Source organism: Bacillus rossius (assembly GCF_032445375.1).
Source record: "Bacillus rossius redtenbacheri isolate Brsri chromosome 4 unlocalized genomic scaffold, Brsri_v3 Brsri_v3_scf4_1, whole genome shotgun sequence".
In the NCBI taxonomy this organism is placed as follows: domain Eukaryota; kingdom Metazoa; phylum Arthropoda; class Insecta; order Phasmatodea; family Bacillidae; genus Bacillus; species Bacillus rossius.
This window is the reverse complement of record NW_026962010.1, coordinates 25,190,681-25,334,859: the sequence shown is the minus strand read 5'-3', so window position 1 is coordinate 25,334,859 and position 144,179 is coordinate 25,190,681. Positions and strand designations below refer to the sequence as shown.

Below are 144,179 nucleotides of genomic sequence, written 5' to 3'. Positions count from 1 at the left end.
ATACTCTGAGATAGACTCACCCTCCTGTTGATCTCACTTGTGGAATTTGTAAGTTTCCATGATTTCGCTCGGCTTGGGGTTGAAATGATTGGACAATGCTGGTAAAATGTCCGTGATATCCACTTCACTGGTTGCTTTCTAGGCACAACGACGCCACTTAAGTGTACAATTCGGCCCCGCATACCGTAAAAAATATGGCTCTCTGCTCTTCTTTGTCCGTAATCTTATTCACTATGAACAGGTATTTCACCCGTTCCACGTACGTCTGCCAGGCATCCCGGCCCGGAACAAACTCACCAAACGAGTTCCACAACCCCATTTAGATTATGCTGCCGCGGATTATCATGTGTCCGATGCGACCCGAAAATGCGTGGTTATTCCGACCTCGTCGCCAGTGTTATGTAGATGACACTAACGCCGCACATCGCAGCATTCATGTTACTCATATTTCACCTCGTTGTTCACACACAACACGAAACCTGCCACACCCGTCATAGCCGCGTCTCGCCATGATGATCTTTTTGTTTACAACATGTCGCACTGCTGCTAACTTACGAAAGGACACAACAACCAGAGTGCAACCTATCCTGGTGATCCATACTGTAGTGCAAGCTAATCTGAAATTTCAATTTCACTTATATTAACGGGAAAAAATTCGGAATTGCGGTCCGTGTATTTTCCACCCCTTGACCTTACGAATGCAGAGTGGCAGATTGGGCTAATCGACTTTCAAACATAACATTCCATTCCGAACGTTGACGAAAAAAAGGATAAATTCCGTTTTTAGAAAAACAATGGTCCTGTGTCTCAAATTAATCTTCCCGTCGGAAGTTATGAATATTCAGATTTGGAAAGTTATATCGGAGATCTGTTACCACACGATGCGACATTTATTTTGAGAGGCAACCCTAATACATTGCAATGTAATATGCATTGTAATTACGATATCCATTTTACAGGAAGCGATACAATCGGAAAAATGCTCGGTTTTGAACCTAAAATTTACGTGGCAGGTCGAATGCATGAGTCAACACAACCTGTCAATATTTTCCCTGTATCGGTCATACGTATAGATACAAATATCGTGGGCTCCAGCTATTTAAATGGACAACCTAGCTTGAGCATACACGAGTTTTACCAGAGAGTCCCGCCTGGTTATAAGGTCATCGAAGTACCTAAATCTGTCATATACGTTCCGGTGATCATTAAACGAATACACGAGTTGTCTGTGAGGATAGTCGACCAAAACGGAAAGCTCATAGATTTTAGAGGCTAAGAAATAACATTACGTCTGCATTAAAAAAAATATGGGAGTGAATTACTTTGGCATTCATAAAGGCTCCGGAGGTTTCGAAGGCAGACCCAGTAGTCAGCGAGACGCTAAGCGATTAACACGTAAAAATATATACGTTTTCTCAAGAAACTAGGATTCAAAGTATTCCAAAATGGATTCCAGCATTCTCCAAGTCGACCAGCCAATTCAATTTGAAAATGATATCACGAAAACAGAAATACATAGCTACCGGCCATTCATTTTGGGTCCTTATGATTTAAATTCCGAGATACGTATCGCAATCCAGAATTCTGATATTTATTGTCTGCCGTGCAAAAGCCTGTTAAGAATCCGCGGAAAATTCGTCAAACTGGATGGCCAGGCCGCTACATACGCAAAAATTGTCAGAAATGAAATTTTGCACATGTTTAACAGAATTGCGTACGAGATAAAAAAAATTACAGATAGATGAATGTCGCGACATTGGATTAGTGACTACGATTAAAAACTATCTCGCTAACGCCCAGTGAAAAAGCCGTTTCCAAGATGGCCAGCTGGGGCTTGCCTGAAGACTATAGTGTACCCATTAATGCAAACAGCGAGTTTGAAATATGTGTGCCTTTGAGTCATCTCATGGGATTTTTCGAAGATTATAAACACGTTTTAGTTAACGTTTGACAAGAATTAATGTTACTGGTTTCAAACTCTCAGAACAACGCGGTGTTAGACACGGCAGCACAACTGTTGCCTGTGAAACTAACACTCACGAGCATCGATTGGCTAATGCCTCATGTAACCATTTCTACCACACAGAGGATTCGTTTGCTTAAAATGGTTGAAAAAGGAAAAAACTTAGACATTGCTTTCCAATCCTGGAGCCTCCAAACATATCCGGCCCTGCCGCAATCTCAATCAGTACATTGGTCCGTGAAAACATCATTTAATACGGAAAAGCCTAGATATATAATAGTAGCATTTTAAACGGGTAGGCAAAACAACATCGCCGGTGATAAATCAAAGTTTGATCATGTTGACATTAAGAATGTGAATTTTTTTTTAATTCGGAATCCTATCCGTACACAAACCTGGATAGTAATTTTCCTAATGATAGCTATCTGCTGGTGTATAACATGTACGTGGAATTACAAGACTTATATTAAGGTCGTCAATCATCACCACTTCTCGACCCGGAGAAATTTAAAAATATGGCTCCTCTCTTTGTGTTTGATGTGTCTAAACAGAACGATAAGATGTTTGGAGGAGTCGTGGATTGTAGAATAGAAATTACCACAATGAGAAATATTCCCGTCGGCACTCAAGCATTCGCACTAATTCTGCACGATCGATTGGTTTCGTACAACCCGAGAGACAAATCTATTAAAATTCTAATGTAATTTAAGTGATAACGCAGTCTTCCCTGGGACGTCATGCTGTATGCCAACCTCCAGGGATGCTATTCTCAGCACGGTTTCGTCTTAAAAGAGATAAGCCTGGCTAATGACGAAGGGGAGATAATTACGATAACATTTCAGCCGCCATACTTGTGGAAATACCTCCACAGAAATTACCAGAGAACAAATTCTTGGTTAACTAGACATTTCCACGGCATCCATTGGGATGATGGTCTGTTTCTGTATACTTTGTTGCTAAACATCCTGTCAGGACATATTAGCGGAACCGTAATGGTGGCAGGCATAGAGCAAAAAAGGTGGCTTGCAAAGTTGTGTAAAAAACATGTTAATATTCAGGATGCTCAGACCAAGCTCGGATGTCCATCACTGAAAGAACTGAATAAAATGTATACGCAAGATAATAGCCGTGCACGGCCCGTTACATCACGACATAATGCCGCGCTGCTTAGAGCTTGGGCGTTGGAACATTGCCAAGCGACGCCAGACCCTGGTTGCTCCCCCGATGCTATAAATTGAACGCGTCCCTCGTAGGGAGGGGGAGCCTGGTGGGGTTATCACCCTCGGTGCTATAAATGGAACGCGTCGTTTGTAGGGGAGCCTAGTCACTCTCCAAGCCACTCTTCGTGCCAATGCAGTTCAATCCGGCAACTTCGTATCGGGATGTGTCGCTCGGCTAAGGTCGGGTGATATTCGAGACGGTGGACAGTTGGCAGTGGTTGCACATGTGCACAATGTTGGGACACCTGGTTCGCGACGACGCAGACGACGAACTGATAGAGCTGCCTTGCACTCAGCAAAACTGCAGCGTAAGACTCCTATGGCCGGACACACACCTCCCATGCTCTCTGGAAGCTCTGCTCGTCGAGGCCGCAGATGAGGTGGTGCAGGTGTGGCCCGGCCAAGAGCAAGGTTTTGTTGAGTTCGAGCTGCATCATTCCAACGGCACGGTGGTTGCCTGGAGTGAATTGTGTGATTCGTTCACACATTCAACATTCCTCGACGGGGTCAACCACTCGTGGAGTGTGCCGTGCACCCCGACATCTGCGACCTCCCAACACCGGTCGGCTCCAACGACGAGGAGGAGGACGACGCCGACCTGTGGTCCCGCCGTCGCAGCTAGACATCAGTTGCCAGCCGCCACCCGTCCGCCAGCTGCCACCCGCTCGTCTTCGCCAGTAACAGCTCCGGTGAGTGACGTCCGCCATGTTTCCACCCGTCTGGGGTCGAGACCCCATCAAGACCAAGAGGGAAAAGTCTAGACACATTCGTGGACCGTATCCCGCAGGCTTAAGACTAGCTTCCGGTGAACATCAGGATGTTCCCATGCCGCTGTTCGAGGATGTTCGTTATTTAGATACGAACCCAGAACAATTGTCAGATGATGGTTTTAGTGATAATCAAAGTGACCGAAACTTCTATGACATTCCTATTTCTTTGGCTTCGCGCCGATGGCGAGAAAAAGCGAAGAAACACAGAATAGCAGATCGTAGGTTAACTGACACTTTACCGCAGATAATGTACGACTGTCAAGAAACTAGATATCTTTACGTGCATTCTAGCCTGCACTGTGTCGAATACCGTGTTAGATATTACGACATTGAGAAGGATTGTGAACGTCTGCCTGTAGACTTTGAATCGTGTCGCGATAATATCCATTACCACATGTGTTGGGATAAATCATTCCCATATACTACCATGAGACTGTTAACATTGTTTCACTGTGAAGATAAGAACTGTTACGTGCACTTATGCCATCCGCTGGCTAAACATCCAACAACCGTTGATGAACTCAGGACCTCTAGAGTTAAAAATGATGAAACTTTCATAGAGCGCTGTACCAGAACCGATCATTGTCGGAAGAAAACGTACAATGTTTTGTTGGGAGACGATGACGACCTGAACACACCGTGTATAGGACACCTATGTCCTATTTACCGTGCAAAAGTAATAAAAGAGTCAAACTTTTCAGTGTCTAAATCATTACCTCTTGTGCCATATGTCGGATTCAAGCTATCAACGAAACGTAATTTTTTCTAAAAATAAAAAAAGTAAACCATGAACTGTTGTGAGTCAGCATGTTGTAACACCCTCTGTGAATACATTGCAAGTTTATTTATGGAAGTCATGCGTATAATTGCTAAAAGACAATCAGATTCTCAGCTCAGTGTGGAGTTAGCCTCGGTCGAGTAAACATGTCGTTTAATCCGGGTAACCATTATGAAAACCTGTCTCATGGCTTATCTATGGTGGAGTACTCACTCTGGAATAATGGCATCCTGAAGAACTATGTGGAGAGTTGTGACGGTCACTTTCACACTGTTCAGATTATAAACCTGGACACTAACGATCTACCACTGGAAGTTAATCAGTGCAATTCGTACGGACGTTGTGCAGTTAATTACATGCGAAAAGACACGCCATTGCCTTGCAGTGTCGACGAAGTCTACAATCACGTCTTGCAAATGCCAGAACTGCATTCACCCGACTGTGCATCAGCAATCATCGAGCCTGCGAAACCAGCACGCAAGAAATGTCAGCGGAGAGTGCCCGCAACGTATGCACCGCGCAAGACTCTAACCCGAGACCTCAGCCATCTGGGACCCGTCAGTCAAGATGGTGATCACAACGTTCAGCAGAACCAGCACGAAAGAGACCTAAGCAATGCCAAAATAGCCCTACGTACTGTACTCTATGAAATGTATAACAAACTGTAAGTTTTATGACTTGTGGTTTATTAATTTAATACGTGGTTTTTGTGAAAAAAACCTCTTCATGTAATTGTTTTGTTGTAATTTAAAACACACATAAGTATGGTCTAATATGAAAAGTATTATATACGTAATTATGTAATTTAGAACTCTGATTAAAGAGTCATAATTTTTTAAATTTAATTCGTGGTTTTTGTGAAAAAAACCTCTTTATGTAATTGTTTTGTTGTAATTTAAAACACACATAAGTGTGGTCTATCATGAAAGGTATTATACGTAATTATGTAATTTTTGACTCTGATTAAAGAGTCATAATTTTTTATGTGTGTAATTTATTTATTGTATGAGGAGTGGTTTGAAGAGTGACTTTTGAATCAAAACTGTAAATGTTATTACTTGTTAGATTATTTGAATACTAGCCTGTTCTGGGGTGGCTTCCGTCTGGATGGAGGGGTGGTAAGTTGTAAAAAAAAATAACCAGACGCAACGCGCTGCAACGTGAGTGCTCCCGGAGTAAAAAAATAAATAAAAAAAATATGCTGGCAGCCATTTTGAAACATTCGTTTGATATATAAATGGCACAGACTGTGAGGGAACACAGTCTCTGATCAGTCGCCGCACTGCTGCTGCCTCACTGCTACCTCGACCAGCAGAGCTGCACCTCCAGTTTTTTCCAGCAAAGGTAAGATAGATAGATACAATTTACTGTAAATTTATTTACTAAGCTGTTTGTAATGTTAGGATGATATTATTATCATTTTGAATGGAAATATTCTTTTTTTCATTTAACATGATAATAATATTAAACTTAAACTTTCTTCACCTTTTACTACCACACATTGTTTTCGCATTTACCATGTACAATTTATTATCGTTTCCTATTCATTAATACATAAAAGTTTTTAGAAAATATTTCCATCTAGAGATATTCTCTAAAAAATTTTTTTTTCATATCTTGCAAACGGATGGGAGATTTCGTGTACAATCTAACATTGTTTTTTGAAAGAAAAAAATAATTTTAAATTATTATGTAAAACCCATACTCCATAAATACATCTACTAAATTTTATTCTTTTCTTTTAGTTTTAGCTTTGTGCTCACTGTTGAACGTAATTTCCCTCTCTCTCTTACTTTATTTTCTATCTCTTCTCTCTTACTGTTTTCCCATTCTTCTTCCCCCGAGGCAAAGTGACTCCGTCTTAATGAAGCTGGGCCTTCTATCACTGCCTCTCGCGATGGTGGGCGGGGGTCAGGGGTGGAGTTGGCGCAGGGGCCCGACGTCTTGCCTCGCCTGGAGGGTGTTACCTTGAACACTGCATTTGCTAACAAGATAGTGGACTTTCGAATTGGAAATGATATTGAAAATGTCGATCCGGACTTGGACCGGTTTCTACAGAGATGTAGGGTTCCCTTTCTGGACTTAACTAACGAATTAATTCGCCCCTTTAAAGTTTACGTTTCACTCTCGGCTTCATTTGTTAAGGAATCTGCTGAGGGAAATGAGAGTGAATCTTTTCATTTCACAACTCACTCATCCGCGATACTGCACTCTGATTAGGTAGGGGAAATCTATGATTCAACATTCATTACGGAAATCAATAAACACGTTAGTGATTTCGGTGCGCGTGGCAGTGGCTGGGCTCTAAAAAGATTGATTAACATGGATGTACATGTTTCAAGCTATAGAGTTTTCACGGTTGGCGCAGCGCACACGAAATTGCCGGTGTTTTTGTTCAATAGGAAAGCTTGTGTTAACATTGAGTGTCTCGAGCAGCACTGTTTCCTGTATGCCGTCATGGCAGGTGTGTCGACGGTGGAAGGCAATGTTACTCGAGCCACTTCGTACCCACTCATGTATTTTAATACGAATGGCTTGACATTTCCCTCCACTCTGCATCAGATTACAACATTTGAGAGGAACAATGATATTTCCATTAATGTTTATGTTTGCGTAGATTCTAAGGGGAATATCGTTGACGAATGTTTTAGTGGCAAATCTGAATCCTCGATTCAGCCTCTTCGCGTATCCTCTGAGCGAAGAGAGAGACATGTAAATATATTGGCAATTCGTTTGAGTGGCGCGACAGAGCACCTACATTTTCTTTACATAAAATCAATGTCCAAATTATTGCATTCACAATTGTCCAAGACGCAACATAAGAAATGGATTTGCGAGCGCTGTCTTCAGTATTTTACAAGCGAAGACAGATTAAATTCACACAATGTTCTCTGCAGCCAGCATCAAGCAGTGCGGACCTGTTTCCCTACAGAAGAGAACAAGTATTTGCAATTTACAAACTTTGCAAAACAGGACCGCCTAGGCTTTATTGCGTACTGTGACACTGTTACCATGATAGCTTGCATATTATTCATTCTATCCTGATTTAACTTTAAAAAAAAATACAAGTTTGTTTCAAGTTGTCTCTCAAAGTATATTCAATCTATCATGATTTAACGTAAAAATACTACATATTTTGTTTCAAGTTGCCTCTCAAAGTATATTCAATCTATCCTGATTAAATGTAAAAAATACTAGTTTGTTTCAAGTTGCCTCTCAAAGTATATTCAATCTATCATGATTTAACGTAATAAATACTATTTTGTTTCAAGTTGCCTCTCAAAGTATATTAATTTACATGCTTTCATAATTAAATGTAAAAATAAAATATTCCCCTGTTTTTTTTACTTATATAAATCGTCCTCTTGATAGGATGCCTGAAATTTGTGTAACGTTCTACAGATCTCCCCAACCTAGACAATGGAACGGATCCCATCACCATTGGCGGCCTCTTTCTTCGAGGAAGAGGTGGAGGAGGGGACGAGTATACCAGGCGACATTGTGGCGGCCTTCTTCGCAGAAGACTTGCTGGAAGGGCCGTCGTCTCCCCCTCCTCCTCCAACACCGCCGGCCAAGACTTCGCCGCTGCTGTTGGTGGCGGGCCCCTCTGGGACATATCCCTGGGGTCGGCCACTAACAGCCGACGAAAAAAGAGGGTTCCGGCAGGTGCCGGCTCTGCCTAGCGGCAAAGTCATGGCCAAACTTATGGCTATGGACGCCCAGCGTGGTAGGGGTGGATAAGAAATAATTTTTTTTTAAACTATGTAATATCGTTGTGTTGAATACATTATTTCAATATCCATTATGTATTACTTGTGGCTGGTAACTTAGTATGCAGAAAATTGGTAATACTTGTAAAGAACTATGTGGTCATGGTAGCTGGCCTGATGTAGACTGGTGTTAAGGTTTAAAACTCGTTTTGTTTGGAAAAATGCACGTAATATTTAATAGTATTTTGTAGCAATGCGCTACTCGTAAAAATAAAAATGCTGTGAGAAAAAAATATATACATACATTATATTTTAACAGAAACATTTACGTAAATGAGATTATGGCAAAATATTATTATTACAAGTTACTTTTACCTGGTATTAATCAAATGGCAGGTACAGGTAACTAACACACCAGGTAGATGTAATTTTTTTTTTTAAGTGTTGGGGAAATATATATTTTAACTTTGGAAGAAATTACATTTGTATACAGTTCTCTGCTGCTGCAGCCCCCACCCCTCTGCGAGCAGCTTCCCTATGCGGGCGCCAGTGTCTGGGTCATTATTTAAAAAATTACAATGGGGGAGGAAGGAAAGGGGTTGGAGCCGCAGACGACGGCGCGTACTCCCTCGCAGCTACCAACCCTTGGGAAAAATTTTTATTTTTTAGAATATATATAATGACTATAAATGCAGAATACATTTTCTTTTAAATGACAAGTGACGTAATAAGAATACTTTTTTTTAAATAAAATTGGTAATATATTATAAATAATATTATTTTTTTAAGTAATTAATACTACTGTTTATTTCATTTCCACAATACACACTACAAGAGAACATTATGTCTTTAACGCATAAAAAACGGTGTTTGAATTCGCTGAAATACGTAAAGTATTATTTTTTTATTAACACGCTATAAGCATAAGTAATGCCTATAGTTTTTTATTATTATAGACAGACATGCTACACAACAAATTAAACATAATATGACTATACTGGTCTAGTACTATAAGAAAACATGGCTACACTTCAGTTGTGTTTTCAAAATTTGGCATCTACTACTACTACTATAGTCATAGAGTAGTGGCTGCCGAAATAATACTTTTTTTATATTCAAACTTGAGAAATGAAAAAACAATGACTATAAATGGGGAAGAAAAAAAAAGATGGCGGCCTGGTATGCTGTGCTACAAGATGGCAGCCTGGTGTGCTATGCTACAAGACGGCGGCCTGGTATGCTGTAATACAAGATGGCGACTTTCAATAATCGATTGTCATACATATAATATTTTTTTTTTCAAAGTTGGCTGTTCTGGTTACTTCCTAGCAGTCGAAATTATTATTTTTTTTCCAATGTTGAAATAAACATGGCGGCCAAATAGCAGCCGACATTATATATTTTAAATTTCCCGCTTAGCACTATAAAAAATAATACATGGCGGCCGACTAGCAGCCGATGCGCCTCGTTTTAATTTACCCCTTACCACTATAAAAAATAAACATGGCGGCCGATTAGCAGCCGACACTATATATTTTAAATTTCCTGCTTAGCACTATAAAAAATAAACATGGCGGCCGACTAGCAGCCAATGCACCTCGTTTAAATTTACCGCTTACCACTATAAAAAAATAAACATGGCGGCCGCATAGCAGCCGACACTATATATTTTTTTAAATTTCCCGCCGTTTGAATTTGCCGACTAGCACTATTAAAAAAATAAACATGGCGGCCGCATAGCAGCCAATGCACCTGGTTTAAATTTACCGCTTACCACTATAAAAAAAATAAACATGGCGGCCGCAGAGCAGCCGACACTATATATTTTAAATTTCCCGCTTAGCACTATAAAAAATATACCTTTTCTTTAAAATAATATTTTATAAGCATATATAGAACATCTGTATGATTTTCTCCAACATGGTCTTGTGGTCCTGCGGTTAGCATCACGGACTAATGAACCAGAAACGAAGTTTCGAATCCAACCGCCGCCTGGCCTCACATTTTTATACTTGTAAAAATAATTCTGGCACGCGACACTAGCGCTACCTACCTTCCTCATTTAGAAACATACACACACACCCCTCCACGTGACTTCAACAACCCCCTGCAGACCCCCTCCACGTGGCTCCCGGCAATGCCCACCCGACCACGTGGTGCCACGCCCCCCCACGTGCTCAGACAACCACCTGTTCTTTGTTTATAGTGTCCCAGAACCGGCGTGCTCCTCCTACTAAGAACATTAATTATTCTCAAATAAAGTATCGTGAACTCAGAGACGAACATTACAATACCAGAATCTCCCCATATGAGGATTTTTTTCCTCGTTTTTTTTTTTGCATCATGATGAACCAACATACATTAAAGTAAAAATAAAACATTTTTTTTATATTAAGTACTATGCTTCTTCATTCCACAACAATTAAATGTTTATATAATCAAACGTATACAAAATACACATCTTGACCTATAAATCCATATTTACAAAACAATAATCAAAACATTGGATAAATAAAATAAATAATCACCAATAATGTTACAAAAATTCGAACATTAATTTACACTTATAAAAAACAGATTTTATCGTATCAAAAAATTAAAAACCAAATATATAAACTGGGAATAATATAACCTGTGTAACGAAATATATGACCCTCAATTAATTGTGCAGCAATATTAGGTAAAATGTAATATTTTTTTTATTAAAACTGATATAGGGTAGAGTGGGGAAATTCCGATCTCGGGGTAATTCCGACCACTATCGATCTCTGAAATATCGATTTATTTGAGTCGGTTGTACGATGCTACACTCTTGCGGAGGATAAATGAAGCACGTTCAGGTAGTTGGCCAGTGCTGATCGGAATTCCCCCGAATGATCGGATTTACCCCAAATAGCATTTTAATCAATAAATTTTAAAAATATAAAATATTTTAATAACAATTATGTAATACTCCGTTCACAGTTGCCTCGACATAGAGTACGAACAACACAAAAAGCATCATGGAATGCTGAATCACTGACTGCAGCTGTTACAGCCATAGAGGAAAAAAGGAAATCAATTCGGCAAGCAGCTAAATGCTATGGAATTCCATATGCAACACTTCATGACCGACTGAAATCAGGTAATGTTTCAAAAGTTAATTTAGGACGACCACCAATATTTAACACTGCACAGGAAAATTATATTGCAGATCATGTAATTCTTCTGTCAAAATTATTTTATGGGATCACAATGACAGACCTCAGAAAGCTAGCTTTTTCTTTTGCTGAGAAAATGCAGATTCCACACAATTTCTGCATGGAAAGTAAATTGTCTGGAAGGGATTGGCTGGTAGGTTTCATGAGGCGACATCCCAGCATATCACTCGGACAACCACAAGACCAGCATCAATAGGATTACAGTGTTCAATAAAGTTGAAGTCAAATTGTTTTATGATAATTTGGAAGGCGTAATGTTGAAGCACTAATTTTCACATGACAGGATCTTCAACGTAGACGATACTGGCACAAGTACTGTCCAAAATCCAGGCAAGATACTCGCCAAAAAGAGGGAGAAGAGAGTTGGAACAGCAGTCAGCTGGGAAAGGGGACGAAATGTGACGGTTGTATGTGCAATGAGTGCCAGCGGTTCTTTCGCACCACCAATGTTTATCTACCCACGCCAAATGCTGAGCAAGATTATGAAGACAGATGGTCCCCCAGGTTCTATGTATCAGTGTTCCAAGTCAGGTTGGATAAATGAGGAACTATTTTTAGCATGGCTACAACATTTCAGTGTCTTTTGTAAACCAGATCCTAACAATCCAGTTTTGCTTGTTATGGACAACCATCCCAGCCACCTATCTCTCGATTCATATGAATTTTGTCGTCACAATGGAATAATCATGCTGTCTCTGCCTCCACACACATCCCATAGAATGCAGCATTTGGATGTTGCTTTCTATGCAATGCTGAAGAAGGCCTATCACGAAGCATGCAGAAGATGGATGGTAAATCATCCCCACGAAAAATTCAGTCCAGATGAACTTTCAGGACTCTTTAGCATTGCGTTTATGAAGGTAGCAACAATTGAGAAGGCAGTCAAATGTTTTCTGAAAACTGGAATTTGCCTTCTAGATCCAGATATTTTTTTGAAGAGGAATTATTTCCCAGTAACATGCAAGAGGTGGATAGGTCTATCATAGAAGGAGTAATTGAAAATTTTTCCACTGTCACTTCTCCTGTTATTTCAAGTTCCACTACTGGGAACAGAATTGTCTCGCTCAATATGGATTTTACACATTCCAGTTGTGCTGGTCCTTCGTGTTCTTTCCAGGATGTGGCTCCAGTCCCAAAAATAATTTATCGGGTCGCAATAGAGTCAAATACAAGGCCTAGAAGAAAAATGCATTCTCAGATCCTAACTTCAACTCCGCAAAAGAAAAAGTCTGAAAATGCTAGGGTAAAAAGGGCTGATGCAAAAAAAAAATGAAGAAGTTCGAATAAGAAAGAAGAAAGGACTTCATGGAGACTTAGGCCCAGATTCCCGGACAAAAAAGAAACAATGTCGTAAGAAGATACTTCCAGTTAATTCCTCAGAAGATGATACAGTTGCTGATCCTTGTGATGACATAGAACCAACAATAAGCAATGCCAAAGACTTTTGCATTCTTTGTGGAGATGAGGGACATGACAATGAACTTTGGTATAGGTGCACTTCGTGTTCGGAGTGGGCTCATGCAGAGTGCACTGGTTTTGATACACCAGACAATTATATTTATGACTATTGTCAGTCATAAATACCAATTACTTAAGAGTTGATTTTATCAGCTATAATTTACATATTTTTTATTTTGTCTCAACAATTTTTTTTCACACAAAATATTTTAATTCATTTTCTTGTAGTATGCTATGCATTTATTTGTGCTTTTAGCATTAGTTAAGTGACAGTCATATGTCCAAAATAATTTAAATATATTGGTGAATATAAATGATCGGAATTACCCAAATGTCGGTGTAATTCCGACAAAACATATGACTTATTTAAAAACATTTTCCCAAACCAATAACAATTTCTTTATTTCTAATACCCACAAGTCAAGTCATAATATAGGAGAATATATATTCAGTTTTACACATCCTATACGTAACAAATTGTCTTAATATGGACAATCTTGCTTAAGTGATCGGAATTCCCCCACTCTAGCCTACTCTTTTTCACCATACATTCTAACCTATTTCTTAAAATCATATAAGAAATAAACTTGTAATTGTAAAAAAAAAACACGAAGGTGACTCAATTATCACTTCACTGAATGAAGTGGTGAAAAGTAGAGATAGGCAGGAACCCGATAAACATGAGCCGAGTAGCTTCAGCTAGACTCGTTCCGAAAATCGTATACATTGTATCCGACCACACAAGTCTTGACAGTAACTTTTTTTTAACTGGCTATACACTCAACAAGTGTAACAAACATAAAATCACGCATGACTATTATGCAAATACTTTACTGTGAAACTTCGTACACACTAACATTCTTCCTATTTACGTTTACCTGCCAGTTACATACTACTTTAAATACCCTAAAAACATGTAAGTGCCATTTCCAGTTTAAAACACTAGAAAATAGACACCATTCTAGAATGTAATGCCAGCAATATGCCAAAGAGTTGTAACACACCAAATAATCTTTCTTTTAAATGTCATTTGAAATAACCGATTTTCAATTTAGTACTACTTAGTAAGTATATGTATCATGCCAGAAGCTGGCCTTAAATTTAAAATTAAAGAAATTTGTCTTACAACCGTAAGAATTAGACAGAAACTTTTCAAACACACAACCCCACTTTGTCTACATATGTGTAACTCCCTCCCTCCTGCCCCCTAGCTCTACTTTCCTCGTTTCCCCACACAACGTTCCCTCCTTGACTCCCCTCCAGTGCTTGGAGCCAGGTCTCTGTTTCTTTGAGCTCTATGACCCGCATGACCTAGACATGCTAAGGGACAAGTGTACATTATTTGCACCATTTTTTAACAATCCATTTTGTGTATGATTGAGGATCTTAAAGACGTTTGCTGTAATGCGTTTATATAAATTCAGTACAACTCTGATCAACCATAATTTCCTTATCCAGTAGTTTCTATATAAACAATAAATCAACAAACCAAAAATGACATCTGAAAAATTTTACAAGGAAATATTTTACACTTCATATTGTAGTAAGCTGGAAGAATATGTATGCATGCATTATTTACTTTTAAAGTACTTTGTTTTCATTTGCAAGCCTGCACTGAAACACGTTACTGTACTAAGTATCAAGAGATCTCTGTTATCTAACTGTTCAGTTACCTGTCGTACTCATGTTCCAGACGGCGATGGCTAATCAAAGTTTTTTTACTCCGAATTCATTTGCTGTATTGATACTGTTACGAGGATGCCAGAGACGAGGCAGGCGTGTCAGCCCAGGGTGCCTAGCAGGCGGTCCAGGGGAAGCCCTACCTCCCGGACACACGGGTAGTATCCATCACTCTGCTAGCGCCTCTCTGTTTTTCCTTTCAAATACTCTACATATACCCAGAGCCCTGTCCGCTTGAAGTGACGTAACTAGAACACCATTCTTCTTGCAACTTCGAGTGTGGAGTTGACTCTGATGACATGACACCTCAGAGGGGCTACGAGATATTCCAGGGCAGAACATCTACATACATGTAAGATAACGCTGACCTCCAGCGAGGGTGACAGAGACTGGATGTGACATACACATGGATGGCTGGGGAAGGGTGGGGGGAAGAGCGGCTGGTGGTAATACTGACGAATCCTCAGAGAGAGTAAAGAGAAGGTGAGTGATTTGAAGGTGAGTGGTGAGTGATGTTAAACTATTATATATTGTGTTTGATATAGCTGGTGTTTCATGTAGTATCCCAGTTTATCCCTGGATCCTGTTGGCTTGATCCTGTGGTACAGTTCAGTACGTCAGAAGACCCTTCACATAAAATAAATTGTGAAATAAGAAAGAATTTTGATTGTATGTTGAAAAAAATTATCCTTTTTATTTGACTTACGATCATAATTCATTATTATGACAAATATTTTTTATAAACATGATCTTTCGACGTAATGAATTAAAACAGCAAGCATCATATACCAAAGGATCAAGCCTTCACGATCCTGGGATGAACTTCTATATATGAAACAGAAAAATTAGTGTATTTTAAATTCTCCATATAGTTGGCTACAGTTGTGCTAAACAAAGAGATACACAGTAAAAGATAATCAATAACTGGCAGCGGCAGTGTGAAAACACAGTAACGGAAGCTTTAAACTATTATTTTTCAAGAACCAGTAGGAATTAAGAAACTATGTTTTCAGGCTAAATTTAGGAACGTCTAGTATTAAAAAATTATTTTTTCCATTTTTGTGTACTTTTCGTTCCACGAAGCAGCGACGTCAGTTGCTAGTATAGAAATGCAAGCTATAAACTATTATTTTTCACAAACTAGTAGGAATAAAGAAACCGTCCATTCAAGGTAAATTTAAGAACGCGTGTAATGTGTGACAACCATGTTATCCAATTTTTCTTTTCCGTTCTAAAAAGTCGAGACGTCCGATAATTACAAATGTACACAACCTTACCTATATATAAAAAAACACAGGTTCTGCAATGCAATTAAAGCCCAACTGGTGAAGGCCGCTTCACTGGAAGCTATCTAGTGTGGCCTATAAACGTTAATTCCTCTGAAATCCGTAGGAATTTTGAAACGCTGTTTTCAGGGTAAATAACTGAACGCCTTTAGTATTGAAAAAGTACATTCGAAATTTTATTATTTTATCTTGGAAAAGCCACCACATAAGAATATTACCTTCATAATATACATAAAATAATGAATTTTCAATATGGCGGTCGTAACAAAAATTGCAACATTAAGGAGTAGGGCATTAGATTCCTAGATGACAGAAAGTTAAAGAAAACAAAATGTCGGAATACAAAATGGCAGAAATTTCGGGTAAACAAAAGGGCGTATCCAAGATGGCGGTAAGTTCTAAAGAACGAAATTGGTATTCCAAGATGGCTTCCGGTGTCAAGGTCATCCAATATGGCCGCCGTGACATCATAGCAGTCGGTCATTGACCCGCTCCACCGGCTGTACAGCTGGAACCCCGGCACCGGCACCACAGCCAAGAGCCAGTCCCTGGACTACTATCTGCACTTGGAGCGATGGTCATAAAGTTTGTGACATTGGACAGTTATAAAATAATTTGCATTGGTGTGCAGAAGACCAGTTCATTATCAGAAATTGCTGCATTAACACTTTGAATGAGTAAAGTTTCTTCTCAGTACAGGTAAAGTGTGCTAAAAAACATGGAAGGCAAAATCCTTAACGTGAAAGGCCCAGTAATTTTTAATGATAGCATTACGCAAATGGAACGGTAGACCAGAGGAGAGATGTGGGCATTAGTAAAAAAAACTACCTCTCTCTTATGCCGAACGAACTGTCTGATGCATAGATGGCTGTCTGGGGCTTCAAGAATGAATACAAGGTTCCTGTTTATGCCGAAGGAAATTCGAAGCGGGTGTTCCTTTGGACATTTTCTGGAGATTACAAACATATAATCATTAATACGAAACAAGATATCATAATGCTTCTAGCCAACACGCATATTAATGCAATATTCGCTGCTGTGGACAATACTCATGTGGTTTCGTTAACACTACAGTCCATTGAGTGGATGCTGCCTCAAATTTATGTGAGCACTGTCGATCGTATCAAGATGCTGAAAAGAAAATAATATATGGCAAGATCATTTACGTACAATTCCGATTTGAAACATGTTCTGGCTTGCCTCAAAACCAGCATATCTTCTGGATAGTGAACTCCAGCTTCACTACGGAAAACTAAGATACAATCTCGTCGTCGAGCTTCAGACTATAATACTGCTCAATGTAGGAATTAACTTCTGGGTGTTCGATAACTGCTAAGTACAAAAATTGCAGGCCCAGACTTTTTGAAGGATACATGTGTTTCATCGTTGCTCTGACAGTGTTCCTGTCCCAACAAGCAGCTATGTTGTCCATATCTCACCGAGGTAGTCATCGCCAAGAGTAATGCTGTAGATGACCAGTCGGATACTTGTGTTCCTGAGCTCAAAACCAGTGAACCAGTTGGAACTGGATTCGATGAAGCAGTGACCGGAGTCGATGAGGCAGTAGCTATAGACGACGAGGCAGTCTGTGTAGCGTTAAATAAATTTCTTAAAAAATTAATGATGCCTATATCTATTATGTATATGTGATTTTGTGTAATTTTAAATTTATTAAATTTCCAAAATTTGATTTTGTTTGTTTTGTCTCTAGAGTTTTAAGGTACATTCAATTTAACTTCCTTAAAAACCATTATTTAACTAAAAACAAGCACAACAGTTATTGTTTTGAATTCCATATTATACCAGTGACTGAATTAGTATAAGATAGTTAGCGACTGGGTAGTCACCTAGACTTTTACACCTGTAGTTTATCTCGATACCTTGGATTTAAGGCAAACAATATACCCAAGAAAGAAGTAAATTTTCATTTATAAATGCTGGCTTTGTGATAGATTTAATCAAATCCTTGTACTTTTCCTTTACTTTAGCAATGGATGATCTATAGTATATGAGACAATGTTGTTTGTAAATGTCGTGTGTATCATGTTATAAGACTGATACTGAGTTCTGAAAACATGGCGGAGCGACATGCGGCAGGGAGGATCTGTGGAGAGATGTGCTGCTCGGCGGTCTGGACCTGGGACTGGGCCTAGACCTGTACCTGTACCTGTACCTGGACATGGACATGGGCCTGGACCTGGGCCTGGACCTGGACCTGGACCTGGACCTGGGCCTGGACCTGGGCCTGGACATGGACCTGGGCCTGGGCCTGGGCCTGGACCTGGACATGGACCTGGGCCTGGACCTGGACATGGACATGGGCCTGGGCCTGGACATGGACATGGACCTGGACCTGGACCTGGACCTGGGCCTGGACCTGGGCCTGGGCCTGGATCTGGGCATGGACCTGGGCCTGGACCTGGGCCTGGGCCCGGGCATGGACATGGACATGGGCCTGGGCCTGTACCTGGGCCTGGGCCTAGGCCTGGGCCTGGGCCTAAATCTGGACCTGGGCCTGGACCTGGGCCTGGGCCTGGACCTGGACATGGACCTGGGCCTGGACCTGGGCCAGGGCCTGGGCATGGACATGGACATGGGCCTGGGCCTGGACCTAGGCCTGGGCCTAGGCCTGGGCCTGGGCCTGGTCCTGGACATGGACATGGACCTGGACATGGACCTGGGCCTGGGCCTGGGCATGGACATGGACCTGGACCTGGGCCTGGACCTGGGCCTGGGCCTGGGCCTGGGCCTGGGCCTGGACCTGGACATGGACCTGGACATGGACCTGGGCCTGGACCTGGACCTGGACCTGGACCTGGACCTGGGCCTGGGCCTGGACCTGGACCTGGACCTGGGCCTGGACCTGGACATGGACCTGGGCCTGGACATGGACCTGGGCCTGGGCCTGGGCCTGGACATGGACCTGGGCCTGGACCTGGACATGGACATGGGCCTGGGCCTGTACATGGACATGGACCTGGACCTGGACCTGGACCTGGGCCTGGACCTGGGCCTGGGCCTGGATCTGGGCCTGGGCCTGGGCATGGACATGGACCTGGACCTGGACATGGACCTGGGCCTGGACCTGGGCCTGGGCCTGGGCCTGGGCATGGACATGGACATGGGCCTGGGCCTGGACCTGGGCCTAGGCCTAGGCCTGGACCTGGACATGGACCTGGACATGGACCTGGACCTGGACCTGGACCTGGACCTGGGCCTGGGCCTGAATCTGGTCCTGGGCCTGGGCCTGGACCTGGACATGGACCTGGGCCTGGACCTGGGCCTGGGCCTGGGCATGGACATGGACATGGGCCTGGGCCTGGACCTGGTCCTGGACCTGGACCTGGGCCTGGACCTGGACCTGGACCTGGACCTGGACCTGGGCCTGGGCCTGGACCTGGGCCTGGACCTGGACCTGGGCCTGGACCTGGACATGGACCTGGACATGGACCTGGGCCTGGACCTGGACCTGGACCTGGACCTGGACATGGACCTGGGCCTGGGCCTGGACCTGGGCCTGGACCTGGGCCTGGGCCTGGATCTGGTCCTGGGCCTGGGCCTGGACCTGGACCTGGACCTGGGCCTGGACCTGGGCCTGGGCCTGGGCATGGACATGGACATGGGCCTGGGCCTGGACCTGGGCCTGGACCTGGACCTGGGCCTGGACCTGGACCTGGACCTGGACATGGACCTGGGCCTGGACCTGGACATGGATCTGGGCATGGACCTGGGCCTGGACTTGGGCCTGGGCCTGGGCATGGACATGGACCTGGGCCTGGGCCTGGGCCTGGGCCTGGGCCTGGACCTGGACATGGACATGGACCTGGGCCTGGACCTGGACCTGGACCTGGACCTGGGCCTGGACCTGGGCCTGGGCCTGGATCTGGTCCTGGGCCTGGGCCTGGACCTGGACCTGGACCTGGGCCTGGACCTGGGCCTGGGCCTGGGCATGGACATGGACATGGGCCTGGGCCTGGACCTGGGCCTGGACCTGGACCTGGGCCTGGACCTGGACCTGGACCTGGACATGGACCTGGGCCTGGACCTGGACATGGATCTGGGCATGGACCTGGGCCTGGACTTGGGCCTGGGCCTGGGCATGGACATGGACCTGGGCCTGGGCCTGGGCCTGGGCCTGGGCCTGGACCTGGACATGGACATGGACCTGGGCCTGGACCTGGACCTGGACCTGGACCTGGGCCTGGACCTGGGCCTGGGCCTGGATCTGGTCCTGGGCCTGGGCCTGGACCTGGACATGGACCTGGGCCTGGACCTGGGCCTGGGCCTGGACATGGACATGGACCTGGACCTGGACCTGGACCTGGGCCTGGGCCTGGATCTGGTCCTGGGCCTGGGCCTGGACCTGGACATGGACCTGGGCCTGGACCTGGGCCTGGGCCTGGGCATGGACATGGACATGGGCCTGGGCCTGGACCTGGGCCTGGACCTGGACCTGGGCCTGGACCTGGACCTGGACCTGGACATGGACCTGGGCCTGGACCTGGACCTGGGCCTGGACCTGGGCCTGGGCCTGGATCTGGGCCTGGGCCTGGGCCTGGGCCTGGATCTGGGCCTGGGCCTGGGCCTGGACCTGGACATGGACCTGGGCCTGGACCTGGGCCTGGGCCTGGGCATGGACATGGACATGGGCCTGGGCATGGACATGGACATGGGCCTGGGCCTGGACCTGGGCCTGGATCTGGGCCTGGGCCTGGGCCTGGGCCTGGACCTGGACATGGACCTGGACATGGACCTGTGCCTGGACCTGGACCTGGACCTGGACCTGGAACTGGGCCTGGGCATGGACATGGACCTGGGCCTGGACCTGGACCTGGGCCTGGACCTGGACCTGGACCTGGGCCTGGGCCTGGGCCTGGACCTGGACATGGACCTGGACATGAACCAGGGCCTGGGCCTGGACCTGGGCCTGGACCTGGACCTGGGCCTGGACCTGGACCTGGACCTGGGCCTGGACCTGGACCTGGATCTGAACCTCGACATGGACCTGGGCCTGGACCGGGACCTGGGCCTGGACCTGGGCCTGGGCCTGGATCTGGGCCTGGGCCTGGGCCTGGACCTGGATAAGGACCTGGGCCTGGACCTGGGCCTGGGCCTGGGCATGGACATGGACATGGGCCTGGGCATGGACATGGACATGGGCCTGGGCATGGACATGGACATTGGCCTGGGCCTGGACCTGGGCCTGGGCCTGGGCCTGGGCCTGGGCCTGGACCTGGACATGGACAAGGACATGGACCTGGGCCTGGACCTGGACCTGGACCTGGACCTGGGCCTGGGCATGGACATGGACCTGGGCCTGGGCCTGGACCTGGACCTGGACATGGACCAGGGCCTGGACCTGGACCTGGACCTGGACATGGACCTGGGCCTGGACCTGGACCTGGGCCTGGACCTGGGCCTGGGCCTGGATCTGGGCCTGGGCCTGGGCCTGGACCTGGACATGGACCTGGGCCGTGGACCTGGGCCTGGGCCTGGGCATGGACATGGACATGGGCCTGGGCCTGGACCTGTGCCTTGACCTGGGCCTGGGCATGGACCTGGACATGGACCTGGGCCTGGAGCTGGACCTGGGCCTGGACCTGGGCCTGGGCCTGGATCTGGGCCTGGGACTGGGCCTGGACCTGGACATGGACCTGGGCCTGGACTTGGGCCTGGGCCTGGGCATGGACATGGACATGGGCCTGGGCCTGGACCTGGGCCTGGATCTGGGCCTGGGCCTGGGCCTGGACCTGGACATGGACCTGGGCCTGGATCTGGGCCTGGGCCTTGGGCCTGGACCTGGACATGGACCTGGGCCTGGACCTGGGCCTGGGCCTGGGCCTGGACCTGGACATGGACCTGGACATGGACCTGGGCCTGGACCTGGACCTGGACCTGGACATGGACCTGGGCCTGGACCTGGACCTGGGCCTGGACCTGGGCCTGGGCCTGTATCTGGGCCTGGGCCTGGACCTGGACATGGACCTGGGCCTGGACCTGGACATGGACCTGGGCCTGGACCTGGGCCTGGGCCTGGGCATGGACCTGGACCTGGGCCTGGACCTGGGCCTGGGCCTGGGCCTTGGCATGGACATGGACATGGACCTGGGCATGGACCTGGGCATGGACATGGACATGGACATGGTCCTGGGCCTGGACCTGGGCCTGGACCTGGACCTGGACATGGACCTGGGCCTGGACCTGGGCCTGGACCTGGACCTGGACCTGGGCCTGGACATGGACATGGACATGGGCCTGGGCCTGGACATGGACATGGACCTGGGCCTGGGCCTGGGCCTGGACATGGACCTGGACATGGACCTGGGCTTGGACCTGGACCTGGACCTGGACCTGGACCTGGGCTTGGGCATGGACATGGACCTGGGCCTGGGCCTGGGCCTGGACCTGGGCATGGACCTGGACATGGACCTGGGCCTGGACCTGGGCCTGGACCTGGACATGGACCTGAGCCTGGACCTGGACCTGGGCCTGGACCTGGGCCTGGGCCTGGATCTGGGCCTGGGCCTGGGCCTGGACCTGGGCCTGGGCCTGGATCTGGGCCTGGGCCTGGGCCTGGACCTGGACAAGGACCTGGGCCTGGACCTGGGCCTGGGCCTGGGCATGGACATGGACATGGGCCTGGGCATGGACATGGACATTGGCCTGGGCCTGGACCTGGTCGGGGCCTGGGCCTGGGCCTGGGCCTGGGCCTGGACCTGGACATGGACAAGGACATGGACCTGGGCCTGGACCTGGACCTGGACCTGGACCTGAGCCTGGGCATGGACATGGACCTGGGCCTGGGCCTGGACCTGGACATGGACCTGGACATGGACCAGGGCCTGGACCTGGACCTGGACCTGGACATGGACCTGGGCCTGGACCTGGACCTGGGCCTGGACTTTGGGCCTGGGCCTGGATCTGGGCCTCGGCCTGGGCCTGGACCTGGACATGGACCTGGGCCTGGACCTGGGCCTGGGCCTGGGCATGGACATGGACATGGGCCTGGGCCTGGACCTGGGCCTTGACCTGGGCCTGGGCATGGACCTGGACCTGGACATGGACCTGGGCCTGGAGCTGGACCTGGGCCTGGACCTGGGCCTGGGCCTGGATCTGGGCCTGGGCCTGGGCCTGGACCTGGACATGGACCTGGGCCTGGACTTGGGCCTGGGCCTGGGCATGGACATGGACATGGGCCTGGGCCTGGACCTGGGCCTGGATCTGGGCCTGGGCCTGGGCCTGGACCTGGACATGGACCTGGGCCTGGATCTGGGCCTGGGCCTGGGCCTGGACCTGGACATGGACCTGGGCCTGGACCTGGGCCTGGGCCTGGGCCTGGACCTGGACATGGACCTGGACATGGACCTGGGCCTGGACCTGGACCTGGACCTGAACATGGACCTGGGCCTGGACCTGGACCTGGGCCTGGACCTGGGCCTGGGCCTGGATCTGGGCCTGGGCCTGGGCCTGGACCTGGACATGGACCTGGGCCTGGACCTGGGCCTGGACCTGGGCCTGGACCTGGGCCTGGGCCTGGGCCTGGACCTGGGCCTGGGCCTGGGCATGGACCTGGACCTTGGCCTGGACCTGGGCCTGGGCCTGGGCCTTGGCATGGACATGGACATGGACCTGGGCATGGACCTGGGCATGGACATGGACATGGACATGGACCTGGGCCTGGACCTGGGCCTGGACCTGGACCTGGACATGGACCTGGGCCTGGACCTGGGCCTGGACCTGGACCTGGACCTGGGCCTGGACATGGACATGGACATGGGCCTGGGCCTGGACATGGACATGGACCTGGGCCTGGGCCTGGACATGGACATGGACCTGGGCCTGGGCCTGGGCCTGGACCTGGGCCTGGGCCTGGGCCTGGACCTGGGCCTGGGCCTGGGCCTGGGCCTGGACCTGGACCTGGGCCTGGACTTGGACATGGACCTGGGCCTGGACCTGGGTCTGGGCCTGGGCATGGGTCTGTACCTGGACCTTGACCTGGACTAGACTGTCGCGAAGCCGTAAAATAAATCATGCTATGTGGGCAAACGTAGTTGCGAGCTTCAAAAGTCCTTCAGCCATCTTAAATAAAAGATATTATGGTACATGTTTCGCTGTTCGCTTGTGTGGGCTAAACTGAGGACACTCAGGTGGCATCGTTCACACATGGGGCCCAGTACGCGACATGCATCCGAGCGAAAGTTCGTGATTACATATAACGCTAAAATTCCTCTACAGGTCACACATGATTAGATTACGTGATGGCGAATTTAGACCAACTAAAGAATATCACGGAGTCTAAAAAAAAAAAAATTCGGAGAAATTAAGCCATGGAAGTTACACGGTTGGTTGGACAAAGTTTGAGGACTTTGCGATGTGAAATGCAACTTATATTTTTGGGATGAGGTGATCGAATCTCGAATAATTGGCATACCCACACCACTATGGCCCTGTTCTCGCGAAAACGAGCAATGCGCAAAAATGTAATGCAAGCCATGTTCCCGCTTGGTTGTGCAAAGCAGCGTACTAGTAGAAAAAATTGTTTATATAGAGACCCTATGACTATATTGCCATCGCCCGGGTTCTAGTGTTTGAGATCTGGCGTAGTTCCTAGCGGGAAGGCTGGTTTATTACGTGAAACGTGTCCGGGAGGGTACCAGGCTAACTCGGTAGTTAACCACGAGATGGGTCGGTGGGTACGAAAAGCCCCTGCGTGGCCCACTAGGAACGGCGGCGGTGATCATGGTGTTAGGGATCCTTAATTACTGATGCACTACTGGCCCTACACAGCATAGCACACTGATCCCTAACTGGATTGGGGAGGTTCACAAATAACGTACACGGGTTTGCACTGTTGTCTAGACGTCGCGCACGGAGTGTGCGGAGTGGACATTTAATTAACGTTGGCAATTACAGTTACACTATTTCCCTACATAAAGTACACTATGATTACACTGGGCGCTCTGACGCGCCGTCACTAAAGTTAAGTCCTCACGCCAGTCGTGGTTGAGTGGGAGAGTTCGATTGGAATCTGCCAATCCCGTAAATTGCGAACGGTGCCGCGCGGGCCCACCTGTGTGGACCGCGGCCCGCTTTGAAATTAGTTAAAGCCTTCAATTAGATGTGGCCAGTGCCTGTGCACTTCGGCAGTTAACTGAATGTCTGTTATTGCGAGAGTCAGTCCGTCCCGTATATTGCACTGCCCCGTGTAATGCGTTGTGCGGGGAGTGTTACGTTTACGCGGCTGGGATAGGCCCTACACCGTAAAAGGACCGGGCGCACACTGGGAGTAATTAAAAAAGGTTTTGAAGTGTGACTATATTTACCAGAATGAAATCAGTGTACATGATGGATGAAGTCTCCCCGTGGGACGCGCGTCCGTCCCGGTCCACGAGTCGCTCTGTACTGGCGTCTGGCCCTGGCGCGAGGGGAGGGGTGAGCATCCTGTCGCGCAAGAGTTTCTAAAGTTCTGTTATTCGTAAAATATTATATTAATAACAGAATGTAAGTGGCTCTAAATTCACACATTAAAAATTAACAATTAACCTAATACATATATACGTTTTGGAAATTGGATTTAACAAGTTGACATGAAATAAGTTTGCATAATCTGAGTCACACTGGAGACTGTTCGCCGCTTGATGACTGCTCCAATGGCGAATGATACATGAAAATTGGGGCGGTTTAAATTACGTCACACACTACTTTATTTAAATTAGGCTGTAGGCCGCAAGGGGAGCACTCACAAATGTATTATTAAAAAACCACACGTGAGTGACCCGGGCACTCCTACGTCGCACTTCCTTTGCACAGGGTTGTTAATTAAAAGTTATGTGATCGTTAATGTGTGTTGAATTTACAATGTACTGGAATCGTGTTGTCTGGTCGGTTAGGGCATGGGCTTTGATTCTACCTTTGTTCCACGGCGCTCGCCTGACTCGGGTGGGCCATGGCTAGGGGCGCATTCCGTTAGCGGGGTCGGATACTGGCGGTTGCAGGTCGGGCTTTAGGGTGGCCTTCTGCCGGACGACGTCAATATATTCTGTACAATAAATGTGGAACAAAAATAGTAAAACATGAGCAACAATTCGATTCACAGGTGAAGTGACGTAATTGTTAGTCTGTCAACGATCGTTCATGACTTTAAGAGTAAGATCATATAGCTATATATATATATATATATATATATATATATATATATATATGTGTGTGTGTGTGTGTGTGTGTGTGTGTGTGTGTGTGTGTGTGTGTGTGTATGTGAACTAAAATACACCATTCTGGTTTATGACAGTTTTATGCCATCATATTTGTATAATTTTTTAATAGAAAGTTTATTTCATTCTGCAGAGACCACACATTTAAGATTTACGAATAATATAGCATAGTGGATTTTGATAGATGTATAGCAGGTATAGAGATTCCTAAAAATAAATTCAATTAGAAATGCTAGTGTTCTCAGGAAAAGTTATTTATAGCAGTTAATATGAACTTCAGATATTCTACTAAATTATATACAATGCTTTAACAAAGCCAAATTTCGAAGGAAAAAATAAACGTTAGAGAATTATACTTACCAATTACCTAAAATCGGTTTATACCAAGTTAATGTGTTTTAGTTCTTTATTTCACTCTTAATGCTACATTTATTGTGTTGTCATCGATGTCATTACTTTTACTATCTTTTTTTACTGGTGACGATACACGAGAAACATTATTCCTACGGTATCGTGACCACTCATTTGCAAAAGTCAAAATACATTAATACGAAATTCAACTATTAAGTCAATTAAAATAAAACATATAAATAAGCATTGCAAGGGAAAAACACGGTATTGAAAGGAATAGGCCAAATAGATATGAATTTTTACCTTCGAAATGACATTCTCACTAAAATCACGCAAACGGTTACATATATTTTCAGCTAATAATTAAGTTTCTATTTTGTGTTCTTTAAAAACTTTCCAAAACATTTTTGTGACTGATTGAGAATCTTATAATTTATTTTTAACGCTAAATTTCCATAGAACAGAATCAACATAACCAACAATATATATATATTTTTTTAATTTGTTTGAGAGTGATATATATGTTCGCTGAGTTGAATGAAGACTTTAGGGTTGCTGGAGTATATTTAATTTCGCATTTGACTTTTAAAGACATACTTGGAATGTTACTTTTGTAGCAGAGTAGGTGACGTAAGACGTCTTTACCACAATTTGTAATTACGTGATTCATCACTGGCCAGTGCTGTGTGTTGACCATGGTTGATAGGCTTGGTACGTATTTTATATCTTTAAAACTACCTTTATTTAAATTAATGAACGTGCAATTTTATGCTTACAACATTTTAATTGTAATTTGGATTTTTCTTGAGGATAAATATGTAATACAGTTTGGTTTTTTTTTTTTACAAAATAACCTCAAAGTAAAGTTAGTAGAATAATGGTTGCGTCAGAAACGCAAAGGACGCAGGGGTTGATATACCTATATTGAGGTGGCTGGATGGAGATGTTGCGGTGGGGAATAAGGAGAACGCAGATGTTTTGTCAAAACAGTACATTAATTTTTTGAGGAAAGACAGTAATGTGGAGGGACAGGAGAAGTGTAAAGGACAAAGTAATTTGGTGAACTGTTTAAGGAGGAGACTAGGTAGATTTGGAAGATAGTGAAGCGACTAGAGAGGAAGGTAATATTCTTATGTCGTATCTTTTCCAGGAGAAAATAATAAAACTTTGAAAGTACTTACATACAAATACAAAATACAAAAGGCGTTCAGCTATTTACCCTTTAAACAGCGTTTCAAATTTCCTACCGATTTCTGAGGAATTAACATTTATAGGTCATATTAGATAGCCTCCAGTGAAGCGGCAATCACCAGTTGGGCTTTAATTGCTTTGGAGAATCTGTGTTTTTCGATATATAGGAATGTGTACATTGGTAATTATCAGACGTCGCAACTTTTTAGAACGGAAAAGAAAAATCAGATAACATGGTTGTCGCACATTACACACGTTCTTAAATTTACCTTGAAGGGATGGTTTCTTTATTCCTACTAGTTTGTGAAAAATAATAGTTTATAGCTTGCATTTCTTTACTAGCATCGGACATCGCTGCTTCGTGGAACGAAAAGTACATAAAATTGGGAAAAAAATAATTTTGGTAAATATGTAGAGTAGTGGTATATGCAGAAAAAAAAATGCTAAAAATCCGAAAATACTTTTATTATATGCTCTTTCATTTCCTCTTTTCATTAAACCCGGCGGAGATAAGAATTTCCAAATACTTTGGGAGATATTGAATTTTTAAATTTTCATCACAATACCTGAGCATTCATGCGGCCACCATTGTTTCTTGGGTAAATATGTACAGTCGCCGTAGATGCCAAAAAAAATGCTAAAAATCCGAAAACACTTTAATTCTGTGCTCTTTCACTTCCTCTTTTCAAATCAACCGGCGGAGATAAGAAATTCCAACTACTTTCGGAGATATCAAATTTTTTAATTTTCATCACAATACCTGCGTATTCATGCGTAAAAAAATGCTAACAATCCGAAAATACTTTTATTCTATGCTCTTTCACTTCCTCTTTTCAAATCAACCGGCGGAGATAAGAAATCCCAAATACTTTATGAGATATTGAATTTTTTAATTTAGCAATACAAGGCCGTGTAACCCTTCGAACGTCGCCATTTTTTATTTTGACATGTGTTAGTGAATGCGTAATAAATAAAATGGTCGATTAGGTCAGGTCAGTTACATTATAAATACTTTCAAACTAAGCGGACATTAAAAATAATGTGAATTTAATTTAATGGTTCTTTAGTTTTAAATTATTTATAATGTAACTGACCTGACCTAACAAAACCCGGACAAATGATGAACATTAACAACTCACGTAATTTTTTTGGTACTTATTACTTGCGCAACAATATCCAAATAAAAAAATAATACTTTAAAATTAGAAACGTTAAAAACTCACCTAAGTTGGAGGCGGGTACATTTCCTTTGCCACAATAAGGAAATGATGTAGTCGTTCACGGCAGAAGTTGACCGATTAATTAAACATCGTATTGAACAATAAATGAATAAATAATCACGTATTGGTTCATTTGAATACTGACCAATCACGGAATAAATAATCATCTATTGGTTAATTTGAATACTGGCCAATCACGGAACAGTCACGTGACAAAATTGTCCAATAAGAAACATGATACTCGTAAACAAGAAACCTTATTATCTATGACAAGAAACAATGGTGATCGCCGCATACTACGCAGGTATTGTGATGAAAATTAAAAAATTCGATATCTCCTAAAGTATTTGGAATTTCTTACCTCCGCCGGTTGATTTGAAAAGAGGAAGTGAAAGAGAACAGAATAAAAGTATTTTCAGATTTTTAGCATTTGTTTTTGGCATCTACCGCAACTCTATATATGATGAAATTTAAAAATTCGATATCTCCTAAAGTATTTGGAATTTCTTACCTCCGCCGGTTGATTTGAAAAGAGGAAGTGAAAGGGCACAGAATAAAAGTATTTTCAGATTTTTAGCATTTTTTTTGGCATCTACCGCGACTGTACATATTTACCGTTTCTTGTTTACGAGTATGATTTTTTTTTATTTATTTTTTTTCGCGACGTAGGTGAACGACTACATCATTTTATACTAATGGCAAAGGAATTATACCCGCCTCTAACTTAGGTGAGTTTTTAACGTTTAAAATTTTAATGTTTTATTTTTGTTATTTGGATTTGTTGCGCGAGTAATACGTAAAAAAAAAATTATGTGAGTTCCTACTGTTCATCCTTTGTCCCGGTTTGTTTGGTTAGGTCAGTTACATTATAAATACTTTAGGTAAAATAAACAACCATTGAAATGAATTCACATTATTTTTAATGTCCGCTTAGTTTGAAAGTATTTTTAATGTAACTGACCTGACCTAATCGACCAATTTAGTTCCTACTGTTCATCCTTTGTCACCATTTTGTTTGGTCAGTTCAGTTACATTATAAATATTTTAAAACTAAACAGCCATTAAAATTAATTCACATTATTTAATGTCGGCTTAGTTTGAAGGTATTAATAATGTGACCTGACCTAATCAACCATTTTATTAATTACGCATTCACGAACAAACGGCAAAATAACAAAAATTGCACCGGTCGAGTGGTTGCACAGGTCTTGTATTGCAAAATTAAAAAATTCGATATCTCCTAAAGTATTTGGAATTTCTTATCTCCACCGGTTGTTTTGAAAAGAGGAAGTGAAAGAGCATATAATAAAAGTATTTTCGGATTTTTAGCATTTTTTTTTTTCGCGAATACCGTTACTCTACATATTTACCATAATTTTTAAATAATAGACGTCCCTAAATTTAGCCTGAAAATATGCTGTCTTAATTCCTACTGGTTCTTGAAAAATAATAGTTTAAAGCTTCCGTTACTGTGTTTTCACACTGCCGCTGCCAGTTATTGTTTATCTTTGACCGTGTATCTCATTGTTTAGCACAACTGTAGCCAACTACCTATATGGAGAATTTAAAATACACTAATTTTTCTGTTTCATAAATATTGAAGTTCATCCCAGGATCGTGAAGGCTTGATATTGTGGTACATGATACGTGCTGTTTTTATTCAGTAGCCTACATCGAAAGATCCTGTACATAAAAAAATATTTATCATAATAATGAATTATGTTCGTAAGTCAAATAAAAAGTTTTTTTTTCAACATACAATCATAATTCCTTCTTATTTCACAATTTATTTTATGTGTAGGATCGTCTAATGTACTGAACTAAAACAGCAAGCATCATGTACCACAGGATCAAGCCAACAGGATCCAGGGATAAACTGGGATACATGAAACACCAGCTATATCAAACACAGAAAATACAATGGCTGTAATCAAATAATTCTTTGGAAAGGATTCAAACTTTAATGTGCCAGCTACTTTAGTGCACTGCACGTATTCCTCACAGAAATTGAAAGATGTTAACAATTCAAAGTTTTGGTTCCCATTAGACTCGTTTGTTACACCTTGACTCAAAATAGTATATACTGTATTAAATGCAATCTAACAAAACAAATATTTGGTACGGTAATACAATTATACTAATAAAACAACAAATATGATATATAAGCATAAAAATTCCTTACAATTGCAATACAGTCATTATTTAAACAAATTTCGTTATTAAATAAACAACTACATTGACTAAAGTTCTCAAAAAAAAATGTAAAAAAAAACTGCACAAGTAAACAATAAATGTTGGCGATGGTTTAAATAGATATATATTGTTATGTAAGCTTGTACACTGTTATTTTTTCACATACCAGTAGGAACTAAGTAACCTTTCTTTGAGTTAATTCAGGAACATCTCTAGTATATGGAAAACATATATTCCTATTTATCGCGGTTAAACAATGAATAGCGGCGGCAGCATGAAAGCACAGGTAATGTAATGTAGTAAATATAATTTTAATTTTTTTCACAAGCTAGTAGGAATTACGAAACCATCCTTTCGGAGTAAATTGAGGGATGTGTTTAGTGTGCAAAAGCCATATTTTCAGATTTTTTAATTTCCATTCTAAAAAGTTGCGATGTCCGATAATTACCAAGGCGTTCCGCTATATACCCTGAAAACAGCTTTTCAAAATTCAAACTTATTCCTGAGAAATTAGTGTTCATAGGTAACATTTGATAGCCTATGCAGTGAAGTGGCCTTCACCACTTTGTGCTTTAATATTGTATTGCAGATCCTGGTTTTTTCCATACATAAGAATGTGTATACAGTAGAACCCCTCATATCCGACCTTCCCACAACCGACTCCTCCGGATATCCGACCTAGTCTCCGTGGTTGGCGAGCCTGTTCAGACTTGAAAAAGTGACGCATCTACATGTCTTCGTGTCGCAAACTGTCAGTTCAGCCGTGATTGTTGGTGCAGAATGTGCTACTACTATAATCTTGTACTGTCCTGTGTGGGTTTTTTTTAAACGTAACGTAATGTATTGTGGGTAGAAAAAGTGGAGGGACACTTCCGCAAAATCAAGATTTGGCAAAACTGAAACAAAAATACATTACTGAATTCTTTAAATAAGGTATGCTTACATTGTATTCATCTTCTCATTTATAATTTAACAAAAGTAAATGTTTGAAATTTATACAGCAACATTTTTACAAATAAAGCTGTATTACTGTACATATAGCTGGGAAAGGCGTTTTTTTTTTTGCTCCTACGGATATCCGACCTTTTGGCCGTTCCGACCATGGCCCGGTCCCATCATGGTCGGATATGTGAGGTTCTACTGTATTTTGTATCTGGATATTGTGACTCAAACATAAATAATAATTTTTAAAAAATTATGCGAGTCTGTACTGTCTATCCAAACCCAAGCATCAACCCTTGACAGGAACTTTTTTTAGCAGTATGGAGGCGCGAAGCACTGACTTGTTACGGGCAATAAAAAATAACCTTACTTACAAAAAGGCATTATTACATTTGATACAATAATAATTATTTTTGTATGTCAGGTTATGTGCTATGGCACTGTGCATCCAGACCCAAGCTTCAGCCCTTGACAGGGACTTTTCTTTAGCAGTATGGAGGCACAAAGAGCCTACTTCTTACTTGCGATAGCACATAACTTGATGTGCTAAAAGAAATTGTTTGATACACGTAATATTTTTTTTTGAATGTCAGGTTTCGTTAATATACACTCTCTTATAAGTGGAAAACTACAGTTTCGGCAACACAATTAAATCAACATGGCAACGGCTGCTTCACTGCATAAACTGTCTTGTGACCTACAAACAGTAGTCTCTCAGAAACCAGTAGGAATTAAGAATCACTGTTTACAAGTTGAATATGAGAATGCCTTTAATATTAAAAAAAAAAAGAAGGATTTCAGGATTTTATTATTAATTTATGGAAAAGCCATGATGTAAGAATTTTACAGAGATGGAGAAAGTAACTGGGAAAAATGGAATAGTAAATGGCATAGTAAAAATATGCAGTGAGACCAAGGTGAGAACCTGTGGGAGTTATTCAGTATATAATTAGAGAAAAGAAAAAGCCACTGTAGAGTCAGCTAGTGTAAATATTGAAATTCTTTGATGTAGTTAATAATTTCAGTTTCTCTAGCCTACCTCTCTCAGTTTTAAGAATTGTATCTAGAAGTTTGTGTCTGAAAGTCAAATTACAGTGTGTCAAAAGTATGTTAAATACTAATCTCGTGACTAGACCTTGTAAATAACGTGTAAACAAATTCAAATGTAATATTTATATTTGCGTGTAATGTTTATGCAGACGGTGACAATACACATTGACAGGTACTAATCACGCTTTATATAAATAAATTTAACTAAACTAATTTATTTTAAAATACAGATGGAATTTGTTATTACTCTCGACTTCAAAGCATCTAACAATTCTTTCATTTGAGTAAGTTACCTTTCAGATAAAATGTTAATTATTTGTATGTTATTTACTTTAACTAACTTCAGTCCGGCAGAGCGTTGTCTACTGGGTACGTAACTTGCAGTACCAGTCAAACAAAATAGCAATACGTTCTTTCAATATCAAGTTCCATCTATACTATCTAATATTATTTAGTTCGGGATCGCGATTCCGGAATTTGAATGGTAAATCTAAAGATGAACAAGTACACGGTTTTTCTGTACAAAGAATATGATCTATAATATAAAAGATTCTAGTTCTGTGAAAAATGTTTGTCTTGTTTAAATCGTCATTCGTTAGGGTACTTCTATAATCAGCGAGTCTTCGGGTGATGGGGTAAGGGACCAAACCTTGCTGCAGAATACCCACGAGACGTGTAGGTTCTCGGAGAATCCTTGGTTCGACTCAATCAGGACTGCGAACTTGGTGTTGCTCCTCCGGTCTCTAGCGGGCGGCAGGAATACGCGCCGTCACGACTCCATCCTTCGGGCTGTGGGCGGCAACTGGGCTGGACTGCACGACGGTCATCCTTCCCGGGCTCGAACTGCGACTTTTCATTCTTCGACAGGATTCTTCTTTCTTCAGGATGATCAACGGCATTTATTCTTCATCGTTTCAAAACAAATTAAGTCATTGGACGATCTCTTGAATCTGGATATTCGTCGACTTCTCTTCTTAATAATTATTTAGAATTCTTGACGTCTGAATCTTATCTTCATTGATTAAATTTATTAGTTCCTTCGAAATCTCAGTCAATATTGGCATTAATAAACAGTTTCAATTCTTCTATAAATATTCAATTCTAAATTAATGTCGAAATCGTTGCGTTTCTAGATGTTGCCTTCATCAAGTCTCAATTCGTTCTCCAAGAATATTTTCCCCGTCACTAATAAACGACTTTCTTTAGTTTGTTGATTAAACAAAACTAGTAAAATTACTAACCATTACTGCCGTGTTCATCTTTAAATTAATAGTGGTTTCAAAAAATACTGCTATACTAGCCTTGACAATAATTTAAAATAAAAATTAACATAGAGTAATACTTAGACAAAACGATAACCAAAGAAATTTACAGACTGAATTAAACAGATTACAAATATAAACATACGGAATAAAGTGTAATTAAACAAAATAAATATTAAAGGAAATTAAATATTTACTTTCTATAAAGGGTAAATATTGCCTTTATACCATCAAGAATGGAAGGAGGCAGTTGTGATACCAGTAAAAGAGGACCCAGAAAGTCGCGGACCTGGACTCTAGTTACAAGAACCATCGAGGAATGAAATAGTTTGGATGAAGAGTGTGCGTTGGCAAGGAATGTGGTGCAATTTAGGAGAATAGTAAGAGAAAAGTAGGGATGAGGTCCGCTTGCCACCAGACTTGTGCCCAACTGCAGCTACAGAATAAAATCAATCAATAGTGAGGCAGGTCGCCCTAAACTATGTGCGTGGAATCTGTATATCAAGATTGGAAAAAAAATCAGTTTTTTTTTTGTTTAAACCAGCAATTTTTTTTATACCTATTAGTTATTTTAGCTCTCAGCATGTTCAAATGAAAGCTGTACAACATCCAACTTTCTGCTACTAATGCTGAACCAGAAAAGCTATAACATCAAAGAACTGAAGTCCAGTAAATTTGCACATCTGACTGGAACTTAACTACCGAAAGGGCATTTCCCCACAGGAGGAGGATTCTCCATAGAATGGGTATTTCTCTCAGAAGGGGAATTCAAAGTACAATCTGAGATTTCCTGCAGAATAGGAATTTTTTTTAACTAATAATTTTACTTATTACTATGTTTTTTTTTACAATTAGAGTGCAATTCACTTATTAATTTAGTTTTAGAGGAGTATTTAGCTTGGTATAATTTACAACTTATTGAGATAATTTAAATGATGAAATCTTGATTAGTGTATAATTTTTTGTTCCGTAAATCACGAAACATTTGACATCGAGGGGGGGTTCACGTAATTAGTTAGGTGTGTTATGGACTGTGAGCATGGGTGCCATCACGTAGTGGGCACGTGGACCCGGCTTGCGACTCCGTCTCTGGGCTGTGGCGTGGGCCATGTGGGTGCTAGACTCGATTCCCCCTATACTACGTTAAAGCCGATCCTACCAGCCTGCTCTGAGTGGCGGGCACGCTATGCGCTACCGAATGAAGGTCGTTGGTGGGTTCTTTGGGCGTCCCAGGTGCCTATGTCCCTATGCAGGGAGCACACGTGGTCACATGAATCAAGTACTCACAGATCTGGTTGGAGGGTTTTATCCTGGTTGAGTCATACACGAATGAACATAATTATGAAAGAAAACTTTACGTAATAACTGCAAAACATGTTAACTGCAATTTAACCGGTTTAGGGCTGGAACAGGACACAGTGTGGCATGGTCTAGAAATTGTCACGTCGTACGACTTAAATTATTAATTAAACATTCTACCACCTTATTGACGGTGGATGCTAAGAGATCAGTTGAAATAAAACGTTAAAGTCTGCGCAGTGCGTAGGTTGCGTCCTGCTTTGGGCAGCGGATGAGAGAGACTGGATGTGGTCACAGTGGCAGGAAGCAGTTGAACTACTGTTAGGTAGGTTCAAAAATAAACTGCCTGCGTAAGGGTGCATTCCAAAATGTTTGCGCATTGTGCTGCTCCGCCCTTATTTAAGGTGAAAAAAAAACAAGACACTAGGGGGATTAAAATATGAGTAAAATCCTGATGGCATGAACTAATTAAGACTTGCCTATATAGGTATGAATAAACATCTGTTTTATAGCTTGTTCCTGCTCTCTCTCTTTCTCGTACTCTTTCTCATACTCTCTCTCTTTCTCGTACTCTTTCTCATACTCTCTCTCAACCTCTCTTACTCTCTCTTGTACTCTCTCTCTCTCTCTCTCTCGTTACACTTCTCAGTCATAACAGAGTAAACCCAAGTTATGTTACAACTTTGTTAGAATTCACTCTCCTGATGACTGCGGGGGGGGGGGGGGGGGGGGAACAAGTGGATCTTTTGGTTTTAGAAGGCAAAATAATGATTTAGTCTAGATATTAGTTCTTCTGTTTTTATTTTACTTCTGATTATTTTCACATTGGATATTTTATAAATTGATTAACAAAAATATGTATATAACATGGATTTATAATCACATAGTTGAAAGAATGGGCCAGCCCTTATTAGATAATTAAATAGATCTTTAACATAATTTAAATAAAATTGGTAACAATAAACTGCTTCACAGTCCTAGGATCTTTTAAGTGTTAATGAGACATTTATGGCTGTCAGATATGTTCAACGTCATGGTTCAATGCTAGTCCAAAAAGGTTTCTAAAAACTGAAGGGCTGGCGGTTTGAAGGTTGCTGAACGAAGTGGAACAGTTGACGGAACGTCTGAGGGCCTTAGTCATCTGGCCCGTGGAGACTGACCTGGCCCTTGGAATGTGCCTGGTTTTTGTAAACTGGTCCAGTACTTGTACCCTGGTCCCTGGTACCTACTTGGTACCTGTCAAACAGGGTGATGTCTTCCAGGATCTGCCCGGGCGTTGAGCACACGGATCCGTCGTGGACGTTTCATGATTTTAAAAAAAATTTATTATTTATGATGACTATAACACGACTACTTCTATGAGCTAGATCTATACGGACTGACTAACACCTAAACACTACCATTGTGGGAATCATTCCTTGTCTAGTTAATCACATCTTAAAAGAAAAACGGAGAGGCGTCATGATGATGTAGATGCGTAGTAGTCAGCCCAGAATCGCGGCGCGCAGTAAGTTTGGGGCGGCAGAGACTCGTAATTAAAAGGCAACGTTAAAGAAAGAAGGGGGGAGGCTTCGGATTTCGGATCGAAAGGTTCCGAACATTACCGAGGTGCTTGTCGAGAAAAGCAGACTTTGATATCTCGAAGTTGGTGGTACTGGCTATGTCAGCGCGATCTACTGAGGTGTGGCTGAACCGAGTAGAGGTCGACTCGCACGAGGCGACTGCTAGCAGCATGTGGCTTATGGAGAGGACTGAGCCAGCGTTCAGGTGGCCTGGGAAGGAACTACGGGGCACTGGTTACTGCGGGAGACGCCAGAGGGCAGGCGTTCAGCGGGCAGCATGTACTTTTGGGACTAGTGTTGTGGCCTTGGGGACAGGCTGACCCTGGTTGGGGTTAGTGGCCGATCATCGCTCTGGGCCAGTGTTCCCAGGAAAACTTGGGGAGGGGGTGTGTGTGGGGGCTGCTGTGTTAGTGGGCGAGGCTGTTCTGAGCCCGGAGGCTTGACTGAACTTTGGCGAAGATGATTCGTGATCATGTCAAGAAGTGCTCGCGTTTGGCGAGGTCATGGAATAGGCCTGCCCTGAGAGCTTGCAAGTCCTAGCAGTTCTTGTGACGGATCGGAGGCGAATTACAGGCGACTTTCGTGCGCCAAGGCGTGGATAAAAGGATACCCAGTCTGACTGGCAAAGGACTTGGCAAAAATCATATCTAGGCTGGAAAAACTTGGGGAGACGGGTCTGTCAAAGATTGAATGGGAGTGTACAGGAGGAGGAACAAGTTTAAGTTTTTGCAGCAAAGAATGACTGGTGACATAATTTTTTTTTAAAAAGATTCAAATATAAATTGTGCCAAAAATACTAGTTGGCGGCATACTCTCTCTCTAGTACGGGACTGCCACCTTAGTTTTTTCAAGTTAACTGTGAGATGGAGCTATTCTCTCCTGAATTGGGCAGAATAGCACCAAGAAACCCCATAAAAGCTTTGTTTTGTATTTTTTTTTCATATGTTACAAATTTACATGTTGGTTTTAAAAGAAAGTACGAACCTACATTGCATTTCTTAAGTAAATATTTATTAACTAGCTAATGCCTGGCATGCTTTGCCATGCCTCTTAAATTTTTTTTGTTATTTGTTTGAAGTAGGTACACACATACAAAGCATCTCTCTCTAGATCTCTATATATGTCCCTCCATAAATCTCACTATATTAATATACGAGGTTTTTTTTTTCAACCTCCAATCGGCTGTAATAAAAAAACGGGAATGAATTGGGAAATTATTTTAATGTCAAAAGAAACGTACATCTTTACTCTATTTTTCCACATAATCACCGTGCAGATTGAGGCATTTGTCGTACCGATGCACCAGCTTTCCAATACCCTCTGCATAAAATGATGCCTCCTGCCTATTCAGCCACATTTTAACAGTGCTCTGCAGTTCATCATTGGTGTTGAAGCGTCGTCCTCCAAGCCACTTTTTCAACGTGGGGAAAAGGTGATAGTCACTCTGTGCCAAATCCGGACTGTAAGGAGGGTGATCAAACACTTCCCATCGAAATCTTGCAAGTAGTTGTTGTGTTACGGCGGCACTATGCGGTCGGGCGTTGTCATGAAGCAAGACAACACCAGATGTCAGCATTCCTCTCCGCGTGTTGCGTATCGACTGTCTTTGCCGTTGTAGTGTCGCGCAGTATGCAGCAGCATTGATTGTTGTCCCTGGCTCCATGAAATCAACCAGTAGCACACCTTGGTGATCCCAGAACACTGTAACCATCTGTTTCTTGGTGCTGAATGTCCGTTTGAACTTTTCGGCTTGTTTGGTGTGCATCCACTGTTGTGATTGAAGTTTTGTTTCTTCATTATCGAAATGAATCCATGTTTCATCACCTGTCACAATTTGAGTCAAAAAGTGTTCACCATCGTCTGCGTAACGCAGCAAAAAAAGGCTGATGCCATTCAACATCTTGGGTACCCATCGGGCACAGATTTTCCTGTATCCGAGATTGTCTGTAACAATGGCGTATAGGGCTGACCTTGAAATGAGCGGAAATTGTTCAGACAGTTCTGAAATCGTGAATCGACGTCTCTCACGAACAACTGCATCTACTCTCTGAACTGTTTCATCTGTTGTACCGACTTCCTTCCTTGGCCACCTTCATCATGAACATCAATACGGCCTTCGCGGAATTTCCGACACCACTCTCGCACAACGCCATCGCTCATAAAGTTTTCACCGTACACAACACTCATTCGGCGATGGATTTCTGCTGCAGTGTGCCCTTCTGCCTGTAAGAAACGGATGACTCCACGCAGCTCGCATTTCGCCGTACAGTTTATCGTTGCAGCCATGTTGACATTCCCATAACCAGGCTTCAACTGAGGTGTGAGTTGGCCGCTCCACATGGTTGGTGGAAGGGGGTAAACACTACGAGACGTGTCGATTTGTGTACGAGCGATTAGGGTATCGATTAATGGGCATGCCATGGAGAAATGAAACTGTAATCACACTGCAGGGAACTGTTAAAACGTGGCTGAATAGGCAGGAGGCATCATTTTATGCAGAGGGTATTGGAAAGCTGGTGCATCAGTACGACAAATGCCTCAATCTGCACGGTGATTATGTGGAAAAATAGAGTAAAGATGTACGTTTCTTTTGACATTAAAATTATTTCCCAATTCTTTCCGGTTTTTTTATTACAGCCGATAGGAGGTTGAAAAAAAAAAAACCTCGTATATAAAATTTCTTTATCTCTCCCGTATCACTATCTCTATAGATATATCTCTCCATATCACTCTGTCTCTAGAACTATCTATGTTTCTTTCTATATCTCAGTCTATCTCCATATCTCCCTCTCTCTTCAATGTATATCTCTTATCTATCTATGTCTATATATTCCTAGCCATCTATATTTTTACCTTTTACCTGTCGCAAGTGTGTAATAGGTTTATAAAAACACACACGTATTTGAATGCAACATTGTGTCAAAATTTGAAAGTAATCTATGAAGAACTTTCGCATTTTTAAGATTTTGAACAAACTAATATTAAATTTTTATTTGTATAGATTGTGAAGTGAAGCTGTGACCATCGTAGTTTGTGCTTTTGTTCCAGTGAACAGCGAGGCGAATGCTCGCCGCATCACGATGGTGGAGAACTGCTTCGGCAGCTCGGGACAGGTATGTTGCCGGTCGTGGTTGCAGCTGCACCTGCCACACACCCCGCTGATTGTTGCTCTAGGATTCAACTGGTCCAGTAGAAGACTTCTGTTGCCGTTGTCCGATTTTACTTGGCTTCTATGTATGAATTAAATAGTCACAAATGTTTTGGCAGGCATTACATTCCCCATTTTGTGGGTTTATGAAGCCCAGAAGCCTATTCACTATTTCTTTAGTGTTACTTTTTTTTACAGTTAAAATTTAATGCCATGTATTAAGGGTGTATAAGTGGTCAAAGAATTTCTGTATTGTGTCTCTAGTGTAGGTTTTTATAATTTGGCTTGAACAAAGTAACATTTTAGCAACTTAATTATTTTATAAAAATGTAATTTTTATTTTTGGTTTAGTGTTGAAATATAATTAAAATGTGCTCCAAATTAAGTAATAAGTTAGCTATTCCTTAAAAATTTACTCTTTCTTATGTTGCCAGAACATATTAAGTGATTTTACAAACCTATTTTTGTAATTTATTTATGTTATCTTAGATGTTGGAATTACCTGAAGTCATATTTTAATTACAAATAATGAATGAATTACATTTTGAAAAAATAAATTCATTAAATTCCTTAAGTTTCAAAACAAAATGAAATGCCACACATACCAGTCATTTAACCATTTTAGTTTTCAATGTAACTTTCGGGTTTTAATCTCCCTAATGATGTAGGTGAGAATATTTTTTTCATATTTTTTATTGCATTGTGTTTTCAAGAATTTAATTTTTAAAGATTTTTTAATTCAATGTTGATTTGTAACATGATAGCTCTCAGCATACAGCATTTGGTAGGATTAATTTCGTGAATGTGATGGAAGTCGAATGAACGGAAATATGTAACCATGGTGCTGCCATCTGTGGCGACTGTCGCGAACCTAATTTCACAACACCAAAGGGAAACTCTAGAGTATTACTTTTTAATGAATCTTAACGAGATGGGCTGTATTTTAATAAAATTCCTTGTTGAAAATCAGGTCCATAGCTGGGGTTTTTAATTTTTCAAGTCTTTTTTGCTTTTATATGAGCAGTTTATTATATAGTTTAACCTTTCACTCTGAAAATTGAATGATTCAATAGTCGATGTAGCTGCTCCAGCAACGAATTGTAATAGTGGGTGTGGAAACTGTGTGTGATTCGTGTCAAGAAAAGTAATTGAAAACACAGTTTGCATTTTAAGGAATTTTAAAGAATTCTGTGTTAATTTTCATGTCCAAATTTCTTATTATAGGTGTATTTGCAACATGAGAACACGTGAATTTGCTCGTTACCGAGGTTGGATGTTACAAATTGAGTATGTACTGATGGACTGTCACTTTTTTTTTGCTTGCATGTAATTTTGTATTTGTATTTATTTATATAATTATAAATTATATATATACATATATATGTATATATATATTTAAGCGTAACAACACTCATTTTGGCTGTATACGAGTCCAGATTTGGTAATCAGTTGTTTGGAGTGCGCTGTAACCTTGGATGTCCAATCGCCTCAAGTCGCTGTCAGATGATTAGCCTCCTACCAAGACAATGCAGACTCGTGAGTAAGGTTCAGTGAGCTCTTGTAGCACGTAGTGTGTTGTCGTGCTTGCAGCCGCTGGCCGTGCCGGGCAGGGTGCTGGTGGGGGAGGGAGTCCTCACCAAGATGTGCCGCAAGAAGCCCAAGGCTCGTCAGTTCTTCCTCTTCAATGACATCCTCGTGTACGGGAACATCATTATTAACAAGAAAAAGGTAAACTACGGGATAATTGATACTAACTGAAGCAAAACATGATACCTAGAGCCAGAACTAGCCATCTGTCATGCAGCATAGGGATATCAGTTTTTCGTAATGCGCAAAATACTGAGTTTTTACATGTAGTAAAATACATCCACAAAATAGGAACTAATCTCTTTGGTTTGATCTTTGGTTTGAGAATCTAGCTGCAGCAGGGGCTAAGGAAATTACTTTTAATAATGCTGGATTATCTGCTAGAGGTATAAATATAGTTTTCAAGACTTATCAGGTGAAATGCTTATGGGTGAATGTTAAAGATATTGAATATTCAATTTGGCTTCGTTTCTGGTGAGTGATGGTTGAAAATATTTATGTTGTTGGATCATTTTGTGTTTATAACAGAATAATTATATGCATTTTATAACATCAAATTAATTAGTCTAGTTATGATTCTTAGACAGTATTACAAAGAATACTGGTACCTTGAACATTTAAACAGCAGCACTATGTACACTTATAAATTAATACTAGGTGAATGGTAATTAGGCAGGCTAGTATAAACATTTTTTCTTGTTTTATTAGTGTTCATCACAGAAATGTTGTTGAAAATTTTAGAGTTAGTTTGGGGAAGCAGAGGTCAGCATACCTGATATTTAACTATTAAGTTGAATAATTTAAGTGTTTTTTTTTCTACGTGTGAAAATAACCTGTTATAGGTGGATTAGTAATTATTACATCTATCCCTCACTTAGCACATCTTCAAAGTGTGGGAATTCAATTAGCGTGATATTAATTTTACTGCCCTAGTCTTGAATAGCACTGCTGTAAATTTCAGTTAGCGCAAAATCTCAGCAGGAAAAAAAAAGTTGGGCATGATGCCGCAAAGTCTGTTTAAACTTCTCTAAACAACAAATGTGCCGTGGGATATAGTTATCCATACAAGCGGGGAAGAGATGCGCACGCAGGTCTGACTACGCTATTGGCTGTTGTACAAACATCAGCTATGGTAATTTAAATTGCGACTATGGAGTGTAAAGGTTCAAATGTTTTTATGTCCGCGCATATGCCGCCGTGCCGTACCATTGTTGCCTGGCCACAAACCGGGCCATGAACTCAGTCTAGCCAGTGGCAGGGAATTCACACAAACAAAAGCAACGTCTGCCCATTCAGCTTCCGGTAACTGTACGTACGTAATCTCCTGCAGTTGGAATCATAGTGGAATCATGGCTTCCAAGTTAGAGCATATTGCATCGTGTTCAAGTATTTGAGACAAAACTAGAAGTATTACGGCGCGCGTGTACTATGATGATAGTTATGCATTAGTTCAGGCTTGCATTCGAGTCACAGATTGTTTTGTATTTAATGTTGAAGAAAGGTTTTTGTTGCATGACTTATTAATTTTAATTGTTTGGCGTGCTTTTGTATTCTCTACTTTTTAAATAAACGTACTTTCCATGAATGGGTTTCGTTTTTATGAATAACTTTACCTAACAAAATAGTTTTTTTCGCAGAAAAGTCGCACCCCTACTCTTTAAACTTGATTTTAGTATAAAAAGTGCTGCGATTATGCAATAAAACATGGTAAGCACTTTAATTTTTTAAAAATTTAAATGTAATTATCCGGACAGTAATATCGGTTTCACTGTCAGTAAAGGCTGGTTTAGATAAGTACGCAACTTTGAGTTGAAGGTCACGCCCGGACAGGGCAAGTCAGCCAGCCGACTGCCGATAAAGTACATAAACCATGTATCTCCCGTTATGCGGTGTCGTATTTGTCATACAAAGTGCGATGGGAGGGATATAAAGATTAATGGTGTGACATATTTATCATTGAGTGTTATTCTGTGTGTGTATATTACGTAAAGTATATTTTCCTACACAATTTTGGAAGACATTAAATAAATTAGCCTTGCTATGTATGGAAACTAATGTTTCAGAATACACGATTTTGAATAACGTGAGCATTTTTAGGAACGAATTAGTCATGTTAAGTGAGGGATAGGTGTATTCGTTTAAGTGCAAATAATCAAGTATGTATAATGTAAATCCATATATGTACAATGTGCTTGTACTACCTTATTAATTTGGACGTTTTTATTTGTTGTGTAATTTTTAAAAAAAATTAATTTGATGAATATTTTTAGTGAAGAATATGTAGGCATAATCTACAAAATAAAAAGATATTCAATCATAACATTTACTTAAATTCTATGTGTTTTGAAACTCATATTTTATTTATTTTGCCATGTTAAAACATAAAGTAGAACTTAAATTTCTAGTATATTTTTTTCATATACTTAAATAAGTGCTGGCTACTTGACCCAAAAATACTAGTTTTTTTAAACACTTCTAACTTGAATCACTACTCGTGCACCCCTAGTTCAAATTTATTACACATGAGTTCTAAATACTGAAGAAATAGGCTAAAACCAAACTGTTTAACAAGGTTACAATGGCTCAAATGCTTCAACAAAATTTGACTGCATAAGCTACAACTATTCATTAGCATAAGTACCCAAAAATTTACAGTTTCACCCCTGTACATTATACCCAAAACAACCCCAGCAGTTAAAATTCCACTGTTTGTTTGTATACAGTGAAATTAGTCGTGTTGGATACCTCATGTTTGACTGAGCTAACCCCAGTTTGCAAATTTTGATTCATGTCATGTTTGTTACAAAACCGTCTACTAAAGTTCTGGACTGCGTGCATCTTTTGCTAGTCACTCTTTTCAGACAGCACACTTGATTATGATTTGAAGTCTGAACGTAAGCATACTTATAAATTAATATGTTTTGTTTCAGTATAACAAGCAGCACATAATACCATTAGAGGAAGTCAAGTTGGAATCCTTGGAGGATGATGGCCGTAAGTATAGCTAATCAAATACAAATTGTATTAAAATTTACTGAAGAATAGTATTGCTTGTGAAGATTTTTTTTCCTATTTCCAGTTGCACCATTACAGTTAATGCGTTTTCTTGTTTCATAAACAGAATTCTTCATGGTTCGACCATTTTTTCTTGTTTGCATGGTTGTGTTTTGAGTACCGAAGTCATTTTGTGTTGGCAACTTTGAAACAAACAACCCAAACTAGCAGTGCATTACGCTGATCTTGGATCAATGTAGTGCAAGCAGAAACATCTGGAATCTGTACTGACTTAATATAGGTTATTATTTATCATATGAAAAAAATTGAAAATGTGTATTCACAAAACTTTATATTGTGAATACCTAATACAAGTATGAGATGCTGTTGTTTCTAGCAATGTGATTACTGGCCACTGGAAATTAGTATATTTGTAGTTTTTGTTAGAATGTTCAAAATTAAATACACTAGAGTCCCGTTATAGCGAGGTGTCACGGTTCCGGGTTTGATTCTCCCTACAACCGAATTGGACAAATTTTGGCCCCCAAAAAATAAAAATTTTCCAAAAATAGCAAAAAATTGTGTTTCAACCTGTATAATTGGAAAATAACAGGTTATATTAACGAAATATTAATTTCTGTGAGCAGATGTGTGAATTCTCTTTAAAACGATACCCCATAAGTACGGATGCGATCACCGATTGCGTCAAAATAACCAGAATACCCTACCACGGCACGTAAGTATAGCATCTCTCAGACCGCGGCCGACGCAGCATTGTCCTGCTATCTATTGTCGACGCGGGCTGTCTGCTGGCGGCCATGTTGGTTCGGGATGTTGCTAACAGGTGGTGCTAGTGTAGCGCAACAATTTAATTCCTTACAAAAAAGCAGGAGTGCGGCTGCAGCAACGCACGTACGCCTCAAACGAAATAGTCGCTGGAAAACTATACTTTTTTCATTTAAAGAAACCTGTCAACTTTTTTAGAAAATAAATTTGGGATTAAACTCAAACCATCACCACCCCTTTCCCGGACAGATACCCCAACAACTGACCGAAACAAAAGTTACAAGAAAACTGCCCTAGCGATTCGGAAATAAATGCGGTAGTGCCTACTAGAGGTGTAAAAGTAACGAAAAAATGTGTACCCGTATGTATTCGTTACTATAACAATTAGTACTCATTACTATTGTTATGTTACTCGTTACTTCTGATACCGCATAACATGCTATATTATGTTGCAACAACGAATCCAGTCGTATTGCGTACGCGTACAGTATGACGTCGCGTAAATAATAAATAAAATATAAACAATTAACAATATTTGATAATTAAAAGTTTTTGTTAACCAAGAAAAAATTAAATCTCATTAGAGCGGCTTTTTAATATTATCTCTTAAGATAACAACCAAAAAAAATGTGAGTATACGTGATTATAAAAACAAAAACATACATATTTCTAATTTGTAAAAATACTTTCTTACGTTGTTTCTGTTCCAATCTCAAACTTTGTCTACACACGGCACAGATAACTAACGGAAGTTTGATAAAAGAAAGAAAGGATGGGATTCTATTTTTAAAGCCACGCACTTAGGTGGCGACTGCAAGGCTGAAAAATGTGACAGGCGTCAACTGCAAGATGTCTAGTGGCGAGCGAGAGGGGTGGAGATAAAGCAGACAAATAACAAAAGCGCGCTTCAAGCGATCACGCCGTAAATTCCTCAAAAATACCTCGTTATAGCCGTGTTCTCACTATTACCGTGCTCGCTATAACGAGATTCTACTGTATTTGAGGAAAAAAAATTCAGAAATTTAAACATAATATTGTTAGATAAAAAAAACTATGTAATTAACTCCTTCAGTAGCTGTCAAAGAAATCTTGTATCTGTCATTAGCTACAATGCTTTAAGGTTGTTTTTTTAGCACTTCAGGGAACATTTGTCATTTGCAGCTGACTGCTTGTGGCTGATGGACGTATTGTGCGCGCACTCTGTTTTGCTGTGTGTATATTAGTCACCTGCCTTACGGATATTTTATCTATCACAATTAACTCTTCCCTACTTGATCTACAAGATATTCTGGGGTTTCCAGTGCCCCCGAATGATGATTCTATTTCTGATTTAACTCAAGACATGTATCTGACTATGTTTCGTTCTCCAAATAAGAAAACAAAATCTCAAGATACAGGTAACATGTATAAATCTCCACAAGTTGCACCTTAGAATCACATAATAATGAAGAACTAATCAACTTAGTTAAATCTCTTTGTAATAGAATTGAAGATTTGAAGAATAAAAAATTGATCATGAAAAAATTATTGATTGATGGTATATATGAAACATCTGAGATAAAGCATAAGCTTTTTTCAATTTAAGCAATGCTTAAATTCCAAGAGTGATGGTGATTCATCCTATAGTCAAGCACTTAAAAAAAGGTTTCTACCTACAAAATATCTGACGTTGAACCACTGGGCAAGTCTGGCAACCGTGCGCCACTTGACCCAGTTACAGCTCAGCGTGTTCCGCGAGAAGGCATGACTTTGCACAACTCTCATCCTGTCGACAGCGAAGGATACACCATAATGCAACATGGACATAAGTTCCATCAGGAATGCAGATACCAAATGCGATCTGAACCCAAATAAAACACCATTGAAAGTCAGTATTAGAAATAATACTTCTACGTTAAAAACTTATCTCCAAACCAATATATAAAAGAAGAAATCCCTCTTTGTTAACAGGCTCGACCCTACGGTTAATGAGATTGAAATCACAGACTATATTTCCAACAAACTTAACATGTCTCAAGTAAAATTTATAAAACTTCGAACAAAATATGACTCACACGCCTCGTTCCATGTGTCTGTACTAGGAGAAGATATTGAAAGAATCAATAATGTTGTCTTCTGGCCTAGTGGATGCTTAATAAGCCCTTATTATGAAAACTTCACCCTGACCAAATCACAAGCTGTAATTCTGATGATCCATCAAAACTCAATAGTTCTACTGTAAATTTTTTAACTACCAACTCGATAGCTTCTAGTTCGTCCCAGGTGCTTGTAGGAGCATTGCAATAGACATTCAGTGCAGGCAGTATCAATTGGTATCAAATGTCAGAGGACTAAAAACAAAATCAATTCATTTTTTTTTTTGTAATCTGGTGAACTCAAATTGACATGTGCGTCATGGAAACCTGGTTCAGTGAATATAGTATAAGTTCCCATTATTCAGAGCTGCCAACCATTACGGATTTTCCGTAATTATTACGGATTTTAACCCCGAATTACGGAATTACGGAACATCGCTAGTTTATTACGGAAACGAGGCTTTGTGCTGCATGGTAACGGAAAAATTTACGTTTCTGCTGTGCGTGTTTCGTGAACGCTGTTTGAATACTTCGCTTGGTTGCTCAAATAACGGAACTAGTAAGTGTGCGCATGTACGATGTACTGTCGAAATAAGTAAATTAATTCTCGTGTTTTCAAATAATAATGGGATGGTATTACGTCCGTTGTACGATACAACTAGTACATATCCTCGGACTTATCGTTTGAAGGCTACTTACATCACGATAATTTTTGTACGGTACTTTGGCTAACCTGTGTTGTATTAATTTATTTCTTGAAAGCCATTTTTTTCATCATAGTGTTTTTGTCCGGTTTTTGTCGTGTCTACAGACGTGAAAATTTTTTTATTTTTTTCGATAGTGTTGTGTTCTTCAGTGCCGGTTGTAGAAATGAAGCGTGTGACAGAATAATGTGCATCTGTGGGAAAAAACACGCAAGACTTCAGAACTTTCCACTTAAATATTCAAAAGAATGGCCATGATTGTCGTTTTCAAATGTTTGAAACGCCACGGTTTTGTAATGTATGCGCGTGTGACTTTTCGATTGCACATGGTGAAAGGGATGACTGTAGACGGCATATTGAATCAAAGAAACATGCAGAACATTTTAAAGCCGTGACTAGCAATAAATCTATATCTTCGTTTTTTCGCTACATCTGAAGAAACGAAAGTAACGAACGCAGTTACTGTTTACAAGTCCTTGTGTTTGTCTTGTTTGTTTACATGACATTTCTTATCGAACCAGGATAAAAGAAGCAAATAAAAAGACAGTTGTTTTAAAGTTTAACTTTGAATACATTGAATTGAAGATTCAAAATATCCAGTAAAATTATTAATATTTCTTACATATTCAGATGATTGTATTGTTCAAATAGATTTTTTTATGTATTAATTTGCATTGTATTCATATTTTTATTTTTATTTTGCATATTATTGTCGTTGTTTTATCTTGTGAGTGTGTTATAATGCCCCAGGAAAAATTTATCGTGCATTATTTACGCGTACTTTTTTCATATACCTAATTGCCATTACTGATGGGTGTGATTTGAGGTTGGCAGCTCTGCATTATTTTACAGAACAACATTTAAGCTGTAGAAATGATAGTACTGAGCATCTCACTAAGAAGAAGAGGTGGTGGTGTGTTGATTGCATTTAAAAAGCACAAGTTCATCCCATTGAAAACAATGATTTCCACAAAATTGAAAGTGTATGGTTAAAAATTAAAATTTTGAACAACAATTATCTTAAGTTAGGTAACCTCTATCTACCCCCTGATACTGCTCCAAACACACTCCAAACTAATTTTGAGTCATTTGAAGGAAAACTAATATCCAGTCAAGATAAATTAATAATTGTCGGTGACTTTAATGTTCCTACCGTATTTATTCGCATAATGTCCGCACATTTCTTTTTAAATACTTGAAATGGAATTTTTTAAAATCCGCATAAAGTCCTCACCAGACAAAGCAACCTTGGCCACCCCTGAAAGGCACAGTAACGGGATGGAAAATTACCAATGCTGTCAACAATGCTTTGACCTTGAGTTGTTCATTTCTCCGGAGCGGTCGCTGAGAGGGTTTTGTACCGTGGTGAAACTGTCCGGACTCAGGAACTCGCATTCCACTGCGCAGCTGCCTGCGACGTCACGCGAGTTGCAAGGGGATGGGCTATATATAGCACAAGCCAGTACACGTCAACTCACGCTACGTCACAAAGTAGGGGAGGTAGCAGAGAATTGGTGGGGGTACATGTGCACGGTTTTATTATACACACAAAGGGCAAGGGACAGGGAGGGAGGCTCGCCGGCGCCGGCTAATGCAGACATTAGACATCTGCCCCGTGCCATCAGTGGCCATCTAAATGAAAGATTAAAAAATTATCTTTTCACGCAAAGCATTTATTTTGTGTAGGCTGGCTGCGGCTTCTTAACGTTGAAGCGCACACGAGAGTGAGAGAAGAAAAAAAATATGAAAAAAACTAATCGCCGGCACCCAATTATCTTGTCATCTGTCACATTTCTCACGTCCGCTGCGGAGGGTCGCCAGTCACCAGCGCTCTTCTAGTAAACTAATTATGAGAGAACAGTTTTTTTACTCTACACAAAACGTAAAATTTTGAGGAAAAAATTTTTTTTTCGGACTTCATCTCATAATGTCCGCACCCCATTTTTTTTTGTCAAAAATGTAGCCTAATTACTGCGGACATTATGCGAGTAAATACGGTGATATTGATTGGCTAAATAAATCCACTACTAGTAGGTATCTAGAATTTTTGCTCTAAATCCAAGGCTAATCATTTAATTAACCCGTAATCAACACACACAAACAAAATTACATTAATGACACGCATGGGTCCCTGGGACCCAATTTTTCTTCTTCTAGGTTTCTGTTAAGTATGTTGCTTGTTTAAGAAATTGAAAAAAAAAAATGTTTTAATTCCAACATTTATTACCTTTAATTACAAAAATCTGTGTTTTAAAATACATTTAACAAACATTACAAAAAAATAATTTGGAAATCAGTGCATTTGTAATTTTTTGTTGAATTGTGATTTTTAAGTGGAACACTATCTTGGTTTTTTAATTAAGATACAGTATCAAAAAATTGTAGTCTTTTAGTCAATATATGTCTTTATCTTCAGGTATCACAAATTTTTCGAAAAGATAATACACAAAAAAAAATTGCAGCTCTTTGAAGGCTCTTTCATAACTGTTCAGAAGTCCATGCTGCTTTCCTTGTGATCACATAAATTATTACTAAACACATCACCACAAAACATAGGTATAAAAATTTTGCTAAATGCACTTAGAGCAAACTATTTTCCCACACTGAACACACAAAGGAACATGACATTTGACACATTCATGAAAGGTCTTCCTGTCTCTTTTGGGCGGGCAAGAAGTACATCTTTTCCTCTTAGATTTGGTGACAGAAGCGTTTTCTCCTGATGTAGAAGGTTGACTTGTTTCTTGTTTGATTCCTAGAATGGTTTCTATACTTTCTTTGATGTCCTTCCTCAGCTTTGGTGCCTGCGGTTTTCGATGCATATGTTCACTGGCAAGCTCTTTTCCCAACTGAACAAGGAAACGTCTTTTGTCCACTTCAAGTGTCTGGCTGTTGCCGCTGAATAAAACATGTGAATTCACACCTGCAATATCTAGCAATGCATAGAAAATAGCCATTGGCCATTGATGAGTGCGACGCCCAGTGGAATAATTGTGACATTTCTCATCAAGTGCATCCACTCCACCCTTAGTTTGGTTATAGTCCATTATAACAACTGGTTTTCCTGTTGACTCGTCAATGTCTTTGGTATGATGCATTGTTGAAATCATATTCACAACTTTTCCTTTTTTAGGAACAAAGGAAACTAATGTGATTCTTCCAGAGAAACCATGTAAAGAAGATGATACTTCTCTTCCTTTAGAGTTGACAAATGCTGCAGGTAGTTGACATTTATTTTTTTTTATGGTCCCTATGTATGTAAGGTTCATTTTGTTTAGCTTATTGACAAGTTCTATTGACGTGAACCAATTATCACCCGTAGTATTTGTATTGCTTCCTTGAATAGGTTTTGCTAATCTCAGTACCACCATTGATGGAACTAACAAGCTAGGTTTTGATGTAGATTGCTGTCCTACAGTTAGGCCGCAGTACACTTCAGAATTCAAACAATAGTGCAATTTGGCATCTGTCAGGATATAAATATTTTTATCTCATACTTTCGAGGTTTCGAGGGTATGTACATGCAAAACGAACATCTTCCTCGAAAACCAACAAGCATCTCATCAATAGTTACGTATTGACCTACTGAATAATTGCGCTGACACTGCTCTATGAATTTCGCAAATAACCATGAGATATGAGCAAGCTTATCTGACTGCTGTCTTTCAACCCGTGTTTTTGAATCATCAAAACGCAAGCAGCATAGTAGAAAAAATACTCTGTTGTATGGCATTACTGCACGAAAAATTGGCCTTCCAGTCCCATCTTTAGCATATACAGCCAACAGATCTTCATCGTTCGATTTGAAAGCACCCCACAGATAACACAAACCTAATAGAGCCTTTATTTCAGTCACATCATTTTCATGGTGATACGACAGTTTGTTGATACCTTCAGTTACAGAAATTATTCTTTCGTTAGTCCGAAGAACAATTTCGTGTAGCATTTCAGCTGTAAACAAAAGCTCCCAAAATGCTATTGGGTTTGGTGTTCCTATCTGGCTAGCTTCTCCTTTTGTACCAGGTAAATGACATCTTGGTATGATGTTGTGCTGTTCTACCTCGTATAACTGAATGTTTTGACCATTTCATTCTGTTTTTCCCATAAAAATAATTTGAGCCTTCAGACTCACCATTAGTGTCCTCTTCATTTCCACTTTCATCTGTTCCAGATTCATGTTCACTTACTTCATAGTCACTATCTGAACCACTAATGTAATCAGTATCACTTAATGTTCGGTCTGCAGCTGCCAAAACTTGATCTTCATCCGAACCTCCATCCATATTGCAAAACTTAGTACAGAACACGTAGTTGTAAAAGTTACCTAACTGACACACATGGGTCCTGAGGACCCAAACATACCTCTATAGCATCAACAAGCACCTGCAAAGGAATGAACACCACACCAGTCCAAGGCCGACTGAGGGTTAGGAAACTACCTGGATGGCTGGGCCAGTGCTACAAACCCTCACTGACGTAGAGCGAAATTAAAATTTTCACGGGTCCCCAGGACCCATGTGTGTCGATTACGGGTTAATATTGTTTCTAGCCGAAATCTTTATCAATGTAACAAAACCCCGCCGTCAAAAATCTATTATATTTTTGTTTAACTAATATACACCAATGTATTGTGACCAACACGGAAGATGTTCTCATGAAAGAAGATGTATATCATCCACCATTAAAAGTTGTCTTATCAATTGACACTACACCACATAATATCAAAATATCCTCTGTTTTTATAAATTACAAAGATTGCAATTATCTTAGTTATTTTAATTTTATCAAAGATCATGAGTGGAAAAATTTCTATAAATCTTCATATGTTAATAAATTTGTTGACCAACTATCTAAATGTATACCGTGTTTTCTCGTATAATCGTCACACATTTTATTCTAAAATCAAGTTTGAAAAGTAGGGGTGCGACGATTATGCGGAAAAAAAATTTTTGTTAGGTAAAAGTTATTCGTAAAAACAAAACCTGTTCATGGAAAGTACGTTTATTTAAAAAAAGGTGGAGTATACAATAGCACGCCAAACAATCTATATTAATAATTCCTCAAACAAAAACTATTCTTCAACTTTCAATAGAAAAACTAGAGATGGGTCGAGTCTTGGTTTATCGAGTCGAGCCGAGCCGAGTTGGGTCAGATTGACTCGACTCGAAAACCGAGTCTCATATTTTATCAAGTTCGAGACTCGAAACACATTTCGAGTTAAGTACCAGCATCGTGACATTATAGCACTTTATTATAGGTTGTCTTAACGTTTTCGCCAAGTCATTAATACAGCAAGAATTGATAATGACCTTCAAACAAAACAAATCCCGTGCAAACCTAACATTGCCCGCTACCGCGAAATACAAGGTACAAGTGCAATCAAACCTAGGCCTACCTTCATTTATGAACGTGACGTCGTAATGTGATTTTGTCAATAGTGGCAACAGTTTATAGGACAAAATTATGCCACATGACCATTTTATATAAATAAAAAACCTTGGAAAACAGCGTGCACTGTTTTCATTTTGTTTTACATCCTGTGTTTACTTCAAATACGGCACCGCATTTGTTTACAAGATACGTCAATGGATTTTCACTGAAGAAAAATTTGTACCAAAACGCACATGTATTAAAAATCATCACGTTTATCGTGCCCCGTTTATAACTCGTATAAACAAGAGAATTCCGTAACCTAAAATATAAAAACACTAAATAATAATATTATAATATTTAGTAAATAACATCCAAGCCGTGAAGCGTGAAAATGGCTGCGTGTTATGCCAGCTAGCCATGCATTTTGGAACTAAATTTAGCTGTGCTCCGCTACGCAGCGCTGCATGTCAATAACGTTTTGATCAAATTACTTTCTTCTTTTTTTTTTTGAATAAAATATAATAATAACAAAGCTCATGCATTTTATTTGGCAATCAGTTACTGATCGCCAAATCAAATGTATGAAATATTTATTTATTAAACATATTGATATTCTTGTAGTTGTAACAGTTCCAGGCGAATAATCTTGCCGCGGAAAGTGAATTTACATTGAGAATTTACGTAACTCGACGTTTGCAACACTGATTAGTGTGAAGCCAAAAACGGCATACGAATTTCGGCAAAAGTAAATACTGATACAGATATTAAGTAATTTTACATGGAGAAAAAATCGGAACACGGTAGACCACGTACACGTATAAGCTTAGTTTTTTATATTTAAATAACATAATGATTTGCTAATTAATCATTTAAAAATTTTTAAATAATGCAGATGCATCTTGGATACACAATTCTTATATCAATGGATGTGTAGTAATATGTTATTTATCATATTTAATGCAAAAAAAAATATAATTATGAAACTCGAACTGACTCGACCTCTTCAAAAATTTTGTGGCTCGAACTCAACTCGACTCGAAATATGAATTGCTAAACTCGGCTCGACTCGACTCGAAGCCAAAAAACCACAATTCGTCCATCTCTAAGAAAAACCAAAACCAAAACTCTAACGCGAACGCAAGCCACTTGAATCTGACGTGAACTAACTAATGTAGTACACACTTGCTACGAAAGAATGCGGGCTATCAAATGTAGTTAACTCGGCACCTGACAGAGAGCGCGCGTTGCATCCAATCGGCGAGATATGGATATTCGACTACGTGCACGCGCTCTATACGGGAAGCAACATAACCAAACATGAATGATGCGCTGGCTACATTTTTATAAGCGGTACGCCGCGGTAACGCAGACAATCAGATAAAGGAAATACCGTTTAAAAACTTCTTTAAATGAAAATTTACACCTCAGACAACTTTGTATTTCCGTTAATTAATAAATAAGTGGTAATGACCGAAATTAAATTTTAGGTTATACCTACACCGTGGCGACGCAGACGATCAGCTAAAGGAAATAACGTTTAAAAACGTCTTTATAAGAAAATTTACACGTCAAACAACTTCGTATTTTTCCGTTAATTTATTAAGTAAGTGGTAATGACCGAATAAATATTAGATTTCTACTTTAAAATACATCGTTTTGTACAGAAAAGATACACAAAGCGCTCGGCATCTACTAGCGGGACCATAAACATCATGCGATGTGTACACGAGAAGTTTTTTTATCCCAATTTTGACAGCCTAAAATATGGTTGGTACGATTACGCGCTTGCGGCGAATATGTGATAAAACACGGTAACTGATGAAATTGCTACTTTCATTCCATTATCTACAAAAAATTTATCCTAATATCCTGTTTGGTTTTCCAAAGAACTAATCAATTCTTTAAAATCCAAGAAACATCACAAACTGTACAAGAGGAATAATTACTTTTTTACTATTATTATTTTTCTTGTTACTGGAAACAAGTCAAAATCCTTAAAAAAACGGGATAAAATAACTGGTCAAGAGTAACTAATAATAACATTAAGTGTAATCCCAAAAAAATTTGGTTCTACTTAATATTAAGGCTAAGATCCTGAGTTTCTCGCGAGCGGGCAAATACATGCATAGTTATCTTTGTCCTCAACAGAGCGCACTAGCAGTACGGTTGAACGATGCGGAAAAATGGAGGGGGGGTGGGAAAGAGAACGCTGTTCTCAGAATTCTTATCACCCAGCGGGGTGTCATGTTTACGACCTGTCAAGGAGAGAGGGGTGGGGGAAGAGTGTACTCTGCCTCGGCGAGCATTTAGATTTCCAATCCCTTTGCCTCTCTGTCCCTTTCCACCACACCTACCCAAGACTACTCGATCCTCAACAAAGCGCAAGAGAATATTATATTACTATTTTTGGTACATTTCAGTTAGAAACCCATATGTAACCGAGTGCAACCCAAGGTATTTATAATAAATATTAATTTGGTGCACTACACATATACAATATACATATTGTATGTTTTACTGCGGTGATTATGTGGCCAAAACTATCAGATTTGGTCTCTTTTGCAAGAACGCTCGTTCACAGCTAACCACTACATTCAAATAAGTTGGCCAGTAATGTAGTTTTCTTGCCCCTGTAAAAAAAATCATTTTTAACTGTGTGTGTACTACAAAGGTTTTGCGCTTCTACAAATTTTCTTTCCTTACACATTTTGTCACAGGTGTGTGCGTATGTGTATTATGTACACAAACAGTTGAACGTTGACCATCTAATAGCATGACGTTATGTTGCAAAGCGGTATTATTTGCTATATTTGATATCTGATTAGGACTGTATTTTTCTGTGCAACTATGTATATGTATATGTGTGTTTATATATATATATATACACACATATACATATGCATACATAGAGGCGAACTTTTAATACTATCGGATAATTTTTTTTAGGTGAATATCTGTCTTCAAAATATTGCAGGTTATTGCATTAATTTAAGTGTTTTAAATGTATTATGTTTTTATGTAATTATACATGAGGCTAGAGCTAGAAAAAAGTTATTTGCTTGCTTTTTTTAGCTGTCCTGCAGCTTGTGGCTTTTGATTACACTTCCTTTTTTATAAACAATGTTATTAGTAAATGTCCTGGCATTCGTACTTCTTGTAAAAACCGTAATCATATTTTCGAAAATTAAGCTATCATTTAGTAATTTATTATTGCAATATAATTACTTGTGCATGCCAGTCACGTCTGGCGAAATGAGGTGCTCCTTCACGCTATCCCTATTGGTGACGTCAAGCATCACTGGTAGTTCGTCTTCTATGTATGAACTGTAAGTCAAAGAGGCTCGAAATAAACATCAGTTGTAACTAATAATAATAATAATAATTTAATTCTGAAAGGGCCACATACTCGAAGAATCGCCTTCTCTACGCAATCAAACGTGTTGGAAGTAAAATATCTAAGGAGTAGGCTACACGTCATAGGTTGTATAAGGGAGCTAACCAAAGGATATTTTATTGTGCATACAGATAAAGTGATATTTTAAGAAGAGTAATTCCCCCCCCCCCCCCCCCAAAAAACACCACCACCAAAATGATGGATTTATTGACATATCCTTACATAAAAAAACACTGCTCCAGAATCTGCACCTGAATCATCTTAGTGGGGAAAAGGTGTACATAAATTACGATCACTGAGGTTATACAGAAGGTATACAGAGTAAGTGATTAGGAGCAAGGAATACTAATGCAATAAAGATGCCATTGATATTATTTAATGATAATTTTTACTCACGTTTTAGAAGTTGATATTGCTGAATAGCAAATTTACATTTTAAAATATTGTAACAATGAAAAATTGTGAACCAATAAATATTTTTTGCTTAGTGTATCATTTGATTGGAAACTAGATATTATGAGTACGAAATATTTGTAAGTAATAAAAATTTACATAATAAAATACTTACATTAATACAAAATACAAATATTTTTCTTAGATATACAAGTATAACTACATTACATTTTCGGCCAACGAACATATAGTTATGCTTTGGGCCCTGATTGTAATACATAAATTACATTTTCACCAAAAGTACATGACGCACAAAAGTCAACAAATCTTAAAACACAATAAAAATATACTCGGTCTACATTATATTTTAATGCAAACACCAATACAATACTAATTTTAATTGAACATTTTTTTGGAGATATGCATAATTTTATTAAAATTAATCAGAAAGTAATGCCATTACATGTTTGCAACCTTATGTACTTCACTTGCCTTTGACGAATCTGGATAGGTTCAATGTTTAGCCAGCCGAAAAGGATGTTTAGATTTTATTTTTAAACGCATGTGAAATTAGTTTTTTTTTTTTTTTTTTTTTTTAACCTTCATCGCTCTCACGTGAATTTACGGCAACTTACATTATTATGGTACTTTTGTTTTGTAGTAACGACCGGTAGGCAAAATATGTACATGTGTTTGTTGAAACTTAGTTTTAAACATCCATAAATTAATTTTGTTAATTTATTTATTGATACCAATAAAATACAAAATAAATTATATTTATTTTACGACCTCTTAAATTATTTGAATGATATATAAAATATGACCAAAAATTTTTCAAATGAAGACGTATTTTCAGCTGGAAGTACGCGAGAATTACACAGATTCATTTACTTGCGTATTGCATAGCATACTTCACGTCCATTTCTGACAGTCTTGCGAAGTCACTTCCAAAGTATATTCTTCAGGCGAATTCGGACACTGCATTATAATCTTCCATTATATCTAGAAGACATGTTCTTACATTTGCTTGGAGTTTTAAATTATTTTTTTGAAATAATAAAGGCAATTTTAAAGTCCATTGCAGAAACACTTACGCAATATATTTGGTGATTCTCTGCAAGTGTATTTTGTGTTTTATTCTAGTTCAATAATGAAGTCAATCTGAATTTATTGCCTTTTTTTTTCCAGATTTTTTTATACATAAGATGTATATAAATATAAAAATTTATGTAACAGGATGAATCTTTAAGTAAGTACTTATGTTAAAAAATTATTAATATGTTTGTGCTGCGTAGAATGAATGAAAACCATCGATAACTAGATAATAATGGCTGCGGACTAATACGTATGCACTCCTTTATACAAATTTTAAAACTCCCTCGTATCAAATACAGTCCTGCTACGATGTTTGTTTTCATTCATTTTGTTTTAGCACCCCAATGTTTTTTTATGGCATATAAAACGTGAATTTTGTATCTAATGCTTATTCCTTACATTACTTTGTTTAGAAAATTTCAAATACGTAACGAAAATTCATTTAAAAAAAATAGGATTTTCAGCTTACCAGCGGTGCGACTTTCTGAAAGTTTTTATGTAGTTTTACGTTTCATAGTCCAAAGAACCCATAACCATCATCAGCTCCAAAGTTATATGTATATGTATGTGTGTGTATATATTAGGCATGGTCGGGCAGAGAAATTTGACTTTGGGCGGGCTCGGGCGGGTAATTGTCCAAAATTTTCGGGCTCGGGCAATCTCGGTCGGGCATCAAAATCAGTTAATGAAATAAATTTTGAACATAAAATAGTCGTACTTAAGTTTGCATTGACAAACCTGAACTGTTTTTATTTATTTACTATACCGCACTGATATGAAAGTTAAACATTAAACTAAAAAATAGAGTGCATATTAATCTTGGAAATAAAGTGCTTATTAACTAAATTGTGTTTGGGTAGCTGCTTGAAGGTTCATTGTCACTGCTGATTGACCTACACTTCCACTGGTATCCATTTTAGTAAAATAATGACATGAATTAAATAGAAACAATTCACAACCACTTTCTGCAAATGCCATGCAACTACAATGTGTGTAATTAAAGTCAGCTTATAATCCTTCTCGCGCACAGCAAGCAGCTCCACCGGCCTTGAACACTACTTTGTGACTATTGAGCAGTGAGCATCCGCCGTGCGTGCGCGCGCGTGTGTGTGTGTGTGTGTGTGTGAGAGAGAGAGAGAGAGAGAGAGAGGCGGGCGACCAGCTGCATCGTTAGTCAGCCAGCGAGAGTAACGGTAAATGCTGACCTTGACCACTTCCGCTTGCTGCAGGGCTCGCTCTCATATCTGTCTCCCCCTCCCACAAACACACTTGCTGACCGGGCACCTTCTTTATCTTATCTCTCACGCACACTCACTTCACCGGCTGGTGCCGGGACGGCGGCGGCGTGGCATGTTCCTGCAGCTGCCGCGCGTTCCAAAAAAAAGAAGCTTTGTTTACTTGCGCCGTGCGGTATTGCCGTTTTCCAAGGTGCCCGATATTTTCGGGCACTGAAATACCCGCCCGGAATTTTGGGTATACTTGATACCCGAAACACTGCCCGAAATTTCGGGTACCCGACCATCCCTAGTATATATATCACAATTTTATGAACACGATAACTGCCGTAATTTTTCGCACATCAATTCCAAACTGATACATAAAATAAAGTAATGGAAAATCTCGATCGAGTTCGTCAATGGGCAAAATCAGACCATAGGGTTAGAAATGGGTAAGGTTTTTTTTTTAACAGAAAAATCGCATCAACTTCCATAATATGACGCATATCGCATTCGTGTGAACATAAAGCTTGCAGGAAAAAATACGAAGAACTTTTGCCTGAATAAGTTTTTGATATGACCAACCATAACTGCAAGGGGTGGAAAAATTAAAGTGTTTAGGACAAAAAAATCGTAACTCTCTTATTATGCATACTATCAAATACGTTATAATTCTTCAAAAACATTGTAATTTTTTTACTAAAACTTTTGTCGGAAACAATTTTTGATTAGACAATCCATTTATGCTGGGGTTAAACAGGAATTGACAAAAAAAACTTTGCTCCCTTAGTAGGTACACCATTGAATACATTCTAACTGTTTGTAAATCTTATAAATGTTATAAAAAAATTTTGTCTGAAAATTTTTTAGATACACCCAATCATTGCAGAGTTATCCTTAATTTTCGCTATAGCAAAAAATTATGGGGAAATATTGAATAAACACAATCACTTTCATTGTCATATCAATTTGTTGTTTAATTTGTGGTGTTGCAGTTACTAGGAAACATGTATCATATTAAAAATATATTCATATTTTTAAATTTTTATGTAACCAAGCATCACTGCAATGGGTGAAATAAAAAAAAATCGTTATGTTTTAGTATTACGCTATATAATATATACATCATAATTAGTGTTGTGCGAGATCTCGAACCTCGAGAAAAATTTCGAGAAATATTGCATTCTCGAACAGCGAGCGAGAAAAATAATTTCTCGAAAAAAAACGAGAATTTTTTTTGGTACCGGTAACAACTCAATTTGGAATGGAAACTAAATTTGATATTTATAGTTGTATTTTTATATGTTGAACATTACATACACACTGCCATTATTTTAGTTTAAATGTTTTAAAAATACCAAACGCGTCTGCCTGTTTGGATGAAAAATGATTTGGCGGAACACAAAGCAAACATGATGCAATCATTAAGAGATATTAGACTAGCCGATAGTCAACCATACAAAACCTTTATCAATAACCGAAACTGTGAATAAAAACTGTCATATGAAATTCCAATTTATTTTGAAAGAAAAACTGCCGTATTTAATTTTTAAATTACATAAGCGTAATACATAATAAAATACGTTCGAACCTAACCTACAAAATTGGTTTTGTTTACATACACGTTATTACGGGTAAGTTATAAAAAGCATTACCTTTAATTTAGTCATAATATTTTGTTCGGTAATGTTTAATAGCATACTGAAATGTTGATTGTCACGGCAAAATACAAAATATACTTTTTAACGAACAAAAGGGAATGGTGGTCATGCTGCCAGACAGTCTGCTTCGCTGTTCCGTTTCTTATTTCATTTCCAATAAAAGACTGCGCAAATCATGGGATTATTAAATGGACTGGAATGTAAAGGAATGGATTGAACACGCAGAACAATTCACGCCCTTGTATTACGTAAAATTACGTGAATGTGTGTGTTCAAACCCATTGAAAAGGCAGAATAAATAGTATGTTCATCCCATTTCCTTTTCCACCTTTGTTTCACTCAGTCGTAAGATGTCACGAGTAATGAATCACGCCAAAGCCTCCCTAGTATCAATTTCTTTGTTTTCATTACAGTACCAGAGTTTCCCGTTTACGCAACCTACTCTGTGGGTATGAATAAATAATGTGACGCCTGTAAAATGTTATTAGGAATATGAGAATAATTTCCTAATACTGCTTTATCTCTAACTGTGGCGTAACCAAGTGGAAAAAAAATGTGTTGCGGGAATAGAACAGTTTAACAGAAGTAAACTTTGTTGTCAAATTAAACTTTGACGGTAAAATGGAAGATGTGGACATATCAGTGTGGCAGTATTACACAAAAAGTGGCGATAAGTCAACGGGAACCACAATTAACATGTTAGCTACTAGACTTTTACCTAAGTGAGTAAATGTTTATTTATAATTTAGTGTAGGCTTACATAACGTGTGGTGCATGTCAGTTGTGCACAGGCAACTAAATTGACATTCTATATGATAAACAACAGTTTTGTGTACAGAACAATATATTTTGAAAGTGATATCTACAGTAAATCTTGATTATTTAAAAATTTCTCATTCTCGTCTCGTTTCTCGCGAGAAAAATATTTTCTTTCTCGAAAATTTCTCGAGGCCTTAATCTCATTCTCGCACAACCCTAGTCATAATTTATTATAAAAATTCTAAATAATATCTCAAACCTTTATCAAATAAATAAATACTACAAAATCTACCTACACCTGTAGGCTATGTCGAAAGGGATTTTTATATATGATGCCATTGATTTTAACACAGTATGTACAAGAAAAGGGTAATATAATTAATTTTAAAAAAATTACTGCTAGTTATAAATTAATAAATTCTTTAAACTCTGAACCAATAAAACGGCTAATAATATTTAATGTGTGCGTGTGTGTGTGTGTGTGTATGTGTATATATATGTATGTGTGTGTGTATATATATATATATATATATATATATATATATATATATATATATATATATATATATGAATAGACTGGAATTACTTTTTCCGGGAGAAAAAATACAATATGTGATTACAATGTAGAACAAGTACATTAAAATACTTACTCAAGTTGGCGTCGATGGACTTCTTTCCATTTCCTGCTGTGCTTCATTTTAAATACACTTCCACTTACTATTGCTGATACTAGTGTTGTGTTTTGACCGTTTTGAAGCGATAATATTCCCGCCTGAACTCCTGCGATATTAGAGCCATCTAGTGAGTAAACTCGGAACTAATCGGAGCTCTAGCGGCAAACTGTTGAACTCGTTCCTTTCATCAGCGGCAAGTGACAGTTAAATCACAGTATTTAATACTCATATTATTTAAATTCTGTACATTGTATTAAAAAAATTAATAGACAGAATTGTTCATTGTACCTCCTTTAAGTTGTGTGCAAAGTAACAGCCGTGTACCGTTTAAATATATACCTAATATTTAGTTTTGAAAATTTCAAAATTAAAATTAAATAAGAAAGCATTTTTTGAAAAAAATTTTATCATCATATTTACAAAATTCAAAGTTTTATTTACAATTCTGCCAAGTATGTATTTTTTATCTACTACGATATTCATGGGAGAAATAATTTTCTTGGAGGCTGCAAAACTAAGGATCTTAGCCTTAATGAAGTAGGGTTATTATGATCAATAGCAATACTCATTCATTTCAATGATGTTAGGTGTAGTGATCCTTCTGTGTTGTCTACTGTTTTTGCTAAATATTTTTTCTAGTGTCTATGTGTCTTCCACTTGTAACTCTTCAATTACTAATACAGTAGAACCCTGTTATAATGTTCCTGCATATAATGTTTTCCTGCTTATAATGTCATATTTTTAAAGTCCCAATATTTCCCCCATAAGGACAATGTATTTATTTCCTGCATATAACGTTCATAAATAGTGTAATTTCCTGCTTATAATGTTTGCTTTCTAACATTCAATAAATGGGGGGAAAAATGTTTTAAAACCAAATTATTCCAAAAAGTTTCCTTTATGTATGTTTATGTTTACAATCACTGCCATACAATACATGAAGTTTGTTAAAATACAATTTTATGCAATATACTGAAGGTACACAATGTTCATAGTTACGTGTCCGTTGGCACCATTAGTCAACTCTTCTCTTCCTTGCCATTCCAGTGGGTATTCAGATGCACCTACATAGTCCTACGATATTTAAGTTGCCAACCATTGTGCGAGGGCATAACTAAAAGTGTTTTCTATTGCTTACAAATAATTTTTTTTTTCATTCATACGTAGGAATCCCAAAATTAAACATTTTCAGGTGGCGAAGGAGTATACTTCTCACTCTTAATGTTGTCATCATGAATCGTGAGACAATTTTACAAAAAATGTGGCAGTGTATCTTTAAAGACAAACAAAATTTAACCAGGGAACAAGATGAAGTTGAAAAATTGTTGGCTTGTTTCAGAAAATTCATGTATCAAGTATACCTACTAACTTTGTTTTTAACATTAAAGTTGTTTACATAGCTTGGTGAGTCCATTGGTACAAAGCTCGAACATTGTTAAGTGCTAAATTTAGATTTCCTGCTTATAACGTTTTCCTGCTTATAATGTTTTTTTCTTGTGCTCCCTTGAAAAACATTATAACTGGGTTCTACTGTACTGATATAAGCCTTGATTCTATACCTGTACCAACTATTTCTGAAAGTCATGTCCTTTGGGGGAATTAAGGTCCTAAAAACGTTGAAATCAACAGGACCTGATGGCATTCTGAATTTCATTTTGAAAGGTGGCTCCCATTCATTAGCACCATTGCTACAACATATTTTTAATACAAGATTGAAATCACAAGTGTTTTCCAATAAATGGATAATAGCCAAGGTAACACCTATCCACAGAAACGGTTGAAAATTTAACGTTTCCAATTATCGTCCAATATATCTACTTAATGGTTTCTCCAAAATATTTGAAAAAATTATGTCCAAATTTCAAAATTTTCATTTCAGTAATAGATTATCTAGTAGTCAACACTGCTTCAGAAGAGGAGTGTCTACAGCTATTAACTTAATTACATTTCTCAGTCCCATGTATAACAAAGTAGTTAATCAGGGCCAGCCTGCTATTTTGATTTTGCCAAAGCCTTTGACACTGTTAATCACTTTTTATTACTTGATAAATTATCTCAGTTAGGTTTATGTGATAACTGTATAAATTGGTTTTCCAGTTATTTGAACAATAGAAGTATTTTTTTGTATCTATAAATAATAATAATTCCTCTCTTTTCAATGTTATTTCTGGAGTTCCTCAAAGGTGGCACTTTATCCCCTCTCCTTTTTAATATCTTTATTAATATCACCATTGTCTTAAACTACTCCTAATGACTGCTTATCATTACAACATATAATAAAATTAATAATTGGTATTAGAACTAACAAGGATAAAACTAAGATAATATCCTTTACGTGGAAATATTACCCAGTTAAGTACAACTATAACTTGTTGAACTCTCAAATCATCACTACCTTAATAAACTTGGAATACACAATTAATAATAAAAATGACTTCATCCATAGAATGATTTCTAATTACAATAAATTTTATTAATTCTATGGGATGAATAAAATGAAATTTGTAATTTTGAAGTCATGCAATCTAGTAAATGCCTTAGTCAATAACTTAGTAAAAAGTTATAACAAATTTGTTCTCCTCTTTTTATTTGTTTGTTTATTATTAAATGGTGTACCTATATAATTAATGTAGTTTGTGGTATTATTGTATTTGTTGTGGTTGAGGTTGTGTTGGTTGTATGAGATGTCACTCTTGCCTTGTGGTACTCTTGCCTTTGTGTGTTGGCCTGCGCGGTTATCTTACCTGCTATGGCGCAGACAGGGGTGGGAGTTCACATGTTTGCGGTGTTAACTTTGTGTTTGTCTTGTATATTTGTTAGGCCCATCGTCCAAGTATAACGACTGTCGGTGGAGATGTCATAATTTAAAATAAATAAATAAAAATTTATGACAAAAAGAAATTGTTTACATCCGGAACATGTAAATATTAGGGATGGACCGGGTCAAATTCTCGAAGCCTCATTTTTCGTAATATTAAAAAACATTAGATTCAAAGATAAAGATCCTAAGACAAGATTTGGAGGGAATGTAGTAAATTAAAAAATTCATTACTGACAAGTCTGAAGTTTACTTAGTCTATCTATATTAGGTAGATTTCAAAGAAATACTTCCTACTGTAACCGTTACCATGGTGCAACTTTCCGAAATTTTTTATATAGTTTTTAGTTTCAAGGTCCAGACCTCAAAACCATCGTCAACTCAAAAGTTTATATCACAATTTTGTGGACCCAATAACTAGCAATTTTTCACAAATCACTTCCAAACTGTTACATAAAATCTAGTAGTGGAAAATCTCAGTCAAGTTCTCGGGCAACATTCGACCAAAGGAATAGAAATGGGGAAGGTTTTTTGAAAAACAGAAAAATCGGTGCAGCTTCCATAAAATGGAAAAATCACATCCATTTGAATGTATTATAACATAGGAGTAATTCCAAAATCTTTTGTCTGAAATAATATTTTATATGGCAAACCATTACTGCTCGGGGTAGAAACAAAAAAAATTTTAACTCCCTTCGTAGTCACAGCATTGAATTTGTTTGGATATTTTGTAAATCTTAAATTTTTTATCTAAAACAGTTGTTTAAAACAATTTGAGGCGAACCATTGCTGCAAGGGGTTGAAAAAAAATCATAACTCCCTTAGTAGGTACACTCTCAAATCTGTTCAGATTGATTGTAAACCTTATAATTTTTACATAAAACTTTATCTGGAACAATTTTTGATAATAAATACCATTAATGCAATTGGTGGAAATAACAAGCTTAGAAATACAAATGTCAATACTTTTTTAAATAGATATACTATCAGTTCAATTAAAAGTTATTATTAAATGCATAAACTTCATTTAATATCTTTGGCTGAAACAATTTTTGATGAAATAATTACCATAAAAACAGGGGTTAAAATTAAAAAAATAAAATTTAAATTTTCTTAGTATCAAATTCGTCGGAATTTATTAAAAACCATCTTAAGTTTACCTTAAACCTCTGTCCAAAAAAAAAATTTATTATCATTTATTAGTGCAAGGGATCAAAAATAGTGTTTGAACATTAAAAAAAAAATTGCATAATTACCTTAGTAGGGTAATATGTAATCTGTTAAGACATTTAATGCTGGAAGTCAAAATATTTTCGCTGCATGGAATATGAGAAAATGTTAAATCAATCTTTTTTAAATATTGGCGAATATATAGGATGTTATGTAGGTTACATTCAGTTCTTAAAAGGTTCCGGGAGTTTATAGAAGTTTCCAATATATTACCAGAAGAAATAGGTACTTCAAAATCTACCTATGTCTGTAGGCTGTGCCAAAAGGGATTTGTTTTCCCTTCATTTCTATCATCTTACTATTTCTCAAGATATTGTACATTTGATATATATTTGTATAGATAAAATTATGAGAAGTATTGAAAATATAAATTTGGGAACAAACCTTTAAACAGTTCAATGTTTAAACATTATAGACCTTATAGTTAATGTTTTATTTCTTGTGTAGTTATTTTTTAATTTTTACTATTACACCTATATTCAGATTTGAGGGGAATATGTTCTTTTTGGGTTTCGAGTTCCAGATTTAGATTTGAGCAAATTTGGGTTCCAACCAACACTAGTTAAAAAGTCATTTAACAAAATATCTTAAGTTTTTAAGTTTGTATGGAACAGGTTATCTCCCCTTGTCCTAACCAACTTCATTTCATGCTGTTTGCAGTTTTAATTTTATGTTTGTGTAGCGTTGCATGTGCAGTGACAGATTGCATGCCTATTAATTATATTGTGAATTTGAATCAAAGTAAAATGAAAATTGTATAATCAAATGGGGTTAAAATGTAAATATAAACGTTCTTTGAGATTTATCATGTGAAATACCATAAACAGACTGTAAAAATTTGACAGGAATTTTGCAAGAACATGAAATCATGGATTATAATAAGTTTTAATTATGTATTCACACAGATTTGTTGATGGTGAATGCCAGTATTGTTATCAGACTAAATATGTTTATTTCATTATGTATTAGGAGCTTGAATTGATGGAAAAAGGATGGGGAGGGGGAGGGGGAGGTTAAAACACTACTGGCGATACTTGCAATATTGTACAAAATATAAGTAAGTAAATAATTTAGCTGAAGTTTGGTCCAATGAACTAGTCAAATTGTCCTAAGCATGAGAGACATTCCGAAAGTAAGTTTCGTCATTTTTTTGAAAGAGCAAATGGTACATCAGGTGAAACAAGCAATTGCCATAAGAATCCACTCCCGTTGCTGGTTCAATGACGGAAGTAGCGTCAGCGGAGAAGGAATGACGCATGCGCAGAGCATAGAATAAGAGAGAGTAGCAGCAGACCGGCGTGCCCGAGGTTATTCAAGTGCAAATCACGATGGCTGACAGACGTGTACTGACAACGTGGTTACCAATGGAAGTGCGTGCTGCTATGCCAGCACTTAAAGCGGCACTATCGGGACGTCACTTCCAAAACAATGCTGAGATGGAGCAGGCTGTGCGACAACTCCTTGCATCACAGGACACTGACTTATACCAGAGCGGTTTCTTCAAACTGATTGCATGCTTCTACAAATGTTTCAATGTATGTGGCAAATATTTTGAAAATTAGTGCATTACTTTATGATTCCATGTTATATTTGTTTTGGCAATAAAGTTTCCTTGTGAAAAAAATACTTTCGGAACGTCCCTCGTATAAAACAATTAAGTGAGAAAATAAATTTAAGGCTCATATTAAGTCGGAAAATACATTTAGGCTTTATAAAATTTTAAGTGTTCCTCTTTAGGTTCATCTTCTGTGTGAATTTCTTTAATTTCAATCAGAAAGGAAGTAAAACTTGGGATTTGGAATCAAAACTACAATCAAAGGAAATCTTGGACTAAGAATCAAATAAATGTGTAGATTTGACCCAAGACAACGCATGGCTAGTTGCCGGTGTGATAACAGTACCAGCAAAGGCGTTCAACTTCATCGCTCCCTGGTTCCCTGGTTGGAGTTCCACATCCAAAATATTCATTTTAAACATGCCTCTTAAAACACCAATATATTAAAACTATTAAAAATATAGCAGACAAACCTTTACAGATAGCTAAGTGTAAGTAATTACTTAATGGGTACCCAATAAAAATGTAATATATAACTTATTAAAATAGTTCTCAAAAGAGGCAAAGAAATATTTAAATTTGTCATGCTTCAGTCGGTCACAGCAACCATATAATATTGTTTACATAATACGAAGTACTCAAGCACATAAGTTGATTGTCAGCAACCAAACGTAATGTTTTATAAGTGTCTTAAACTGGCCACCTCAATACATCAAAGTACAAAATGCCTAATACATGCTTTTTGCTAAATGTACTTTGCTTAGCACACTCATTATAAATTGAGTACCTTGACAACTTCCATGCAGTTCCACAATTACCATTGTACTTCCTTTTAAAATACAGAAATGGTGTGGCATAATAATTCACAATATTAAGGCAATTTACTGCATGCCAATTTTACTGCACCATGCAAACACCATATCCACTACCCAATGTCATCACTAAACTAGTAAACGTACCAGTTTAACTTGGAACTCGTAGAGTTGTTGCAGGCGATATTGACAAGCCAACAAGCTTGAAGGCTTAAGTACAAAGCACTTCCAGATTTAATTTCAGGCCATTTCTTTTGCGTAAACAACCAGTAAAATTTTCAGCACATCCCGACAGCGCAGCCTCGTCGCAGTATATCCTCACCATCACTTAACGGCGTGCTCATCAGCAAAAGACACACTTCGTACTTCATGGCCTAGTAGTCGGTTGTTTTCTGACGTCACAAACTGTGGTGCCATCTGCTGTGTAATTAATTAACCCAAATCCAGATTCACATGCATGCTAGAGCACAGTGCATCTTCCTCGGTGGTTCATTCATTAAAATTTTACAATGGAAATTTCAAACCCAAATTTATTTAATAACATGCTTGAAACTTAAATTTAGTAAAACCAAACAACCTAACCTAAACACTAATGGCTGCCATATACAATAAATAGTAAAGTAACCTAAAGTTTGGACTACCTTAAAAATTTACAATAAAAATACAAAATTGATTGAAAAGATGGAAATTATATTACATAAAAAAATTAATAACAAATTACTGTGCCTGGCCCATGGCCTCATTGGTTTATGCCCATTAGTTGACCCGTGCGAATAATTTGCATTTTATCTTGATCAGTCCCCGAATGGTAATATAATAATGAAGAAATAAGTACCTAAATTCCAGTACTTATTTATTGAAGGGTATTGTAAATCAATTAAAAAGCAGATACATGCTTCAACAGATATTAATTTTTTAAATTATTTACTTTACAAAACTTTTTTGAAAACGCTGTTAGAAGTTATGTGATCATTGTTTTACTTTTTTGGCTAATTGCCTCTTTAACACTATCACCAAATCTACAAACTCTTGGAATTGTCCCGATTAACTTTCCATGTGAAAAGCAGCTTCTGGTAAATATAATCCTGTCCTTTGAAGCATCTGACCTTGTGCTGTCTTGATGGTCATAGCGATGATACTTTTATTGGGAATTGTATTCTTATCATTTGAAAGGTATGGTTGAATCAGGTGTGAAGTTAATGCGGAGTATGAGTACAGTTTTTTCAGAGTGAATATATTTAGCAGTGATGATATACTCGCCTAAGTGAATTACCACGAATCTTGCACCATTAATTAATCCCTGATTAGCATTAATATTTCTAATTAACATAATAATACCATTTTTTTTAAAGCAACTTCTTCGTGACTAAAATATAGTAAATTTTTTTAAAAAATATAACACAGCGGATCAATGTTATTGAGGTTAGGAGAAGTCTAATGTAAATTTGCAAATGCTGTAAAGTAAAAAAAAAGTTAAATAAATTGAGTTACAAATTAGGTTATAAAAGTAATATGGTACTTATTTGTGATAAGAAATTTTGATTTAATTATGTTTATTCTTGTGATGGAATACGCATGCATCTAGAAACAATTCCATTTGTTCTGCATGTTAGTTAAACATTGTTAATAGATGGCACCCTCTTTAAATGGTGCTGCCTTTATGACAAAAAAAAGATATAAATAAAAATGTTTCTATTTTTTTTTTTAAGTGAAAAATTAGTTTTCAATTATTTGTTTATTTTTTCTCGTTAGCATCATTAATTTTGATTAAGTATCAAGGAAGATATGGCGTACCAACAAAAAAAAACACTTAAAAATGTGTGTGTGTGTGTGTGTTTTTTATGAAACTGGTAATTTACCTATATGTTTTATACAAAACTAATCTTAATGCCGGTACATACGTACTTATATGATATACAATATCTTTACTACACATCAAAAACAGTTAAATATTTGTTATTGGAAGTATCATTGTTGGAAATAAAATCTAATGTGAATAATAAATCACTTGGTCTGGTATTTGAAATTTTTAATAATCTCAGGGCTTTCAAACTGCCAAGTGTTTATGTGCCTATTTACAATTTCATTATTTACTTAAAACATGAGTCATGTCACCATGTGTGTAGAACGTACTAAATTGGATAGAATTAACTTAACATTATAGATGATAGATGCATGTCTTATATATTTATAGTGACTTCATAGTCAACTTAATCCATGTTTGTTTTCTTTAATGGTTTCTTTTTGTTTTTATTGTTTCTGTATTTATTGAAATGGTATAGTTTATCAATTAATGATGTGCATTTATAATGTGGTTCTAGAGTTTCGTAATGGCTGGCTCATTCGCACTGCATCCAAATCATTTGCGGTTTATGCTGCTACTTCGACTGAAAAGGAAGAGTGGATGGCGCACATCAATAAGTGCATTGAAGACTTGTTGAGGAAAAGTGAGTACTGCAATATATTAAAGTCTCACTGACATTGGGGCCATTAGAGGTGGTGGAAGATGATGAGAGGCTAGTGGAGCAGTGATGAAATTAATAGGGGAGGGGGTGGGAAAAAGGGAGAAAACATGAAGAAAAACACTGGTTCTATACAACGTACGCCATACTTCCCACTGACCTGTCCAGGAACCGAATCCAGATCCTCTTCAAGTGTGGAGGCGGGTGATCTGACCTCTCAACCACGTGGTCCTAAAGGTACATGCATGCATAACCCACACAATCCACGCCCTATGCCACACACACCACTCCTTTGCTATGGCCAACGTGATAGCTGCAACGACATATAAATGATAGTCATAATCACTCTACCACCATGCTACACAGTAGCAGCTTAGTTGATCTATGTATCAATGTCGAAACAGGCGTTTCAAATTCCAGAGGAAATTAGCATAAAATGATTTTGTGATGTTGATGAACTGAAATACATTTTACCTGCTTGCTGTTAACAAGGGGAGTGCGAGAATAACAAGTATTTAAATACGTAAATTTGAGCTTGCCAACCTTCGTAGCATAGTTGGATACACACCATCTTACAGTGCAAAGGGTTCAGGTTCGAGTCCTTGGTAAGGGGATTGTGTGAATTTGAAATTAGAAATTAGAATTTCCAGCTTTTGTGTTGGAGTTACTCTTGTAGTTAGTTGTTATAATGCCTTACATCAATAGGTATTCTGACATTCTGGCATTTGTACCATAATGAATATAGGTATAATAGGTTGTACCATAACTTGTAATTTCACTATTTTACAAGCTTTCTTCATCTGTTTAATTTTAGCATAAACTTTGGGGTTAAGCGCACATCTCTCAGGGGCTAATGTGTAGGGGCAATAATTTTTTTTTTTTGGTACCCACTTGTCATTGGTGTTAGTTAGCCAATCAGAAAATGTTTTATACTTTATCTTATATGACATTGTCAACATTGCACATAATTTGGTGATGTTTTATTATGGCACAGACATGAAATTTGTTCCACTCGTTGTATTTCGTACTCGTTATTTACTTTTACTTCAAAATCTGCCTATAATGCTATATATCAATGGCACTAAGTAAATTTAAGTTCTTTCGGTGTACAAGAATACATTCTAAGACTAATCGGGTATTTTAGGTTGTTTTTGCATTAAAACATATTGTTCCTTTCTAAAATGTAACTATTTTAACAACTTTTCTCTTCAATTTTATTCATCTAATTTTCCAGAAGCCACTACACTATATGTACCTTTTATCTCACCACGTATTTGTTACGCGACATGAAAAAATTTTTGTTGTGGTTTTCCAATCCCCATTCTGATTATTCAAAGTTAATTTTTGTATTGAAAAATAATTTGTTAGATTTACTCAATTTTAACTAAAAAAAAAAAACTGATATTTGCACAGGCTTACTATCATCACAGAGAGTTTGGTACTTTGGGATATCAAATTGTTAAAGTCTACAATGTCCACTGGTCCAGGGAGTATTCATACACAAGGGTGACCCTTGCTTATAGTGGAAATGTTAGGATTTATTTTTGCCCAAAATAAGGGTGAGACCATATGAAGGGGTGACCCTTTAGTGGGTGAATATAAAACATTTTGTAGAAGTCTGAAATTTTTTGAGAAATCCTTTAATGTGTGAGGTACTTTGTAATGATTGCAGACCTGCATTTGTGTTTTTATTTAATTTAATGACATGGTGGTGCTATTTTTATTAGCAATAATTTTGTAAAGATACTTCATCATTTTTACAATAATATTTTTAAAAAAAATTTTAAATTGTAAGTACTTTTGGTGATATTTTAGCAACAAATAAATTGAAAACCCTAAAGTGTGAAACAAATTTCACAAAAAACATAAATAATAAGCAGTTTATTAAGTCTTGTACATGATGTTTTCAAGTATTGCCAAGTTCTGTTCCATGAATGCGTGGGCTGTTTGAAGTGGATTCAGATTCAGTTTGTATCACAAGTTTCTGTCAGAGAGAACACTGTTGTAAAGGAATAGAAACCACTAAGAATCTATGTTTGATTTTGGAAGCCAGATACATCAAAGTACTTGGTAGAAAAATCTGGGTGAGATATTTTCACAATGCTTAGTGATCACCATTTTCTGTCATTTATAGCTGCAAGCTGCAAGGTATCTGCATATGCCTCAAACTATGGCCAGGTGTTGAAATATGAAAAGTGAACACTTTGTCACCAGTTTCCAACTTGTTTGTTTCAGTACCGGTTATTACACCAATCAATGTGATTTATTTTTTAAACGTACGTTTCACAGTATTTTATTTTGGAAGTGAACTTCAATATTTTCTGAAAAGTGAAAAATTGTAATTTTCAACAAAAAAAATTTATATTGTAATAAAAAAAAGTTTTATGTTAAATGTGAAAATACAAGTTCCTAGTAATGAAGTTCCACATTAATAATATATTTTAATAATGATATTACTTTGTATAAATAGAATGTTGCTTCTGCACTCAAATTTAACTCGTTACTATTTGTGCCTTAAATAATACACTCATTGTAATTATTTGCCAACTTAAAAATACTTAATATTTTTAGAAGACAACATTCCATAATGCTTATAATGTTATAATTAAGAATTTAAAATCAGTAGGTTTATAAATACTTGTTGAGAATGCCCATTTAAAAGGTGATGGCATGTCAGTTTTAAAAGTTACACCACCAACAGACTGACAAGAGACATGTGTTTCCAGGGGTGTATGGAATATACGTAATTTTTATTTTATCTTAAATAGGGAGTAAAATTGTTTGAAAAAATTTTGAGTATTAATTTTGTCATGGAAGCTAGTAGTAGTTAGGCATTTTATTTTACTATCTTATTAGAAAATTATGGGGAAGTCATAAAAAGGTTACCCCTTAACTGATAGTATTTGTAAAAAAAAATAAATTTGAATCCATTACTTTGATGTTTGAATCCTTATTTGACAAGTTCATCTCAAATAAGAAATATATTGTAACCCATGCGATTCAATATACGGAAGTTGTCTCTTTATATTATTCTCAGTGTTCTTGAACTGAACCATTAGGTTAATAGTGTTAATACAGTTTGATATGTTACAACTTCTCCAGTACGTTTGACTGTAAGTGAAGTCTTGCAAATATTTGTTGGAGTTATGATTGTAATGTCACTATAATTTTGAAGAAGTTATATCTGAAGTGTGTACAACTGTGACTTGTGAGTGCTGCTCCCCAGTAAACGGGCAGGTAGTGCGGAGGTGAAAGTGATGGTGGCTGGGGCCAGGCACGGCAGGTGTGGTCACTGCGAGTGACGTGATGTCTGTGCAGGTGGCAAGAAGGCGGTGGAGGTGCACGCAGCCGTGTGGGTCCCAGACTCGGAGGCGGCTGTGTGCATGCACTGCAAGAAGACTCAGTTCACCGTTCTCAACCGCAGGGTAAGAGCGTGCCTTCTCTGGTGGTGGCCCGACCTTGGGAGCTACTGGGAACCAATTTTCTCTTTCAAATCACTTGCATACATAGTCCTAATTTATTTCTGTTTTCATATTTCATTTTTTTTTTTTTTTTTTTTTTTTTTTTTTTTTTTTTTTTTTTTTTTTAAGCAGCACTGGGGTCATTAGAGACTATAACTCACAACAATATTGGGGATATTTGGGGAGCAACTGGCCTTGAAATATTCTAGAATTTTTTGGCAAGTGTTTTGAAGTCGTAATGGGCTGGGAGAGAGAATGGAAAGGTTTGATTGTCATCGTCCTCTCAATCCCTTAACAGAAGGGATTTAACAGCAGAAAGATGAGAAGGGTCAATGCCAAGAATGTTTTGACTATCATTTTTATAAACAAAAGTAGGATATTACAGTAGAGCTTCATTATAAAGAACATGAAGGGACCAAAATTATGGCAGTTTGTTATAATGAAGTTCTTTATACCGAAATCACAATGATTGCCTGATTTGGGTTTTTTTAACATAACTCGATCTTGTTAAATTAACAATGTAGAAAATCTAATATGAGTGGTACAAGCATCAATTACTTTAACAGCTATACTTTGGGATCAAGATACATACTAGTATGTATATGTACTATACAGAAATACGTAAGTTGTTTGCCAAAACAGTAAGCCTTCCTTTGGAATCAAGACAAGCTGTTTGCAAAAATGCTGTAATAAATCAAAAATATAAAATTTAAAAGTTAAGAAAAATTTTTTACATTTTTAAATTATTGAGAAAAAATCCTGTATACGTGACTGTTTTTTAATGTTGTTAAGTTCATTGGCCACATCTGTTTCAATGTTTCTTAAGACGGGCAGGTGATGTACAAGCTTTTCAGTTGTCATAAAGAGTCTTTCCAACACATTTAGTGCATTACAGACTTCTTCCCGCCGAGGACGTTTAACTTCGGTTTCACTGTCACAGTCATCAGCATCTTCATTTGGTGGGCAGCTCTCCTCTTCCGGTTGGCCAACCTCCTCTGACACTGCAGGGCAAGTGGCTATGTGATTATCTATGCCAACAAAATCACGGAAAGAAGACTGAGGAACATCAAACCTTTTCTGAACTTCAGCCCAACGAGGTTCATCACAGTCATCTGATTATTCATTGTGAGGATGTTCAGTCTTGATAGGAAATCCTGCCTTCCTATAACAATTCGCAATTGTGGAAGGCTTGACTCTATCCCAGGCCAAACACAGCCTGTGCATGGCCTGAAGAATGTTCCACTTCAATTCGCTGGAGTCTTTCCCACTCTCCACCTTCCATAGAAGGTATTGCACAAGTTGCTTCTTGTAGTCCCTTTTAACTTGTGCAATAATCCCTTGATCTAGGGGCTGCAAAGCACTGGTACAGTTGGGTGGGAAAAAGAGCACTTTAACATTTCTAAGTGAAAGGTTAACGTTGTGGGCAGGACAGTGGTCAATAAACAACAGAACTTTTCTGTTCTGTACCCCCACCTTGGCATCAAAACTTTGTATCCATTCTTGAAAAAGGGATGCTGTCATCCATGAATTTTTGTTGTTTTTATACTTGCAAGGAAGATGTTTAATGTTTTTGAAGCATCTAGGATTTCCATATTTACCAATAATAAGTGGTGTCAGCTTTTCGGAACCATTACTGTTAACACACAGCAGCACAGTAAAGCGTTCCTTGCTCTTTTTGCCTCCGTGGCATGTTTCTCCTTTCACCTCCAGTGTTCTGTCAGGAAGCAGATTGTAAAAAATGCCTGCTTCGTCGGCATTGAAAATGTCTTTTTCATCATATCCTGATAACAGCAATTCAAGTTCTTCCTTCCACTTGTCTTGAACTTCAACATTTACTGCTGCAGCTTCTCCACACACTTTAAGCGTACTTAAATTCCAACGTGCCTTGAATCGGTGAAGCCAGCCACCAGAAGCTTTAAAGTCGGTAATTTGTAATTTTAAGGCCTCTTCCTGTGCCTTTTGTTGGAGAATGTCCCCACCAATGGGAATGTTTGATGCCCGTGAATGCATCAACCAGTCGAACAATGTCTTTTCAAGAGCATCGTAGCGGGCGGTACGCAAACATTTTCGATCTTGTGACATTAAATGTTTGTCTTCCAAACTGGATCGCTGGGTGAGAATTGTCGATAATGTTGATTTGGAGATACCGAACTTTTTAGCCACATCAGTCTTTTTATTTCCATCATCTACTGCTTTTAACATTTCAAGTTTCATTTTCACATCAATCGCCTTTCGTTTCCTAGAAGACATGTTCAGTAGTACTGTTTTTTAAACTATAAAAACAAATGGACCCGACACATGTAACAATAAGTTATACTCGTAGTATAGCCACGTTTCTCAAACAATAAACAAGGAAACGACCAGAGATGTGTGTGTAGCAATAGCAAACCCCCTTATTTGCACTTATCATGGGGACAAAGTAAAGAAGTGTAAAAAGCGGGAAAGTGTAAATAAAGGGAAAAGTAAGAAATACGTTAAAGTTAATTAAAATACAGCCGCATCCTGCAGCGTTCATAACAAATACGGGCTACATTACACATACGCATTGCACCACAGTAAAAAAGTTTAAAAAAAGGGCGGCAAATTGTACATTTACCGTCAATAGCGCGCCGTGCGCGGAGAAAGGTCATTGTACTCAATCAGCTGTTGTTCCGGCGCGGCGTAGCCGCCTGCTGGCTCTCTCTGTTCTCTGAGCTGCGCATGCGCAGTATAACTCACTCAACACTCCGCCCAGACTCGTGACGTTCCATCAGCAGCGAACCAATAGATGCGAGCTTAGCGGAAAAAAATATAAGCTCCACCTCCCGTGTACCAGTTTTGTCCAGTTCTAATACCAGTTTATTGGTATACGCACCAGTTTTCTCGCTGCCGTGACATGTTCAAGTTTACGTTGATCTTGATGTCTTGATATTAATAATTAATTTACGATCCCCAGAAATAAATGGTTAGTTTAAAAAAATATGCGTCAACTGTACAATATTTCCGAAATTTTAAAATACGTATAAAACAGTTACCAAAGCTCCGCTCATTTTATCTTGTGATGTTTGTCTCGTACCAGTATTTCGGCTAAGTTGTGACATAAATATAGTATCACAACTTACAAGCAGCCTAGTAAAGTCGTAATATTCCCGGTACGTTTATACATTCGTGAGTTTACAATTTTCCTTAGTACATTTTAGATTGTCTCCTGCTATAATTACTCGGAGTTTTACACGCCTAGGCTTAAATTATTATATGTTTAGAAATAAAAGCAACTTTTCATGTTATAAAATATGTATATTTTGCGATTTAAAATGTTCATTGCCGACTATAAACGTTACGTTTTTCACAATGTTTTTAGGCCTACTATGGTTGTTACGTGACGTAAATAGCGGGATGGATTCGATTTTTGAGACGTAATTCGCGTGAAAGTATTGTATTGGACTAAACGGGACCTGAAGAATATAGTGTAAATAACGGGAAAACGTAAGTAACGGTAACGTAAATAAGGGGTTTCGCGTACTTTATGATGTCACAGAATAAACAGTACCAATTGTTTATTCTGTGATGATGTAGAACTTCGCATCGGTTAAACACGTCGTGCGAGCATAGAACAAAGAGTAATGTCTGCGAACACCACAATGCAGCGCTTAGTCGCTACACCAGTTTTGTGCATTAATTTCAACACTAGTCCATTGCAGTCATCTATGGCGCGTATCAAAATAAATAGGATGGCAGTTTGTGGGTGAATGGCGACGATTTTATCCGTTTGTCGTTTACCGTGCCGGGAAGAAAAGTGTTCGTTCAAATGAATATTTATAGAATATTTTTAAAATTTGAGCGAGAAAATTCGTACTAGTGAAATTTTTTTACGTTATGCATACCTGCCAACCCTCCCGCTTTAGGCGGGAGTCTCCCGCTTTTGTGTGTACCCTCCCGCCCTCCCGCTTTTGCCTTTGAATCTCCCGCTTTTGCTTCCTTTCGCTTAGCGGCACTCGAAATGGCCGGTATCAGGTTTCAAGGTTATGTTTCTCCATGTGCTCGGCGCTGCGCTGTGGCGCTCGCACAGCTGTCTCACAGCTCGGCGATCGGTAACATTCGTCTCACTTCGGCTAGAACACGAAGGGCGTAGCCAACCTGTAATCAGCGCTTAAAATAATTCGCCAATAGAAATCTTGCATTCTTTACCTTCTTACATGCTTTGTGCAGTTTTTTATTTTTTTTTTAGTTGGTCATCTATGGTAGTTCGTGTCGTGATAAATATCAATATGTTCACAAAATATATTGCATGGCGAATGTGTTTATGAAATGAATTACGCGGTTAAAGCAGCAAGTAAGGAGATCATTTTGCTTTTTGTTCGCTGTGTCGTTGTGACGTTGCTGTATCGCATGGGGGAAGGTGGGACGTCGTGAAACACATCCAAACCAAGAAACATCAAGATAATGTACGCTGTGTTGATGCAAACAAGAAGTTAAGCTTTTGTGGCAGTGCAAGCCGGCAAGAAGAAAGTGTTACGAATGCCGAGTGCTTGTTTACGTGTTTTGTTTTAGAACACAATCTCCCTGTTAGTTGTTCAGATCATGCTGGGTTGTTGTTTCGCAAAATGTTCCCTGATAGCGCTATAGCTCAACAATTTGGCTGTGCACGTACAAAAACGTCAGCAATTATATCTGAAATGGCAAAAACGGAAGAAGAAAAACTTGTGCAGACGTTAAAAAACGGTGCATTCTCTGTGGCGACATATGGGAGTAACGATAGCGAATCAAAATTATACCCCGTTGTTGTAAGTTATTACAGCAGTGAAGCAGGTAAGGTGGAAAGTTCAGTGCTTTGTGTACCTGTACTGTCTGGAGACACTACTGGAGTTAATATTGCAGCATTGGTCATACAGTCTTTGAAGTCACGGAATATTAAACTTCAAAATTGCATATCATTCAGCACTGATAATGCTCCTGTAATGATAGGCTTGTAAAACGGGGCAGCAGCACACTTAAAAAAAGAAATTCCCAATTTGTTTGTTGCGGGTTGTGCTTGTCATTTAATCAATTTGGCTGCAGAAAAGGCAGCAGCAACTCTTCCTTGCAAAGTTGATGAGATATTAGTAGATATTTATTTTTATCTTGAAAAAAGTGCAAAAAGGAAAGATAAGTTAAAAGAATTTCAAATATTGCATGTTACAGGTGTAAAAAAAAAAATTTAAAACATGTTTGCACTCGCTGGCTCTCGCTAGGGAAATGTCTGTCATGAATGCTGCAACAGTGGTTGAGGTTAAGTCTTCACGTCCACATTATAAGTCGGAACAATTAGATTCGTACAGGATACCAAAAATGTCCAAAGCTGCCTCTTCTGATAGCCAAACTTAAGTTAAATGTTCTAGCTTGAAACGAAGTTCTGAATCACCAGTTCCAGAGTCAAAAGTAACAAAATTCCACCCTGCACAAAAAAGTGGAAATAGTTCATGTAATCTTTCAAGAGAAGAGAGATTATTGATGTTCCTTACACTGCAACTAAATAAATAGTTTTGTCTGTTCCTTCAGAATACATTGCCAGTATTTGAAAAACCAAATGTGGTTTTGCTATCGCAGAAACCACAAATTCACTTGTTACGCTGTATTCTAATAGAATTGTTCAAAGATGTCATTACAAGATTTGTGAAACCTACTGTTGTTAAAAACTCTTCATCATTGTTGGAGGTTGACTATCACAAGAGAATGAACCAAAAAGAAGATAATGACATTACAATTGGAAATTCTACTTCTAGGACAGTGTGTGACCTTAAACCTGAAGAAAATTCAATTTTTTACTCGTCTGTTAGGGCGTAGTTTGTACGTGCATGTGATTACATGCTTCACAAATTTCCCTTCAATGATAAAGTTTTAATCAATGCTGAGGTAGCCCAGATTAATAATGTTTGTAATGCATTATTCTCCAGTTTGACATTTTTGTAAATAAATTTCCATTCATGTTAAGTTATGAAGACCAGGTTTTAGATTCTGCCATTAATGATTTGCAGTCGGAGTTTTGTCAGTTTCAACTTGAAGATCTAGATGAAGCCATCAAGAAAGAAGAAAGGATTGATATTCAGTGGAGTTTGGTGGGAAAAATTAAAAGTGAATCTAGAAGTTTGAAGTATGAAAAACTGTCTAAGGTTATTCTGGCAATTTTTACAATACCCCCACAGCAATGCTGAATCTGAGAGAATATTCAGCCAGGTACGAAAGTCAAGGACACAGTTTAGGTCATCCATGTCTAATGAGACATTAGACAGATTGATGGTGGTAAAATCAAGGCAACAGGGATGCTGCTATGAACAAAAATTTGACTCTGCTTTCCTGAAGAAAGCTAAATCTGCAACCAGAGAAAGCTTGAAGAAGTAATTTATCAGCCAAGTTAAAACTACCTGTAAGTAACTAAGAGTTATATTATCTAAATTAATTTTTGCCATTGATTGTTATTTGGTATCCTGTGTGTTTTTCTTTGAGTTTGGTGTTGAAAAACTTGCCTCTAGAAATGCCAAACTGTATTCTGTGGTGGTTACTTGCGACAATAATGAGATACAAAAGATTGAGAGTTCTGTGTTGTGAATTTCTATATTGAATAGTGATTTCATTGTTTTAAATATTGCCAAACTTGTATTGGATTAATTTAGATCATTGAGCATTGCTTTCCACAATGCTCCAGTGTATGTAAAGAGTGGGTGTAAAAAATGGTGCAGAAAATAGTTCTTAAAAATAGCAACTAGCCCCATAAAAAAATAAAAATTTCCACCATCTAATTTTCAAATTTTACTTCGAAAAATGGTTAAATAGCACCATTTTGCACATTCTAATCAAAATTTTCCCGGGGGAGGACCCCCGGACCCCCCGCTTTATTTGGGGAACCAAGTATTTACTCCACTAAAAACCTCCCTCTTTTTGACTAGCCAAGGTTGGCAGGTATGGTTATGTTATATGGACGTCTGACGGGACCAAAGGCATAGTTCGTAGTAATGAATTGTTCGCTCTAATGAAGTTCGTTAAAACGGTGTTTTACTGTAGTTTCATACAGTAAAACCTCAGTATAACAAACTTGAAGGGACTGATTTCGGGTGTGTTTGTTATAGTGAGGTTTCTTTATAACGAGGTGAATTCAAAACTACAAGTGATATGTATACAAAAAAGAAATTAAAAAGAATTGAATGCATGACGCTAAGGGCCGCTTGCAGAGTAAGGTAAGTAAATCCAAGCAAAAATTTTTGATCGTTAAATGAAATGGAGAAATACACTAGAGTCCCGTTATAGCGAGGTGTCACGGTTCCGGGTTTGATCCTCGCTATAACCGAATCGGACAAATTTTGGCCCCCAAAAAATAAAAATAAATCGAAAATAGCATAAAAATTGTGTTTAAACCTGTATAATTGGAAAATAACAGGTTCAATTAACGAAATATTAATTTCTGTGAGCAGATGTGTGAATTCTCTTTAAAACGGTACCCCATAAGTACGGATGCGATCACCGATTGCGTCAAAATAACCAGAATACCCTACCACGCCACGTAAGTATAGCATCTCAGCCCGCAGCTGATGCAGCATTGTCCTGCTATCTATCGTCGACGCGGGCAGTCTGCTGGCGGCCATGTTGGTTCGGGACGTTGCTAACGGGTGGTGCTAGTGTAGCGCGATGATTTAATTCCTTACAAAAAAGCAGGAGTGCGGCTGCTGCAACGCACATACGCCTCAAACGAAATAGTCGCTGGAAAACTATACTTTTTTCATTTCAAGAAACCTGTCAACTTTTTTAGAAAATAAATTTGGGACTAAACTCAAACCATCACCACCCCTTTCCCGGACAAATACCCCAACAACTGACCGAAACAAAAGTTACAAGAAAACTGTCCTAGCTATTCGGAAATAAATACGGTAGTGCCTACTAGAGGTGTTAAAGTAACGAAAAAATGCGTACCCGTATGTATTCGTTACGATAAAAATTAGTACTCGTTACTATCGTTACGTTACTTGTTACTTCTGATACAGCATAATTTGCTATGTTATGTTGCAGCAACGAATCCAGTCATATTGCGTACGCGTGCAGTATGACGTCGCGTAAATAATAATAAATATAATATAAACAATTAATAGTTTTTGTTAACCACAAAATAATTAAATCTCATTAGAGCGGCTTTTTAATATTATCTCTTTCAAGATAACAACAAAAAAAAACGTTAAAATATACACGATTATAAAAACAAAAACATACATATTTCTAATTTGTAAAAAAATACTTTCTTACGTTGTTTCGGTTCCAATCTCAAACTTTGTCTACACACGGCACAGATAATTAACGGAAGTTTGATAAAAGAAAGAAAGGACGGGATTCTATTTTTAAAGCCACGCACTTAGGTGGCGACTGCATGGCTGAAGAATGTGACAGGCGTCAACGGCAAGATGTCTAGTGGCGAGCGAGAGGGGTGGAGATAAAGCAGACAAATAACAAAAGCGCGCTTTAAGCGATCACGCCGTAAATTCCTCAAAAATACCTCGTTATAGCCGTGTTCTCGCTATTACCGTGCTCGCTATAACGAGATTCTACTGTACTTTATTTTGCATCAAAGTGACAACTATGCAAGCCTGTATAATTTCTTTTTTTACTAAGACAAACTTTTTTGCCTCCCTAACGAACACCATAGGCTACAGAATGTTTTAATTTTGTGGTAAAATATATTGCATTTTTTTTTAATCCATTGTTGTAAACAAAAAATAATTATAGCACCGAAAAAAGTTAAAATTCGCCGTAATCATCGCATATGGTTTTGACCATCCATAACCTAATTTTTGTATTGTTACGTTGTATGTTTTTGCCCGGCTAAGCACACAGAGAAACGTAACAAAACAAAACAAACAATGTTCCTGGGGAATTTTTCATTACTATGGTTCTGCGTTATTTGGAAATAAAAGAGTTTATTAAATTATCTTTGTTTATTTCTTAAAAAAAAATGTTTTTTCTCATTGTTACATGGCCTCAATACACAATTTTACATATGAATTTAGTTAGAAAAACTTCGTTACTTGTACAGTTTTTGTCTTTTCTTATACAAATTTTAACGATGTCTTTGAATTTTGATAGGATGAGGTCCAAATACATACCACAGCACCATACATATTGCCGTTGATGGTCGAGGAGTCTTGTCACTCGCCAAAGAAAAAAAACTTAGTAATGTCCCTTGGTTAATTACCTAACTCAATGTACCGTCGATCGCGGACCGTAATCTCATGAAGTCGGGCCGATGCCGACGCCTAGGGCCTAAATTTCTAATGCATTAGTCCGAAAAAAAGAACTTAGTTTGAAAAAATACGGCCTGGCCCCAGCCCCTAGGCGTTAAATTATCTCTTAGTAATTTTCCATTTGTCTAGCGACTTGCCGACGACGCGACAGAGTTCGGCGACGATCGAGCAACAAGTGACTTGGTCGACGAGATTACCTTCCCTTGTAAAGGTGAAAACAAGGGAGGCAACCCCGTGGGCCAACTGACCAATCAGCGCACATAATTCCAAAACATGACCATATAAGGAAATTTGTACGGGCACATCACTTGATGCCAGGGCTTGCCCTGATTGGCTGGCTAGTGGTAGCCTCCAGAGACCCTTCCAAACGGTCGCTACAACTGTGCGTACAACGTGACGCGTAAATCCCAAACACGCATTTACAAAGTGAAAAATAGCTTTCTGGCGCCAGAGTGTCGCGCCTGTCCGCTCTTCCTTCTGTACCTTCCAGACTATTCTCAAAATATTACACTAGCAATATCCAATAGAATATAAAATTACCCAAAAAATTCAAATACAATGTTAAAAATTTAGTAAACAAAGTTGAAATTCATACCATATTAGAAACTTTTGTTTAAAAATGATGTCCTGTAAAATTATAATCTATATACTGCTTTAAACAAAACAATTACTGAAATTAATTATCAAATATCAAAATTAATTATTATGAACTGGAGTTAACCCTCAAATTAATAATTAAGTATCTCAAGGAAATAAGTATTTTAAGGCTTTCCATGAAATTTAACCAAAGTAATTAATAACAATTCTTAACAACTCTGAACTATCCTTATCTACATATTAAATAATTACTATCTTTCATATCAAAGTGATTCTTAATCAATATTCTTATGACCCAAAAAAAAAAATATATATGTATATAACATACTCATTGTGCAATGCTACAGTATGTAATCAAAAGAAATTCATCAAAGCTAACCTCCAAACAACAAAATACGCTAAATATATTGCCTTATTTTTTTTAAATATATTATTGTAAACAAAAAATAATTATAGCACTGAAAGAAGATAAAATTCGTCGTAATCATTGCATATGGTTTTGTCCATCTATAACCTTATTCGTATATAAACAAAAGTAATTCATCAAAGCTAACCTCCAAACAACAAATACGCTAAATATATTGCCTTTTTTTTTTAAAATCCATTATTGTAAACAAAAAATAATTATAGCACCGAAAGAAGTTAAAATGCATCCTAATCATCGCACATGGTTTTGTGCATCCATAACCTAATTCGTATGTAAACAAAAGTAATTCATCAATGCTAACCTCCAAACAATAAAATATTTTTAAGTAGAATTTATTTTACCACAATCAGAAAACAACTCTTAGTCTCCTGCGAATTTTAGGTGAGTAAAACTTCCACAGAATCTAAAATAAATATCGGCATTCATGACAAAAAACGAACGAATGCGTATTTCCTCAGAAACAGATGTAACTTTTGTAGGTGGGATTTGTGACAAATTTTCTTGGCGAAGTTCGGAACATCGATTAATCGAAGTGAATTTTTTTTCCTGCTAGTGGTGGTGCAATGTGTTAGCTTCGAAGTGCGTTTCAGTACGTCAATAGTTCTATGGTCAAAGTCAGCCAATATTATAAGATTCGGGATTATTTGTGTTTGTTTACCGAAACGTGATATTAACGAAGCAAATTGTATAAATATGAAAATTCTAAGGAAATTTTTTGAAAATTTTTAATTGTGCTTTCGTTGTAGCGGGGGTTTTTGGTGGAAATATGAAAAAATACATAGTTATTTTGAGGTACAAATACATAGGGTTATATGACGTTTTGGTGGGACCAAACAACTGATTCGTTATAATGAGGATTTCGTTATAAAGGAGTTCGTTGTATGAGGTTTTACTGTACCTTGTTTTTAAACTGCACAGCATAGAATGAGATAATCATAAGAAATTAAAATCAAGACAGACTATACTAATGTGAAAACGTCTAGTAAAAACATGCCCATGTATGTAGTTGTCATTTGAAACTAGCTCTTCCCTGCCTATCATTTTAATTTCACGCTGCTGCCTTTGGACACTTGGAATAGCACATAATCACTCTTACATGAGACAAGTAGCAGCAGTACTCTTTATTTACCTGCTAGAAAGTACGGTATTTGCAGTATAAAAATCCAACATTGTAATAGCTGCCAGGCTTCCAACTGATGTAATGGTGTCGGACGGTCGTGTAATGGAACGTGTGCTGGGGGAGGGTGTTGCACGAAGGTGCGGGTGTGTGCAGCACCACTGCCGGAAGTGCGGGGCCGTGGTGTGCGGGCCGTGCTCCAGCAAGAGGTTCCTGCTGCCGAGCCAGTCCTCCAAGCCGCTGCGCGTGTGCCTCAACTGCTACGACACCCTGTCGCGCGCCAAGGCCCAGCACAACAACCTGCCCGGCCTGCCCGACAGCCTGGCCAAAGGTCGCTGCCAAGTAGAATTGTTTATTATTCGTATTCATTTCCATTTCAAATGCTAATACTAAGTAGTGAAATATAGTTTACCTTGTGAGTATATCAACGTTTTCTGTTGAGATTGTCTTTGGTGCAATATAAATACCCAGTTTAGATTTTTAAATAGAACTATTAAACACTCAAAACCATAAACTGTAAGTGGCATTTCAACATTCTACATGTAAGATGATATCAAAGTTATTTTACTGTTCCCTTGTGAAATGGGAGCAGACAAAATCATGTAGACTTTTGAAAATGCTGATTATTTTTGAAATTTTAACTTAAAAACAATCTGTTAATTGTAATATTTTTGTCACGTGTACCAGTAATGGGGAATTATAAAATAATGAAAGTATATGTTCAACTTGAATAGTTAGTCATTTTTTATGTTAATGCTTAATGGAACTTTTCTCTAGTTTTGTATTAATAATTAAATAATAAAAAGATCTTACTGAGGGTAAAGCTAGATTTTAAAAACAATAAAAGTAAATAAAAGCCTTGTTAAGTATTACATATGTGAAAATGATAAAACTGCAGATAATTTCGGTCAAAACATTTTTCATTGTGTTGTTATTCAAAGATAAATGCAGTAATTAAGTACATACTAATTCATTGAGGCTTATCTTCATGTTTATTCAAACAGTCCTACCAAAAATGTTAGAATGAAATCTAAATTTTGATTGAGTGATCATGTTTATCGGTATGTTGCACATTGTTATGTATATAGTGTACTAGTGCTAAAGGTGCTGATTGACTGCAGATAACAAGGAGCGCAATGGGTCAGGGGAGTCGTCGGGGGAAGAGGACTCGGATGAGGAGGAGGACGTGAACCGCTCCCAGGGACAGCAGGAGGTGCACGAGGAGGTGAGTGGCTGTGCAGTTCTTCGCCTCTCTCCCCTTCCTTGTAGGCTGCACCTGCTGTCTGTGTGGCGTTTCTCATTTGTAACTGCAGTCGGGACCTCCCGATGCCCAGATAATTTAAATCCTGTAAAAAAAAACTGAATAATCCATTTCACAGGCAGCTGTTGAATTTGGGTCACACCATATATTTGTGTGGCAGAAGCTGCCTTCAAGCAGGAAAAAAAGATAACCAAGTTTCTTGGAGGCCTTCTGCTGATTCAACATTGAAAACAAAAACTTCCTTTGTTCTGTCCACTTGCTCTCGCTCTAAAAGTCTTCAAGGCTACAAGACCAGTACTTCATATCAGTCTCACATTCCTCCAGCACTGACTGGCCGAGTATTTTTGTCACTCCCACCCCCTTCTCCAGTAGGATGTTTATCCCATCATATGCCATTCTGACACATCTGACACCCTAGTCAATCAAATTTTTCCCAGCCACAGATTTTCAAGCTACATGACCCAATTACTATAATAATTCCAGTATTCTGAGGTGTTGGGTTTTACAAGTAAAGGGATTCTTTCATGATTTCATAGATATGAATATCTACACACTTTTATTAAATATTTATTAAATAGTATAAAAATTATTATCTCTGAAAATATTGTTGTTATAAGTAGGGCATAAGCATACCTGCCAACTTTTACGTTTTAGCCGTAAAATTTACGGTTTTGGCACAATGTTTACGTTCTTACGGGAAAGGACACAAATTTTACATTTTTTTGAAATTTATTTTTGAGCAAAGCAACATTTATGTTTTGTTTACGTTTTTTGCAAGGCCACAGATCACGCAGTAGAGATGCGTCAAGTGAACGATAAAAAAGATGGCTGCTAATCGAATTGTGCTTGTAGGTGGCGCTGAACTATGTATAAATTGAACACTTTGTCTTGGTACGTGTATCTTTGCGTTTTGTCATTATGTCTTTGCCTCCCAGTTTGTTGTGGAATGTTGTTATGTTCTGATGTTACGTGCGTTGTGCGTTGAATAATTTTTAACATGAGTGGAAAACGCAAGAAATCGTATTTTCAGACTTTCAGAAAAGAGTATACCGAAGAATTTCCGTGCATCTTAAAATCTAACAAAGGCGAGAAGTTCGTGTTTTGCGGTGTTTGTAGATGTGATATAAACATTTCCCATGGCGGCAGAAACGATGTTTATAACCACGTTAATCTTGAAAAACATATCGAAAATTTGAAAGCCAGAGCAAGCAGTTCAAAAGTTGACAGTTTCTTTGCAAAGAGTTCTGAAGTAGAAGTGACAAGAGCAGAATGTTACTTTACGAGTTTCCTTGTAGAGCACAATATCGCAATTAGCGTTGCGGACCACGCCGGGGCATTATTCAAAAAAATGTTTCCCGATTCGGAAGTGGCCAAAAAGTATGGTTGCGGGCGTACGAAGACGACTGCAATCATTCAAGGAATGGCACATCAAGAAACTAATTATGTAATTAAGTGTTTGTTAGCTCGGCCGTTTTCTGTTGCTACAGATGGTAGCAATGATTCAAATGTTAAAACATACCCAATTGTTGTTACTGTATGGGATGAGTTGCAGCAGAAGGTTGTGAGTACTGTACTTTCTGTACCTATTTTAGAAGGTGATTCTACTGGAAGAAATATTGGAAATCTAATTCTGTCAGAGTTTGAACGCCTAAAAGTACCTATTGATCATTGTGTAGCTTTTGGGGCTGATAATGCTTCAGTCATGTTAGGTAAAAAAAAATGGAGTGTCTGCAGTACTAAAAGAAAAACAGGAGTATATCATTGTTATTGGCTGCTTGTGCCATTTGATTAATTTGAGTGCTGAGAAAGCCGCATCATGTTTGCCCATAAGAATTGATGATATTCTAATAGATGTGTTTTATTACTTTGAAAAGAGTTCAAAAAGGATGGATAAATTGAAGTCTTTGCAACATTTTCATGGAAAAGAAGCCAAGAAGCTTCTTAAACATGTGTGTACGAGATGGTTGTCGTTGAACAGAAGCTTATCACGGGTTGTTGAAGAATGGGAGCCTTTAGTTAGCTTCTTTAAAGAAGAAATCAAGCAACAGAAGACTTCAGATAATGTTGGCCTTTCTTCTTTTCTAATACCAAAACTGACCATCAAAAAGAAGACTGAAGAACAAGAACTTGCCAATGGTAAGGTTGACTGTAAACCAGATCTCACAAGCAATATTCAAGAAGGCAGCACTATTGTCAAGAAAGTTAAACTAGATACTGGAACCATTTCTAAAATGACAGCTCAAGAAAATGCAACAAGTAAATTGAAACCACTATCAAGTTTAGGGCCGAATTCCAGTAGCAAAAGAGATGTTCCCAAAAGTAAAACTGTTGTTCCCAAGAGTACAAAGGCTGTAGGAATGAAAAATAGTATCTTGAGCCGAGAAGAAAAGTTATTTATGTTTTTAAGCTGTAATTTAAATAAGGCATTTTGTTTATTTGTTCTTCATATTATTCCAGTCTTTGAGAAAATCAACATATTACTTCAGAGGGCAGAACCACAAATACATATTTTGAAAGAATTGCTAGAAAGTTTACTGAAAGATCTTTTAACAAAATTTGTCAAACCATCTGTTCTAAAGAGTGATGTCTCAGCACAGAGCCTGGATTATCATTCTTCTCAAAATCAGAAAAATGATGAGGATTTGATCATTGGAAGTAAAACATTTCAATTGGTAAACACCCTTGAAGAGCACAAGAAGAGAGTTTTTTTCTGGTGTTCGGAAGTACCTAGTAGCAGCTTGTGATTACATTGTGAATAAGTTTCCACTTTCCAATGAAGTGCTTAAACATGCAGAGGTTGCCAGGTTAAGCACTATTGAAAAATCCAGCTTCACGTCAGTTCGGTACTTTGTAAATATGTTTCCCTTCATTCTGCCCTTAAAGCCAGGTGAATCATTTGATACGGCCATGGATGAAGTTCAGCAGCAGTTTGCAAACTTGCAGGTAGATGACATCTCAAGCTTTGTATCAGAAGATGACAGCATTGATAAGAAATGGTCCAAGTTAGTTGAAGTGTGTGGTGTGGATGGGGTGCTAAAATATGATAAAATAGCAAGTGTTATGTTGGCTGTTCTTGTTATCCCTCACAGCAATGCGGAATGTGAGAGGATATTTAGTCTAATCAAAAAGAACAGAACTGAATTTAGGTCATCTATGTCTCACAAATCAGTGGAAAGTCTGTGTGCACTGAAATGCAAGGTTTCAAAAAGAGCTTGTTTTGAAGAAAATTTTTCAGTTGACTTTCTTAAAAAAGCCAAGAAAACAACTGCAGCTTCACTTAGCAACAGTGTTTCTTCTTAAGATGTGTTAAATTAATAACAATTTTATTGAATAATGGGACAGATATAATTTAAACTATTTTTTTTTTTTTTAAATTTCATTTGTGACTATGTTGTAAATAATATGTAGGAAATGAAGAGAGCCAGAATTTTTACATAGGACTTACCTATTTAAGATACAACTGCAGGGAAGGTAAGACCTATTATTGTGTTATTATTTAATCACTTTGCTTGCTTTACATCTGGTTTTTAATATTTATTGTAAATAAGTTAATTGGGTTTCGTTTATGGTGTAAGGAAATGGGTCTCAATAGGAGAAATATGCTTGAAGTACATCAACCAATTGAGCGAAAAATTATCGCGTCCATTTTACGCTAAAATTTATTATATTGTTAAGTTTTACTGGTGAGGAGATTGGAAAGTTGGCAGGTATGCATAAGTCTGCATTTTTCCTGCCTTTGTCAACTTCATTTAAAATTTCCACGTTTTCCTTCAAAGCGAACTGCTGCATTTCTTTTTATCTTTTTGGTCATCCATCCTGATTAAAATATTCAATCAACAATATTGTTTGCTTCGCGCCACGTCAAAGGCAAACAAACCTCACATCCATAGATAACCATAGCGCCGCACTAGTAGCGCTCGTCGTGAGCATGGCTGTGCCAGGCGAAATTCCGACCTTCATGGCAACACAATTAAAGCGTGTCGGCCATGTTGTAACACCAAACAGTTCAAAACTTAACCTACATAAATTAACATTATTGAATTTTCTATTTTGTATATAAGTTAAAATATAATTTTTATTTAACGTTTGTATCTACAAATATACATATCTGCATTAATTAAAACTTTTAAAATGTGCTCTACAAATAACTAAAAGATGGCGCAGCTAAAAACAATTGTCTTCAAGAGGAACGAGACAGCAATCGATTGCTTAGATTGTCTCGTGCCCTAAAGTGTGTGATCCATGGAGGTGGAAGAATGGCGCGTTATACTGTACTATGATTCTATGAATCTTTGAGACAGTGTTTGTTTACGTTTTAGACTTACTAACGATTCTTGAAAGTGATAAAAATTAATCATAATGTACATTTATATTAAAGAACCCTACTCAAACACAGTAACAATTATGTAAAATTTTCCTGATAACTGGAAAAGAATGGTCATTGTATTGAAAGGTAGGATACGTTTTTAATGTTAAATTGAAATATTTTTACATTGGGGTTTTGAGTGGAAATTCAAAATCATACATTGAACTGAAAGATATGTTATTCTGAAGTACGTTGTAACAGAATTTCACTGTATTTATAAAAAAAACTGCACAATGTAACACTGATTTCATTTAGTTTGGCTATTTCCAAGAAATAACCAATTTCCAGAAGGGAAGAAATCTCTGACCTGTGAAGCAAGTGTTTCACCTTGACTGACACGCACTCTTAAGGTGGTCAGTCAGCAGCAGTGGAACTACTAAGTGCATGCAAGGGGAGCGCAAGCCTCCCCTCCTGCCGCCACTCATGGGCTCTTCCCCCAACCCTCTTGTTTCTGTAACTGCTCCACCGACCACCCCACCGAGCGGATATTTAGTTGATGGGAAAAAAATATATTTCAGTGCATAATTCCCACACCCCCTTGTTTTTATTCTTTAAACACGTAGCATACAGTGAAACCCCTTATTTACACTTTTCAGGGGAACAGAGACAAAAAGTGTAAATACCAGGAAAGTGTAAATTGAGGGAAACATATTTTTAAAATGTAACATACCTGGTTTAATGCACTCCTTTTACTTCAGTAGTCAGAGAAATCAAAAAAAGACACAGTGAACGAAATATCTTTAAAAAAATCTTTCATTAGGCCTATGTAAACAAAAATAAATTTACAACATATAACTTATAAAATTGTGTGAATACAACATTGAAGCAATGTGTGCCATGATAAAATGTTACCATAAAAAGTTTTGTAGGCTTATGTGCAAAAACTTTCAAGCCTAACTTAGGTCTATTTCTTTGTAAAATAATCAGAAATCTTGGTTTGCTTGCATCTTTGAGTGTTCATGCACATGATCTGCTTCTCTAAAGTATAAAAATTATCAAAAAAACCATCACAGTTTTCACCAGCAGATACTCCAATGTAGTCTCGCAGAGTTTGAAGAGCAGCAAGAGCATCTTTACTCGTGGGTGTTGTCACTTCTTCATCATCATCATCATCATCATCATCATCATCTTCGTCAGTATCCTGTTGAGAAGTACTGACATGGCTTTCTACAATATCTTCTATACATTGCACTTCCGAAGTGATCACCTGACTGTCCACATCCACGTAATCTTGAAATAATTTCTCCTGCAACACCCTCTCATGTCATTCAACATCTTCAATGTCACTGTAATCATCTTCACTGAGAGTGTAAGCCTTTTCTGGGAACACAAATCCAGCTTTTGCAAAGCAGTTTTGAATTATTGATGTTTTCACTTCTTTCCAGGCTCTTGCACTAAAATGCAATGCAGTCAGCAGATTTATCTTCATCAAAGAAGGGTCTTTTCCAACATCAAGCATTGTTACTGCCCTTGAAACTAGGTATCTGCAGAACAAAAACTTGAATGCCTGAATGATACCCAAGTCAAGGGGCTGTAGCTCACTCGTGCAGTTTGCTGGGAAGAAGACAATATCAGTGTTGCGAAGCTGGATGGTTGCTTTGTGATCAGAGCACTGATCTATGAAAAGAAGAACTTTCCTATTTTGCAAAGCCATTTTTGAATCAAATGCATGCAACTGGCTCTGAAACAAAGCATTGGTCATCCAGGCTTTGGTGTTTGCTTCGTACTTTGTTGGGAGTGACTTGATGTTTTTAAAACACCGAGGTTTCCTCACTTTGCCAATGACATAAAGGGGGAATTTTTCACTTCCATCTGCATTGGTAAGCAATAACACAGTAATCCGTTGCTTGCTGAACTTACCTCCGTGACACGTTTCCCCTTTAAAACTAAAGTTTTTGTCTGGTAGAACATTGAAAAACAACCCTGTTTCGTCGGCATTGAAAACATTTTTAGGGTCGAACCCAGCAATTTTTTCCTGTAGCTTTTCCTTCCAATGTTCCACAGTCTCCACATCCACACTTTGCTTTCGCCACAAACCACCTTGTAAACAATACTGTGACGCTGCTTAAACCGATCAATCCATCCATTGGAAGCTGAGAAATCTTGAATTTCCAGCCTAGAGGCAATAACACATGCTTTTTCTCTCAGTATTGTACCATTTATTGGTAAATTTGCGGCACGTGCACCAGAAGAACACTCAAGAAGAATATCTTCCAGCTGTTTGAATTTCGAGTCCTTCACATATTTACGTTTTTTAGCACTTGGCCCACATTGCGCGGCATTTGCAGTGATGGTTTCTAGGGGTGTGCAAATACTCGAAATTACAAATATTCGTGCAAATCAAATATTTGATTCGATTCACATTCGAAACCAAATTAGGTATTTGAAAATTTCAAATATTCGAAAGTTTTCGAATGTATTAAAATATTACTTTTGTTTGACAAAACGTGTGACACAATAATATGTCGAACCTCGATAAATCATTTTCCCGAGAGACTTAATGGAAGAAAAAAAAACTGTAAGTGGACCTTTACTTACATCAAATTTTAGGTTAGGTAAATGGGCATGCTGAGAAGAGTTAAAGCCAATGTAGCGTGAAAATTATCATAAATGCTTACGATTTAAATACAAACTTTACGCAATGTGTAGCATAATTAATTTATTATATCCAGTTGTCCTTCGCACAATTTTTGGGCGAGCCATGTGCCATATAAAAGTGTAAAACTATTTTAAACAATGCCAGCGCATCAGCTTTCAATAATAACATTTAAATCTAATGCACACATACTCTTTGGTCAACATTCTATTATTTTTACTAATACAAATGTAGAGAATTTTTTTTTAACGATAGAAAAGTAAACACAGCTGCCATCATGGCTACAGCAAAAAAGAAAACGTGTCCATTTGTGTTGATGGCCAGCAGAGCGGACCATGGCCAGAGAATTGTGTTGCTAGAATTGCTCCAGCGCAATCGCTTTTTAAACTACCGAAAATGTTACGTAAATAATTAGATAAAATTAAAAAGACGTGATAAACAAAATTCATTAAAAATTATTTTGCCTTAGCACGTTTGATTCCAAAAGACTCTGAGAACGGAATATTGACCATGCTTACGAGCAGTTGTAATAAACACCTCTTCGATATATTGATTGGTAATCGCTTGACTATTTATTGCGGAAAATAAAACTTATATATCGAAGATCTTTTTACTTTCATAAACTTTTTTTGCCGTTTTTAATTTTCAGAATAAGAAGTGAAGTTCAGAAAGTTGTTTTTCTGCTTCTGGGAACATTGTCACTCCCAAGAGGCAATGCTTGGATCCTGTACATGTAAAGGAATTGGTCTTTTTGCACTGCAATTTACGTAATGTTGATGGCAAGGTGTAGGCTTGGCTTGTGATGAAGACATTTCTATACCACTGATTGTGTTTTATTACTAAAACATTAGAAGAGACATAAAAATTTACATGTTACTTGAGTAGTAAAAATGTATATAAAGCTAAAGAACATTACTCTTTTAAACAACAATTTATAATATGCCAAATTTTGACTGTAATTATTCAGATTTATACTTAGAACTTAATTAGAAAATATTTGCAAATATTTGCAATTATTTGATTCACATTTGATTTGCATTGAAAAAGTCACATTCCCACAGCCCTAATGGTTTATGGCTTTTGAGATAATGGTGTTAAGAGTACTCACAGGGATTGAAAGTTCTTTCGCAAGGTCCACACGTGATCCAACATATTCGTCGAATTTGGCAATTGTTTTAATTTTATCGTCAACAGTAATAGTTTTTCGTTGTTTCACTTTCTCCATTTTCTCACAGATATTAATAACGACAAAGAGTTAAAGATGTGTCAAATACATTTACCGCTAAAGCCAATGATACTACCAGCGCTCATAGCGGAAAGCTGTGGAAATAGAAGTATTGTGAATAGTTCAAGGTTACTTGCACTGTTCACGACGCGAACGCATTCACATACGCAGCTTTTGATGTATCTTTCTTCTATGGCGGCCATGTTTCGATATTTGTAAACACTGAACGAAACGTTAATAACGGGAATGAAGAAACTTTTCCGACGTAACAAGCGTGAAAACGACATATACCCCCTTATGGAAAATAAATTTGGCCAAAAACAAAGGAGGTAAATAACGGGAAAACTTAAATACCGTTAACATAAATACGGGGTTTCACTGTATTTAGTTGCCACTGTCATTCCACAACAGTGGTTGATGCTTCAGCATAATCTGATCATCAGGCAAAAACTAACAATTTCTGCTAGTGTGTTTGAAGTAACATATTTCAAACAACACAGTCCATTATTCTTACTGTATTTATCTGCTTATCGGTCACAGATTTTATGCTGACTTTATGTTTAATAAAATGTACTAGAGATGGGTCGAAAAGTATCAACCTGATACTTTGGCACTGATACACGCCTGTATCAGGAACGGCAAACGAGTACACTTGATAAGTATCAAGTACTTTAGTATCAGTTCAGAATTCGCCTGGAACAACACCACGGCCAATGTGCGCAGAACCCGATCGCAGATGACGGTCACTTGGGCGGAGCTTGTGAAAGGGGAGGGAGCAGGAACGACGAATAAGGGATAAAGAAGGGAAATAATGTAGGGGAGGAAGCGCAGGGGAAGGCGTTGAAGGAGAGGCGCAAAGCGAAATTGTTACGAATCGTTTGGTTATTGTCCCACATCAAAGTACGCTCAGTGCGCAGTGCGTGCACAGTCTCGTTCAATAATAAAACTAATGAAATTTTAATATTAAAAAGTACATTAATACAAGATATAATATTTATATTTGTGCACCTAACAGCTATGAAAATGCAAATAAATTCTCAGTTGACACTAATAACAGATGTAATCAACATATGGACTTTTTTTTCCGAAAACAATTAGTAACTAGTGTTTTCATACATTAAAAGATTACGACTTTATCAAAAATTAAAAATTAAAAAAAAAAAAACAGATACGTACATTAGTGAGCATACTATATCAATGTTTACATTTCAAATGTTTCTTCAGATTAGTCGATGATGATTTATAACTCAGTTTTTGTTTACACAAATTACAATTAGCAAACTCATTATTTTCCGTAAAAAAATTCCACACAAATGAAGTCTTTTTCCTGCACTTATCCATTCCTTATTTCACTATAAAGATACTAACTACAAAGCATGACAGCCCGCAACAATGTACATGGTGGTAATTAATACACGGCCAGGACGAACTGCAGTGAATGTTGAACTGATTGATACTGGCTGTATCAGGCGGGCATGAGAGTAATGAGGTAGAGAATTACCGGGCGTGATAAATAATGTATCAGAGAAACCGATACCTTTTTACGCTGGTGATGACGGCACGGAGGATGTGTACCCTGTAACGTGAATGCTGATACCTTGTCGCTTCCTGGTACCGCTACTGCTCTGATACAAAAGTATCAGATCCTTGTATCTAGGTACATTACTGTATAAGTATCAGGATGGAACAGATACCGAAAATTGCTGTAACAACCCACCTCTAAAATGTACTGCGACCAGATTTCGAATTTTCGTTTGGGTCATTCCGTGTGAAATCACCAAGGCGTGGTTGCTTGACCATTTTAGGAAATTTTAATATTTTTACCCAATAAAGTCTTATCAGTAAATAGCTCAAAACTATTTTTATTTAATTTTTATCTGCCACCATTTTGAATCAGGGCTTGATTATCTTCACTACTGCGACCAAAAATAAGGCCTCGTAGAGGTTTTGTTAAAAGTTGTTGGCCTTGACTAAAAGATAGAAGTTGTTTATCTTTACTGGTAAAAAGAGAACATTATAGGCTTACATAAAATGTATAAAAATATATTAAATACATTTGGAAAACATAAGAAAAATGACCTATAAATATGCCAAAATATTGAACATTTTAAGCAATTTTTATGACCTTTTAAGGTGACTTGGGGTTGGAACCAAAAGACCAAATTTTCTGTGTAATAACTACGGCTAGAGTACTTTCCAGCTGTGTTGAGTTAAAGTTAGGGCTGGGCCGATGCCGATCACCGATTACAATAATCGGCCGATTTTTAACACATCGGCATTGGTACCGATCTGCAAATTATATACCGATCACCAAACGCCGATCATTACATACAAAATCAAAATTAATAAATACAGAATTAAGCTTAAAAATTAGTGGTGCACCGATATGACTACCGATTACCGATTCGATTACCTATTATGAGAGCAATAATCTGCAGATACCGATTCAGTTACCGATTATAATGAACAAATTTTTTTAAGTGTAATATTGCACACAAAAATTTTTATTCCCATGTGAATTTAGGTAAAATTGAGAATACAGTTATAATAACACTATAAAAATATATAAAATACACTATTAAGTCATTGCAAAGTGTAAATAAAATTAACTTCTATTTTTATTTGTTATTGTAAACAACTTGAACTACAGTCTAATAATTGTAATTTACAATGGGTAAGTTTTTGTTGCGGAAAACTAGCATTATTATCGACTATCACATAAGGTTGCATCGAGAAATTACAGTTTAACAATGTAAACATGTTGCTTTATTTTGTTCACTTGAGTTTATAGAAAAAAGTTTCCACACTTCACTTTTTTTCTCCCTACTTGCCATCTCACTATAATTATATAAAAATCACTCAAAACCAATTCTAGCACATGTGATTTTATTTATGTTGACTGAATATATAAAATTATAAATACTTTTTCACTTTTCACGTCACATATAAATAACACAACAACAGATAATGTTACTAAAGATGCCCATAACGAGTTTGTAAAACGCAGTGATAAACTCTAGAAGGTATCGGGACCACGATTTTGAACTGCTACTACGACTCGAAAAGAACGATTGTCATAGAATCCACTGCAACTGCTTGTGGTATTTTGATTTCGTGCCATCTATTTTACGTCTCTGGCTATAGGTAATATACAAGGCCACTAAACAAAAGACGAAACGTAAATAAACGTGTAGGAAAAATGTATTTTTTATTGTTCGAGGCAATGAGATTTATTAAACTTAACGAAATATCTGTAATCATGATATGACGGAGTTAGATGAATTTTGTAATACATACAAATATTACCGTATTTCGTCCTAAAATGTGTAACAAAATATTACACAGTAAAAACCTACTTAATTACGTCGTGACGTAGATAATCGGCAAAGTAATCGTTAAGATAATCGCCAATTACGATTAATCGGAAAGTACCCATAATCGCCGATTACGATTCATCGGTATTCGCATCGGTGCACCACTATTAAAAATGCAAATTTGTACGTTTCAAATTTACTTACAAAATAACTAAATAATGTAGGCCTACTATCATGTATCAACAAAATCACGAATTTACAGTACAGTAGAACCTCTATGATACATTCCTGTTTCATACATTTTCTCGTGTCATACGCCATTAATTTTGGTCCCGCCAAAAGTAATATATATTTACAATGGTTTATTTTCCTGGAACATACACTAATAAAATATTTAATTTCCCGTTCCATACGGTTTTACGAAGCTGAAAAGTCCCAAAATTCAAAAATGTTTTTTTTTTTTTTTAATGCTTTTATTTTGAAAAAACGTCCATTGTTTACCTTTGCAAAGGTAAGAAAATAACTCTACTGCCCCATAGATATGAATAGCATCAGAAAGAGTGTGTGCACTTCGCTAGTAGCATCTATGGCCAGCACCGAAGCGAGACTAGTGGCGCAAACTAGAAATGATTATGAAAACGGTGCACACTCTTTACCAAGGCATGGATCTCATATTTTGTGCATTCATTAATCTTTGAACTAATATACCTGTTTGTTATTGTTTCCTTACGATCGGATTGTTTTGTATTCTAAGTTTCTTGTTTTGTATTCTTAGTTTCTAAAGTTAAAATTTTATTGAAAATTGTTCTGTATCATAAAGTTGTTTGTAAAAACAAACATTTCTGTTATTTTTTTTCAATAAATAGCCATTTTTTTTTCTTTATTTCTAATTTAGGCTTGGTGACTTTTCCTCTCTCTCCCAAGAAAGGTCTTTATAACAATTTGTAGGCCACTGTTTCTCATTTCAGTTTTACTTGATTATGTACTGTATTTTACATTTCTGGTCGTTTTATTGTGTGTGTGTGTGTGCGTGAGTGTGTGTGTATGTATGTATGTGTATGTATATATATATAATGATTAATTCATACCTTTTTATTAATATAATGCAATTAATTAAATCACACACATGTATTTATGCTTAGTCTGATATTGTGCTGGTATGCTAGATTGAAAAAAAAATTTATTATCACCATTCCCTTTTCATACACCATTTTTGTGCCCTCCGTTGAAAAGGGTTCTACTGTATTAATTTGCATATGGGTATTTTTAAAACATACCAAACCATTATTTTACGGGTGGGAAGGTCTAGAAATAGGTAAATACTTACCGTATTTACTCGCATAATGTCCGCAGTAATTTGGCTACATTTTTGACAAAAAAAATGGGGTGCGGACATTATAAGATGAAGTCTGAAAAAAAAATTTTACCTCAAAATTTTACATGTTTTGTGTAGAGTAAAAAAGTTGTTCTCTCATAATTAGTTTACTAGCAGAGCGCTGGTTACTGGCGACCCTCCGCAGCGGACGTGAGAAATGTGACAGGTGTCGAGATAATTGGGTGCCGGCGTTTAGTGGAAGAGGCCACTCATTTTTTTTCTTCTCTCACTCGCGTGTGCGCTCTTACGTTCAGAAGCCGCAGCCAGCCTACACAAAATAAACGTTTTTCGTGAAAAGATATCTTTTTGATCTTTCATTGAGATGGCCACTGATGGCACGGGGCAGATGTCTAATGTCTGCATTAGCCAAGTCCAGCACTTGTGTCTAGCCGCTGACAACTGTGCCGCATCTTCGGCTTCATTCGGGAATTCACGCCGCTGCTCGCGAGTGTGACAGTGCATGAACGACACAACAAACACAACAATTTTTTGTGCGCTCACACTTTAGTTACCGTGTTCAAATAAACTGCCTTTAACTTATAAGATGTCATTCTTAAAATTAGCAAGAAGTAATTTAAAGAATTATTCAATAGGTTAGCTACATTATAAATACTTTAAAACATTGTGGAAGGTTGGTTATATTAGGTAAGTTTAGCTACATTAAAAATACTGTAAAATAATTTTATGGTTGCTTAGCAAATAACTTTTTAATATGTAGCTATCCTAACCAAATCAACCGTCCACAATGTTTTAAAGTATTTATAATGTAGCTAACCTAACCTAATTAACCATTAGTAGAGATGGTGATTTATAGCATTTAAAATAATGACATTTAGCATTTTGAATTTAAAATTTAACATTTTTTAGCATTTAAAAAACACAATTTAGCCAATTCTCTCATTTTACATTACTGAAGAAAAGTATATTTTTAAAAAAGAAACTGTTGCTTGCCGTTTTACCGACTTTTTTTCTTCAACCGACTTCTCGGTGAATCTTTTTTTTTTTTTGCAGCCTGATGTCCCTCAGATTTAATGTGCTTTTCAAGTAAATTTTTTTTTTTCCATTCCAGATGGCGATTACATAAATTGCGCATTAAAATATTCGTATCACTTTCCTATAACTGTTCACTTTTGTATTCATTTATGCGGTTGCAAATGGAAATGACGTTTCGTCCCATTTTTACCACGAGAAATAACAGTATACAACACATTCACGAGTATGCACGTATTTGTAAACATGCAACATTCCACAGACTACACAAGAACGCGGCTTTCACGTGAAACACAGCCAGAAAATGGGACTTACTTGTTAGCGCAGCGAAGCAGAGATGTCGCAATATGGTGGCCTAAAAACTTGTACTCTGCAAGATGACGGACAATCTTCCAGCTAGTTGTTCTTTGCTTTGTTTACAATCGCGAGGCACGGATGGCCATTCTACATTCAATATTTACGAACAATAGTAGTTGTGAATGACGTGACAATAAGATACTTGTGCTGAATACGCCGTAAAATGATGGTTTCTTTTGATACTGAACTGAAACAAAATACAATCGGTAAATAAATTGTGTAGAGTGAAGACGAATCTACGTTTTTTACCTTGATTTCGCATTTATCTCGGAATAGTCTAGATTTAGCATTTTATAGCGGAAAAAATATAATTTAGCATATTTTAGCATCTATTTAGCAAAAACTAAAAATCACCATCCCTAACCATTAGTTATGAGTTGTCCAAAATAAACATTCACGGACACACGGCAAACGAAAAATATGGCGGCGGCCGCACCAATGTACAGATGTATGTTAATGAATAAACGGTGATTTCTCCTAAACATGTTAGAATTTCGTATCTCCGCAAGTTGTATTAAATAGAGAAATTTTTGTAGCACAAAATAAAAGTATTCCCGAATTTTTAATATTATTTACAATGAACAAAAAAAAACCGAAGATGCACGATCGGGCGTTTGTCTCTCTCGTCTGTGAAAAGAAGGCTTCCCATCCTACCCCTCCTTCCTCGCCGTTTTTTTTTTTTTTTTTTTTTTGCCGTCTTTTCGTCAGAAGTGTCGGGTGTACCGAGCATACCCAAGGCTAGCCGAAGATGCGGCACAGTTGTCAGCGGCTAGACACAAGTGGCGCACTTGAGCCTCCCTCCCTGTCCCTTGCCATTGTCTGTATAAAAAAACCATGTGCATGTACCCCCACCACTTCTCCGCTACCTCCCTTACTTTGTGACGTAGTGTGATTTGACGTGTACTGGCTTGTGCTATATATAGCCCATCCCCTTGCAACTCTCGTGACGTCGCAGTGAGTCTGGACGGTTTCACCACGCTACAAAACCCTCTCAGTGACCACTCCCGAGAAATGAACAACTCAAGGTCAAAGCATTGTTGACAGCGTCGATAATTTTCCATCCCGTTACTGTGCCTTGCAGGGATGGCCAAGGTTGCTTTGTCTGGTGCGGACTTTATGCGGATTTTAAAAAATTCCATTTCAAGTATTTAAAAAGAAATGTGCGGACATTATGCGATGGCGTACATTATGCGATCTCATCTTGTATGATAAATGTGAAGTTTTCAGAGAAATCATCAATCACTACACTTTCATCACTTTTAAGATTTTCTTTCTGTGTTTTCAAAAACTGTGATTGACTATGTGAGATAAAATGATGTTTTTTCAACACCATTAGTTTACTAGCAAATGCTTCTTTGAATTCAGAATATGTTTCAATAATAGTAACAAGACTGCAATGGTCACTCATCATCCACTGCTGATATGTTATATCATAATTTTCATCGCAGTAACAGTTCAGTGTTTCATCTAAATTCAAGGATGCTATTCCGGGACACTTTGCACATTCCCCAAACATACTGTCTTCACTGTTCAGATCACACACAATTTTTTCAAGAATGATCTTCCAGTCATCTATTTTAGCTGCTATTGTCATTAGTTTGAAATTTTGGTGAATTGAACACACACAAACAGAATGAGTGCCACTCACTCCAACCAGTATGCACCACTTGGGGCGTAGAGAACAGAATGTTGAAAATCCCATCTTTACTGATGGTGATGGATGTTCTTCTTTAAACTTTCTGTATAGTTCTTTTAAATTGCATAGGATTAAACATTTTTGCTTTAGTTCTTTCTTTCCATTTTCAAGACGAACTGATTTAGAATCCTTCATTCCAGGACACATTCTGCTTACTTCATCACTTTCATAAAATTCAACAGCCAACTCTCTAATTTCTTTGGACAATTTTTTCCCTGATTTCTTACATGTAAGCTGTGGAATGACACCATGTTCCTGAACTATTTCGTGGGTTTTTCTAACTAGGTATTCACTCACACCTAACTCTTGTGTAGTTTTTCTTATTGACCAGTTCTTTGGTACTACACTTATAACTTGTATCTTCTTATTGTTGGATGTGCTGGACATTATTCTTTGCTTTAGATCTTCAACAAGATGTTGTAAGTCTTTCGTGGCAGTATCAACAATCTTCAGTTTTAATTCTTCTTCCTCATCTTGAAATCAACATCTGATGTTTAAAGTGTCACTTAATTTTTTCTGATTCGCACCAGAAAATTTGCTTACAGTTCGCTTTACTTCTAGGTGATTCTTTTCAGCACTAAGTTTCATTATTTTAGTAGGTGAATTTCCTAAAACAGAGCCTGCGTCATTGATAGATTCCACGATAATTTCATGTGAAAGGAATGGTTCTTCATCAACACTTTTTCCAACATCAAAGTTCTCATAATCACTACTTGAAGGTGTTGAGAGTTTTTTATGCCAAGAGCAACAATCAGATTCACCAGGAATCAGTTTGGGCCATCTTTCAGACAATGCTAGGGTTATTTCCCTCAACTGTTTTTTAATAACTTTTTTATGGCATGAAAATGGATCACAACACGAATTTCCAAAAAAATGATGGTATTTCTCCAAATATTTCTTTTCGTGATAAGTACACACACTAGCTAAACAATCTATTTTAACTCTTTTTCTGAGAAGGTAACTATGTGATTCATTTAATTGTGATGCAGTCTTTAATTCTGACCTTTCCATTGGACTGATTTTCACAGCATTCATTTGTATCTGTTCCCACAGAGCACTTCATGTTTCTTGTAATGTTATTGCTATATATTCATTTTAAAAGTGTGTACAGTAGAATCTCGCTGATGCGACCCCTCACGGTTTCCGGAAAAACGGACTTATAAACGGAATGGTCGCAATAGAGAATTCGGGGTGTCACCGCATCGTCGGATACATACACGGGAATGCCGCTCTGGCAGTGTCTAGCCGAGCTCGGCGCGTCCACTATCGCACGAAAAGCCGTCTCAGCTGTCATGTTATCTTACCCGCCCCCACGAAAAGCCACTGTGGTAGCTTACCTTCTGCGTGAGAAACAGTCAGCATCCTCCTCCCCTCCCACACCGCGTGTGGCAAAAGCCAGGTTGTATAGTCCATTCTCGGTAAAATAAATATTTTTATGGGCTTATAGAACTGTCCTTTGCCGTTAATAAATACTTTATAAGTTATTATGATACAATTTGTTTATTAGTCTCACAGCAGTTTCTGCTAACAGCTCGAATTTTATTGAATAGAAAAATTTAGCAGGGCCGTAAATATATTTATTTTACTGCATTTTCCATCTGCATTCCAACGTGTTTTTTTTTCTTTTTTTTTTACGCTGTGAAGGGATGTGGAAAAGATAATTGCTTGAGCTGTCAAAATAAACATCGCTGACGGCAAAGGCGGGAGCGCATCCTGTCCGTCTGTCGCTGTGATTATCTACTCCAAAAACATGTCACAGCATTTCAGGATAGCATTGTTCTTATATATTTTGTTTATAGCCGAATGTTTTCTACCTGATCCACACAAGTTCCTTCGCCACGTTTTGAACGAAAATAACCACCAGCCGGCTAGCATAGCCAAAACTCGCGTGACGCGAATTCACTTAGCGCAGTGATGTTATAGAAAAATAGCCGAGAACCAAACACCTGGCGACGTCGTTAACACAGGAAACACAGCTTTGTGTGGGCAGTGACACCCAAGATGCAGCTGGCAAGATCACACTAACAAGTCGCAAGACAATGGCACGGGACCGGGACAGCAATAGACGCGCGCGTAGATGCTATCAGGTGATGCGTGCGTAGATTCTATCAGGTGATGCGCGCAGTTTACCATTATTGGCTAGCGTGGACAATCTAGAGGGGTGGTATCTATTTTTAGCAGTCTTTTGTATGCCTGCCTGCTTACAGTACAGCGCTCGCCAAGATAAACGTGAACACATAGCGCCCAACAAAGTGTAACAAACTTGTTTTTCAGCCGATTTTACTCAAATTTTCGACTTTCTCTGCTCAAATTTTTCACGGTTTCTCAAAAAAACGGTCGTATAAACGGAATTGACGCATCAGAGGGGGGTCGCATCGGCGGGATTCTACTGTATTTAGAAACTAGTAAGAAAACCTATTTGACATTCAAGAAAGCTACTTCACTGCAGAACTTCACACAACTGCAAATAACAAACGAAAAAACGTACGTAGCTGCTTAGGATTAAAAAAAAAAAACAGAAACACATCTTCATTCTTTAAGAACACACACAAGACTGAACTGGTTGGCACTGTCTGTAGACATGTTACAACTTGCCAGGCGGATGATTAAACTAGCCTTGCTTGTTAGAACATGCACATCCATTGGCCTATTTCATAAAACTACAAGTCCACAAGTTACTAGTTACAAGTTTCAAGGGAATTTCTTACAAGTGTGAATCTGAAGTGTTTCACAAAGAAAGTTGCTTGACTTGTAGAAGTTGGTGCACTTGTAACACATACCTACAAGTTTACGAGTCAGCTGTTTATTGTTCGTGTTTTGATTATGTAACGAATTTGTAGGTTATAGTTGTGAATTGTATGCTGATAAAAATGATTTCATTGACAGCATTTACAAATGTTTTGATACATCTGTGTACTGTTGCTTTGGAAATACCATGCATATCTCCAACTGCATGGTACTGTCCGCCATTTCCCAACAAATGTAGAGAGACAAATATTTGTTCCCTTGCAGATAACGATTTATTTATTCGTGTAGGGTGATCCAATAGATGACCTATATCTTGTACTAGCTCCTCCAGTTTAACAGCACTCATGCGGAACCTTTCGTTATACTCAAATACTGTGCCAACTCCCATGTTCACTCTCTCTCTAAATTTGCGCGGTCGCCTCATAACCTCAATATCTAGATCATCTTCATCAGAATCGGTAAATATAATAATATCCATTGTATTCTAAGATGTTATAATATCATTCTATACACAAGCATAGACTTATTAATGATTTACAACTAATATAATTGGACTTACACAATATTCTACCTATGTATTGACACTAGTAGCAATTTCTCACAAGTTACAAATGCTTGCAAGCTACAAGTTTGTTTATGAAACAAAAACATTTATTTACTTGTAAAATTAACTTGTAACTTATAGCATTTCACTTGTAACTACAAGTATTTACTTGTAGCTTTATGAAACAACCTTTTCAAAGTTTTTACAAGTTACTAGCAAAGTTACTTGTAACTTGTAGACTTGCAGTTTTATGAAATAGGCCACAGGTCTCCTTATACAGACGTGGGTATCCAAAGTGTACAAGTGAATATCAAACTGTGTAAAGAATGTTATTGTAAGTTTCTTTACTAAACCTTTTTGTACATATAATGTATAAGTGTAAAAATAATATGAAAACATGAACTGTTGAATTATAACATTATAAGTACCTACTTACATGTATAGCAATTTAACACATGTTTCAAATAACTCTAATTTTTAAACCAGTTTGAACCACAAAATGAAACTTGCACATTTTGATAATCACTAATAAATGTATTTTTTGGCATGAACAGGAAAATTTTATCCTGTCCCGCCGGTCCCGCCGGTCCCCCTTTTAAGATATTTGACCTTGAAATTAGCCAAATTTGAAAATTTGATTCTAAATAAAAGCAGGAAGGGCTTAAAATTATTACTTTAACTCAACACACCTGGAAAGTACTCTAGTTGTAGTTATTACACAGAAAATTTGGTGTTTTGGTTCCAACCCCCAAAATTGCTGATGATGTTCAATATTTTGGCACATTTCAAGGTCATTTTTCTTATGTTTTCCAAATATTTAATATATTTTTATACATTTTATGTAAGTCTATAATGTTCTCTTTTTATCAGTAAAGACAAGAAACTTCTATCTTTTAGTCAAGGCCAACAATAAACTTTTAACAAAACCTCTACAAGGCCTTATTTTTGCATGCAGTAGCTAAGATAATCAAGCCCTGATTCAAAATGGTGGCATATAAAAATTAAATAAAAATAGTTTTGAGCTATTTACTGATAAGACTTTCTTGGCTAAAAATTTTAAATTTTTTTAAAATGTACGAGCAACTTTTAATTTTAAAATTCGATGATTTCACACGGAATGACTCCATTTTGGGTAAAAAATAATTCAATATTGCACTATTGTGGTTGACTATGTGCTTAAATAAGAAGCCTGTGTTGGTTTTAATAAGTATGACACTAGTAAATATAAATTGTTTAATTAAAATAGCTCAGCAGTGCGTGTAAAGCATCGTGAACTGTGCCATTAAGCTACATTTGCTGCCTGTCGGGCGGCTACCAGGCCGGCGCTAGTAAGTGCCCGGACTGGACTGGCACTCTACCAGAGGGAGAGTGTGGAGGGGAGTGCATGTGTGTGTGTGTGTGAGTGAGTGTGTACGAGTGAGTGTGACCATGCAGCAGTGGTTCTCCTTCCCTCGCAACGTCGTAAATGTCCGTTAACTGGCACCTTACTCAATCATCACATGTCTATCTCGACAGGTTTTGTGATGCAACTGTGTCAAAACATTGTTTTTGTAAGGCGGTGGTGAAAAAGTAATAGGTGGGGAAGGGAAACACTTTTCTTTGTATATTTTATTAGATATAACAAAAGGGGGGGGGGAAGGGGGAAGGGCCATGAAAGCTGAGAGAGGAAGGATGCCATGTTTCTTATGTGGCAAAAAGCTGAGACAGGGACCATAAAGACTTCACTTGTATTCTACTGGAGACAGATTTATGGCGCGACTCATATTCGAGGGTGGCACTGTAAAAAGGTTATATTTTTTTGCCCAAAATTAAGGATCCGACAAGGGCCCAATTTCACCACACTGTTGTTAACAGATGTTAACTAAGGGTAGTTTAAAGTTACCAAACCTTTGTAAACAAACTGTTAAGCTTTTTCACTTCACCACACATTTCTTGTGTTTCCCTAACATCAGGTAGTTAAGCGAAGTTTAACTTTATTAAAGATCATTAGAAATACAATTACAAGTGGTGGCCATTCTATTTTGTTCATTTTTGGGTCTTATCAAGTTAAGTTTGTAAACAAATTAGTTAATAAAGAATGATAAATATTTTAATTACTTAAACATTCATTATATTACCTAATTTTACAAACAAGTTTTTTTAAAGTACATCAAATGTTATTAGGTTAGGTTATATCTGTTTGATGAATTTGTGTACCTAGCTGTAGTAAAATTATGAAAATAATTTAACAATTTGTTCAAATGTGTATGTAGAATATTAATGCCATTTGTAAGTAATGTATGAAATATAATTTTGACCTTAGAACTTTCTTGTTTAGGTTAATTTGTGAAATAATGTTTTCAAATAATATGTAACCCATTATTCGTAGTAATTAAAATGTTAGAGATGAACAATATATTCAACTCATAAAAGATGTCCATGCATTTTGTATTAATCTTTGTGGAATAAATAGAAACGTACCTTGGGTCATTGGTCTATAATGGTTCAGGTTTGTTTCCAACCAATGAAAAGGAAATAAAAATAGCCACTTTATAAGGTAGATTTTGTAAATATTTTATGTACAATAGTTTATGTTTATTGTCTATAGTATCCGGACCGATAACTAGTAAATCCATTTGTTAAATGTCGTAAAATAAAATTTTTCCATTCTGGAATGAAATTGTTTGTGGAACTATCTCAAAAATAGTGGCTATCCTAATCAATAAATAAGTTACTTAAAAACTTCAGAGCAGACTACCTATTTAAATAACTCAATAACGTGTAATACCTAAGGGTGCCACTTTCATTAACTTGCCAATGGAACAAATGCAAGAAACACAAAATTACAGCACTGGACTGAAAATTATACCACTTGAAACGTCACATGTCCACTTGAGTACCTCAGTGATAACATAAACACTATGTATTATGCTAATTGTACATAATGTTGGTCAAGTAGTGTTTATCCGAATGTAACAGAGTTTTAACGGACAATGACCACTATCTCAATTCAGATAACAAGAGTTGTACTCAAGTAAGATATAGAAGTGTTTCACAACAAGTCAAATGAAATATTCTAATTTGCAAATACGGGTATATCAAAGGGAAATTTAAAACACTTCTCTAGAGTATAAAAGTAATACCGCCACAGTCATCCATCATTGGTAGTCTGCTTCTGTTGGTCACTGTTGATGGCTGGCAAGCTCCATCTCGTCGACATAGAATTCATTACAGGATAGTGTTCTTGTTCTTCAAATTACTTCCAGAACTAATTCTCCTCCAGAACTCGTTCATATGGTTTTAGAATCAATGGATTACTTCTCTCCAATAGCTATAAACTCTCTTGAAGTTTGTCAGTATGTTAAAAGAGTTGACTCAGTCTTAGTGGTCCTGGTAGAATTCACAAACTGCCATATATACAATAAATCTGCTATAAATTATTCCAGCCTTTATAGTTTTCAGGTAGCTCATTGTAAATAATGAATGTTTCACGATGTTTCTTGGTTTCTTGCTCGACGATAATTTCCAGAGCTCCTCTTATGAACATATGCCTGTTATTGTGACCAAAAGAATACTTCTTAATATTCCTGAACATTTTTCCTATCGTCATAGGTTTCAAGTCAGTTGTCTGTTTATTAAACAGTGAGATTATGTCAAATAGTAACTAAGATGGTTGACTAATATCATATCTTGTTTGTTTTCGTCACAATTTACAAAATTTTCTCTAGCCACAGACTGCCATTTAAGATCATTTTTGTATAAAAAACTAATTTTATTAGTACCATAAGCTACTAAACTGTTTATTCCATGTATAAAATGTTGATAGTAGTAATGATAAGTAACAAATAGGAAAAGACTTGTGAAATGGATATGAAACAAAATGGTAGACTTCGTGACAAAATAAATAATACTATAATTCTTTCCTTTATAACATTAAGGGTAAATGGTCACAACCAAAAACTGAAGTATTTAATTAAAAATTAGAATATTAACTTATTTATTTTAAAAATATCACATAAAATTAAATTTGAAAATATTTCTTCATAAAAATAATATATGCAACATTTGTTGTATGGAAACACAAGCAGATGTTCACTTTCCTTTAGCAAATTCTTTATTTTTTAAATTCAAAATACACATTTAAATTATTATAATCGCCATAATATTTAACTAATTTTTCATGCTTAAAAATTTGTGGTTATTTATTTGTCTTGTTTTCATCTTCAAGTATCAGCTGACGCTATTGTGCAGCCATTTTGGTGTGAACTAAACCACTGTAAAGAAGTTAAACAACCAAAATTTTTTATTTAAAGTTAAGCAATGGTTATATATCTTAAACGAAAGTAAATATTTGATGTAATATAATTTGTTACTAAACAGTGCTTAAGAGTTGTTAAGCTCTTTTTAAATTTTAAATGATGGTGGTGAAATTGGTCCTTACGGTCAAAATAATAATGCATTCAGAACCTTCAAATTTTTATCTATGTAGTTAATTCTGGAAAAGTGTGGCCTGTAGGAAACAAGGGAAATAATAGCTAAAGTGAAGGGTTGGTTAGTTTTGCTACATTAATTATGGATTCATATTAATTATTTATTTAATACATACAGTATATTTAATGTACTTGTTGTAACCTGCCTAACCCTATTCGTCTTAATTCCTATAATTAATGTTTTTTTAAATATTTAAATACCCTATTAATTTAATGGACATGTTAAAAAAACTGTGCATAAATTATTAAATTATTGAAACAAAATTTTCAAACAACCTGGAGAAAAGTTGACTTCAATATTATTTTTCCAATTTTTTTCCCGCTACCATTTTATGGTTGACATTAATTTCTCCCACTTCAAAAGTGACAATACTTGGGCATTTTTTAACATCACGTCAAGTATTTTAATTTTTTTGTCTTTATGCATAATAGTTATGTTTATAAACAAAAATAAAACCATTCAATATTTTTAATAAATAACCAAAGAGATGAAGATACAAGTACAAGATGTATAACTTTTGGTTTGGTATCTTCATTACAAAAATTGGTACTATCAATTGATGCTGTAGTAAAAGAAAATTACAAGGGAGACATAAAAATAGTTTTTTATAAACGTTTGTTGTGTAAAAATCAATAGAATACCGCTGGCCTTCATTTTATAATTGGCGTTGATTTATAGTGTTTTGAGACATGAATAACTGGATGTTCATTTACAGCTTGTGGCATGTAAAATACAATTACATTATACTTTAAGAAACTATGTATTTGCAGGGAAATGTTAATAGCAGGAACATGTATTTGAAGTTTCATTGTACAGTGATTGCAATATAGTGGTATGTGATTTGATGTTCGGTGCACATGTCAAATATGTATCAAGTTTTAAGAAATATACTGTTGAGTCTCATCTGATCTAGTCAAATGAACACTACTTTCAAGCCGAGTCTAGCTGAAGCTACTCCTTTAACTCAAGTTTCTGACTGCTCATCTCTATTTTTTTTCCTTGCATTTGTATTTGTGTTCCTCTAGTCCCATACATGTTAAATCACATATTTTACTAAATGTGGAACTGGAAATGTTATAAAAGGAATAGAAGTGATTGGAAACAGTTTGGCACGCTGTGATCATTGCCAGCATTGCTTCTTCTCCACCTGTGGCATTCCAAAGTGCTCTCAACTATCTCATCAGCCTACTTTTAAACAGTATTTTTGAACGGACTAATTTATTACTAAGCAGCTAGTGTACGTAGGCATATGTATCTTCATAGTGTATGTACCCAAACAATTTCCTTTTGTTATTTAAAATTGTTGTGCAGACTAAACCATCGGCTGAAAATTCAGATTACTTGTGGAAGTGTGTATCTGTGAGATGGTTCTCCTTGAGTGGCCTGGACAATATAACTGCAGTCTTCAACTCGTGCCACACAATATCCAACCTCCTCTACATTGATGCTATTTCTAGTTCCTGAAGTCATCCATTGTAGTGTTTCCATTGTTCCCAATGGCTTCCTAACCTCCACAGCAGTTGCTCACACACAGCTTGTTAATTGTTCCTCACTTCTGCAGTAATCTATATCTCAGTTTGTTCCAACCTTCCATCATCTTCTCAAGAATACTTTCAAACCAGATTTGCTCTTTCACATGAACCTATACTTGTGTAGCACAAAATCTTTAACAGTAGTTCAAATGATTTTAAAGTACTTTGCATGTTTTTCATTGTATTTTCAACTAGTGAATATGAATATAGATGTGTTATGTCCATACATATTGTAGTCATTGTTTTGCTTGATCAGTTGTTCTAGTATATAGTTTTAAAAATATATTGTGTTCCAAATTACCATACCTTTATTAAGTGTCATATTTTTTATTCCTATATTTCAGCTTTAATTGGTGGGAGTTTAGTGTTTATTAAGTTGCAAATAAGTCAGGCATAAAACAAAGCTAATATTTATATAGCATTCTCTTTTTCTTTTAAATTTATTGCATGGAATGCACTGTTATGAAGGAGCTTGATACTCTGTGTTGTTTCTGTGTCAGTCATGGGCGTGGAAGGCACACGATGACTCTTAGCAACTCCATTCGTCTTCATACTGTCTATGTAGGTTAGTGTGCTGTTTGTGAGCCTGGATAGTTGTCTTCTTTTTCTTAATACTAACTACTTGTGTGTTGAGTGTTAAACTATTAGGTACCATTAATATTGTGGCGGGGTCATTTCAACAGCCCGCCGGAAGATGCCACATCACACTTATCTGAAAAAAATGTTTTCTTTAACATTGCAACTATAAGAAAAAAAGGGAGGTAACAGTAGACCTGGTACTTAGATCTTGCTCCTATACAGGAAGAGATGATGTGGGGGTGTATTAGCTGAAAACATTAAAAAAATATTTTTTTACCATTTCTCTTGTATTTATTTACTTAACATAATAAAAATAGAATATCTAATATCTTGCACTAAATTATTACATCTCCTCATGAGTGCAAAACATTTATCATAATTATTTGTTTTCGTTTCTATTAATTTAAGTTTCTTAACTTGGAAGTTCCAAAAAAAAATAATCAGCCCACATGGTTGCTGTCCACAATAATACATCTAAGCTAACAGTTATTAGCTAAAAAAAATTTTAAAAATGAACCTTCCACCTTTTAGTCTGTACAACTACCAGACACACAACACTGCCCTCTGTAAATAATAATTATTCTGCTATGTACAACTTACACAAAACCCCTTTCATACTTTAGTACCTCAGGCTGTCGCCCGTCTTTAAATTTTAATTTACCTGTACGCGAGGTACATCTTACCTATCCCTCTCTTGGTAGTCACGTAGCAACACGGCAGCAACACACAGCGCATGCCAGGAAGACCGGCCCCTCCGAGGAGACCATTTTGTTCATTCAAAATAACATCATCGTCACAGGAACACCAGTTCAGCAGAATGGCACCACGGGATAAACAAACTGGCACAATGTCGACACCAGTGCGCCCGCGGACCAAGCTATCCCCTCTCCTGCGCCCTGTCGAGCTTCACAGTCCTGGCGCGAGATTGGGACACGAGCGCGTACAGCCAGTTCTTCGCGCATTCACAGAAAATCAACTCGGCTGTTACAAACCAGGCCGGCCAAAGCCCCCAGACACACCGGAACTCGGTGGCGTGACAGCTGACCGTAGACGGCCGCACTACAGACAGTCAGACAGAAAATCTGGCAACGTATATAATTCTACAGCATAGCAGAAATATAGAACCAGAGGGTCACAAACAACGTACCAGGTCTGCAAGCGTGCACGAAAATAGCACCGCCACTTACACAAAATTTCTACACTGTGACATCATTGATGTTCTGAACATTTCATTTAGTAATTTGTTGTAAAGTTCAATTTATAAAATTGTATGTATTGAGTGATCTTTATTAAATATAGATTTTGAAATAATTTATTAAAAGATATTCACATGTATTGTAAATAAAATTAGTAGTGTTTTAAAAATAGGTAAATATTACTGAGTTAAATTTTGTTTGAAAACATGTGATTTAAAGTTTTAAAAATTATATTTTTTTGCTAAATGTTATGTTGCAGCTGTAACAGAGTAACTAGCATTATATCATTTTAAAGTGCAAATTTAATGTATTTTATTACTATAGTTGGTCTAAAAACATTTTGACCTATATTTAAATAGATTACTTAATTTATGGATTTACAAAAGCATATCTATGAACAAAATATAATAAAAAAAAGGATCACAGAGTGAACAAAAAACTTAATTGTGCAACTAAATAAAAAAAGAACATGTAACTCATACACATAAAAGTTTTATGTATTTTACATGAATAATTAAAGCATATAGTTAACTTTAAAAAAGAAGAGAGAGTGCAGCATTCTAAATATTAAAGAGAACCAATAAAAAAATATTAATGCCATGTATAAGTAAACCTGAAGGAAACCAAATTGCAGAAACTGTGTTTGCTGGTTTAAGCTCTATAAAATAGTTGCTAGTCATATCAATATCAAAAGTAAATGTGAGCATTTTTAAAATTGGTTTGTTGCATGAACAATTTATTGTTTGTTTTAAAGTAAATGACATACTACGTTGTTTATCCTGCATTAGAACACAGCTGGTCAAAACACAAATGCGCATTGGACTGCTTTCTGCTAAATTATCTTTTGCATGGTGCATGCTAATTTTGTTGCATACTGAAATTTCACCTTCAGCACCCCTAAAGAAGTACAACTTTGACATGGCAGCGGCCTAACTGTCCTAATGTTAAGCGGGGGTTCGCGTCGATACATGTACTGAGATAAATTTGTGGGCGCCACCGTGCAAGGGGCACAGACCCGGGAGAGACTCTTTTTCAGGGCCGTGACGTCGGCCATGTGAGGCGTGATTTCAACCCCTAAAGCCAATCCTATTACTCGCCACTGGTCCGCTCTCAGCGTCGAGTACGCTCTTCACCTACGCAGTGGGCTCTTACAGTGTCGCACACGCCGTCACACTCAGTATGTTGAAATAAACAAATACAAATGAAATTGTATGCCCTGGTTTATTAGTTGCTACTTCGCCTACACCTTTGATTATATCACACAATGCTTGCGGCACGAATCGGTTCACGTGGTGTGACCTGACCACGTGGTCACACTCTACTTTTAGGTAATCAGCATAAAAAGGACCATAGTGGTCACTCATACAATTATTTAAACAGTCCCCCCGACCGAGAGAAGCCCCGAGGAATTACGAACAAAAGGTTTAAGATGATTAAGATTTAACAGAATTACTTAGCAGTGCAGGCAAGCGGTGAGGTCCCTGGGGTGCTGATGCGTCTGCTGTCGGTCGGTGCTGGCGAAGGACTGGGCTGAGCTCAGGGCTCTGCTAGCCTAACATGGCGTCTTCACGCCAAACCAATTACCGTTATACCTATTAATGATTACATGCCACAGGAAGCTACAGGTAAAACATGAAACACTCTTAATAATTATATTACACCTAATCTATAATATAAAAATGAATCGCAAAATGTGTTGGTAAGCGCATAACTCAACAACGCCTGGACCAATTTGACCAATTTTTTTTTTTAAATGTTCGTTGAAGTTCAAAGATGGTTTTTATGGGAGAAAAATTCTAATAATTGCAGGAAAAAACCCTAAAACCAGCCCTTTTCTTTTTCCCATACAAACGTTTTCTAACTAAAAAGAGCACTCATTGTTGTTTAAACAATGTAGGTATGTTCCTAACGTCAGAGTCAATTTGCACTTTATTACCTATGTACAACGTTCAATCATATCTATCAAAACAGTGTGCGTTGGAGCACAGATAAATAAAAAAATAAAAATAAACTGAAATCGAATAGTTCAATTTGGTCGGCTTCGCGATATTATTTCATTTGTTTTACTTTAAAATGCATCAGTTTTCAAGTCATTACATCAGTCAAACAAAACCAGCGTTACCAAAAGTATTTCATAAGTTTAAGTTTTTTTTTATTTCTTTTCCCTATTTTAAATATGGCTTGAAGGATTTGACTCCAAGTCATATCAAATTTAAAAAAAGTTGAAACAACAACAAACTGTCAATGCCAGAGTTTTTTTTTCCTTGGATTTTAGGTTACCTACCCTAATGAGTTTGCTTTTGTCAACTTATACACAAAACAAATTCTTACCTATATAGTGATTTGTGCAGTGTTTATTTACCTATGATCGCTAATTATTGCATGTGACAAAATAATCTATAATATAGATATGCCTCCTATTAGACGAATCAATTTAGGTAGAAGAACCCGAAATACTACAAACCAAGCTAATTACCGATCTAATCATGCACTACAATGAAAATAAAAATTATTATGTTTCACATGATTAACAATAAAGAGATTACTTTTTTTTATTTATATTTTATTTACATGTTTTATTTAATTATATTTCTTATTCACAACACCCTATCACCAGGGTGACAGTTCTGTTCAGGAGAATTTTTTGCCCCGACTATAAAATAAGTAGGAAAAAAAAATGTCACATTACAAATCATTTTGACAGGACTTTATTGTAATTTAATTAGGCAGTATGAAGTCTGCCGGGTCAGCTAGTGCATGATAAAACTATAAACTAAAATTACAACAATTTATTATTAATGATAACCAGTCCGGCTTCGGCAGACTTCTGTTCGCCTCTTACATGTTCGGTACGTCTTTTTGTTGTTTATGCCTTAACTAAATATTAATTAAAGTACATAAAACACTCCTGGCCGATATGCCGTCACACGCCACTTGGGAAAAAATAAGCAAAAAAGAATTACAATGTTTATCTCTAGTTAAAGGGGTGTGGTGCACTGCTGCTACAGCGCCCTCTTGACGTCTGTGGCGCGCTATTCAAACACAACCACACGACTACGTACTCGTGACGGAGCGGCTGCCAGTACGGGAAGTGGGACGGGAGGGCGAGGGGAAAGGTGGCGGAGGCTGACCAGGCTTCTGGGGCGCAGGCCCGGTTGACGTCAACTTTTAAAAATTAGTAGGTGGGATCGTGAAGAACCTCTTGACACAGAAAGGGGGAATTCACTTGTCTCAATCCCAGTAGTTGAATGACAATAGTCAAGTAAGTAATTATCAGCAATGAGCTCAACCTGACTTTCCTATTGTAATTTTCAGTGTTAAATGAGTTGGGGGGGGGGGGGGGGTAAAGGGGCAGGTGCTGACATCAGAATCTGTGGTGGTTCAGCCCAGTGGCTGCTTAAAGTGCTGCTGGGACTTGCTGAATGTGTAGACAGTCGTATGTGAAAATAGACATCTGTCTCTGTCACTGTTTGCGAGAACTCTGTAATGACTCTGGGAAAACATATTTGCAAGCAGAATGTCCACTTCCTGTGATGTCGTAAGTGTTCAGCTACTGCGTGCTGCTCTGGCCAAGAGATTATTTATTTATTATTTTATTAAATATCTTTGAAGGTAGCAAAGTTAACACATAACCACATTATAAATTAACTTCCATACCAATAGCCATTCAAAAAAATAAAACTAATTTTTTTAGAATAGGTGCTAAGCTGAAAAACTAAAAAAACTCTAATAATGAGTTATTTGTGTTACTCTCATTATATTTTATGATTATGTAAAATTTTATTACAACATTTCAATTAGTTTATCATTAGAAACAGTTGGTTAGGTACATTAAAAATTTTAGTTATGTTATGTTAGCTTTATTTAAAATACTATTAAGTGGTGTAAATGGTTGGTATGGTTAGGTTTATTTAGCTTCATGATAATACTGTAAATTACAGAGAACCACTGGTTAGGTTGGATTAGCAACATTAAAAAAACAATTAACTAAAGTATATTCAATGATACAAACAAAATATGATGTCTCGTTAAACCAGGCTCACTCCCAAACACACGGTGTTTGAAAATGTGTTTGAATCAATTGTTTTGAAAACCAGTGGGGATGTTCAGAGGTTTTTTTTTAGTAGATTTCGGGATGAAGATATTAATTATCACATACAAAAGTACATAGTGTTACACCTCGTCAGTCTCAACAGATTAAACCCAAGTTATGTTACAATTTTGTTACAATTCACTCTTCTGATGACTGGGGTGAAACAAGTGGATCTTTTGGTTTCAGAAGGCAAAATAATGATTTTATTTTACTTTTAATTATTTTCCATTATATAATACGTACAAGTATATAATATAAGTTTATTTACAAAAAAAATATACAACCTGGATTTAAGATCACATTATTAAAAGAATGGGCCGGTCCTTATTAGACAATTGTATAGATAATTAACATAATTTAAATAAAGTTTGTGACAGTAAACATGTTAGTCAGTAAACTTCTGGCTGTCTGATCTGAGAAATGTCATGGTTGGATGCTAGTCCGAAAAGGTTTTAAAAACTGAATAGCTGGTGGTTTGAAGGTTGCTGGACAAAGTGGAACAGCTGATGGGACGTCAGAGTGGTTTAGTCATCCAGCCCGTGGAGACTGATCTGGTCCTTGGAAAGTGCCCGGTACTTGTACCCTGGTACTTGGTCCTTGTCTGTGAACAGATCCAAAACACATATGTTCAGGACTGATTCACAGACAGTTGGCAAAATAGGCAGAAAATGCCTTTTAGTCATGATTATGGTTGGGGAGTAAAGGTAGTAAAAACTCAACAAATGGGGTGATGTCTTCCAGGATCTGCCCGGTTGTTGAGCACACGAAACCGCTTATGATTCATGATTTGAAAAATTAATTGTTTACGGTGACTTATACATGACTGCTTCTACGAGCTACATCTATAAGGACTGACTAATGCCTAAACACTACCTTTGTGGGAATTATCCCTTGTCTAGTTAATCACATCTTAAAAGAAAAACGGAGAGGCGTCCTGATGATATAGATGCAAAATAGCCAGTCCCGAATCGTGGCGCGCAGTAAGTTTGGGGCGGCAGAGACTCGTAATTAAAAGGCGACATTAAAGAAAGGGGGGAGGCTTCGGCTTTCAGACCGAAAGGTTTCGAACATTACCGAGGTGCTTGTCAAGAAAAGCAGACTTCGATATCTCGATGTTGGTGGTACTGGCCGATGTCAGCGCGACCTACTGAGGTGTGGCTGAACCGAGTAGAGGTTGACTCGCACGAGGTGGCTGGTAGCAGCATAGGGCTTATGGAGCTGACTAGGCCAGCACTCTGGTGGCCTGGGAAGGAACTATGGGGTACTGGTTACTGCGGGAGATGCCAGAGGGCAGGCGTTTAGCGGGCGTTCCTACACCCAGGGGAAGTGATTCGCAAAACTACCGCCAGGTGGCTTAAGCATGTACATTTGGGACTAGTGTCGTGGCCTTGGGGAGAGGCCGACCCTGGCCGGGGTTAGTGGCCGGTCATCGCTCTGGGCCAGTGTTCCCAGGAAAACTTGGAGTGTGGGGGCGGCTGATGACAGTGGGAAAGATGCTCTACAGGACCCGGAGGCGTGACTATACTTTGGTGAAAATAGCTCGTGTCAGGCGAGGTCTTGGAACTGTCCTGTCCCGAGAACTTGCAGGGCCTAGCAATTCTCATCACGGATCGGAGGCGAATTACAGGCAACATTTGTGCGCCAAGGTGGGGATAAAACGATACTGAGTCTGACTGGCAAAAACTTGGCAAAAATCGGATCTAGGGCTGGGAAAACTTGGGGAGACAGGTCTGACAAAGGTTGAATGGGAGTGTACAGGGGGAGGAACAAGTTTAAGTTCTTGCAGCAAAAGAATGACTGGCGACATAATTTAATTTAAAAAAAAAATTTAATTTAAAATTGTGTCAAAAATACTAGTTGGAGGCACAATAGTTAGTTGTTCAGTTAGAACATTCAAATAAGAAGTATTGTAAAAGTAGGACCAGTCATGCTCTTTTGTAGTTTATAGTTTCTAAAGATGGAGTCTGTATTGATATTTGAGGAAATAGCATTGATGATGATTTTGATTTTTAAGGCAGGATGGTATAAGAAACAAGTACTTCAACTGGTTTCGCTACTTCACAGTGTGGCAAGTTATAAAAACAAAGATCTAAAAGATTTTTGGATGACTGTGTTTTGTTATACTGTAATCATCCCATATCCATGGTCAAATTGAATAAATACTCATGTGTATTTGTAATAGTGAAGATATGTTTATTGTTCCAATCAACTTGATTTCACCAAGTATTTAATTAATAGATCATCATTATAGTTAGCGAGTTCGTCTTCTAATGCTTCCAGATACATAGCATATGTATTGGGAGTTCTTTTTGGGAAGATAGACATTGCCAAATATTAGAAAATTAGTGTAGGTTTTAATTTTTAATTCAGACCTTTTCTACTCCAGGGTGGTGATGTTTTGGATGGGTTGAGCTGCTATAAAAACATCACTACCTCTTACCATCATTGTAAGTATAGGATTTTTGTCAGTTCTAAAAATGAAAATTAATCCGTGAAATAGTGTCCGTCATCTTGGGTTTCAAAAAAATTATGTATATTTGGTTCTGAATCCTGCAACATTTTTAGTAGGCTGTTTCCCACTTGCTAGGTCAGGCACACTGCAGTGAGAACAACAGTGCTCCCCCGGACACTTGGAGAGAGAGGTGCCACTTGTACCACACTTGTGGATGTGGTGGTGCTGGCAATTTGTTCAGGGTGCAGTTTCCTGTGGAAGGGGCTAATTATAATAAGACACCCGCTGGGCCAAAATACATTACACCTATCCCTCAATTAGCATGTCTTCAGATTGCGCGGATTCATTTAGCGCGAAGTGATTTTTACTGCCCTCGTCTTGAATGGCACGTCTGTAAATTTTAGTTAGCACGAAATCTCCGCAGGCAAAAAAAAAGTCTGGCACGACGCCACGAAGTCTGCTTGAACTTCTGTAAACAACAGATGTGCGTTGGCATGCAGTTAGGTTTGAGAAGGGGTGGGGGGTGGTAAGAGATCCGCGTGCAGTTCTAACTACGCTATCGGCTGTTGTATAAACATCAGCTATGGCAAGTTAAATTGCGGCTATGGAGTGTAAAGGACCAAATTTTTTTACGTCCGCGCGTATGCCGCCGTGCCGGACCGTTGTCGCCTGGCCACAAACCGGGCCGTGAACTCAGTCTAGCCAGTGGCAGGGAATTAACTCAAACAACGTCTGCCCATTCAGCTGCCGGTAACTGTACGTGCTTGATCATTCATAATGCATTGTGTTCAAGTACTTGAGACAAAACTAGAAGTATTACGGCACGCAGATTGTCATGAAGGCCATGCTTATGTTGATCACACTTTAGTTTTAAGCAAGTCAACTGTGCGCACAATCGTACGAAATAAGTCTGATGCTGTTGGTTGTACTAGCGGAAATATATTTGACATTAGATACCAGAACAGAAATGAACAGATGATTCACGTGGAAAAGGTTGTTAAATGAATGTTGCAATGAAAAAAAATAATCATTGGCCTGACAGGATTGGTGTGAACCAGGTGGTGATACGCGAATAAGCACTTTAAATTTGATAAATTAAAATGCAATTATCCGGACAGTAATATTATTTTCATTGTCAGTAAAGGATGGTTTGGAAAGGTACGCAATGTGAGTTGAAGGTCACGCCCGGGCGGGCAAGTCAGCCAGCCGACTGACGATAAAGTACATAACCACCTATCTCCCATTACGCTGTCTTATTTGTCATGCAAAGTTTGATGGGAGGCATATAAAGATAAATGGTGTGACATATTTATGGTTGAATGTTATTCAATGCATTTATATTACGTAAAGTATATTTTCCTACACAATTTTTGAACTCATTAAATAAATTAGTCTTTCTATTTACGAAACCTGTTGCTTCAGAATACGCGATTTCGAATAACACGAGCATTTTTAGGAACAAATTAAGTTGTGCTAAGTGAGGGATAGGTTTATTGTTTATTCTGTTAAATTTCTTGCAGAACTGATGCGTTAAACAAAGTATACATGTTGTGTTTGTTACATTTTTTTTAGCATAGAAATATTTCTAATGGGGATTTAAGATCTTAGTCAACATTGATTTTCAACTTGTGCATTTTTTGCACTATAGTAAATTGAAATTGGCAAAATTGAGTGCCATGCCGTGCCATGTTGTTGAAAGCAGAACAGAAAAGTGTGGCTAGTAACGGTGCTTGGTTACCACTACACTAGCACTGTGCGGAACCATAGCAAGTTGTTTCTCGAGTGTGCCACAAATTCGTTGAGTGCCCACCCTCACCCTAAGGTTAGCAGTGAACATATGTAGGTTGGTTGATACTTATGTTTGAATACAATTATTGTCAGTTTGGCTTTAAAAGAATCATTGTAGATTATTAAACAGTAAATAAAAAGAATGTAGATAGCAGAATTTTGAGAAATTTTGTATATTTTATACTTAAGCATATTTTGTGTTTCAAGATATTGGCAAGTGTGCCATATTTCATTTCTATTTATTATCACAAGAAGACATTTCTGTAGTACTTTATTATTTCCCTGGTATTTTCTAGCTTTCTAGACCATAAACAATCCTGAATTGACTTCAGAGCCAGTTGGTGTATATACAAATAAAATAAAATATTGGATTTCTATTTTATCTTTTGCAGTACATCTAATGTTGCATTGAGATAATTATTAATAATTGCATTATGGTGTGCATTTTTTTGGTTTAGTTTTTGGTAATTATTGCATGTAGTGTGATGTGTTTAAATTAGTCTAGCAGCATGTGTGTGCATGGAGGCCTCCAGCATTCTAGCTATTTGAGTTAGGGTGGTGTTGAACTGTGCATTTGTTACTGACAAATGTTACTGTTTTATTTTTGACTTTCAGCCCAAATTCTATGGCGAGTCCGAAGCCGTGGATGAGTTGAAGACCAAATAATGCAGTTAACAAGGGTGTACTGCATTGTGTACCTTTGTGTATCTTTTGTTTCCTGCTCGTGTACTCTCGGCTTGTTGTGCCAGAGTGTCGCCAAATTCAGCTCTATTTTTATACACGTAGGAAGATGATAGAATGTACAGGGTTGCACATTTTATAGGATTAAATCATGCACTTTATAAACTGTACATTGTCAGTATACATTTTTTTATTTACACTTTTGAATTGTCAACATGGCAGAGTTTAGTAGCCTGCAGTTGTGGTAGAGAATCTCTGTGATTATTCAAGTTGATGCTGTTTGTGGTTGGAGATTTTGAAGGTTTTGAGAAGTCAATAAAAATTGCAACTTAGGATTAAGTTGAAGTATTACTATGGTTATTTATATATATATGCGGGTGAAGTTCAAAATATTGTTTTCTGTGTGTGGCATTCGTGGACACAAAAGTTTGTATATAAAACTGTAATTCTAGAGAGTATATAATTGAGAGATGTGAATGACTATGTAGCAATTTCTTGTAACGTAGTCTGTTAAATTATGAGTTGTATGTGTTAAGTTGTGATATGTATTTAATATTTCATTCTCTTCTGGCAGTTTAATTGGATATTACGTGCCTTCTGAAAGATGTCTTGCCCTCATGCAGCAGTATGTTGTGCAGTTGTGTGCAGTTTTTGTCATGATTCTTCTGTGAATGCTTTGCAAGTGCATAAACCCAGAATACATGGTTTTACCATTGCATAGATTCATTTTGGTAGTTGGCAGGCTTGTCAAATTTTTAAAGGCAAGAGTGGAATTTTAGAACAGTGTGTATTTTCATCCTTATGTTTTATTTTAAAGAATACATATTTTTTGGTACGAAAGGGAACGTACAAGGGTATTTTTTTTTTCCATGCATGAATTAAGCAGAATTATTGTGAATTACTGTATTGTTTGGTGGCTTATAGGACTGTTTAAATGATTTTGTGTTCTTGGTGAAAAAATAATTTCAGCATTAAAAGTTAAGGAGACTTTTCTATTTTTGAAAATTGAATCAAAGTTTATTGAGGTATCCAGTGTTTGTCTAGGAAAAAAGCAACAGCATTGCTGCTACTTAGTGCTACTTCTATATTAATTTGATGGGGGTTATTTTTTATTGATAGTTTTTCTACTGATTCGTTAAAAAAAGCATTGGGTTGGAGAAAGTAAACATTAATTATGAAATCTGAAACAACTCAACCTTTCTGTGCTGTAATAAAATGAAAACGCTTTTGTGAAACCTCAATAAAAACATACAAAATTTACTAAAACCTCATCATACATTATATTATGTTAGATCCCTTGCAAGTCACGAAGATGATGATGTATTTTGTCAAAATATTCCTCCTCAATCATTCAAAAAATATTTTAAAAATAAAAATAGTTAATGATTTTTAGAGAAGAGTTCAAAATATGTAAAAATGTTTCAGCTGTACACATAACAATTTAGTTGTCATGTTCTTTGAATGGCTCTTGCAACAAGGAAGATTGATTTAAGATGTTTCTTACACATGCGCCATTGCAGTTTAAACAAAGGTTTCTAATGACAGACAGTGTAACCAGCAGTAATGGTGTATGTCCGAAACAAATCTTAGATTATGTTGTAACTATTTTCTCATTACCATCAATATTGCATGTAAAAATAAAAGTACTCTGGCAAAGAACATAATTTTTGTGTATGAAGAACTTTCTAGAACAGCGTATTTGGAGTGTATTCAACTGTTTTGTGAAGAATAAATTTCATAAAGTTTCAGACCTCTTTTCTTCTGTCAGTAGTTCATCCTAAATTTGAGTGAAAAAACTAATCCCTGAATTTTTAATTTTTCACATGCTGCAGTGCTTACATGTAAGGGAATTTATACCGTAATCAGAATCTGACCCGTAACTAATTGTTCTGTCTTGTAGAACTAGATAATAGTCTAATACAATTAATACAAACAAAATGCCTGACTGCTGTATCTTGCAGCTGATTTCGTGTTAAAACATGCTACTAAATATCAACCTACATCCGTTATTGTGTTCATTTGACATCCGTGACACACAGTTCACCATAGTTCTTGTTATATTACACACAAACCATACAAGCTAGCAACAAAAGAAAACATTTCACAACATTTTATAAAATTCATTATATTAATTTTAATACACTTTAATGGGTTCTGAGTGCTTTGAAAAATGACTTACTAGTATCAGACTCATTTGATTCATTCTTAGAGCATTTGTTTGTACATAACCTTTTCATGATGTTTAGTTTATTGTAGAGTGATGAGATAAAGAGCTCATTATGTTTGTATATTTATATACTTTTTGTATTTCGCTCTCACAAAGGTTACAAAATTTACTATAATGACAACTTCTTAATGTAAATAAACGTTTTCTTGACTTTGTGCTTAATTTATTACGTTAGCAAAGATGCTCGTTGGTCAGTCAGACCTCCACGAGTAATTCCCGATCGTTCCGTGGTTTATTTCACGCATACCTGATCGATCAACATGTCTGGTCGCATGTCTCCTCACATTTGGTTATGGCCTTGAAGTGAAATATTCTTTTGAAATAATTGCATAAAACAATATTTTGCCACAGTATAGCACAGTGCTCTGGAGACTGTAGTCTATATAGTGTGTGACATAGTCCAGAATATACTAATCAAAAGTCTGAAATATAAATGGTAATGTGTGTATTTAACTGCAAATATGTTAGGTTAAAATATAATAATTTAATGTTGTGTAATGAACATGTCAACTTAGTTAAGCAACCAAAAATGAATGGACTTGCACGAGGCTAGTTTGGCAGGATAGATGACATTAAGCGCAGTTGGTGTGATGCATATTACGGAATGCAGCTGGAACCAGTATCAGGAAATCATACAGCCATTGGCATCATCTTGCAGCGATGATGTGTCCTTAGAAAGCAACCGATGGGGTAGCAGAATACACGACAACCAACTTCCTCATTCTGCTCTAAGAACAGCAGGGTTACTAGTTTTATTCAGAACTTTAATAGAAATAATTCTTTGCAAATTAATATTGTGAATACTCTTAATCTTCTGTTGGGTACCTCTTTGAACAGCACCCTGGCAACAACACGCACTTAGCAGTCTGGACATCACAATAACTTATACACAAATACCACTTTTTACTCTACTGCTTCTGTGCCAAAATAATGTAACAAGCAAAAAAACACCTTCTACATGTGTAGCCAAGGAAATATGAACGATGATGGCGGCCAGGAAGAAACAACCTTGCCAACCCCAGCTGCTGTAAAACTGATGGTAGGAATTACAAAAGAAAAAACTTCAAGGATCTAATTGCAAACTGTTGTTGGAAAACTCTGAAACAAGCCATGAGGAAGTTAAGTCAATGGAAAGTCAACAGCAATAAATATAATTGAAACATACAACACTTCAGATGAAATTTGAAAGTTAATAAATTTAAATAAATACATAATAATTGCTGATAACAATAAGCAATGAAATATAATTAGCTCAATGTAAAAAAAAAACCTATTCTTTGAGTAGAGCCAATACTAATTATATAAACTTCCCAATTAGCATGATGAGGTGTGAAGTGTTCATTCATAGTTAGTACAGAACTGGAAAACCGGGAAAAGTCAGGATGTTTAAAATGGTAAGGAAATTTGAAAAAATGTAAGGGAAATTACAACATATTTCTGGAATTTCTTCTTGCGCTAACATGTAGTTGAGCAACCAAAAAAAAAAAGTATTTATGAATGTTTACACACAAGTTTGAATCCATTTGTACAATAGTTTCAGGTGAATGGATTGTTATAGTTTGCAAACATGTATTTCAATCTCAAAACTGCATTACTTTCACCAGAGATTTTACTTCGTGACCATTTATTTTGATGGGCCTGTATTGTCAATAATCAAACACTGAATTTATTTGCAATAATTCTAATACTACCCGCTTCCGCAGTTAATAGCGATAAAATAATGAATTGTTATTCAAAAGTAGCAGAATAATATAATCACTTGCGATAAAATTTCAATAAATTTTTGTTGTGGCTAGGAGATCTAGACCTAAGTGTTTGTGATTTCTCCAATGTTCCTATGGACTGGATGCATAGGTAGGTCTTATGTATTAATATTAATATTAAACAAAACATATGAAACGAAAAACTAGACCGCACATGTTTTGATACTGGTCGGGGGAATATGGTATCAAAATTATTTATAAATTCAAACTAAAAAAAATTTAGGAGAAAAAAATGTGCTATGAAGTGTGGCATGACCATAATCAAAAAATCTGCAAGGACATTGGTTTGAAGTGAGCGATTTGTAAAACTAGCTTTCAAAATCAGATAACCTCAACTGTGAAACTGGCAACCTCAGCTAAACACAAAATAAATATAATTTATATTATTTGTAATTTAAATTACATTACAAATTTGGTTATACTTGTTATTCTGTTCAGTGGTTCCTACTTCAGTGCTATTGATTTTTCATTTTGACATCAAATTTTGTAGTTGGTTAGGTTAGCTCTGATAGGTAATTCATAACCAACTGTCTTTACTTTTTTTTGATATTTTGAATTTAGCCAACTTATTTCAACTGATTATTTTATCACAGTAATTTTAATATAGAAAAGCTAACCTAACCACTCGGTGGTAAACTACTGGTAAACAACTTGAATGATTGGAAATAGTCAGCGAGTTAAAATGCTTCTTATAATTATAACTTTTTCCAGAAAAGAAGCTTTCCTTCAGAATTACTAATAATTAATTTTAATATGGTATGTTTCTTTTGAGAAAAGAGGTTTTATCATGTAATTATTAATTGATTTTGGTATGAAACCTTTTAAAATGAAAATGGGACATTTAAACTGCTCATACAACCTTCTTTTCTTGTAGAAAAATAGTCAGCATCAACTGGAGCTGCAGGATTGTTCCTGTGTGAAAACTCAATGAAATTTGTTAATTCAGGATTGTAAAACCTGGAAAAGTCAGGGAGGGAATTTCTTGTAGCAGCCATTTCATTGAAATTGTCAAATTTTCTTGCCATTACTAAAGATGAAATAACAAGGTACCTATGAGTCTCGAAAAAAAATATTGCATCTAATTTTGTTGAATTTTTCTTTTCTTTAATATTTTTCATAGGTTTGGTTGCTAGGGTGCATGATTGTTGTATAAAACAGATAAAATTAAGTATAATTATGTGCTGGTCACAATCTTTGCAATATCTGACTAAAGGAGCAAAGTTTATTCAATGTAGATTTATAGTATTTTTAAGATATCAGCTGCAAATTATCGCAATCTGACATTTTGTTTGTTTCTAGGTCTTGTAGAATCCTTAAAGACTTGAGATGACCAAAAACATTTTTTCAAATTTTTGTTTTATTTATTGTGGTTGTGGGAGAGGAGTGGAAAATTTGCTTCCAAGCAAACAAAAAAAAATTTAAGAAAAAGAGTTTTACCCCCTCCCCCTTTCCCACATGAAATAACGCCCTAATTCATACCAGGAAAACAGAGTGAATTTCAAAACAGTGCTTATCAAATTTGTTTCTTCCATAATAGTGTATGTAAATCAAGATATGTTTTACAATCAAGGAATGTGTGGTTGTAGACAAATATTTAAACAAGACATTGCTCCTGTTAATATCTATTCACAGTATTATTATAACTATGTTTAAATCCTATAAACATGTGAATTATCTATTATGAGAATAAATATTCTAATGTAAAGTTACAATGTAAAAAAAATCCTGGTTAGCACATTTTCATAAAAGGTCTTGGGCATAATGTTGTTACGAGTATAATGTGGGGAGAAAACAGGGTTCATAAGGGATAGCCTTATTAGTACAGTTTAATTAATTACTAATGTCTACACTATAAATTTAATTACTGCATTCAAGATTTCTGTCCACAACAATTAGTCTTAACTGATCCTTGACACATTCACTCTTTCCACTGGAGCTTGGCTCAACAGTTGCTCGCTCTTCTGTCCGCCTCTGTCCGCTTCCTTCGCACACTCACCCACATCGTGCCACAGCACAGTCCCCAACTATCGCTCGTCGCACCCGACTGGCTCGCCAGGCCTTCTCGCAGGTATCGCCTCCCGATAGGTCCGGTTCGCTCAGCAAGGGTCGCTTGCCCTCTTCAACTCTCGCTGATAGCACGGGTATCGCCAGTATCACTCCCGAGGGGGAGACACTCTCTGCTACTCAGAACTCTTCGAACCCTCTGAACTCCTGTGGAGGCCGGCATCGTCGCTTGTATACTTGTGGCATCCTTCTCTAAGGGACGAGAGCAGCTGTGACATTACCCAAGATATTGTACTTTTAACATGTAATTATATAAATAAAATTACAATACATATCGATTCTGGAAACTTGAGTTTTTGAAACACCATTTGAATGGTTAAAGACCATCCATAGTTAATATATTTTTTATTTTTTAATCTTGACACGTAAATTTTTTATTCAAGGGGTATATCCAAGGTATTCTCAGAGATGTTAATTTGAGAAAATTGGGATTTGACCCATCACTAAAATAAACATATAAAATATTTGGACATTATTGTGACTGGAAATTGTGGGAGGTGAACATACAACCAAGAAGCAGTCTTAAAGAACCGGATCCGAACCGAGACCGAGGACTAAAGTATAACAGACAACATCACTAGGGCAGCCCAAGTTACACCAGCTTGTGGGGTAGGTGATACAGTGTAGACGATGAATGAAATACATGATGGCTTAGTACTTCTCTATTGAAGTAATGGAATCCCAGTTGCTAAGCAAAACAGTAGAGCAAGCATGTATTCCCCATTACACATAATCAAATATAAATAAATGTGTTATAATGTCAACATACTTGGTACTGTTCAGAACTGTAAAAAAGTGGCTGTATGATTTTTTGTAAAGAAAAATTAGAAAATTTAAAGTTTCCTGACATTTTGGGCAATGATAGGCATTCATATCGTTCAAATATGGCTGAGAAAAATAATTTCCACCATTCTACAAAATATAAACAAGTACATGTACAACGTGGTTATTTTTTGACCAATAATCGTTAAATAATGAAGCACTGTTTCCATGAATCGGTTGACTGCTTGCAGCCAAATGCTGTGCTGGTTTAGCCCTTAGTACATGTACAGTGCTTTGCCAAACATACACAAGTGAAATTAAGCTATTGGTTCTTTACATCTGTCTAACATCTATCTTTACAAGCCTTGTAACAACATGAGTACAGTGAATAATAAATATAATTGTTTTCTTTATTTGTTCATATTTGTTAATTTTGTAAATATCAATATTTATTTTCTGCTGTTACGGTTTCCCATTTAGCAATGCAATACAATTACAATTTTGGGAAGCATTTCTGTGTATCAAATGAGTGAATAATTTGTTTAAAATGTTCTGTACTAAAATGTAAAAAATCATGGACATTTTGAATACCCAAAACAGTGATAATAGTAAATGTTTGCTGTAACTTTCTATTCAGTAAAGAAATTGTACATATTTCTTTGTACTTGTGAATATGAGGTACTACTAAGTTGTATCTATGCAATGGGTTGATTCTCTTTGTGATGGTTTGGTGAGAATGTGGGCTGTTTTTTTATTTTTTATTTTTATTGTAGTTTAGGAATACTAGTGCCTTGTCAATGTTTCTGTACAACCACGACTGACTGATCATTAGAGCTGTGGCATTATTATCATTCTCTCTTATGTACTGGACTTGTAATTAATCACATTAACCATATTCGTTGAGGCTATTAAAGTTTAATTATTTCAATGTTTGTCCATTATCAAAAAATTTCTCCGTTTGTTTGAGTAATCTTTCATGTTAACTAATATTCACCTAAATTTGTGTTGTAAAGTAATTTTTACTTAAATTGGTTTGTATGTATTAAGAAAATATTTTTAGTATCTACATATATAAATTCTAAAAGTAATTTAATTTGCTTAATTTGAAGTATTTTGGTACCATAATGTATTAAAATTGGGCAAGTGGTTCAAAAACTTATGTTAGTCTTTTTTTTGTCATATAAGTATTTATAGTGCAATGCTTTTTTGCAAGTTATTGCAAAATATGCCATTAAGTAAGGGTCTAAGTAAAGTTTGCAAACCAATTTGAATGAAATATGTGTACTAAAGTATCATCAAGAAGCTTCTTAGAACAAAATTTAATTGAAATGGTGTAGTCAAGAGAAGTTAACAGGGACACATGTGTAACATATTCACACACACATATAATCATCTATACATGTATGCATAGACAGAAGGTTATGAAATTATTTTTTTTTTTCCTTTGGAAAATAGGTAACAACAGACGAAGCCAAGGATTTTGATAAACCAGCCAACCCCACCAATCTCATTAGGTATACATATTGCATATCAGACTATTGGCTATTCATATTTTGAAAATCATTTGTGAGAAATGCTTTATTCACCTCTTGGTAAACAGAATGTTCCTAAAAAGAATGCCAATGGTACAGAACACAGCTCATACAACTAGGCATCTTGCAGTACTGTCTTCTTTCAAAGCAATACCTGTGAAGGATTATGTGTACCTTCTTAATTCAATTTAATTTTTTTTTTCAAAACGGGACTGTTTTGAACAGCATTGTGACAGTTTCTCCCTGGGCGCAACCAGGCTGTGGGAAGCATTCAGTTACCTACAGTTACATACAGGTGGATTTAAACTGTTCATTGCCTTTACTGCATTGACAAAGTTTTCAGTTCACTCGAAGTTTATTGTTACTGTCTGTTTTCGTTTCAGAACAGTGTTACCTGTTTTCTAGGGGGTTGCAGTTCACATTTCCCTAATTTTTCTGTGGTAATAAAACTTTATTGATATTTGTTAATGTGGCACGGCTGTGCTTTCGAACAGTGCAGTGACGACGCATTATAAACAAACTGTGTGCTCAAGAAATGAGAGCTGCTAAGGCAGGTGGGCATCTGTTAAAATACAAGTCAAGTTAGTGAGGTGGTAGTCCTTGGAGGTTTTAATTTTCATCTGTATTAATAGAGATTTAATTATATTTTTGACTTGTTCCTCTGCAGAAAATTGCCAATAACTTGAAACCACTTATAAATAAAACAAATTATTATTTTTTTATTATTTTTTAAAAGATAATATTGTAAGCTTTAAGTATTCAATAAGATTATTTTTTTACAGAGTAATTGTTATATAGTAGAACTAGATCTTATTCTTTGCGACAATTTTTAAATTTGGCAGATTTTTCTTATAATGGAATGATTTATTTTAAATATATATATATATATATATATACATATATTATTCTCTACATTTTCCTGATAATTTAGATACATTCCTTATTTATGTTGCAATTATTCCCATGTTGGGCTATAAATTTACTAATTTTCTTGTATTGTGGATGAAGACTATTTACTTTGTCTGGTTTTGGCCCAATTAGAGTAAATTTTACTGCTGCAAAGAAACATTTTCTGTTTGTCAGCTTACTTGTATGACTATTATAATTAAGTGTTTATTAACCATGTTATGAGCTGTGGTTAACTTAACGCCAGGAAAGTTGAGGGGCTCACCTCCCAATAGCACGAAGAAGCATGCTTAACTGAAGAAACCAGTTTGTGGCTGGAAACTGATTGGGCAGTCTGCCGTTTGGGCTGGCTGTGAATAGCATGCATGTGTCAGTTTCTGGACTGCTTGTAACTCAGCTGGCTGATACAGTTTTTAAGTGTTTTTCTTATATATGTACTAAGATACAGAGTAAAATAAGACTTGGTGTGGACTGTATTTTCTGGTGGTTCGCTGCACTAGCTTGTCAAACAGCAGTAGTCCTACCTGCAGACAACCCCTCTTTTCTCCGGGGAAACAGCAGGTGTTGGGAGGGTGGCCAGCCTGGTGTAGTGTCGCCCAGACTCGACCCAGCTCTGGGGCTACCATCACTGTGCCTGGTAGCATGGCAGCGTAGTCCGGAACTGCACGCTGGCCAGCTGCCTTGTGCGATCACTAGAGGCAAGATTACATGGCGAATAGTGGTTAAAGCAAAATAAAAGCAAAATTGAAGTCAGTAGAAGTCAGTTCACCACCAAACACCAAAAAGGGAGTTATAAACCGCCAATTGCCGAAATGGTAGTCAATACACCACATAACACCAAAATGCAAGGCTAAACACAAAATGATGAAAATTTGCTTCAATTACCTCATTCTTTCCATTAAAATATGGACATTTTTTTATGTGTATGTGGTTTAGGTTTTTATTAAAAACCTAAAATAATATGTTTTAAGTAAAAATATGAACTTATGTTCAATTTATGGTTTATTAATAGCAATCTATAGCTGATACTATACAGATATGGCTAAAGGCCTACAGAGAAATATCACAAGTAAATACAGTAAAACCCTGTTAAGATGTGTTTTAAGGGACTGGATGCTAAAAACTTCTTAACATAGAACTTATTAAAAGGGAAATACGTACATAGTTTAAATTCAGTTGCTACATAAAAACAAATTTGACTCAAATGACATACTGTATTAACTCAAAAATTACATTTACCTATTATTATTGTCAGCGTGCTGGAAAAGCTATACAAGTATATTATTTAAACTTAATTTATCTCAATAACCACAATAAAATTAATCATCAAAACAACATTAGAAAAAAAACTGTAACTTAACATTTACTGTTTTCTAAAATAATGTGTATGAGTTGTTTATTTTAACACATTTTCAGACTGACGCATCACAAAATTGTTCTTCCTCACACTATCTGGAACATTTTGTGTATAACCAACCTTCATATTTCACACTTTGACGAAACAATAATACCCAAAAGTTGGTCCTGATTCATCATGATTCCGTTCAAAAGTTTTTTTTTTTTTTCTTCCCTCCATACTTGCGTATAGTATCAAAGGATTCGCATCAACTTTCAATATTATTTTCAGTTTTTTCTTCAAACGACAATGCCTTGCATTTAATGCACTGTTTCTTGCAACACTAAACATTTATTATGCTTGATAACCTTAAAATCACCCCTAAAAAGATCGTAAACCAAAATCCCATATTTTTGGGTTATCAATTATTGTTTACTGAGCACGATGCAAACAAATTTAAAAATGCAAACATGTCAACAAATATTGGCTGGTGGTAATTTGATATGCTGTGTATTCGTCACGTGGTATAACTCAAATAGGGAAAATGGAACAGCCTCTCCTCTCAGTCTATACGAATGCAAGCAGATTATTGGTAAAAAAATTCACTTGTATCAGGCTATGGCGTACGGCAAAGGTTTGGACGGTCAAGTGCAGTATAAATTATTTTGTTATCATTTGGAAATAATTTTTTTTTTTTTTTGAACTAACAATAAATAATATTTAAAAGGTTAAAGATAAACATTATTATTATTTATTTTTTTCACAATCACTGAACATGATATGCGGGAAACTGGTAACCTCTATTAACACAAACATTATGAGCAGTAAAAATTAACATAGTGATTATGGAAGTGATCAAGAGAATAATTTTTGAACTTAATAAGCGGGAAAACATTATGTGGGAATGTCTTAAGCGAGTTTTACAGTGTTCATTGTAATAGTGAACAAAACTTGGCTTTAGACATTCCAATAAAAAAATTTTTTAACTGTTCTTTTAATTTTCATATTTATAACTTTCTCGTGAACTAAGAAATATTGAATGTTTTAGTTGCAGCTTTTTGTTTTAACATTCATCAATACATGTAGAATTATTAATGTACTCATTTGAAGTATCTTACCATGAGATTTTGAAGCAGTTGATCAGTGTAATTTTACTTTATATATACTTATTATTAGCCTACAAATATTTTAATTTTTAATGACAAAGATGAATTTCACTTTTTTATAACACAGTTAACTCTTGGCTCTAGCAGTGTATCACTGAAGATTGTTTAAGGTGTGCAAAAAATTATTTTCCATTTGATTAGTTTATCCAACTCATGACAGTTTCTTTTGTATTTATATATACTTTTAATGTAATGAGTTGTATTTCTCTTTTTGTTTTAATTTTAAGCAACGGGGGAGAATGATTTTGTGGACATCAATTTCAGAATATTTAAGCAGACTATGAATTTGTATTTCAGTGACAGCCAAACCATGTGACAGTAAGTGGTTTATTTTAAATACCATTATAAAATTAATGATTGCTAGAAGTTCCTAAAACATGTACAATATTGGTTATAAGTTTTTTTGTAAATAAAACAAGTAGAGAGAGACAGAGAGAGAGAGAGAAAATTTTCTAATGTTCAGATAATATTATAGTGCAGATTTATAGCCATGGAAAATTTTTGTCAACCCCTCCGTAATTTGAACATCAAAATAATTGATCAAACAGTGATTATTCATGTTTGGAAATATTTCTGGGTTAAATCAATTCTCTGCTCTGTCAACTGTGGGCTAGCCCTGTGAAACAGTTGGGTAAGTTGGCTGTAGCAGACAATGCATGTGAAAATAGCCCATAAATTAAGTAAATATTGCCAATTCCAACTCAGCAAACTTTTAAAGTTTCAAAAAACATTATTCATTAGCACTGGAATTGTATTTTCACCATACAGCTTAATGCAGTGTCTCATTTTAAACAAGTATTTTGTTCTATACAACCCAAATAAAATTTATCATCTCCATACTCATATAAAAAACTGTGAAACTAAGAGCATAATTTTTTTTAGTAGTTTTACAACTAAATAGAGCATTACTATTTTTAGTAAGAGAGTTTCAGATATATTCGTTAATCATTGTAATCTGGCAAGACATTAAAAAAAAAATTTGTTATTTTCACTTTTGAAATTCCCCCATTTAATTGATTTGAATAGCATTGAAATGTTTGAAAACAACCACGAAACTCCAGTAACCGAGTAGACCTGGTCCAATCACTTGTTGTTAATGCCTTTTGATGATAAGCTACTAGCATTTTAAATAATGATTTACTACTATATAGATTTAATTTTTCATCTATTAAGCTACAATCAAAAATATTTGGTTTATACTTTTTTTTAATAGTTTTGAAATAACTGCATTAATTTCAAACAGCAAGGATGGTGTAAATTTGTTTGTAAATATTCTAGTTTTAGTTCGAACAATTTTTTTCTATCAGTTGTTAAAGTGAAACTGTTGTTTAAATGAATAAAGAATAAATACCTAGCGACTGTCTGGAGGGACTGGTTAAATTTAATTAGACGGTATTCTTGAAAGAAAGTGAGAACTACCAAGATCAAAACATTGTTTGGTAACAATTCAAATGAATGCTCTATTGGCTAAACACATTTTGTCAGTAGGTACCCTCACATTGGCCAAAAAAAAAGAATCCAAAATAAACAAATTACTCCAACCCTGCAGATTCAAACTGCAAGAAAATCTTGTATTCTAAAATTTAAGAGTTAGTAGATTTTTTGCCTTTTATGATTTAAAATTTCTGTCTTTAATTTCTTGCAATTATTGTAACCAAAACACTACATGCAGAGCCACCTGAGTGTTTTACACATGACAAGTATCCTGGTTGAAAGTTGAAAATCGTGCCTCCTGGTGTCGACATGCTGTTGGTTGTACCCTTTCATTTTACCCGCTGCCTTGGAGTTTCGTGCTGACTTGCAGACAACAACAGTTGAGAAGTTGTTATCCTTGACCTTCTCAGACGATGAGTAGAGAAATCTGCGCGCCAACCGTCACGATAAAGTTCCTTGAGGCCACAAATTACTATGATGAAACTCCAGGAATATAAGTGACCGCTGTCGTTTAGAGAGGTAGAGAAAATGGGATTTTTGCCCCCTTCATCTTCTGCAAGTTGCATTACACAGAGGTTTAGCTGTGTAGTGTTGGTGTATAAAAATGTTGTTCCCAAGTGGTAGGAGATTCTTATTACTGAAAATCAATCACATGTTATACTATCTCTAGAAAACTTTTCAAAAGACAAATTAACTCAATAAGGCACATAATATCCTTAGCAAAAAATAATATAAAAATTACTAAAGGCTGTAATTATGCATGAACATTTTGACACTCTATTAAAGACTTATGTTTAAGTGGCAATTTGTGGAGCCATAGGCGTATCTGCTGAGACTTCCACAAGAGCAAGAGGATCTCCGTGAACTAGCTTGTTGCGGTCGCAGAGGTCAACGGCAGCATTGTTGACTGGCTTGAAGCTGTGATGTGGTGCTTGAGTGCTTCTTGCCCCAAGGGATGGCCAAAGATGTACTTGTTTCTTTGCCCTTGAAGTGGTCAGACAGGTTGAGCTTGTTTTATTTGTGAAGAAGCGTCGTGCAGGCGGAGGCCAGTGAGTCGCGATGGAAGCAGCGTGCCCGCCGCAGGGGAAGGAGCCCGCCCGGGAGTCCACGGGCGTCGCAGACAAGCTGCGGTACGTGGTCAACAACGTGACCATCGAGCCGATCCTCTTCTTCCTGGTGCTGCCCAGCACGCTGTCCGCACTGGCCATGCAGAACATGTACATCGAGAAGGCGTGCCGTGTCAACCTGAACTATTCGCACGAGCTGTGCGCGCAGCTGATGGCGGGGGTGGACAACAACGACACACGGAGGATCGTGCTGGAGGCAGAGACGCTGGTCACCTGGATGCAGACCTGGAAGACGGTCATCACGTATCTCCCGCCCGTCGTGCTGATGCTGTTCCTGGGCTCGTGGTCGGACAGGCACGCCCGCCGCAAGCCCTTCATCCTGCTGCCCATCGCGGGCGACATCTGCACCAACGTGGGCTTCCTGCTGTGCACGTACTTCTTCCTGGAGCTGCCCATGGAGGTGGTGGGGGCGGTGGAGGCCGTGTTCCCCGCGCTCGCCGGCGGTATCTTCACCATGCTCATGGGCGTGTTCAGCTACCTCGCAGACATCACCTCCCTCGAGACTCGCACGCAACGCATCGGCATCGCCAACGTGTTCCTGTCCGTCTGCACGCCCATCGGCAGTGCGCTGAGCGGCGTCATCACCAGGTATCTGGGCTACTACGGGGCCTTCTCCATCTCCCTGGCGCTGACCGTCACCGGGTTCGTGTACTGCCTGCTCCGCGTGAAGGAGGCCCGGCCGCCCATCCCTGCTCCCGGCGGGGTCGCCTTCTTCCGGGACCTGTTCGACTACCACCACATCCAGGACACCTTCCTGGTCGGCTTCAGGAAGCGGGACGACAACAGGAGGAAGTGGATCATTATGCTCATCATCCTGTCCGTCATGATAGTTGGGCCGATCACAGGTGAGTGTCGAATGTGATTCTTTCCTCCTTCAGATTCAACTGTCTTCTTTATTTAGTAGACTGTGGCATTCCAGCTACCTTTTCCTTTAATTCTGTTATTTCAGTAATTTTTTTTGTTTTCCAACTCACACCCTGTGTTAACAATATTTCTGTTATTTATGAAGTGATGTGCAGTGGTCGAACACTGAACTTGCATTGAGAGGATCTGGATTCAAATCTCAATTTTTTTTTTCATGGTTTCCCAGAGACCTTCGAGGCAATGCGGGATGACTCGACCTTCAGCCATGGCTGATGTCTTTCCCAGTGCCCCGGTCTCTGTGTTGTGATGTCACTAGTGACCATGCTGCCAATAACATGTTAAGCCTGATATTTAATAAATGGATGCGTGTATTTATGTACGTGCGTTAAAAGTTACACTTACTTGGCATAATAAAAGAACTAGAGTTATAATATAAATATGTTTGATAAAGTATAAATTTAATAAAATTAAAAATCTAAATAAAAACTTGGTATTCAACATTAATATAAACACATTTATAAAACTAATAATTTAATTTAGTGAAATAATCAAGATAAATTTTAATTAATTATGAAAATTAATATATATGTTGAATTTTTATTCTAAAGTATTAATTTTAATTATTTAACAAATTGTTATAATTAATACCACTAAATTATACAAATGGGAACATAACATCACTTATGTAAATACACTTAAAAAAGTTTTAAAAACATTCTGTCACTGATATTCACAATAAATAAATGTTTTTAATTAAATATTCAATATCAATCACTAAAGAGTACAATATTTAAAAGCACATATTAGGTTTTTATTTTTATGTAGCTATTTTTATCCTGTGAAAAATGTGTTGTTTGGTGTGTCCATATCGTAAAAATTCACTTATCATTTTTTCATAACGTACCTAAAGAAGTATAACTCCGAAAATTCCTGTCATTTACTTTACATGAAATTATGGCTTTCCCTGAATGACACTTTTTTTCTATGCCTTTGTTATATTTTTCTACTGCTACCAAAATTACCCTTCAGCCAGTGTGGAAAGTGAGACATTTGGTTTTGTCAGAATTCATAGCATCCAGTGTCATGCTTTGAACTAGGTGTTAGCATATTTCTATGCACATTAATCTTCAATGTACTGAAGCAATGGTTTTGTGTTGGATCTGACTTTCACAATCAATTTCATTTACACTTATTTATTGCAGCCATGTTTTATTATTTAATGAATGAAACAAAGTGACATTAAGAACGTGTACTTTCATTCCCCAAGAATTCTAATTTAAAAGAATGCACAGGAAGCACAAGAAGGTTTGTGTATGCTTTATGTAGTGGTTGTGAGATGGTGTTAAAATAACAAAATTTATGTTTCCCTGAATTCCACACTTTCACATTAGTTGTACCATTTTTTTTCTGTGTCCCTTGAAGAATGTAATAAAATACAGGTTGTACATATGACTGTATATAATGGAGTTAATTATTACATGGCTTGATATTTCATGTTGGTACAATATTTCAAGAGTTTTGGAGCTGTGCATTACCTTGCCTCCATGGCTGTTAGGCACCTACTTTTGAAATCTGTCTCTCACAATGGGTTTTTGACTTTAAAGCTCAATTTCTTCGCAACAAAGCACAGAATAACTGTGCCGCTGTGGCCGTCAGGGCCACATTTAACCTTGTAGTTTAATTTTGCTTTATTGAGGTTACTGGCTTTTAGTTTTATATAGTGTTATTTTACGTATTTTTACGTTTTCATTTTTTATTTGATGTTAATTCATCTCTTTAAATAATGGTTGTGACTGTTAATATTTTATTTTAAGCTAAGCGCTTTATTTTGTAACTATGGATTGGTAGTTACGTGATATTGATTGTGTTTCGCATGAGTTCCACTTGGTGCGCTCCCGGCGGTTTGGCGATGACGTCACCGATGCGGCCGGCCGGGAGTGGGAGGTATCAGCTGGAAGCGAGGACGATTGGCGAGACTCGTGGTGAGAACGCAGCATGTGACGACGCGGACTGAAGAGCCGGGCGGCAGCGGGCGGTTATGGGCAGGGTCAGCATGGAGACACCACGCAGGGCGACAGGGCAAGGGATTGCCCGGCGATGCACACTTTGAACAAGGTAAAAAGAGGCGGCCGCATTGAATTTTTCCCTCGTGGTGATAAACTAACAGTTGCGAAGATCGTAATTTGATTTTATGCCCATGCTGAACTTTTCTAGTTTGGACGGAACTTTTGCCCCCTTTTTGTGAGAAGAGGCCCATGTTTTTAATGTCACACATTGGTGATTTGATGACGTGTTTTTGTTAACGGTTGCCTGTTTGCCCGTTTTGTGGGACACGAAAGTTTGTTTTTAAAATAATTCAGCGTTTTGGAAAATTGTAGCAACGTTTTGAGACATTGGCATAATCAGCGTATTTTCAATTGGACTTTACTAATTCTAATGACTTTCTGCAGTATTATAGAGTGTATGCGAGGGAGTTTTGCCGCACGCACGGACTGATGTTAGTGCGTAATTTATTCATTTTTATGGAGCAGTATGTCGGCGAGGCAATAGACTCTCTAGTTTATTGAAGAAGGTCAGCGAGCCGGCGGACGTCTAGAATGTTAACATAATGGCAAGCTTGTAGTGACAAATTATCTCAAGGAAGAGAACAATTAATGAGAACTGAGAAATACGTTTAATTCATGTTTTGTATTAGAACATTTTATGTACAATTTTATATAGAATTTTATATAGATTTATATATGTATATTTTTTTATAATTGGTATTAAGGTAGGCCATCTTGCATTAACCTTTTTTTGTGGCCACACCTCACGACCTTCGTTGTGATCATTTAATTATTAGTAAGGCCGTTGTTAATATTTATATACATATATATATGTTGTCATCGTTATTTATATTTTTATAATATTTAATCTGTAATGATTATTTTTGAGAATGGGTTAAGAGACTGCCATTATTATCGCCTTTTTTTTGTAACCAAACGTGTATTGTTATATATAGAAAATGCTAATTTTTGAAAATTATCTTTTTTTAATAGTAATTACCCAAAGTCTTGCCTTTATTTGGAATATTGTTTGCTCTGCTTTGGCTGCTTTAAAGTTTTTTGGCCTGACCCCTGGGCATTGGTATGGGGAATTTTTTATTATGTAGCCTTTCATACCTTTTCATAATTTTTGGAATTTCCCTTCGCGCCCAGAGTGAGTCGGGGACGCAACCCCTCTTCCAAGTTAGCAGGAAGAAGGGTTACAACCTGCGCAACTCTGCTTGGCCGAGACTTTGGACTTTTGTGATTTTGCTGACTTTTTTGACCTTTTTAATAATGGCAGTTTCTTGGATATATAAACTTCCGAAAGAACAGGTTTATGCTAATTTGCAAGCAGCGGGAGTAGAGGGTAACCTTGAGGATGACCTTGATACCTTACGAAAGAAATTAAGTACCCACATTAAAGAAGGGAGGAATAAACCCATTGAGGAAAATGTGGAAAATTCTGGTATGAGCCAAGTAAATTCTTTGAGTACTGCTGTGCAAAGTAAATTACTTTTCAAAAAACTTGATAGGCTACCATCTTTATACTCTGGTGATCCAAGGGAATTAATAGTTTTTTGTTTAGGGGTACAGAGTTTGAAAAAGAATTACTCTATGCAAAATGAGCGGGATTTGTTGATGTGCATTTCAACTAAATATAGCGGGATAGCTAGGGACGTAATTACGTCAGGCATTAATGAGTCTGTTGGATGGTCGGTTGTCAAAAAGAATTTGTGGGAACATTTGTGTCCTAAGAGAGTCAAGGATGATTTAATTAAGGAATTGATTTTCCGTTTTCAGAAGGATAATGAAAGTACCTTAGAGTTTATACAGGATATTAAAAATCATGTAAATGTATTTGATGTTCAGTTAGATGATCACCGTTTTGTAGATATTATTTTGGAAAATCTAAATCCTGCCGTTAGACATGAATGCGCCTTTATTGGTAGACCTAAGAGTGTAGAAGAACTTAGTATTTGGGCTATTCAGGTTGATAATATTTTTTATACTAAATGTGAATTTGATAAATGTAAAGGTAAAACCAGCTTTAAACCGGATTTTTCTGGAACGCCGGATAATAGAAAATTGGATAAGACTTGTTTTAAGTGTAATAAGGTAGGGCATTTTGCTAAGGATTGTTCGACTTCGAGGGTGACTAAAGTTGTTTGTGGTTTTTGTGGCAAAAAGGGTCATTCAGAAGAATTTTGTTTTAAAAAGAAAAGGGAGCTGGAAAGGCACAAGGCATGTTTTAGCTGTGGTAGCATGGACCATTTGATAAGAAAATGTAATCGCAAGAAAAAATTAGTTTGTGGTTTTTGCAATAAAGATGGTCATAGCAGCAGGAAATGTAATTTCCGAAAAGAAATAAAAAAATATCGATTTAACAATAAGCATAGTTTGGCGGTCATGCAGGCAAAACAAGGTTTGTGTGTCAAAGTTAGGTTGTATGATCGAGAGGTAGAAGCTCTGCTTGACACGGGGGCTAGTTGTAGTTTCATCCAACATAAATTTTTAAGTAATTTGGTGCGCGATCATAAATTTTTGAAAGCTAAGGTTGAAGGTAGCCAAGGTATTAATGTGGCTATGGCGGATGGGCAGAAGGTTCAGGTAAAGGCCAAAGTATTTTTACATTTTAAATTGGAACATTTATCTTGGACGCGTGAATTTTGGGTAATGCCTGATTTGGTTCATGAAGTAGTTTTGGGAATGGATTTTTTAAGTGATAGTAAGGCTGTAATAGTGTGTAGCGAGAAAGTAATGAGGTTTGGTTTTGATGATAAAGTT

At 37.4% G+C, this 144,179-nt stretch overlaps 1 protein-coding gene across 1 annotated transcript; it reads left to right on the top strand.

The window, feature by feature from the left end:
• Nucleotides 1–27,068: 27,068 nt before the first annotated feature.
• On the top strand, nt 27,069–131,931 carry LOC134541527 (pleckstrin homology domain-containing family F member 2). The gene is made up of 9 exons (XM_063385037.1): nt 27,069–27,338; nt 40,395–40,459; nt 42,085–42,222; nt 45,012–45,075; nt 71,943–72,068; nt 75,402–75,508; nt 87,081–87,255; nt 88,046–88,149; nt 124,122–131,931. Exons 1-9 carry the CDS (start codon nt 27,323–27,325, stop codon nt 124,170–124,172), a joined length of 846 nt encoding a protein of 281 aa, XP_063241107.1. The 5' UTR covers nt 27,069–27,322; the 3' UTR covers nt 124,173–131,931.
• The last annotated feature ends 12,248 nt before the right edge of the window (nt 131,932–144,179 follow it).

What these genes read in the sequence shown, in the direction of transcription:
- LOC134541527 (XM_063385037.1), top strand. An exon ending in ATCCTTGGAGGATGATGGCC is followed by an intron (nt 45,076 to 71,942) that starts GTAAGTATAGCT and finishes ATGTGGTTCTAG; the next exon opens with AGTTTCGTAATGGCTGGCTC. An exon ending in AGCAGGAGGTGCACGAGGAG is followed by an intron (nt 88,150 to 124,121) that starts GTGAGTGGCTGT and finishes TTTGACTTTCAG; the next exon opens with CCCAAATTCTATGGCGAGTC.